General features: G+C 37.3%; 3 protein-coding genes across 5 annotated transcripts; 1 reads left to right on the forward strand and 2 right to left on the reverse strand.

Annotated features, from left to right (window-relative positions):
- Positions 1–3115: 3115 nt before the first annotated feature.
- Positions 3116–16290, reverse strand: LOC100913369 (acyl-coenzyme A thioesterase 1). Its single transcript, XM_003756262.4, has 3 exons — positions 15322–16290; positions 5539–5741; positions 3116–4171 (listed from the first exon to the last, which is right to left on the reverse strand). Exons 1-3 carry the CDS (start codon positions 15953–15955, stop codon positions 3566–3568), a joined length of 1443 nt encoding a protein of 480 aa, XP_003756310.3. The 5' UTR covers positions 15956–16290; the 3' UTR covers positions 3116–3565.
- An 8239-nt stretch (positions 16291–24529) lies between these two features.
- HEATR4 (HEAT repeat containing 4) lies at positions 24530–119966 on the forward strand. 3 transcript variants are annotated; one of them, XM_031952557.1, is made up of 17 exons: positions 24530–24609; positions 33076–34037; positions 42576–42766; positions 43564–43704; positions 54336–54536; positions 58049–58192; positions 58946–59125; positions 60194–60354; positions 65407–65514; positions 66727–66845; positions 78565–78745; positions 83092–83161; positions 99518–99707; positions 100802–100880; positions 107061–107220; positions 108149–108210; positions 119595–119966. In XM_031952557.1, the coding sequence occupies exons 2-17, from the start codon at positions 33157–33159 to the stop codon at positions 119757–119759; spliced, it is 3033 nt and encodes a 1010-aa protein (XP_031808417.1). In that variant the 5' UTR covers positions 24530–24609; positions 33076–33156; the 3' UTR covers positions 119760–119966. The 3 variants fall into 3 exon arrangements, with proteins under 3 accessions (XP_031808417.1, XP_031808416.1, XP_031808419.1); XM_031952556.1 differs by lacking the exon at positions 24530–24609 and adding an exon at positions 25031–25122; XM_031952559.1 differs by lacking the exons at positions 24530–24609; positions 58946–59125 and adding an exon at positions 25031–25122.
- RIOX1 (ribosomal oxygenase 1) lies at positions 108246–110826 on the reverse strand. The gene has a single exon (XM_031952560.1). The coding sequence runs from the start codon at positions 110773–110775 to the stop codon at positions 108301–108303; it is 2475 nt and encodes an 824-aa protein (XP_031808420.1). The 5' UTR covers positions 110776–110826; the 3' UTR covers positions 108246–108300.
- Positions 119967–144179: the final 24213 nt, after the last annotated feature.

Genomic DNA, 144179 nt, shown 5'->3' on the forward strand with positions numbered 1-144179 from the left:
GAAGCCAACCAGCAGTCTCTCTCTGCCTCTCTTCCTGCCCCTCTGCCTCCACCCACCAAAATCGTCATTTCCTATACAACACATCAGGACTTGCACAAAGAGTGGGCAGGGGCCATTCTTTCTCCAAGCATATATATTAATAGAGTATGGTTCAATTACTATTTAGCCTCATGTGCTTGGGACCTCAGTGCATCAACTTGAGCTTCAGCCCATTATACAAAATCATATTAATGATTAATTTTATCATTTGCTTAATGAATTATGAGAAACAGTCCTAGATATAGGTGATGAAGTTGATATAATAAGAACCAGATTGCAAATGAAATGTGATCATAGATTTACTTCTGTATGTGTAACACCAATCCTATATAATGACACAAAATATGATTGGAAATGAATTAGGAACCACCTGAATGGGGTATGGAAAAACAGTATTATAGCATTAGATATTGAAGATTTAGAAAAGATAGTTCAGGATATTGATCAATCTACTAAAAAAGATCTGCAGTCTAATAAGACTGCAGTTCAATTATGGGACTGATTTCATAAGAATCCATTTACTTCCTTACACACTCGATTATGTCCCTTGTTCCACTGGCATGTTAAATATATGTTATACTTTGCTTTGGCCCAATAGTGATCAAATATTTGATTAATAAAAGTAAGGAAATTAAAACTCAGATGCATTGGCTGCATTTACAACAAAAGAAAGGGGAAGGAGTAGAGGGTGGAGGCGGTGTGCGAACTCTAATCCTGAACTAGAACTTTGGAGTAACTCACTCATCATCTAAAAACGGGTCTCTATGAACCTAAGACTTTGGTGTATGTGCAGACCTCATGACTGAGAAAAACAAGAAATTGGCTAAAAGTAGTGTTCAGCCAGAAGGAACAAGAAGCATAACTTCCACAGTTCTTTATACACCATTGTGGATTTGCTTTGTAAAAATTTTGTCCCTCCAATGAATAAACAGATTGCTTACTTGCATCCCATCTAACCTGTACAACATTGAGCCAGGACTTGGATCTACTGGGTGGACCCGACATGTAATCATTAACTATGAAAAACTTGGTTCTTCTCAGTGATGCAAAGCAATCCCAATAGACTTTGACAGAAAATGCCATCTGTATCCAGAAAAAGAACTATGGAGCTTGAATATTAATCAATACATGCTATGTTCACTTCTTTTTTTGTTTGTTTGTTTTTTTCTTTCCCATGGGTTTTCCTCTTTTGCTCTGATTTTTCTCTCCCAACATGATTCATAAACCAATGTATATTAAAAACAAATACATTTTTAAATAATAATAATTAGAAGATGGCAGAGCAAAATCTCAAGCAACATAGATATTTCTTCTTCTAATTGGCTATTGATGACCTGATCAGAATTGTGACTATATCATTTGGACCTCCCCTTCTGAAACTCCTTCAACCATAGCCAAGACATGTCTCTGACTCACAAGACAAAAATTCTCAGGAAATGGGAGTTGCTATAGGCATGGTAGTTCAGGAAGATGTCTTCCTGAGTTCAAATCTGGCCTCAAGACACTTACTGGCTAGCTGACCTGGACGAGTCACTTAATGCTGTTGACCTCATTTAGTGGGGAAAGGAACAGAGAGATTTAAAGGCAGGGGACAGAGTGTGAACAAGTAGAGAAAGGAGATGATGAGGCATCCCTCTCCCACACTGAAATTCCATCTTTTTTGGCTCATAAGTACAGCAGGGCTGGGAAAAAATCCATTTTCCCACAGTCACATATATGTGAGTGCATGTAACAGATCAGGCTTGATCCAGGCTGTTGTACTTCAAGTTTGGGAATGAAACAAAAAGTAGGAAAAGAATATTTGGTGAAGATACATCCTTAATGCAGATAAGCACAGCTTCCCTGCCATTGGTGATACCCTTGTCCAGCCTAAGGGAGTGTCCAAACCTTCTCATGGTCATCTGGCACCAAATATACTTGGGTATCTTCGCTCCTGGAGTCAGATGCCACACGTGGACTACCTCATAAACAAGAGAAGACTTCTGCTTTGAGCAGTATACTGTTAAGGTATTAGGAGAAACTGTTCTAGAGCTAAGACCCAGCAAGCAAGCTGTGCCCTGAACAATCCTTTGCATTCATTCTCTGGACAATGATCTTGCCGTCTGGCAAAATCACCCAATTATTGTATTGCTTTGTTCTCTTGAACTTGGACAAGCTAGAAAAAGTACTCATTTTCTAGTGTGAAGCCCTGCTATGAAATGCCACTCATTTTCAAGGCTACAACTTACTGTATAGAGTGGTAAAAGTACTGAGATCTCCCCACACTGCCTCGGGTCTTCCCATTGTGGGTAGGGCTTGGAACATGTGTCTAATCTGCCTCCTTGCTTTCGAGTCGGTACCCCACTTTGAAATTAAACATTCATTTGATTCCTCACTCTCCTGTTTCTAGCCTGTTCTGTTTGGATCTGGTCATCCACAAGTCAGAGTCCTGTTCTGTTTAATTGATATCAATTTTGGGACTCCATCCTATATGTAGTATCTTGTTTATTTTTATAAGTTTATTTAATATTTTATTTTTCCCCAATTACATGTAAAAACCATTTTAGCATTCATTTTTAAAACTTTGAGTTCCAAATTCTATCCCTTTCTCCTTCCCTAACCCCCCTCTTTGAGAATGCAAGCAATTCAATATAAGTTATACATGTGTAGCCATATGAAACATTTCTGTATTAGTCATGTTTTATTTATTTTTAAACTCTGCCAACTTTATTTTTTAATTAAAGCTTTTTATTTTCAAAACATATGCATGGATAATTTTTCAACATTAACTCTTGTAAAACCTTGTGTTCCAATTCCCCTCTTTTCCCCCTTCCTCCCCTAAATGGTAAATAATACAATATATGTTAAATATGGTAGAAACATGTTAAATCCAATATATGCATACATATTTATACAATTATCTTGCTGCACAAGAAAAATCAAATCAACCAGGAAAAAATGAGAAAGAAAACAAAATGCGAGCAAACAACAGAAAGAGTGAAAATGCTATCTTGTGACCACACTCAGTTCCCACAGGCTTCTCTCTGGGTGTAGATGGCTCTCTTCATCACAAGATCATTGGAACTGGTTTGTATCATCTCATTGTTGAAGAGAGCCACGACCATCAGAACTGATCATCATATAGTCTTGTTGTTACCATGTACAATGATCCCCGATTCTGCTCATTTCATTTAGCCTCTGATAACTTTCTTATGGCACAGAGAGAATATTTCTAGGAAATGTATAAACTTGTATAGACCCTAGGAGGTACCTACCAATTCTATGGGTTTATAAAATTTATACCCTATATAAGTTAAGTATGCTGTCATCATTTTTATGTTTCAAAAAATGATACTCAATTCTTTTACTCAAAAAAAAGTCAATAAACCCAACCAAATCTGAGAAGTTTTAAAATTATGATTACTTTCAACTTTATCTTAATGGTGAGAAAAAAAATCCTATTCCAGTTATTCTAAAAACAATCCCTCTAGTTGGTATCATTTTAACATGCCTTTAGTCTACACCATTATAAATTTTAAATGGTAAGTTACAATCTGGGAGAGTTCGTTATCTGATCATTTTCTAAATGTTTGTGAAAGAAGGCTTGGATTTGTTTCCAAGCATCAACTTGGGCCATGGAGTGGGCCTTGACTTCTCCTCCCCAGACCACAAGTTTTCCTACCAAATTGTGAAAGGAAACCAGGCACACAGGGAAATAGGGGGGCTCAATATAGTGTCCTGTGGCAGGGTAACAGATAATCTTGGGCTTTTTCTTCCCATGGGCTTGTAACAATTTGGCAGCCTCGTTAGCAAAGAATTCACTTTTCCAGTTGTGGTCATCCAGACCAACTAGAAACAAGAAGCAGCTCTCGGCTCTCTCAACTGGAATTAAGCTTTTTCGGTTGGGCTCCTCCAAAGGGTTGTTGAGAACATCGATGATGTCTACAAACCCCTGGTCAGTCATCTTGATACGTTTCAGGTTACTCCCCAGCGGGGGCATGGTCATGCCCTTATAATGCAGCGCAGCCCCTACATTTGCCACAGAGCCATTGATGGTGGCAGTAGCTGTGATGTCCTTCAGGTGGGAGGCCATGGAGATGCACAGATCACCTCCTTTGGAAAATCCCAGCAGCCCAACTCCTGGACCCTTTACCTGAGAGTCAGAGAAAGATGAGAATAACGTTATGACTAACAAACAAAATAATAGCTTTACTTTTGCCCTAAAAGATATTTTTGAGCCTCACTGATTTTTGTACTAGCTCTTGCTCACGTAAACATGATATGTAAAGCTCGATGGATACAGCATTTTCATTATGACCTTACATTAGAAATATTATGAGATCCATTTTTCAGATAGGAAACTGAGGACCAAATACTTGCCCACGATCAGAGTCACTTGAAATTCAAGAAAGTTAGATAGTACAACAGGTAGAGCACTGCTCCTAGAGTCAGGAAGACCTGACCCTTCTGGGACTCTTAACACAACCAGTTTTCTCAGTTGTAAATGAGAGACAATAAAAGCATTTACTGCAGAGAGTTTTTGTGAGGATCAAGTCAGACAACATCATGAAACATTTAGCAGAGTACTCAAGATATAGTAGGTACTAATATTTCAGAGTCTGATTCTTTTTGTACAGCAAAATAACGGTTTGGACATGTATACTTATTTTGTGTTTAATTTATACTTGAACATATTTAATATGTAGGCAATTGTCAATGCTGTAAAATTACCCATGCATATAACTTGTAAATAAAAAGCTATTAAAAAAATTTTTAAAAAGATATAGTAGGTACTTAATAAATTTTTCCTTCACTCCTTCCTCCCTTCCTCCCTTCCTTCTGGTGAGGCAATTCACATATCTAAGGGAGAGATCATGCATTTTAATTAAGGCCTTTTGGAGAAAATGTCTCTTTTCCAACTTATTAATGATTCTACTGGTGAGACTAACATCTGATGAATGAAATAATTTGGAACAGGGAGACATTGTGCATACATCAAGTCAAGTCCTCATCAACATTCTTCCTTGGATCATGCTCTAACTCACTCATTTTATAACTGAGGAAACTATAGCCCAGAGAAATTAAAAATGTGTGACTTCCTGAGGTGACACAGATAATCATTATCAGAGGTGATTTACATTTATCTCAATTTTCTCTTTCCAAACAGGAGAGTTACTGGTCAGAATTAAAATACTCTTTGGAAATAAGGGAAATTTTCAAAGCCAAACAGGCATTTAAGTGTCAAAACTGATAAAGAGCTGGGCCTGGAATTGGCTGGTCTCAGACACTCACTAGATGTATGACCCTGAACAAGTCACTTAACCCTGTTTGTCTCAGTTTCCTCATCTGTAAAATGAGCTGGAGAAGGAAATGGCAAACCAGACCCCTTTCAGGTAAACATTTATAATAGGAGTTTTCATTTCTGGTATAATTTCTAAAAATGAAGGGGAATCAGGGAAAGCCATCAACCCCTAGAATCAAAGAAAATAAAAGAGAGAAATCATAAAATAAGAAGACAACCTGGGAGTGGTTTTTCAGGTACTGGACAGCCTCTTCAAAATATTCCAGATGAAATTCCTTCATGTTTTTGGGAAGGTCCTCAAAGCCATAGTATGCCAGGGCCATAACAGCAAAACCATGTCCAGCCAACAGGCTTGCTCTGTATTCAAACAGGCCTCCTCCTGTTCCAGAGATGTCGATGATCCCAGGGAAGGGCCCTGAGCCTATAGGAAAGTTAAAGTCATAAAGCATTCCCTTTGAAGTGCTCCCTCTGAATTCTAAGGATGGGCAGGCTATTTGCTCTTAGATGACATATTCTGAGACACCATAAGACTCCTTGTTGATGTGTAATACATCTGCACAATGGGATTAAAAAAAAACCTAAAATAACTGGAAAATAATAACTAATAATAATAACTAGCTAATGTTTATATAGCATTTATATGCTATAGTTTATACAGTATAGTATATATATTTATTTAGTATATATAATATACATATGGTAATATATAGTATAGTATATACATATATAGTATATATTTATATATAGTATAGTATCTAGTAATATATTACATAAAATATATATACTATATAGCATATAGGAAGCAGCAGGTGGCACAGTGGTTAGAGAACCAGCCCTGAGTTCAAATCTCAGACATTTAACCCTTCCTAGCTGTATGACCTTGGGCAAGTCACTTAACCCCAATTGCCTCAGCAAAAATAAGAAAAAAAGAAGAAGAAAATATGTAATATTATATAATATATAGTATTTATTATGGACCAGGCAATGTTCTAAGCACTTTACAATTATTCTTTCATTTGTGAGGTAGGTGCTATTATTATCATCCCCATTTTACAGTTGAGGAAACTGAGGCAACAGAGATTAAATAACTTGCCCAGGGTCATATAAATAGTAATTGTCTTGTCTCCACTGAAATTAAGCAAAGGAGTAAATTGAGGCATATCTCTGTGCAAGATAATATTTATTAACAGAGGTGTGCTACCTGTTCACAAATGGATTTGCTACCATTCATGCCAAAGACCCTGAGCAAAAGGACAATTCACCCTGTATAACCTTAGGGGAGTTATTTGTCCTTCTTTCTAAAAGACAACCAATGACATCAGTCAAAATGCTGATGCGAAGTGTGGATTTAAGCTGTGCAAAGTTATCAACCTCATCCTCTCCTCCAGAGTCATTGAAGTCCAATGACAAGACAAGAGTAAAGATGACTGGCAATGGCCTGGGATGAAGGGGCAGTGGCTAAGGTTGGAAGGACCTTTCCCCCATGGCAGCAGGCCCCGGCGGTCCAGCTCTACAGGAAAGAGGTTTAGGGGAGTATAGAACAAAGAACAGAACACAGTGGATGACATGGAATTAAGGGCATCATGACTGGTTAAAGAGCTGAGACATGGGGAACAACATGATTGGTTAAAAATTTGATAATGGGAACTAGCAATAACCCCCCCTTCTTCCCTCACGAGTCTAAGAAGTATTTTTTATTGGAGTCTAGGTGTGAGATAGTGAACCAGACTTTTGGACAATAAACCAGACATCCTTGAAGGATAATTTGGTGGAGTAACAATATCACACCCAAACTCCCTTATTTTCTCACATATTCCCCAAGGTTAGCAAAATTCCTCAATCAGGAAAGCTGCATTTTTTAAATGTAATCCATGATGGTCCAGTTTGTGAGAACTGGATAAACATTTTTTTTCACAGTTATGAAACCTAAGTCAGAGAAATAAAACTGAAATTTAAGAAATGAAATCTAAAGGCTACAAAATTTATAGAGGGAAGCCATAAATTAGAATAGGAAATACATCATGAGATGTAATCAGGTGTGGGGACTCACACAAAAATCCAGAATTAGGCATTCTGGATAGACTGTAACCTCTGTTGCCTCCAGTCAATGGGGAATCAAAGGAAGGACTTGCATTTTGGGGATAAGATATAAAAAGGCTTGTCTTATTGATTTTAAGTGTGCCTCTGAGCTTGGACACCTACTTTTACAAGAAGTTAAAATAAATTTTTTTCCTGCATTCATCAGCAAATAAAGTGGAGTTCTTGATAAAGCATTTTGTTTTTTACACAGCTGAACTCTGAACTAAGTTCAGAGACAAAGAACCATAATTTAATCAGAGGACAAAAGCAGTTAATGGGCAAAATCAATTTCTTATAAATAGAATCCAAAAGAAAATGCTCCAGGATCAATTCTTCTTCATTTGTTTTTCAAAAAGCTGGGCTAATTTACTTTTTTGTTCTGTATCGTTTTCATTTTTGATTATTAAAATATAACTCTAAAAAGATAGGTTTTTAAAAAGATCATTGTCTTTTAAATAGAACTACATGGCAATACCTTAAAAACCCAAATCACTCAGATTGGTAACGTGTATCAAGGTGGGGATATGATAGGTTCATCAAGATTTCTAATTCTTTTTAACTGTTTTCCCTCTTTCCCCAGTAACAAAAATGCTGTAATCCCTTCCTCTATATCTGTATATTCCTCAGGTTCCTCAATTGTAAGGAATAGCAAATTTTGCCACTTCTTATTCTTCCTAAACACACTAGTATATTCCTTTTATTCTCTTCTCTTTCTCCTTTTACAATCCTTAGAATGGAATCAATTCATCTCCAGGACCTGTTTTTCTAATGTAATTCCTTCAAAACACTTTGACTACATTAAAGTTTTGAAAAGAAACTTGTTTCTTCTCTCCCATAAGCATGTTAGCACTATATCATACTATAGCTCCTGCCAATTATTAAAATAAATTCCTTTCCAGATTTTCTATGAGTCTTCTTTTCTATTTCAAAGTTCTTACTCAGCTTTTGCCAGTTTCATCAGAAATGCCTGGAAATCCTTTATTCAATTAAAGTTCTACCCTTGTTGCATTATACTTTGTTTGGGAGAGTTACTTTTGGTTGTAAGTTTATATATTTTATCTTTTGTATTTCAAAGTCTTCTCGCATTGACAGTAGAAGCTTAAAAGTCTTGTGTGATACTCACTGTGATTCCTTGGGACTTGAATTGTTTCTGAATACTTGTAGTATTTTTCTTTCATGACAGACCTCTAAATCTGGGTTTTGATACTCTTAAGACTTCTCATTTTAAAGTTTCTTGTTCAAAATATGTATTTTTTTTTTGCTTTACTCCTTTTTTTCCATCTCAGCACTACATGGAACTTTTACAAAAATTATCTAGAGCACAGTTATTTAATAAACAATTTTTAGGGCATAATGCAATAAAAACTAATTATTTTAGGCATTCCTAACAAAAAATGCAGACCAAAATATTGGTAAAAAAATGAAATCCTAAATAATGAGTGGGTCAAAAAACAAGTCATAGAAACAATAACTACATTAAATAAAATGATAATAATGAACAACATACCAAAATTTCTGGGATGCAGCTAAAGTAATCTTTGGGGTAAAGGGAGAAATCATATCCATATATCAAAAATAGAAAAAAGGAGGATTTGTGAATATGCATTTTGAAAAATTAGAAATCCAACAAACAGATAAATGGAGAAAAAAGCATAAAAAAAAGAGGCACTAAAAATGAGAGGGAAAATAAAAAAGTTGGAAACAAACAAACAAAAGAAAACCCTCTCACAGAAATGATAAATAAAACTAAAAGCTGGTTCTTGAATCATTTTTCCAGCCTTATTTTCTGAATTAGAACTTAATGAAAAAGCCAGACTCTGCCCCTTCCCACACTCAAGTGGAGTAATCAGGCTGTTTTATTTCTGAATTCAATCTCAATTATTCCTTCTACTGGCTTTCCTTTGCTGAGTGTGTTTATGCTTCAGTCTCCCTGTTCAGAACTCTATGGTCAGCTGAGCACTGGGGACTTTCCTGTCCTCCTTGAGGATTCCTTGATTAGGTCTCTGGATGTGAGGGAAGTCCTCCCTGATTAAGATGACAGGTAATCTTTTGTCCCTGGAGTTCCATCATCAGGAGTCTTGTTGTCTCTATATTCCTTTGGGTTTCCTTGATCAGGGAGTTTGGTGGTCTTTCTCTCTATTGAAGTGTTCTCTATCCCAGAGTTGGATGTCTTTCCTTTGGGCTTCCATGACGGGGGCATCGAATGGTCTCCTCAATTCACGCCTGTTTGTTCTATGTGATTCCTGTCCATGGCTTTCCAAAAATTCAGCACGAGGGGTCTAACACCATGGAGACCTTCCTCTTTTCCTCCCAACATTCCACCACAGAAACAATTAGGTGGTACAGCATTGGGTGTGAAGTCAGGAAAACCTCAGTTCAAATCCTGTCTCAGATACTCCCGAGATACATCATTTTGGTAAGTTTCCTTTACTGTAGGATGGGAATAATAATAGTACCTACCTCAGAGAGTTATTGTGAGAATCAAATGAGATAACATTTGTAAAGCACTCAATATAGTATATATTTATGTACACTTAGTACATAGCATTTGCTACATATACTTTTTTATTTTTTTTTTTTGCTGAGGCAATTGGGGTTGACTTGCCCAGGGTCACACAGCTAGGAAATGTTAAGTGTCTGGGACCAGATTTGAACTCAGGTCCTCCTGACTTCAGGGCTGGTGCCCTATCCACTGTGCGACCTGGCTGCCCATGCTACATAAATTCTTGCTATTTCTTTTTATGGTAGCAAGAGTTGGAAAATGAGTCAATGTCCATCAATTGAGGAATAGTCCATCAATTGAGGAATGGCTGAACAAGTTGTAATATATGAAAATAAAGGAATATTATTGTTCTATAAGAAATGACAAGCTGATTTTAGGGAGGCCTGTAAAGATTTACATGAACTGATACTGAGCAAAACAAGAAGAACCAGAAATATATTGTACACAATAACAGCAAGAATGTGTGATGATCAAGTATTAGAGACTTGGTTCTTCTTGGTGGTTCAGTGATCCAAAGCAATCCCAATAATCTTTGGACAGAAAATGCTATCTGCCCCAGAAAAAGATCTAAGAAAACTGAATATAAATCAGCACATGCTATGTTCACTTTTTTTCTGTTTTTTTTTCTTCTCCCATAGTTTTTCCCTTTTGCTCCAATTTTCCTCTCCCAACATGATTCATAAACAATGTATATTAAAAATAAATAAATTTACTGAGAAAAAAAAAAGCAGAAAATGCCATCTGCATCCAGAAAAAGAACTAAGGAAACTAATGTAAATCAACACATGCTACATTCACTTCTTTTTTTCTCTTTTTTTTTTCCTCTCCCATAGTTTTTCCCTTTTGCTCCAATTTTCCTCTCCCAACATGATTCATAAACAATGTATATTAAAAATAAATAAATTTACTGAGAAAAAAAATAAAAACAGAAAATGCCATCTGCATCCAGAAAAAGAACTAAGGAAACTAATGTAAATCAACACATGCTACATTCACTTCTTTTTTTCTGGTTTTTTCCTCCTCTCCCATGGTTTTTCCCTTTTGCTCTGATTTTTCTCTCCCAATATGATTCATAAAGCAATATGTATTAAAAATAAATAAATTTACTGACAAAAAAAATTCTTGCTATTATTGAAAGTACTTCTGGAGCACTTGCCATCCATCTGTGATTCCTCAATCTTTCCTGTCTTCTCTTCCTATTATGCAACTCCTTAATGGCATCATTTACTCCTATGCTTCTTTAGAGTTCCTCACTGTTTGTATGTTGAGCCTCTCAATTGCCCCCCATGTGATACACATGTTTAAGTCTTCAAAGGTAGTGACATTTCATATCTCACTGTAATGTAGAAACTCTGGGGAAACATTACTATTGAAAAGATGGGCCTTTGCTTTTGTGGGAAGCTTTGGATCAGTAAAAGAACTCTGCAAATTCTTGGAAGAAAAATCATTCCACTCTTCTTCTCCTATTCAGTTCTGGGACCATTGCCCATCTGTATTATCTGTATAGTGGTTGGTTTCCTTCACTCTCAAAGACTAAAATAATACCTACTATGTTAAGATCAAAGTACAGTGTGTCTAGCTTGGCTGATCAGACCAACAGGAGCTTGAAACATTAATAGTCCACATAAACATTTGGAGTGGAGATGTCTCTATATTTGCACAAATATAAATATATATTATGACATATAATAATAAATCATACAATACATTAATACACAATATATACAAATGCACAAATACAAGCTCTATAGGATATCCATCCAAATGTATGTTGACATCTGACCAATTGTCATTCTTCATCCAATTTTATCTTTCCTGTATGGAAAGACAAGCAAACTCCTTTGAGTGTTTATAGATGTTTTCTAAGAGATTTTGTAATGTTCAGTGATTATTTATGTTAACCAAAAATGGAAGAAGCAAATTATGTCAGCTCAAAGGGATCTTCATCCTTGACTTATTCAGGGCCTCTTGCATATTCCAGGTCCAGTATGCCTGGAAAATAAGGCAACTCAAGAAGACAATATCTGCAATCCCTATAACATTGGTCATGATGAGGCAACATTATAGGACTCCGTAGAAGTATGTAGGCAGTAACCAAAAGAGTATAATGGTCATTTACTCACACGCCCTTTATGGTACCTCACTGTGTTCCTTTTAAGGAAGCACAAATTCGACCCAATATCCCAGACCTTCTCCAGTGATGGGACTATGCTAATAATTTGTGGTCATAACCAGCACTCCAAGGCACTGCAGTACTCTCAATAATCAAATAAAAAAATAAATGAGGTTATTATGCTCTTCTTAGGAAAGTGGTTGAATATATCACAATGCAAGGTCAACTAGGATAAAGCTCCAATTTATGAGAATACCTGGGTGCAAGTTTTGGATATACAACTCAATTCATCTCTGGATCTCAGTTCCTTCATCATAAAATAAGAGGACTGGATCCAAAGATAACCAGAGAATATCCTTCCTAGACACTAGAGGTTCTACAAGCAGAACTGCTGACTTCTTTGGCTTGAATCCTCCTGTACAGAAGAGAAGTCACTTCTAATCCCATATAATAAGCACTTATTAAAGCAATAAGTGTAAAGGAAGGGAAAGGGAAGATAATAATTATTTTTTATAGCACCTACTATATCCAGGCATTGTGCTAACTGCCTTAAAATTAGCACTTACAAACTTACTTTAACCTTACTTTACAACTATTTAATTTAATTCCTAATGATTTAAACTTCTTTATTATTTGGTCTTCAACAACTCCAAAGGGATAGATACTATTATCTTCCTTTTACAGATGAACAAATTGAGGCAAACAAAGGTAAAATGACTTGTGCAGAGTCATATAACTAGTAGCTTTCTGAGGCTGGATTTCAACTCTACTTGACTTTAGGACTAGCACTGTATTCTACTGCATCACCAGCTGCCTTTACTATATATGAAGCACTGTATTAGATTCTAGGATTAGAAATACAAGCCAAAAATAGTCCCTCTCTGTTATAGAACTTATATTCTATATATGATACATTTACTTAGATAAGTATTGCATATTACTTAGACTATTACAGTAGTTTTCCTGCCTCCAGAATCTCCCCTCACAGCTATCAGAAAGATATTCCTGAAACTCAAGTGTGACCATGGAATTCACTTCCCTTCCGAAGAAGTTCCAGTGACTCTTCATTTCTTCTAAGATCAATAACTCTTCACCACCTGGCCCCAGCCCACCTTCTTAGGCTTACTACACATGACTCAACGTTATGTACTCTCCCGTCCACTCAAGTTGGTCTACCTAAGATCCCTCAAGCAAGAGATCCACCTGTCATCTTTGCTGTTCCATCATGTCTGGAATGTATTCCCTCCTTTCCATTCACTAAGTATATAAATTTCTTCAAAGCTCACTCTAAATACCAACTTCTACATAAGGCCTTTTCCGATTCCCAGTAGCTACTGGTGTTTCCCTAATCTGTCCTGAAATTATATTTACCTTAGATTTGATTTTTATAGGCTGCTAGGTGGCAAGGTAAATAAGTGTTTGGCCTAGAGTTCGAATGTGACCTCACTTATTAACTCTGTGACTCTAGGCAAATCACTTAAACTTGTTTGCCTCATTTTCTTTATGTGTAAAATATATTGGAGAAGGAAAAGGCAAACTACTCTAGTATCTGTGCCAAGAAAACACTAAATGGGATCATGAAGAGCCAAAATAACAACAGTAATTTGTTTTTTATATATTTTCTAATTACCTCTATGTTTATGTGTTGTTTCCCTCTTGTGCAAGTTTCTTGAGAGCAGAGTATAGTTCACTTTTATCTTTTTATTTCCCTTATTCTAGCATTAATAACTCCTCTGAGTTTAAGGAAGAGTCTTCTTATCCACTTGCTATACTATAAATCTATATTTTATTTAGAAAGGATCCATACGGCTACTATATTATTATCTTGGCTTAGCCTCAATTATTTACTTCTTCCTTTGTTCTCACCAAGATAATTCCATAGCTCCAATTTTATAGTCTTATTTGTGTCAGTAACTTAAATGTCTATGTTTAGTCACCCCAACATTTTTACATCAGTTTTTCCACCTCTGAGTTAATGATATAAAAATTCCTTCAATTTGTCTCTTTTCTGCTAAAGTAATTTTTTACCTGAATTTCTTCTCCAGTTTCTTAGATTTTCAAAAAATATAATCATAACATCTACAGAGAGAGTTTAACTGTTTATTTGACTGTTTATTCCCCAATTCCTTTTCACCATTACTTTCTCCCCCTTTTTTTGGGCTAAACTTACTTTAATATTTCTTTCTTTTCTTTTGAACATATTTCCATACTTGTTATGTTATCATCTACAGAGAGAGTTTAACTGCTTATTTGCCTGTTTATTCCCCAATTCCTTTTCACCATTACTCTCCTCCCCTTTTTTTGGCTAAACTTTCTTTAATATTTCTTTCTTTTCTTTTGAACATATTTCCATACTTGTTATGTTATCATCTACAGAGAGAGTTTAATTGCTTATTTGCCTATTTATTCCCCAATTCCTTTTGACCATTACTCTCTCCCCCCCTTTTTTTGGCTAAACTTTCTTTAATATTTCTTTCTTTTCTTTTGAACATATTTCCATACTTATGTTATGTAAGAAAAATCAGACCAAAAAGAAAAAGCATAAGAAATAAAAAAAATAAACTAACAAAAAGGGAAAATACTATATTCAGTCTCCATAATTCTCTCTTGGTGCAGATGGCATTTCCCATCCCAAATCTTTTGGAATTGCCTTGAATCACTGCACTGTTGAAAAGAGCCAAGTCCAATACAGCTGATCATCACATAACCTTGCACCGTCTCACTTTAATATTTCAAGTCCCTACGGTCTTGTCTCTGGGGCAGAGAGGGGACTCCCTCCACTAACTCCAAGCACAATATCTGTGTAACTGATGGTCTTTGACAATTTCAGTGGCTCAGAAACTCCTCGCTGAAAGGGAAGCTTGGTCAGGAGCTTATTTAGTCTGGTATTCAGAGAAAAAATGGGCGTGTAGAATCGGCATCTGATGTTGTAGGGTGCAGCTTGATTAAATAAAGGTAACGGACAGTGTCAGATATTTGCTGAATCAAGGTCAGGAGAACTGGAACGGGAATAGGGAGGGGTGTAGCGGTGGAGTCCTGGGCTGGAGCCTTCGAGCTCCCGGTTATAGATCAGAAATTGGAAAGGACCTTACACTGATTTAGTCTAAGCCAACTTCCTAGTGTTTCCCCTCCCGCCAAAAAACTCAGGAAAAGTCCGCGCCTCCGACGTTGTCTTAGACCGCGGGACTTCAGGACGCTGGATAGAACATCCCGCTGGGGGAAGTGCAAAGAAAGAGGGATGGTCGGGATCAGACGAGGGTCAGAGGGAAAAAAGCACGGGAGCGGGGGAGTTAGAGGGTTACTGACCGGGCGGCAGGAAGAGGGTGGCCCGCACGCTGCCCTCTCGCACCGGGATCCTCCTCACCCCCGGCCCCAGGAAGCCCCGCTCGTGGACCGCCCGCGCCAGCAGCTTGGTGGGCTGGGGGTCGTGACCCTCGTACACCTCCAGGTCCACGCAGAAAGGGGTCTGCACGTCCCGCTTCACCAGGCGCCAGTAGGGCTTCTCGGGCTGCAGGCTCCAGAAGAGCCCCATGGGCTCGACGCCGCTGTAGCTGCCCCCCAGGGCGGGCGCCCGCGCCAGGTGCAGCTGCCCGCCGGCGTCCGCCCGGTAGCGCGCCGAGGCCTGGAAGAGCTCGCCCTTCTCATCGCGGAGGCCGGCGCGCAGGGTGACCGGCTGGGCCGGGCCCAGACCGTGCACCGCGATCTCCACCGGCTCGTCCCACAGGCAGCGGGGCCCCGGGCTCAGGGTCACCGTCACGGCCATGGAGGAGGCGGCCCGTAGGGAGGAGAGCAGGAAGCTGGCGGAGAAAGTTGGAGGCGCTTTGCGACTAAGTAAGCGCGGTCTATCTCGCGGGACTCGGTGGCAAGAAGTGGGCGTCCCGGGGAATTGTGCCAGCTCCGCCAGGCGTTTTCCAAGCCGTGGGCTTCTCAGGAAGGACATGACGCGATCAAAGAAAGTGCCGATCTGATTTAAATAAAGTTTTCTAGGTGTTAGCAGAACCACCGAATAAGCCCGAACCCCGGTCCCGGAACAAAACGAACTTCACTAACAGGCCAAGGAAATCACAAGCTGTAATGACAGCATGTCATGTCATGAGCCTCTAATAGCATCCAGGTCATCCAGACCCTGGCCCCGGGCGGGAGGTGGCGGGGAGTCCCACAAAGAGGCTGAGATTCTCAGGAACTGCCTCCGATATCGCAGAGGAGACAAGCTTCTTCTGAAATGCGAGGAAATGCTCCCTCCCTCTGCCCCCTCCTACGCCTGCCTCAGGTTTGTTCCAGAAAGTCGCATTTCTTAACCAATCCCGTGAGCGCTACACCAAAAAAACACAATCCAGTAGAAGGTAAAGGGCTTAAGGAAAGAACTCGCAGGGGTCCTAAACTTTTTAAATAGGGGGCCACTTCCCTGTCCCTCAGACTGTGGGAGGGCCGGACTGTAGTAAAAACAAAAACTTTGCTTTGTGGGACTTTAAATAAAGACACTTCATAGCCCTGGGTGAGGGGGATAATCGTCCTCAGCTGCTGCATCTGGCCCGCGGGCCGTAGTTTGAGGACCCCTGCTAGGGCATTATAGTAGATGTTAGGAGAAAAAGTTCTACACTTTGTAGTCTTTTTTTTTTTTTTTAATCATTTTTTTTTAGGCAATTGGGGTTAAGTGACTTGCCCAGGGTCACACAGCTAGGAAGTGTTACGTGTCTGAGGTCACATTTGAACTCAGGTCCTCTTAAGATACTAAGGGACATGTGAGCATTCTTTTGCTTGGGCCTAATGACATCAAGGAGACAGTATCAAAACTGTTAATATGACATCATCTTACAAGAACCTCCTTTAAATCAAGTCAGTGCTCTACATTTTCACCAAGAGAGTTTGGGTTATTTGGGGTGTTCATTAGAAAATAACTGAATAAGGGGATTGATTTGATGCTTCTGGCATATTATTTCCTATGTTTTAACAGCAATTACCCTTTTAAATTAGAGCTTTTGTGATTTTTTTTAATGGCCATAATTTTTTGCATCTAGAAGTCTCAGAAAGACTAGAGATAGGATGTGATAACCATTTTCGTTCCTCTGGATTTTGAGTTGAGCCTCTATCAGCATCTGGGCAATACAAAGGCATATGATCTCCAAAGACTTTATGGGGTAGCAGAGTCACACCTGCTAGATGGAATTTGTAGCACTTAAAGAAAAGGTAGCAGCATCCCATATTAGGGTATAAGTATTGAAGAGAGCCTCCCCACTTTTCCTCTTTTTACAGAGATGTCTGGGGACCTAAATTTAGCCACATAGCTATATATAAATATTTATGTGAATGAAGCAAAATCAATTCATTCCAAAGATAAGCATTTGCAATTTTAAAAGATCTAAATACAGATACAACCTTATAGATATCAATACGTTAGGTTCACTTTTTTTTTCCTTTTTCTTCTGTTTTTTCCTTTCATGGTTTTTCCTTTTTGTTCTGATTTTTCTCTCCCAACATGATTCATAAGGACATATGTAAAATAAAATGAATGTACCAAAAATGTTGTTTCTACATGTAACTGGAGAAAATAAAAATTAAAAATAAAAAGATTCTGTGATAATCAATTGTGATGGACTTGGCTCTTCTCAACAATGAGGTGATTCAAGCCAATTCCAATGGAATTGGGATGGAAAATGCCAATCACATCCGTAGAAAGAACTACAGAGATTGAATATAGATCAAAGCATACATTTTTCACTTTCTTTGATTCTTTCTTTCTTGTGGTTTTTCCCTTTTGTTCTGATTCTTTTTTTTTTCACAACATGATTAATATAGAAATATAGTTAATATGATTGTGCATGTGAAAGAAGGGAAAAAATTATGGAACTCAAAATCTTATAAAGTGAATGTTGAATGAGGTGATTTAAGCCAATTTCTTTAGATTTGTGATAGAGAGAGCCATCTGAATCCAGAGAGAAGACTGTGGGGACTGAATGTAAATCACGGCATAGTATTTTTCACATTTTGTTGTTTGCTTGCTTTTTTTATGCTGCACAATAAAAATCATAAAATAATAATAAAAACAATAAAAATTGAAAAATTGAAAATAAAAATAATAAAAGTGAATGTTGAAACTATCTTTACATGTAATTGGAAAAAATAAAACACTATTTTTTAAAATAAAACTAACACATTGATATACAGGAAGAAAAAAAGAAGTATGTATAGGTTCATGAAACTTGGGATCCCAGACATGCTGTCACCTTCATCAATAAGATGGCTGCTTTCCCTGCTCTCCCCACCTCTGGTCATTAACCTCTACTGATTTCTAACTTCACAGAGAATGTTGACTAGACTCAGCTGGCAGTTTTATCAAAAATTCTTACCTTCTGACATATTTAACATGTATAGGACTGCTTGCCATCTGGGGAAGGGGGTGAAGGAAGGGAGGGGAAAAGTCGGAACAGAAGTGAGTGCAAGTGATAATGTAAAAAATTTACCCAGGCATGGGTTCTGTCAATAAAAAGTTATAATAATAATAATAATAAAAATAGCAACAACAAAATTCTTACCTTCTCCCTATCTCTGCATCTCATCTCTCTAACTTACTGTCACTGACCCCTTCAGCCAAATTGCATATGCTCAGGTGGCCGGACAGGAAGGGACAGCTAGTAAAAGACCTGCTCCCACTAAAGTAGTGAATGTATGAATGGTGCAGTGGAAACAGAATGAAGGGAGCACCTGAAAACTGGACTTCAAACCGAGCATCCGGTGACCTTCTCTCAGTCTTCTCTATATCATCCGACATTTATTTATTACAAACTCTCAGGATTTTCCTGACATTGATTATTTGGATCTCCTACTTAGGAGGAAAACTATTAGCTCAGAGGATAGGATGACAGGTCACATTCAAATCTGGCCACAGACACAAGCTAATTGTATGACTCAGAACAAGTTAACCTTGTTTCCTTCCCTAGTAAAATGGGACTAATAGCACCTTCCTCTTAGGATTGTTGTGAGGATTAAATAAGATACAATTTTTTAAAATAAAAAGGCATTTTGTACAGTGTCTGGCACATGGTAGATGTTTAGTAAATGTATATTCCTTCCTTCCTTATTCCTCCATTTTTTCCTTTTTTCACTAGTCTACATCACACCCTTTAACTGTATATATATCCTAAGGCTCTCTTCATTTTGGGTAGAGACTTAATTCAAGACCCAGAGGGACCTCAGTGGTCAGATTCTTCTGAGACCTCTTCTGGATGTTTTTTAAAAAGAAAAATCTATTTATCGATTAGACTTGGGTTGAAAAATGCCAGTCAATCCAGAGAGGAACCATAGAGAGTGGATGTGAATTGAAGTAAGGTTATCTTCATCTTTTTGTTTGTTTATTTGTTTCTTTCTTTCTTCCTCATGATTTTTCCCTCTTTTGGTCTGATTTTTCTTATGCAAAGTGACAAATATGGAAATAAATTTGAAATGATTGCATAAATTTAACTCATATAAAATTGCTTACTCATTCTTCAGGATGGCACTAAAAAGCAAAGAGTTCAATCATTCTTGTGTATTTTCTTATATCTTTTCATCTAAATAACAAGATGTCTGCTTGAATGGATGAGTTTATTTACTATTTCCCAATCTTGATAGTCCTTTTGTGTAAATAGAATTTGATGATTGCAAAATGTAAAACATATTAGATTGCTTGCTGTCTTGGAGAGGAGGGAGGTAAGAGAAGGAGAGAGAAAAATTTTGGAACTCAAAATCTTGCAAAAATGAATGTTAAAAACTATCTTTTTGTCCATGTAAATGTACATCTCAATACTATTGAGAATAAATAAATAAATGAACAGCAATTGATGGTTAGACTTACTTTCATGAACATAGGAAGTCATTCCCTGTCTTTGGGACAGCTTCCTCATCAGCAAAATAAAAGATTTGAATTAGATGATTTCTAAGGTCCCTTCCAACACTAAATACAAGATATTAGGAGATACCCTGTTTTCCAGAGCTAAGACCCAGCAAACATGAGCTTGGCATAATAACAATCCTTTGTACTCACTCTCTGGATAATGATCTCACACACTGGCAAAATCCCACAGAAATATTGTATTGCTCTGACCAGCACAGGTGTTCTCTGAGCTTGGACAAGCTTGGACAAATACCTGTGTTCTGGTCATGAGCCCCTGCTATGAATCAAACTTGCTGCTGTTACCCCTCATTGTCCTGCTATAGATCACTGTGTATTGGTATAAGTATTGAGATCTCCCCACTTTGCCTCAGATCCCCCCACTGAGAGTGGAGTCCCACCACATACGTCTTATCTGCTTCCTTGCTTGCAAGCCAATATCTTCACTTTGAAATTAAACATCTATTGGATTCCTGGCTCTCCTTCTTTCCTCCCTCTCTCCTTCTCCCCCTCCCTTTTGTCTATCCTTCCTTCCTTCCTTTCTTCCTTCCTTCCTACAATACAATTACAATTAAAATAATTAGTGGCTGTTCATATTTGAAAATTTACATTATTATTTATTAGTTGTTTTAAAACACACATGTTGTTGACCAAATTGTGTGTTGATCACACAATTGAATCATACACATTGACAGAATTGAATCACACACACACAATCACACACATTGAAAAACAATCTATAGAAAAGCATTTCTAAGAACTAAACTACTTATACAAAACATCTTGGAAGTGCTCATAAAAAACAATAAAAGAAAAATAAGAGGGGTAGAAGAAAAAATGAGAAAGGAAATGAGATATATGCATGGGAGAATCAATAGCTTGGAAAAAGAAAGAAAAAATTTCTGAAGAAAACAATTCTTTAAAAAAGTAGAATTAACCAAATGGAAAAAGATATACAAAAGCAAACTGAAGAAAATCACACATTAAAAACTAGAACAGGGCAAATGGGAACTAATGAACTTTGTGAGACAGAAAGAATCAATCAAACTAAAAAGAATGAAAAAAAGGAAGAAAATGTGAAATACCTCATTGAAAAAACAGCCATCCTGGAAAATAGATCCAGAAGAGACAATTTAAAAATTATTGGCCTACCTGAAGACCAGGAACAAAAAAAAGATTCTGGATAGATCATTAAGGAAAATTGCCCCAATATTCTAGGGGGAATACTAATGGAAAGAATCCAGTGATCACCTTCAGAAAGAGATCCCACAGGGAAAAACCCAAATAACAATGTTGTGAAACTCAAAACTCAACCTCAAGGAAAAAGTAATGAAAGCTACTGAACAAAAACAATTCAAATATCGGAGCAACAATGAGGATTACACAGGATCTGAGAGTTTCTACAATAAAGGATCAGAAGACCTGGGGTACCATATTCCAGAAGGCAAAGGACCTGGGGTTACAACCAAAAATTAACTACCCAGGGAGATTCAGCATCATCTTTAAGTAATGTCTACAATGAAGTAAGACACTCAATCATTTCTATTGAAAAAAAAACAGAATTAAACAGAAAATTTATTCTGGACTCAATCACACGTCTCAAGACAAGCATAGAAAGGTAAACAGGGGGAAAAAAAAAAATATATATATATATATATATGAGTAAATTATTTTCATCCCTAGATGGGAAAATGATATCTGTAACTCTTGAGAACTGTATCTGTCACTAGGACATACAGAGTGGGGCATCACATGGACTGAGGGTGTGGTTGTGAATGGATTCTGGTGTGATGACATCAAGTAAAAAAACATAAAGTTTTTGTACTGGAAACTGGTACTGGAATGGCACTACTGGAAAAGGAAAAAGGAGGTAAAATGGGACAGTTAATTCACATGAAGAGGTGCAAAAGACCTATTATAATCGAGGGAAAGAAAGGAGGGGGGTGAACATTATCTGAAGCTTGAGCTCATTAGTTTGGGCTCTAAGAGGGAATAACTTAATCATTCAGTTGGATATAGAAATTTATCTAATCCGTAAAGAAGTAGGAGGAGAAAAAAAGAAAGAAAAGGGAGGGAAAGGATAGAAAAGAGGACAAAAACATTAGGAGAAAAGGTAAGAGAAGGGGGAAAAGGTGATAGAAGAGAAAGTAGTGCATGGAGGGGGTTAAAGAAACACTAGTAAGAGAAGGAGGGAGGTAAGGTAGTGAGTGGCGTGGGTAAAAAAAACACGACTGAAGACAGGGTGGAAAAAGAAAACAGAAGTATATATAGGGAAAAAAAACAGGATGGAGGGAAATACAGAGCTGGTCATCATAAGTGAATGTTAATGGGATGAACTCTCCCATAAAATGGAAGCAAATAGCAGAGTGGATTAAAAAACAGAATTCTACAATATGTTGTTTATAAGAAACACATTTGACACAGACACATACAGAGTAAAGGTAAAAGTCTGGAACAGAATTTATTATGTTTCAGCTAACATAAAGAAAGTAGGGGTAGCAATTCCAATCCCAGATAAAGCAAAAGAAATAGGAAAACCACTGAGAATAACCAGAAGACTTTCAACCGTGTTTTCCATCATAACAATCAACTCTTATGAGTTGTATTTCCAATGTGAGGTGTTTAAATAACATTCTTTAACTTTAACAAAGGGCAAGGATTCAGAGTAAGTCAAATCTAGTCCTGCAGTTTTAAAATTATCCTAGTTGAAGATCTTCAACTAGAGCATCTTTATCAACCAGTTGACCTCTGCCAACTCTGTTTATAAGAGTATCAGTGGGTTTCATTAGAACTAGTTTCCTTTTTCCAATCAATTTATGAATTTGGGGTATCAGAGAAAGGGCCACCATTACAAAGTCTGATCACTGCAGCAACTCATCCAACTTTCACTGTAATGGACCTCAATCAACTCTCATATTTCTGGTATGTTCTGTTTGGCTCCAGACACCCACAGGTTAAAGACTGGTTCAGTCCAGTTAACATCTGAACCTCATTCTTCCTGAATCCAAGTTTGGCATTTTATCCATCACTCCACACTGGAATTCTCCTGAGTTCTCCTTTTACAAACTCATTTTGGAGTATATAGGTGTGCTCACAAGTATTTTTTCTGATGATAAGTATCTCGATTTCAGAAAAGTCTGGAAAAACTTACATGAACTGATACAGAACCATGAGAACATTGTACGCAGTAATAAGAAGATTATGTGATGATCAACTGTGATGGACTTGGCTCTTCTCAACGATGAGATGATTCAAGGCATTTCCAAATAGGTGTGGAATAGAAAATGCCGTCTGCATCCAGAGAGAGATCTATGGAGATTGAAAGTGAATCAAAACATAGTATTTTCAACATTTTGTTTGTTTCCTTTCTTGTGTTTTTTTGCCCTTTTGATCTGCTTTTTCCTTGCACAATATGACCAATATGGAAATATTTAACCAATATCAGATTGCTTGCTTTCTTGGGGAGGGGAGAGGAAAGAGAGGGAAGGAGAAAAATTTGGAACACAGTCTTACAAAAATGAATGTTGAAAACTATATTTACATGTATTTAGAAAAATAAAATACCATTGGAAAAAAAAAGACAAGTCTTTTTTCTGGCCCAGTGCTTGTGGATTTGTTACCAATATATAATGGACTGAAAAATGAAAAATTACAGTCTGACTTTGCCTTAGCTTTAAGGAAAGATTTTCTCATCAGTTTTTTTATCTCCATGCTCATTTAATGCCTCTGACTCTTTGTAATCCCTAGGATAGATTCCCTTCCCTTTCTCCCTAAACTCTTTCCAATACCAGCTGTCCTTTTCCTACTCCTATTCTTTAAGGCCTGGCCCAAATGGCACATACTTTGTGAAATCCTTATCTATCATCTCCCTAGCTGCATGTGATCCCTTTTTATTCTTGCCAAGATTACTCAGCTCATCTGCATTCAGAACAGAGTAAACTACATACTTGTTAACTTCCTGGGTCTGCCAAACTCTAGAAATTTATTTCTGAGGCAAGTCTAAGGAAAGTGAGAAGTGCCAGAGGCTCTTCCCTTTATGTCCAATAGTAGATTTGATGCTCAACTCCTTCCTGGTCCTAAGGGCAAACGAACCTTGTTCATACATGAGACAAAAGTGGAATCTATTTTGTACAGAAAACCTGGAAATACAGCTATCCCTTGCACAACGCAGGGACTTAGGGGCACACCACCACTACCATCACATCACCATCCAAATCTAGAAAATATTTATAAAAATTTTTGACATTCCCTTTGTTCCAGAGAAGTCTGATATTTTGTTCATTTCTTTTATGGAGTATTAAGAGTACATTATTGTAAAATTTGGGTTAAGCATTAGGTCAGAGACTCTGTCATCTGCTACTCTTTCACAAAACTCCCCCCAAATTCCTATTTAATTTCTTATGCCAAGTTGTGACAAGTTTCCCCAAGAGGGGGAAAGTCATGATGTCAAAGTTATAACTGTAAATCAAACCATAGCAAATGAGACATAACTGCTTAGGAAAGGGTGTTGTTTCTTTGTTTCTAAAGGAAGATTTGCTATAAAACCAAATTTGTCCTCAGATTAGGTCCTTACATTCTTCTAAAGATGATAGAACACAAAAGAACTTGCTGGTTGCTTGGAAACAATTGTAAACAGCTTCAGAAACAGGGAAGCTATTGCAACCTTAAAATACTAATTCTGTTAGTATTGATTCTGCCAGGACATTGTGAAAGAAATCACTCAAAAGGTAAATCTGAAATACTATACTACTCTTCATTCCCGTAACATAAGGAGGTTTCTCTTTAAAAACATTTTTCACTTTCAGTGAATAAAAAAAAAAAACAAACCTTTTTCTCACCTAGAAGGAGATTTTTTTTTTAACATCAATCGATAGAAGTCAATATTTCCAGGATTTCTGGGTTGGAGACAAGAAGTACTCAAAGCAAGGAATGGAAATTAAATATTAAAAAACTGAAAGGCAAAACTTGGACTCAAGTAAATCAAACCACAGCAAATGAGACACAAATGCTTAGAAAAGGGTATTGTTTCTTTGTTTCTAAAGGGAGATTTGCTATAAAGCCAGATATGTCCTCAGATTAAGTCCTTAAATTCTGACAAAGATGATAGAACACAAAATAAGTTGCTGGTTGCTTTGGAAACAACTGTAAACAGCTTCAGAAACAGGAAAGCTAATGAAACCTTAAAATACTAATTGTTAGTACTGATTCTGCCAGGACGTTATGAAAAAGTCACTCAAAAGGTAAATATAAAATACTATACTACTCTTCATTCCCATAACATCAGAAGGTTTCTTTTTAAAAAACATTTTTCATTTTTAATGAAAAAGAAAAAAAAAACCTTTCTCACTTTTTAACATCAACTGATAGAAGTCAATATTTCCAGGATTTGACTTCTGGGTTGGAGACTAGAAATATTCAGAGCAAGGAATAAAAATTAGATAGCAAAAAATTAAAAGACAAAACTTGGACTCATACAGGTTCTTGGTCAGAGAAGGGAGAGCTGAGGGGAAGCTTGAGGCACCATCTCCTTCCCTCCTCTCCCCCCCCCCCATTCCAGGATTAGAGGTACTTTACACTACTAACCTCTTATTTTTAAAAAAAAACAGAACTTGGAAAGAAGAAAGAACCCCACTATTGAAACATATTATGGAAATAGGAAAGAACCAGGGTTCATCTTCAAAGGAGGATATGTTCATTTAAAAAATTAAGTTAAATTAAAAAAAAAAGGAAAGCTTCTACCCCAAAAAGTAACATGAAATGTCTCCCTTCTCAGAGAGAATTTATAGAAGAACTTAAAAAAGAATTTAAAAATCAAATGAGAGACTTTGGGGAAAAACAAAAAAATTAAAATAAGAACTATTCAAGAAAAACAAGATTATTTTAAAAAAAAAGTTAACCAACTGTTGTGTCCTGCTTTCTAGAGCCCCCATGCTGGGGTGATTAAAAATATACCATCTTAGTGGAGAAGTGATGAAGTGGGACTCCTGAGGACAGTGGAAATATGGAGTCCGTTTATTACAAGGTCTTTCCCCTTTGTATACCCTCATACCCTTATGTAACCAAAACAACACTGAGCATGTGGGACCACATAAACAACTTGCTATTGTATGTAGATTGCCCCCCCTGGTATCACTCTGCTTCAATCACAACACAGATTGTCACCACCTCCCCCCACCCCCCCCACCCCCGACTTCTCAGGAAGGCCGAGAGCCCTTAGGGGAGATGGGGAGCTGAACCAGACATTGATAGCAGGTTCCCTCTGGGCTGAAGGGTCTTATATCTTACCCAGAGTTTCCCTCTACAACCTACTGTGACCCTCTACAACCAACTAGAAAAGGAAGTACTGAATCTCAAAGAGGAAAATGATTCTTTGAAAATCAGGCAAGAGGAAGCCTGTGAAGCTAGAAGAGACCAAGAAATAACAAAACAGATTATAAAGAATGAGAAAATATAACAGAATGTGAAACATCTTAAAAGAAAAATGACAGATCTAGAAAACAGCTCAAGAAGAGAAAAATAAGAATAATTGTATTAACAGAAAGTTGTGACCAAAAAGAGAACCTTGACACAATAATGCAGGAAATAATTCTTGAAAATTGTCTTGGAGTGATAAAACATGAGGAGAAAGCAGAAGTAAAAAAAATTCACTAATTATCACCTCGCCAAGATCCTTTGGGGAAAACACACAAGAATATTATTGCCAAATTTTAAAACCCCCATATGAAGGAGAAAATTTTGCAAGAAACAAGAAAAAAAAACAATTCAAATGTGCTGGAGCTCCAATTGGAATTGTATAAGACTTATCAGCAGTTATAATAAAAGACCACAGGTCCTGGAATCATATCTGCCCAAAATCAAAAGAACTAGGCCTGTGGCCAAAAATATCATATCCAAAAAAATTATCTATAATTTTGAATAAGAAAAAATGGATCTTCAACAAACTTGCAGGTTTTCAGGACTTTATCAACCAAACCTGTACTTAACAGAAAATTTAACATATAAGAGCCAATATCAAAAATCAACATGGACAAACTGTTTAAACCTGAACAAATTGTTTGTTATTTTTACATGGGAAATGTATATTATAAGTTTAAAGTTCAAATCAACAATAGGATAACTAAAAAAAAAATAGGCAGAGTTAAGATAAAAATAGTAATCATGTTATACAAATGAGGTTCAGAGGCATTGAAGGCAGGGAGGAGGGCTCCTAGTTCTGAAAACCTACTCACATTGGAAATGTTGTTCAGTAGACAACACTGCATATATGTCATGAAGGGTATAACACACTTCAAAATCTATAAAGAAATAAGGGGGAGGGATAGGCAGAATTACAAGCTCTTCTCCCACTAATGCCTCTGTGTCTATTCTTCCCTTGCATCTCATTTGTATGGCATGATTAGTATTTTTACCTTAACTCTGCCTCAATCTATCTTTTTGAGCTATTGTATTGTTAATGTCAATCTTAAACATATGTTATGCCTTTCTCATGCAAAATAAAAAAAAAAAAATTGTCCCTTGTTGAGTTCTTTGTGTTTGGGTTTAGTTGGCAGAAAGTCCTGAAGATCTGCAAGTTCATTAAATGTTCATTTTTTTTCTCATTCATTATTATAGGTAATTTTTCTAGATATGATATTTTTGGCCACAGGCTTAGTTCTTTTGATTATTGGTAGATATGATTCCAAGATTTGTGATCTTTTATTGTGGCTGCTGATTAGTCCTGTACAATTTTAATTGTAGCTCCAGCATATTTGAATTTTTTTTTCTTCTTTCTTGCAAAACTTTCTCCTTCATATGGGGGTTTTAAAATTTGGCAATAATATTCCTATGTGTTTTTCACAAAGGATATCTTTGAGGTGGTGATTGGTGGATTTTTTCTATTTCTATTTTCTCCTATCATACCAAGACAATTTTCTTGGATTATTTCTTATATTATTTGTCATTTTTTTGTCTCTTTTTGGTCACAACTTTCTGTCAGTCCAATTCTTATATTTTCTCTTCTTGATCTGTTTTTCAGATCTGTCATTTTTCTTATAAGATGCTTCACATTTTGTTCTATTTTCTTATTCTTAATAATGTTTTGTTATTTCTTAGTCTCTCTCATAGCTTTACTGGCTTCCCCTTGCCCAATTCTAATTTTCAAAGAGTTATTTTCTTTGAGATTCTGTATCTTCTTTTCTAGTTGGCTAACTTTTTTTTATAATATTATTTTTCTTGAATTAAAAATTTTTTTTCTCTATTTCTCATTGGGTTTTTAAATTCTTTTTTGAGTTTTATAAGTTCTCTCTGGGAAGGGAGCCATTTTATGTTACTCTTTGAGGTAGAAGAAGCTCTTTTTACTCATAGTAAGTTTCTATGATGGAGTTCTTTTCATTTTTTTTTTTTTCTTTTTGCTGAGGCAATTGGGGTTAAGTGACTTGCCCAGGGTCACACAGCCAGGAAGTATTAAGTGTCTGAGGCCAGATTTGAACTCAGGTCCTCCTGACTTCAGGGCTGGAACTCTATCCATTGCACCATCTAGCTGCCCTTCATTATTTTCAGTAAGCAATATTATAATATGTAAGCACTCTAATCCTGGGATGGGGATGTGGTGCTTCTAACTTCACTTGAGCTCTGACCTGGAACCTCAAACCAAGAGTTCTACTCTCCAGCAAGTGCCTGCAGCCAGCTGCAATCCCTTCCCTCTGACCCGGCACTCAGGTGTGCTGGTTCCTTCTGGCCCAGGACGGAGTCTCTGCAGCACAGTTGGGCCCAGCATTCCTAATCAGCTGAGATTCACTCAGTCCTCCCAGATTCAGATCCCTAACTCAGCAAACAGTCCAGGAGGTGAAAGGTTTTGTGGTTCCTGCTGAGACTTCAGCCAAACCAACTAGCAGAGAGCTCCCCACTTAGTGTTTCTGTGGAGCTAGGTGGGAGGTTTTTGCACTTCACACAGGTTAATCCCCAGCTTGAGGTCTTTCTTTAGATCTCAGATTGTATCTGGAGGACACTGTTCTGCCCCAAGTTTTCTTGATCTTTCACCCGGCTATGTTTGCCCTGAGGCACAAATTTGTTCTATTTGTGGGGAACATCTAGAGAGCCTGAAATTTACCAATCTACTCCTTTATCTTCCCAGAATCCTCCCAAATCTGGAGTTTCTATCAAGCCACTGACCTAGTCCAATTCTTGCTTTTTACAGATAAGTTCCCTTTGTTTCAGAGAAGCAAAGTTCATGTAGCAAGTGAGAAAACTAAAACAATTCCATTTTATATCCTTGCTAACATTTTGTACAGCCACTGACATTGTCTTGTTTTCCTGAGTTACATTAGTTTTCTTGTAAGTTATCTAATTTTAAAGAAGTCACTTATTATTGTACCACTAACTGTACAATGCAAATGGACACAATCAATTAGAGTCCTCAAACTCTGGGGGAGGAAAGGAGAGGGGGATCCCTAAATTTAAAAAAATAATTGTTTTTTACTAACAAAAAAAAGAAAATTAAAAAAAAACAAAGCAAAACTTGGTAAATTTCTCTTCAGGATCCTTGTGCCTACTGAGGAAGTTTTGTTTTATACTGCAAGTCTTGCCAATAAATCACACTACTTGGACTTTATTTCCTTAGTTTGTCTCAATTTAATCTTGACAATTAATAACCATGAAGGGATAGAGAAGCAATCCTTATTCCCTGGATGCTAGTAGTAGTATATCATATGATTTCCCCCTGAAGAAATTTCTTATAATTTGAGTCCTGGTGGAATCTCTCCATGAATCTGAGAATGACTTAGAAAGTTAAGTTATATGAAATTTGGTCTAAGACTGTGAGAGATTCAACTGATAGTTTATTTTGGCCTTGAGGAAATTAATTTTTAATCCTGTATTTTATATTTGATTTTATACTATAACAATTCTGTCAAAGCTTAAGCATTTCCTCTGAGGTTTGGGCTAGAATCCAAAACTTCCTTTTTTGATGTTAGATACCATGAAAACAATTCTCTAGTTAAAGAAAAACTCTGTTCTCAATACTCTCATAAAATATTGTCTCAGCATCTCTTGCAATGTTTGGATGTAGAAGCTTTGACTTTGTTATCATCCTCTGAGTGTTTGTTTTGATCATCATAATAACTTTCAATGGTCAGAAACTTTTTCTGTTGTCTGCTCATTTTCCTAGCCTATTACTCAGCTTTTAGTTCTTAGTGAAAGTAGAGCTCTGTTTCCAGGGTGGAGGGTGTACTGTTCCAAGCTTCAAGTTCTGTGCAGCTGTTTTCAGAGATCCTTCTATGAACCAAACTACAAGCGACCTTTTCTGTCCTGGAATTGTAAGGAGTGTCCCCACCCCACTGAAGCTGTAAGTTCTAGTGTGCTAAAGCAACAGAATCCTGCTTTGTTGATGCTGGAGCCCTGGCGTTGGGGCTGGGGCTAAGTTGGCTCACCCTGTGGGTCAGACTCCTGCCTTGTTACCACAGACCCTCTCCACTAACCTTCAGACTCCTCCCTAGTGTCCCTAGGCAGAGAGGTCTAGAAGCCCCCAGGACTGCTGCTGATTCAGAGGTCTCACTGCCACTGAGGCCCACAGCTAGGACTAGGGCTAAGGCAGGGCCAGAGTTGTGCTGTCATGGCCTGGGCTGAGATTGCACGCTGGGCTCCTACCCTGGTTCCACAGCCCTCTTCTGCTGGCCTTCCAGGTGGTCCTTAGTGTCTGAGGGCTGAGAGCTCTGGAAGCCCTCAGGACTGCTGCTAACTCAGAGGTGGGGCTGGCCCAGGGCCAGAGCCCAGGCTCGGGCCAGGACTGGGTTGGTATAGCTGGGATTGCATGCTGGGCTCTTATCCTGGTTCCACGGCCCTCTTCTGCTGACCTTCCAGGTGGTCCTTAGTGTCTCTGGGCTGAAAGATCTGGAAGCCCCCAAAACTGCTGCTGACTCAGAGGTGGTGTAGCCCACATTGGGATTGCACGCTGGGCTCCTACTCTGGTTCCATAGCTCTCTTCTGCTGGCCATCCAGGGGATCTTTAGTGTCTGTAGGTTGAGAGGTCTGGAAGCCCCCAGGATTACCGCTGATTCAGAGGTGGGGCTGGCCCAGGGCCAGGGCCAGGGATTGCATTAGAATTGCATGCTGGGCTCCTACCCTGGTTCTATGGACTTTTGCTGCTGAGCTTCTAAATTACCTTCAGCTGGAAAATGTCCTGCTCCATCTTTTGGGTGTTCTGATGCTAAAATTTGTTTAGAATCATTATTTAAAGGAATTTGGAGCAATTTGGGGAAGAGGCTGGGTGAGTTCCTGCCTTTATTCTGCCATCTTGGCTCCACCACTTCTCCATCAAATTATTTAAATTACACATTTGTTGATAGATTTTATTGAGATCTTTTGTCTTTATATTGACTTTGTATGCCTTCCCTTTCCTGTTCCCAGAAAGCTATCCCTTAAAACAAATATTTCTTTTAAGAAGAGGAAGAAAAAATATTACTCAACAAAACAAAATGCCTCATCAAAATAATCTGATGTTATATGCAATATTCCACACCTGTGGATCCCCACTTCTATAAAGGAATTTATCAGTAATAAAAATATTAACAACTAGCCCTTAGCTATTATATAGCACCTAGTATGTGCCAGGCACTGTGTTAAGCATTTGTATAATATGTAATATAATACCTTCTATAATACAATAATTATAGTGTTATATTGTGACAATAAAATATCTTATATATTATGTTATCTTATATAATTATATATATTATATATCTTATATTATAATATCATATAATACATGACAGGATTGTCAGAATTAAGTGAACCATACTGACATATATATCTTGTGACTCAATTCTGAATCAAGCTCAGTCCCCTTTTTATTTATTTATGGATCTAGTACAACTTCTGTCTTGTGAGCAAATATACAGTTATGGGAATTGTGAGAAAACTTTATAGCATTATTTGAACTTAACCCTGAGTGGCTGGAAAACTGAACCAGCTCTACCTGTTGCTTAAAGATCCTTAATTAAGGACCTAGATTATGCCAAAGTGCAAGCTCAGATCCAAAGACTGATAACAATAATTTTCTCACAGTTATACATTTCAAGCAGCCCATATGTCTTATCTGAAAACTGACCCTGTACTGGTCATTCAGTTTCTGTTTCCTTCCATCTTTGATTTAATGAAGGCACTTCAGAGAATTAGGATAACTCTTTCTGATATCCAGAAACTGAACTTGTTTGCTCTCCTCTTCCCAACTTGAAAAGCCTCTAATCTTTCCTCCAATTAGAAATTGATTACCTAATGATACAACCTATTTTGTATTTTGTTTATTGTTTCCTTTTGATTTATAAAAATCTATTTCCTGCCACATTTACGGTCCAATGCCAAAGCTGAGACTTGGTCTAGAATTGTTAGGCAATTAACATGCATTGTTTAATAAATCAATAAGCCCTGAAGCTCAAACCTTTGTTTCCTCAGTCATTCAATCTTTTGCCTGACACATAATTTTATAATAACATAAAAATAGCTAACATATGTTAAAAGTTTACAAAACATTTCACAAATATTACCTAATTGGATTTTTAACAATAATCCTGAAAGAAAGGGACTATTATTCCCATTTTACAGTTGAGGAGATGGAGGCAAGCAGGATCACCTAGCTAGAAAGTATCCAACCATCCAGTCATCTTTGCCAAGAAAAACCCATGGACCGTGTGCTGTGGTCCCTGGAGTCACAAAGAGTCAGACACGACTAAATAACAATTAAAAAAAAAAAATCTACACATTGACCAAGTCCGACAGACGGTGCTGATTTCCAGAAACTGAACTTGTTTGCTCTCCTCTTCCCAACTTGAAAAGCCTCTAATCTTTCCTCCAATTAGAAATTGATCTGTAAAGTTACCCATGCATGTATCCTGTAAATAAAAGGCTATTAAATAAAAAAAAAAGAAATTGATTACCTAATGATACAACCTATTTTGTATTTTGTTTATTGTTCTCTTTTGATGTATAAAAATCTATTTCCCTCCACATTTACGGTCCAATGCCAAAGCTGAGAAGGCTTGGTCTAGAATTGTTAGTCACCCGCATCCCCCGCACTGTTCTGCTGAGAGGAGGGAAGGATGCTCACTGTTTGCTTCTATCACGAAGATGCAGGGCATGGCTCGGAGGTCTAGAGTGTTCCGTGCTGTTTTCGCAGCTGTCATGGGATAATTTATTCCAGCTGTGTGCTTTGTTCCTCGCAGGTTCCTTGGTGTCTCTGATCCAGCCCTGGCCCCCTAGACCTGACCCAGGGGTGCTTTTGGAAGTATTTGCTCCGCAACAGCATGCAGGTCCCTGATTCCGCTGCCTCCAATTCCCCGGACAAGCAAACCTTTAATCGACTAGGACAAAACCCGGCATTTTACCATTTGAAGTCGGGGAACAAGCATGACTCGTTCTCAGGGGTTCCGACTGTTTCCCCCAGCAACTCGCGGCACTGTGCTCGCACGAAGAAGCAGTACCTGAAGCAGGCGTCCGCAGACTTCTCGTTCTCCAAGGAAGTGCTGGAGCAGTGGGGACTGCCCAGCTTGCCCTACAGCCAGTATAACTTTGACCACATCTACAACACGGAAAACATCATCTCCAAGGGCACGGAGTTCCAAGCTCGGAAGGCTCCCAAATTCAGCCGGCAGTTTTCTCCATCTCTCATGGACCTGCCATCCTTACCGGCCCTCCAACCCATAACCAAAGGGATTCAGGGCCCAAAGAAGTACAAACTGAGGCAGTCTCAGAAAGAAAGCTCCCTGGGTGATGCTCTGGCTCGCTCTTTCTCCTGTCCCGCGTCGGAGATTATGGAGTCCCAGTCGCCAATTCTGCTACCCATCACCGACTGGAGAGCGGACCCAAGAGAGCCGTGGCTTAAATCAATCGAGAAAGAGACCAGAGGGTGGGAGAACATTGTGCTCAAAAAGTTGAGCAAGCGCACAGCTCGCTGGATCCAAAACAAGAAAACCCTGCGGGCCACGGGCCCCTCCAGCAAGTGGCAAAATTTCTTGAGACATCAGTATGACTGGAGCCACATCCGGGATGAGCTTTCTTCTCCCAGTGACCTGGAGCTGGTGACTCAGCTTGAGGCTGAAGAGGTAGCCGAGTTTGAGGGCGTGGATATGGGCACTTCAACCGAAGAAGGAAATAAACCAGAGTTACTGCTTCCCGAGTATTACAGGTATTCTGGCTCTAGGCTCAGAGGCTGTATTTGGTAGTTTTTACTCTCTCTTCTGTACGGGTGGGTTTGAAACCAAGCCACTTAGGTTCTGATAACTGTTGTTATTATTGGTTCTTTGTTCTTGAACAGGACCAAGACTTCAGGAAGATGATACTATGATTTGCAGGGAGGGCTGTGCAAAGGTCACCTGCCTCACTTTCCCCTCCAGAGCCATCTGGGCCCAGTGGCAAGATCTAGATCAAGATGACTGGACATGAAAAAAAAACTTATTTGTTGAGATTTGTGTTGGTAACCATCATTTAGCAGAATATTTTCATTGTTAGAAAGTAATTCCTAGAAATGGATATTATGCAATAAAACCTTGAATCACATCATAAATTTAAAAAAAAAAAAAAAAAGATGACTGGACATGGATCTGGATGTGGTGGGAAACCTTGGCTTTTTAAGCTAAAATCTTTAACAGGTTCAGTTTGACTAAGGTCCATTCAGTGACTAAGGCTAGATAAGAAATGAAGTAGAGAAAGCCATCTTTTACCTAGTCTGATAAAAAAAAAAATCAGAAGGGGAAGACTCTTAGGGTTTCTGATCAAAACAGAAACAATTGCTATTTTTATTTCCTTAACTAAGTAAAAAGTAGAGGTCCTGGAGGTAGAACATCAGGTTAGAGCAAAAGTTGCATTGTCAACATCTGAGTAAAGGGAAATAAGATGGAGAAGAAATAATGGAATCAAATTATGGAAGGCCCTAAATGACAGGTTTTGATTGAATCACACAACCAAAACTGAATACGAGTAAGGTCCATATAACTATTTGAATCAACTTCCTTTAATTTCTCAGAGAGAGGGATTTTTATTCCAAAACTTTATTTCTAAGGTTGATATGATACAATTATGATTTTCCAAGGTTCATCAATGGGTGTGTCATTTACTACTGAAAGAAACCAGCTTCCCTTGGGGATTACGCTCATTTGAATTCCAATATCAACAAGTCTTATTTACTAGCAGGAATCCCCAGAATTAGCAGTAGGCTACAGGATCATAAGTTTAGAGTTTAACAAATTCAATATCCTCATTTTACAGCTGAGGAAACTTAAGGACCAGAGAGATTAAATTTGTTGTTATTGCTGTTCAACTTTTATGCTGTGTCCAACTTTTATGACCCCTTTTTTCAGTTTTCTTGCCAGAAATACTGGGGTAGTTGTCATTTCCTTCTTCAGATGATTTCACAGTTGAAGAAACTGAGGTAAAAAGAATTAAGTGACTTGCCTAGGGTCACAGGGTATGTAAGAGGCCAGGTTTGAATTCAGGAAGATGAGTCTTCCTGACTCTATCCACTGAGCCACCTTTAACCTTGAGGTTAAAATATTATTTTTAATATTAAAAAGTTAATTATAGCTAGCATTTATCTATCTGGAACTTTTAAAATTTCAAAGACTTGCAAATATTTCATCTCTTCGCTAATTTGATAATTGCCAAGTGAATATATTCGGTAAGCTAATGAGGTGAGATTCAAACTCATTTAGTTTTACTGACTCTAAATTCAATGCTCTTTTCACCCTGCTAGACTGGTACTAATTTAGTCAACCAGATGGCTTTGTGATGTGATGCAGCCCAACATTTTTATAAGAGAAAATTTATAGCAGCTTATTTAATACAGTGCCTGCCACAGAATGGGCATTTAATATTTGTTAACTTGACTAGTGTTGTTAAACAGATATCCCCCTGGAAACTGATATCTACTGGTAAGAACCAATTTCCTATAAAATATCTCTTGTAGATGTCCAAAGGGTTATTAACACTCAGGCACGTTAATCAGAGCAGACTGTGATTAATAGATGAGACTTCCTAACCCAAAAAGAAGAGAATTCACAGCCCTGAAAGAATTAGTCCCTCCCTCTAGTTGGTTTCCATACTCTAAATAGGTAGGAACCATGCTTTCCCAATTCCAAACTGTATTCCTGATTCTCTTAATAATCACTAAGGCTCACTTCCACCTCTACTGAGAGGAAAGGTTTCCTTGAAGAAAAGCAGTGGAACAAAGGATGCTCCTTCAGAGGAGTTTGGGAGAAAAATGCCATATCCCTAACACTGTTGATTCTCTTGCTTTGCTTGGGTGGGGAATCTCTTCATGTTCATATGAAGACTACTCTTTCTGAGTTCAAATCTGACCTTAGACACTTACTATGTGTGAGGTAGTCACTTAACCCTATTTGCCTCAGTTTCCTCATTTGTAAGAAGAGCTGGAGAAGGAAATGGCAAACCACTGAAGTATCTTGGCCAAGAAAACCCCAATGTGATCACAGAGTTACACTTAACTGAAAAATGATTGAACAACAAATTCTTTTCCCTGCTTTTGAGGAGTTATAATAACTGTTTGAAATAAAATCTATTTGGTTTATTTCAAGCCTTCAGAGGATGAAAGATCCCTCCAATTATTTTTTTCTTTTTTCTTTTTTCTGTATAATCAATATAAGCTTCCTCTCAATTGTCTCCATTTCTCTGTGTGTATGCATGTGTATATATTTGTGTGTATACATATACAATAAATATATGCTTTGAAACACACATACTGTTACATCAGGGAGAGGAAAGAAAAGTTTCACAACTGGTGGTTTTGAGCAAATGATAGCCATAAGTTGTTCTGCAGTGATTCTGAGTGGTTCCTGCCCTCCTGTAATCTCTGAACAGCAGCAATAGCGGTGCTAGCCCAATATCTCTCTTGGGCTTCCTTGTAAAAGCTCTTCCTTGCATAATTTTATGTGAGAAAATTTTCCCTGTTCTACCTCTTCATTCCCCCTTCTTCCAGTACATCTCTCTTTCTTCCCTTCATTTTTCTGGAGATCATTTCAATCTAATGGACTCACAATCAAGACCTCTGTCTATGTCAACTCCTTTTAATTATTCTAATAATGATTCTTAGGAGTTACATGCATCATCTTACCATGTAGGAATGTACACTGTTTAATTTTTATTGATGATTATGATTACTCTTTTGTGTTCACTATTTTATGATTCTCTTTAGTTCTGGTGTTTGAATGTCAAATTTTCTATTCAGCTTGGGCCTTTTATCAGGAATGTTTGAAAGTCCTCAATTTGATTAAATGTTCATTTTTCTCCCTATAGGATTACACTCAGTTTTGCTGAGTCGATTATTTTTGGTTATAATCTTAGCTTTTTTGTCTTCTAGAATATCATGTTCCAAGCCCATCACTCCTTTTACATGGAAGCTGCTAACTTTTTTGTTATCTGAATTGTGGCTTCACAATATTTAAATTGTTTCTTTCATATAGTATTCCTGAGACTTTTCATTTGGAATATTTTCTAGGAAGTGAGTGATGGATTCTTTCAATTTCTATTTTACCTTCTTGATCTAAGAAATCTGAGGCAGTTTTCCTTGATAAATTCTTGAAACATTCTGTCTTTGCTCTTTCTTTGATTCTGTTTTTCATGTAGTCCAATAATTCTTAAATTATTTCTCTTGCATCTGTTTCCCAGGTAGGAAAAAAAAAACTGAAAAAAAAAAATTTTTTCCAGTGAGATAATTCACATTTTCTTTTTCCCCCATTCTTCTGACTTTGTTTTATTGTTTCTTTTAATTTTTTTTTCTTTTTCCCCACTTATAGATAAAACTAACATTTTTTTGGTTATACATGTATATTCATTTTTTACATTTTCCCATATGAATCATGTTGGGAGAGAAAAATAAGAACAAAAGGGAAAAATCATAACAGGAAAAAAAAAAAAAGTGAATATAACGTGTATTAATTTACATTCAGTCTCCACAGTTCTCTCTCTGGATGAAATGGCATTTTCCATCCAAAGTTTGTTGGGATTGCCTTGGATCAGTGGTTCACTGAGAAGAGGCAAGTCTATCATAGTTGATCATCATACAATCCTGCTGTTGCTGTGTACAATGCTTTCCTGCTTGTTTGTTTCACTCAGCAGCAGTTCATATAAACCTTTCCAGCTTGTTTATCATTTTTTATAAAATAATAAAATTCCATTATTTTAATATACCATAACTTATTCAGCCATTCCCCAATTGATGAGCATCCACTCAATTTCTAATTCTTTGCTACCACAAAAAGAGCTGCTACAAACATTTTTCCCCCTCTTCTATGATCTCTTTGAGAACCAGTAGAAACACTGTTAGATCAAAGAGTATGCACAGTTTGGATGAAAATTATATTGGGTTTAAAATTTTATTCTTTTTCTAGCTTTTCTAATTCCATGCCCAATTCATTGATCTATTCTTTTTCAGTTTTATTCATAGAACAATTTTGAGATATAAAATTTCTCCTAAAAACTGCTTTGGCTGCATCCCATAAATTTTGGTATTCTCTTGGATGAAATTATTGATTGTTTCTATAATTTGTTGTTTGACCCAGTCATTCTTTAGAATTAGATTATTTAATTTCCAATTGGTTTTTAGTCTATCTTTCCCTGGTCCTTTGTTGAATGTAATTTTTATTGCATCATGATCTTTTCAGGATGTATGTGCTATTTCTGCTTTTCTGTATTTTATTGTCAGGTTTTTATGCCCTAATATATGGTTAATTTTGCATAGGTGCCATGTACTTCTGAGAAAAGGGTATATTCCCTTTTACCCCTATTCAGTTTTCTCCAGAGGTCTATCATATCTTAAGTTTTTAAATATTCTCTTAAGCTTCTTAATTTCTTTCTTGTTTATTTTGTGATTAGATTTATATAATTCTGAGAGGGAGAGGTTAAGGTCCCCCACTAGTATAATTTTGCTGTCTATATCTTCTTGCCTTAAAATCTTCTCTAAGAATTTGAATGTTGTACTACTTGGTGCATATTTGTTTAGTATTGATACTATTTCATGGTCCATAGTATCCTTTAATAAGATGTAGTTTCCTTTCTTATCTCTTTTAATTAGATCTATTTTTGCTTTTGCTTTCTCTGAGGTCAGAACTGCTACCCCTGCTTTTTTGGTTTTAGCTGAAGCATAATAAATTCTGCTCCAATTTTCTACCCTTATTCTATACATATCTTTTTATTTCAAATGTGTTTCTCATAAATAACAAATTGCAGGATTCTGTTTTTTAATCTACTCTATCTTCCATTTTATAGGAGAATTCATCCCTTTCACATTCACAGTTTTGATTACCAGCTGTATATTCCCTCCATCCACATTTCCTTATGTCCTATTTTCTCTTTCCACCTCATTCCTCCTTAGTAGAGTTTTGTTTTTCACCAACTCCTCCCTCAATCTACCACCCCTCCTCTCTTCTCTTATCCCTTTCTTCTTGTGTTTTGCCTTCCTTTCCCCTCCCTTTTATTTCCCCTTTCTCCTTATACTTCCTTATAGAGTAAGATAAATTTCTATATCCAACTGAGTGAATGTTTTTCCCTCTTTGAGCCAGAACTAATGAAATTAAGTGACAATGCTTACGTCCTTCCTTCTTTCCCCCTACTGTAATAGGTCTTTTGTGCCTCATCATGTGATCTATTTTATCCCATTTTACCTCCTCTTTCTTTTTCTCCCTATCCTTTTTCTACTCCTTAATCTATTTTTGTTTTTGTTTTCGTTTTGCTGTGTTTGCTCACAGCAAAGGATAGCCTGACCCACCCACTGTTGTTGCCTTGGGCTGGCACTTTGCCTTCTATATTGGGACTAGAGGCTGCCCCCACTCATCTACTGACAGGACAAAAGGTCTTGGTTACTGATCTGCTGTGGCTAAGACTTTTCCCCTATACTATCTAAATACCCCTTTTACCCCAGTGCAACTGACCTTTTTTGAAGTTCAACCTTGAGTTGGAGGATAGTTTTATTCCATCCCTTTATAGATTCTGTCATTCCGGACTGTTCAGAAGCTTGGTTTCATGTGATTTTAGAGGGAAATTGAAAAAGCTCGAGTAGTTTCTTTGCTTCATTCTGCTATCTTGGCTCTGCTCCGCCCCCCCCAAAAAAAACCTGTTTTATTGTTTCTTTATGTCTTACGGAGTCATTAGCTTTCATTCCTAATCTAATTTTTAAGAAATTATTTTTCGTTAGTGAGATTTTACACTTCCCCACCACTACTATCAATTTAGCCAATTTTGCTTTTTAAGGAGTTCTTCTCTTTAGTGGATATTTGTGCCTTCTTTACCATTTGACCATTTGTGTTTCTTAAGGTGTTATTTTCTCAACACTTTTTCCTGCCTCTTTTAACCAATCTGTTCCTTCTCTTTTCATAATTTTCTTGCATAGTTTTCATTTCTTTTCACAATTTTTCCTCTACCACTCTTGCATCTTTACCTTTTACAGGAATTCTGGTTGGGTTTGAATCCAATTAGCATTTTTCTTTAAAGCTTTATTTATAGCTGTTTTCACATTATTGCCTTCTTCTGAGTTTGTGTTTTGATTTTTACTGCCATGAAACTATTTTTGTGGTTGTTATTTGCTCATTTTTCCAGCTTATTTCTTGCCTTTGAACTTTATTTTAAAGTTGAGCTCTGTTTGCTTGGAGTGGGGAGCCACTGTCCCAAGCCTTGTGATTTTTTGTATTGTTGTTTTAATGCTAACAAAGGGTAAGTGACTTAATTAGGATCACATAGCTAATGACCAATTCTGAGGCCAGAACTGAACTCACAAAATCTTCCTAACTCCAGGTCCTGTATTCTATCTACTGCACCATCTAGTTGCCCCCTACTGCCCCAGTACAGGCCTTTATTATCTCTCATCTATACTATTGGTACAATAATCTCTTCATTGGTTTCCCTCACTCACTTTCTCCCCTCTCCAACCTATCTTCTACCCAGCTGTCAAGGTTATTTTCTTAAGACAGTCTGAACATTTCTAAAAAGCTCCAGTGACTTCCCATTGGTCTTAGGAGCAAATACAAATTTCTGTATTTGACAAATAAAAGCCTTTACAAACTGGCTTTTAACTACCATTTCAGGCTTTATTTCACTCATTATTTTCATTCACTTTGTGTTTAATCACCGTAGTCTACTTATTCTTCCTCAAAGAAATCTTTCCTTATCCTATTTTCATACTTTGGGATTAACTGTCCCTATATATCCAGAACACTGCCCCTTCTCTTTTCCTTTTTAGAATTCCTACCTCAGTTCCACAAGAGGCCTTCCCTGATCCTTTTCCAGTAAACCCCAAAATAGATCAGGAAGAGTTGGACAAAACTAAAAATGACTAAACAACAACTGAGGTAGAGACCTGGGGAGTGGAATTGTATAGATGTCAAAATGATAAGAGTTGACAACTTCTTACTAACTGAGGTCAGGGATTCTGAGAAATTAAGGATGATTCTCAAATTGTGAAGCTGGGTGACTGAAAGAATGGTGGTACCTTCAACAGAAATAGGGAAGTTAGAGGGAGATAGGTTTAAGGAAGGGTGAAGAGATAATAAGTTTGGTTGATCCGATTCTTTTAGAACCTTAAGATCTAGTCTTCTTGGACAATCTTTGTTTTGCCTTTGTATTCTTGATGTATAGCACAGTTCTTGGTACATAGTAAATTCTCAATGAATAAACCCTTGTTGAATTGAATTGAATCAAGGGCACTAGGTGCACATTGTACTACGAAGGATATCTAAGTGGTACAATGGAAAGAGTGCTAGGCAACCCGAGTTTAAATTTGACCTCAGGCCCTAGTTGTAAACCCTGAACAAATCACTTCATCCTGTTTGCCTCAGTTTCCTCATCTTGTAAAAGGAGCTGGAGAAGGAAATGGAAACCACTCCAGGATCTTTGCCAAGAAAACCCCAACTATTGACCAGACACAACTGAAATGACTGAACAACAAATGTACTAGGGACTGTGCTAAGTGATGGAGATAATCATGCAGATTAAGCTTAAAAGTATTTCAGGCAAGCAATACTTAACAGAATGCCACTGCACTTGTCCTCTCTGACCTCAACTTCCTTAACTGTAAAATTGAGGATTTGGACATCTGATGTTCTCTCTAGCTTCAGGTCTATGACCTTATCATCCCAAATGATTCATGACAGAAATATTGGTACACCAACCCCTGGAACAAGTGGATCAACCTTACCATGGGTAAAAAGACTAAATGTTAATGATAAATAACATAGGATTCCCTTAATAGGGAAAATGAAATCACTGGAATAATATTGTTGGAATTTATTTAGTGCTTTAATGTTTACAAAGTACTTTACAAACATTATGTCATCTCATCTTTACACAAATTCTGAGAGGTAGGTGCTATTGTTATTCCCATTTTACAGATAAGATAACTGAGGTAGACAGAAATTAAGTGACTTGCCTAGGGTTTCAGTGGCTAGTAAATGTCTGAGGACACATTCGAATTAGGCTCCTATTCTACCACGCTGTCCACTAAGGAGACTAACAACCTGGGTGGGCATTTCCCCCTGAGTGTCCACAGCTCTCGCATCATGTTTGCAAGGGGAATGATCTATTGTCCTGGAAAGGTAAGAGTTACTGTTAGTGGTCAGTGGTAACCATCCCCTCCCTATCCACACAGATAGGAAGCTTCTTTCTCTGCCCATTCTCTCCCCACAAAATACTTATTCCTCTTCCATTCCTTCCCTCTGCCAAGAATTCCTGCTTACCTACCAATTAAGAAGAAATCTGAGATGACGGTGGGCACCAATAAGACCGTTGAGGATATAATCACTGAACGGAGCCTTTTCCGGGTCCCACCAGTACAAAAATTTCAGCAGATAAATCCCAGAGCTGGGAAGTATGCTTATTCCACGGACAATGTCTTTGAACAGGAGATTTACTTTGGTAAGAAGCCAGACCCTTGTTATTGGGGTGAAGCAGTCCATGAGCCAACTCAAGAGTTCCTAGTTTGTCTCCTCTGTGATCATGAGAATGATTCTACCTTTGGATAACTCCAATTTGGAGGATTCTATCCCATGTTGATGGAATCAGAAGCAATTGGATAGTGATTTCTTTTTGGTCATCCCACTTCCTCATATGAGGGCTAATCTTGTGTATAATATTTTGAATGATATTCCTCCTCTTCCCTTGTCAATGCCTTTCCATTATTTTCTGTTATTTCTGGCCCTTGCCTACCCAGACTCTTCATTCTGCTCCTTAACTGCCCTGGGGTCCCCCATGATTTCCTATTTAAGCCTGCTCTCTTTGGCCCTGCTATGTACTTCTCTCTCCCTCTTCTAACTCCCCCATCAAAATTGGCTCTCAAAGATGTTCTTGGAAAGGTATATTTTTAAACCATCTGGCAATTGTGAACCAGAAAGACTGTCTAAGGGCGTTTGGATATGAACACAGAACTAATCTCATAGATAAAACAGATCATATCCTTATATGCTGATTTCCACTGGGAGTGAGACCTGCACATCCTCATGATCTTTATTGCCATTTCCAATCCCAATTCTTCCTGTAGCTATATCATCCCTAATTATAGACACTTTTAAAGATTCTCCTGAAGTCTTTAGGGCAGCTAGAAACTAGACATGATCACTGAGCCAGGAAAATTGGAAGAGTGAAGGGAGGAGGGGATATGGGGGAGAAAGTGAAAACAGGTCCCACTATGACTGGCTATTTTAATTCTCACTCAGACTTAGTTCACATCATCCATCAGAGTGGAATAAAGGATGATGAGATCGTTTTGGAAAACCTCAACCACTACTGTAAACACTTGCCAAAGGCCTTCCCAAAAGGCCCAGAAGAATGGAATTATGAGCCACAACCTCAAAGAGGTAAGAAGGGAGCCATTTAAAGGTGGGCTGGTGATATTAGAAGCAATACTTCTAGTGATATGGGTGATTTAACTAAAGTCACTGGCCCTAGGCCAGGGCAGCCAAGGGTAGTTAACTTGATTTCTTCCCATCAATACTAAATCATCATCTTCATTAATATTCTATATGAAAGCTTAAAAAATTTTTCAAGTTAACAATGTACCTAATTGAGATAAAACTAACATAATATCTATAAACCAGATTGCTCAAAACCAATCATAAAAGAGGCAGGTCTCATATTAAGTAAAGCATTTATTGGGAAATTGCCATCTTAGTCCTGTATTCTGGTCTTCTCCTTTGGGGGAAAGGATCCCCCTTTCAGTCTTCTTACCTGGGCCACCCTAACCAAAAATACATCTAGGTAGACAAATCTATCTAGAGAGGAATGTGAGGTTGTGAAGAGATAAATCAGGGCAATAACAACTGCCATGATCAAAAAGAATTGCAATTAGTTTGATAAAATGAACTAACTCCCAAAACAACAATATCCCTGGTTTTTGATTTATTTTATAATCCAATTCTCTACTTTTGGGCTTACAGGGACTCAGGACAGTCTTAGGAATACCATCACCCCTTCTTTCCCAAATCATTGTCTTAGACCTATTTTGCCACTGTCCAGAGTTCTTTCAGAGACATCTCAGATTGTGGTAGTAATATAGTTTATATATAGATTTCCACAAGATGTCATAGGCCCAAGAGCAATAACATGAGATAAAATGAAGAAAGGAGAGAACCAAAACAATAATATACACATTCATCACAACTTTGAAGTTAAACAGCAACAATAACATCATATCCATACTATGTATAAAAAATCATAAAAATAAAGATAATGTGGGTATATTTATGTTGAAGACAATATGCATATCTTTTGGGATGGGGGTCAACACTTGGCAAATAATGGAAATTCATAAAGTTGTGTATTGTCTCCTGGGCTTATTTAATTTTGCTTATCTTTCCTATTTTTTTCTCATTTTTTTGTATATTTAATACATGTAATTGTCAAGAGAAGTTTAAATAACTATTTTTTTAAAGTGTTGCTTAATGAATATAAGATTCTCTTCTATATTGTCAGTAGTATTTTTTTGGTTCTCCACTCATGATGAGGTATTGGAGATAAGCCTGAACTCTTAACAGCGTATCAACACAACACAAGATCTGATTCTACCAATCTGCAAAGGCCTTTATAAGGAGCCCAAGGATTTCTGTTGTCTAAGGACCAACCTTAGTAGATTCACTTCTGAGTGGCTCATCCCCAAGTTGCTGACGAAGAGGTGATAAATGTTTTGATCACAGCAACTCTTGAAGACTACCAAGTAATGGAATGGTTGCAGTTGCATCCGGTGGAAGTCAAAAATTATAGAAATATTGGAGAAATATTCAAGTAAAATTATTACTCAGAAGACAGAACATAAAAGACAAGCATGATGCTGACTGATGCAAGTCAGACTCAACCTCCCTCAACTATAAAATGAGTAGATTACACTACTTAAATGTCCCTTCTCTAGGTCTATGATCATACCATGAGTCTATGACCAGGAGAGGAGGTGGACTAATCTTTATAACAAGATAACAGATGGAAAACTTCATATGGATATTTCAGGATATTTAAAAACCAATAATGGAAAATATAGAGGAAAACTTTCAGTGAATTGGATGGAAAGAAAATGAACAAGATTCCCACTAGTTAATGTATGAAGAACATACCTGTGGTAACGTTGTAACAAGCTCTCTGGACTTGCACATATACTTGCAGGTTGAGTTCTCATGGAACCTTGAATTCTAGGAGGTAACCTTATAGATCTGTACTCCTAACACAAGCTCTGGCAAGTCTGTTTTCCATTAATAACTAGGTAATAGCAAAGGCAGTGAGTACAAAAACATTGCCCCAGGACCCAAAAAAACACTACCACCACCAAAAACAACAAAAACATTAGTTAATGTTTATACAGTGGATCCTATGCCCTTGACACTGTAATGAGCACTTTTCAGATATTATATCATTTGATTCTCACAACAATCTTTTGGGGGCTAGGCAGGATAGCATAAGTGCTATTATGATCACCATTTTGTAGATGAAACTCAGACAAACAGAGGTTAAGTGACTTGCCAGGATTATACAACTAATAAATATTTAAGACCACATTTAAACTCAGATCTATCTGATTCCAGAATTAGGTCTCTACCAATGAGCCACCTAGCTGCCTCCTGCTATTTCTCTTTTTATTTATATATTTTTTCAATCTTTTTCCTTCAAAATTTATTTTATTTAAAGAAAAACAGAATAAGAAAAAAGTAAAACAGAAAAGGTATACAAAACAAAATAAAATACAAGAGAACATCTGCCCAGCAGAACATCAGAAAGGATTCAAAATATATAATAACAAATACTAGTTCAAGAAAGTGTGTGTGTGTGTGTGTGTATAAATGATATTCATGAGTGTCCATCTTTTCTTTACTTCCTTGTAAATTATTTTTTGATTCTCTGCTATGCATTTTTTTACCTTATTCTTTTTTTCTCCCTTTTATCCCCCTTAGTATTTCCAAGCAGGCTATAGTTAAGAAAGGATTTTATAAATATACATATGTAGATATATACATACACATACATACATACACATGCATACCTCCACACATAGACACACACTTATTTCCTATCCCTTCCTTACTCTTGGCTTTAATTCTGCTCCTAATTTGTCTTGCTATTACTTAATCTCCCCTCACCCATGGATCCCTCCCTTGTTGTCTTCCCTTACCCTTTGCTTCCCCATGTGCCCATCCCTCTTCCTTTATGTCTTTATAGATTTTGGAGGGTGCTATATCCTTCATGGTATAAATGTAGTGTTGTATATTTAACCAAATTCCTATGTGAGTAGGTTTTCAGAACTTTGAGCCCTCCTCTCTCCTCTAATGTTTCTGTGTCTATTCTTCCTCTATATCTCATATGTATGACATAATTATTATTTTTACCTAAACCCTGCCCCAATCTTTTTTTTGAGCTGTCATGTTGTTGATGTCACTCTTAGGCATATGGTATAAATTTCCCATGTTAAAAACAACCCATAATCTATCTATGTTGAGTTCCTTAAATTGATCTTTGTTATTGGCTGTTATATAATTTTCTACTAAGTTTGGGTTTGGTTGACAGAAAGTTCTGAAAATCTGCAAGTTTATTGAATGTCCATTTCTTCTTGTTTAATATAGAAAATTTTGCTGGATATACTATTTTTGGCTGCAGGCCTAATTCTTTTGATCATCAGTAGATAAGATTCTGCTATTTCTCTCTATGCAACTCTCACACACTTCCCCTTGGGTACATTGTCTCTGCTGATCAGGTTGCTCAGCTGAGCTCCCTGGGTGATGGTCTTTCTTCAGCTTGACTCAATTTCCAAAAGTTTCATTCTCTGAAATAAATTATTGCCTTCTTTAGATGGCTGTATCTTTTTGTGTCTCCCAGGTGTTTGTCTCTGTTCTTTGATAGATGCACTGTCTCCTAAATGTCAAGTAATTACCTTTCAAAGGTACATGACTGATGGGAAGAAGATTTTAGCAGTGATGATATCCATAGGCAGCTTCCAGCTTATGATTTTTTCTATTTTAGAACTCTAAAGAGACAGAAAAAGAGACAGAGACAGAGAGAGAGGAGAGCCAGAGAGACAAGGAGGGAGGGAGGGGAGAAAGAAGAGAGAGAGACAGAGAGACAGAGAGAGAGAAACAGAGAGACAGAGAGAGAGAGAAGAAGAAGAAGAAGAAGAAGAAGAAGAAGAAGAAGAAGAAGAAGAAGAAGAAGAAGAAGAAGAAGAAGAAGAAGAAGAAGAGAGAGAAAGAGAGAGAAAGAGAGGAGAGAGGCAGAGAGACAGAGAGGAGAGAGAGAGAGAGAGAGAGAGAGAGAGAGAGAGAGAGAGAGAGAGAGAGAGAAGAGAGAGGAGAGCCAGAGAGACAAGGAGGGAGGGAGGGGAGAAAGAAGAGAGAGAGACAGAGAGACAGAGAGAGAGAAACAGAGAGACAGAGAGAGAGAAGAGAGGGAGGAAGAGAGAGATACAAATACAGAGAGAGAAAGGAAGAAGGAGAGAGAGAGAGAGAGAGAAGGGAATCCCATGACCTTCTTCTCTCCAGTTTTATTCTACAATTGCTCTGAATACCCAGAAATGTTGCTACTTTGCTTTCCCAGCCAACTGAATTGTTCCCTTCTTGATTCAGAGAATCAAATGAAATTGGGGGAGGGGAGGGAGCTCTTAAAATGAGATGACAGTTACTTCTAAAGTAAGAAGAAATTATTCTGGAGAGCAATTTGGAACTATGCTCAAAGGACTATCAAAATGTACATACCCTTTGATCCAACAACCAAAGAGATCATAAAAAAGGGAAAAGGACCTACATGTGTAAAAATGTTTGTGGCAACTCTTTTTGTGGTGGTAAGAAAAAAAAATGAGTGGATGCCCATCAGCTGGAGAATGGTTGAATAAGTTATGGTATATGAATGTGATGGAATATTACTGTTCTATAAGAAATGATAATCAAGCCGTTTTCAGAAAAGCCTGGAAAGTCTTGAACTGATACTGAGGGAAGTGAAGTGAGCAGACCCAGGAGCACATTGTATACTCTTAACAGCAAGATTATGTTTTGATCAACTATGATCCTTAGCTCTTCTCAACAATACAGTGATCCAAGACAGTATCAGTAGACTTGGGATAGAAAATGCCATCTGCATACAAAAAGAGAACAAATGCTATTATTTTCAATTTTTTTATTTGTTTGCTTTTTTTCTCATAGTTTTTCCCTTTTGTTCTGACTTTTCTTTCACAACACAACTAATATGGAAATATGTTTAGAATGACTGAATATGTATAACCTATACCAGATTGCTTGCTTGTCTTCAGAAGAGGGGAAGGAGGGAGAAAAAAATTGGAACTCAAAATCTTAAAAAAAAAATGAATGTTTCATGTATAATCTATCTTGAATTATTTGCCTTCTCAATGTTGGGGAGTGGAAAGAAAGGAGGGAAGAGATTCTGGAATTCACAGGTTTTTTTAAAAATGAGTGTTTTTAAATGTTTTTGCTTGTAACTGGGGAAAATAAAATACTAAACAAAACCTTTAAAAAGAAAAAATGGATGTTTGATTCATAAAGAAATGTGTGTTAAAAATTAATGTACATCAAACAAAACTAATGCAGACAAGATTAGAAGGGAAGCAATAAACTGGGAAAATATTTTTATAGTCAAAGGTTCTGATAAAAGACTCATTTCCAAAATATTTAGAGAATTGACTTTAATTTATAAGAAATCAAGCCATTCTACAATTGATAAATGGTCAAAGGATATGAACAGACAATTCTCAGATGAAGAAACTGAAAGAAACTATTTCTAGCCATATGAAAAGATGCTCCAAGTCATTATTAATCAGAGAAATGCAAATTAAGACAACTCTGAGATACCACTACACACCTGTCAGACTGGCTAGAATGACAGGGAAAGATAATGCAGAATGTTGGAAGAGATGTGGGAAAACAGGGACACTTACACATTGTTGGTAGAATTGTGAATACATCCAGCCATTCTAGAGAGCAATTTGGAACTATGTTCAAAAAGTTATCAAACTGTGCATACCCTTTGATCCAGCAGTGTTACTACTGGGCTTATGTCCCAAAGAGATTTTAAAGAAGGGAAAGGGGACTGTGTATGTGCAAGAATGTTTGTGGCAGCCCTGTTTGTAGTGGCCAGAAACTGGAAACTGAATAGATGCCCATCAATTGGAGAATGGCTGAATAAATTGTGGTATATGAACATTATGAAATATTACTGTTCTGTAAGAAATGACCAACAGGATGATTTCAGAAAGGCCTGAAGAGACTTACACGAACTGATGCTGAGTAAAACGAGCAGGGCCAGGACATTCTTATATACTTCAACAACAATACTATATAATAATCAGTTCTGATGGACCTGGCCATCTTCAGCAATGAGATGAACCAAATCAGTTCCAATGGATCAGTAATGAACTGAATCAGCTACAACCAGCGAAAGAACTCTGGGAAATGACTATGAACCACTACGTTGAATTCCCAATATCTATATTTTTGCCTGCCTGCATTTTGGATTTTCTTCACAGGCTAATTGTACAATATTTCAGAGTCCGATTCTTTTTGTACAGCAAAATAATGGTTTGGTCATGTATACTTATTGTGTATCTAATTTATACTTTAATATATTTAACATCTACTGGTCATTCTGCCATCTAGGGGAGGGGGTGGGGAGGAGGGGAAAAATTGGAACAAAAGGTTTGGCAATTGTCAATGTTGTAAAATTATCCATACATATAACTTGTAAATAAAAAGCTATGAAATTAAAAAGAAAAGAAAAGAAAAAAATAAAGAAAAAAATTAATGTAAATGTATAATCAGGAAAAAAGGAAATTTAAAAATTAAAACAGCAACAACAATAACAACAAAATGAATGTTGAAAACTATCTTACATGTTATTGGAAAAATAAAATAGTGTTGAAAAAAGTTTTTAAAGTCTTTCAAAAAAAAAGTAAGAGGAAATTTTAAAGTTTCCTTCATCCTTCCTTCCTCGGTTTTTAACTTTTTTTCTTTCTTTTCTTTGTTCTTTTTACTCTGAAATAATATATGCATGTGTAAATATACACATACATATATACATATATATGTTGTGTCAGTGTGTGTATATAAAAAAATGTGTCCATATGTATTTTTTTCCTTTCAATTCAACCATGCATCAGAATCTGATCTTGCATCCTATGAGAAATGCAGAAGCTTTCCCAAGATTCCACAGGCCATTGCAGTTTTAGGACAGGGAAGGGAAGGAGTAGGGAAATCATTGAGAAAGGCCAAACAGTTTCAGGGAAATACAGAAAAGAAGAGATCAGGTCAAGAGGTCGGGTCTTGTTATCTTGCAAGGCCTGCAGAGTCAGAACACTTCTCAGCTCTTTAGAACTGAGTTTTATAACTGATATTCAGAGCTGCTGTGGTAGGCTTAAGATTAAGCAGGGACATGGCCACGCTGGCAGACTATAAATAACTGAGCCATGATTGGTGGACCCTTTTCCCTGTCCAGCTTCCAAGTTGAGAAGGATACAACTTGAATAACAGAATAACTCCTCTTATGCCCTTATTTTCTTCCCCACAAAGAAGGAAGGAAAGAGACTGAACTGGACAAAGCTCTCCAGTTTTTCTAGTCAGAACATAACACTAGCTGCTATTATTTCCAAAGAGCTGAACTGGTCAGTCCTTTATTCTCCCCTTCCTTCTGGTCTGTGTATTCTTCTTATTACTTATCCTAAAATTATACACAAAATATTTTAGTGGCTGATAATCCAACTTGGTGTTTTGAAGTTTATTTTTAGGCAATAAAGATCTGAATAATATAGTTGATTCACTCATTCCTTAGGTCAGAAGCATTTAATCTGGTGTTTGTGATTCCACGGGTCCAAGAACTCGGGTGGGAAAAATTATATCTTTATTTCAAAATACCAGGATTCCTTTATACTTTTATATATTTTATTATATTCATTTAAAATTATTATTCTCGAGAAGGGTATTCACCAGACTTCCAAAAAGTTCCACGATATAAAAAGATTAAAAAGCTCTGCCCTACATTTAGAAGGAGTTTACATGGACTGAGGGCATGAATGTGATTTGATTTGTTGGGATGATTTCCCCCAAAAAATGGGATGACAAAGAGGGATGCACTAGCAGACAATGCTTGACCCTTACTCTCATTTGAATTGGTTCAAAGAGGGAAGGATATATACATACATACAAGCATACGTGTTTGTATGTATGTATATACACATTGTACAAACACATATATACATGATACATATACACTCAATTATATATAGAAATATAACTTCCCCAATAGGGAAATAAGAGGGAAAGGAGATAAGAAAAAAGGAGAGGACAATTATAAAAGGAAGGACAGATTAAGGGAAGCAGTGATGAGAAGCAAAATAGGCATTTGAGGAGGGACAGGATAAAAAGAGAAAGAAGAAAAACAGAAGAATATAATATGGAGAGAAATACACAATAATCATAACTGTGAATGTGAATGGTGTGAGGGATGTAGAAGACCCTTACCCAAAATAGTCTACTCAGAGATCACGCAGTAGAAGGCAAAAAAGTTGTTTATTAAAAACCTCGGATGATGAGCCTTCCCATGACGAGATAAGAAAGAGAAAGCTCCTGGTAGGAGAGCTAAAGAAGTAGTAAAGATACATAAGTAAGAGAGCATTGAGAAGGGGAGGGGGAGGCATCTAATTGGTTGTTGCTATTTGGAGAGATTGGAATGGAAGGTTTCTGTTTCCCCCAAATCTCCTGATTTCTAGGAAACAGAAAATCAGGCCTTCAGCTTAATCAAGCAGATAGTGGTCAAGCTAATGGACTAAATATCAATAAATGTCAAATACTGATAAATGTCATCAACTCAGGTTAAGTACATATGTTTATAGCTGGCCAAGGCTCAAGTAAATATGAGCCTGCACATATTATACAGGTCATAGGGGAAACACAGAAATAATGAAAATAAAATACAGGAAAAGAATTCATACATTCCTATAAGTTCAACTTATCTCTCTATTCCACACAATTGGATAACCTCATCCCTAAAATGGAACTGAATTGTAGAATGGATTAGTTACCAAAATTCAACAATATATTGTTTACAAGAAACACATATGAAATAGAAAGACACACATAGAGTTAAAAGGCTGGAGAAGAATCTATTATGCTTCAGCTAAAGTATAAAAGGTAGGGGTAGCAATAATGAGCTCAGACAAAGCAAAAACAAGAACAGACCTAATTAAAACAGACTGTTAGGGAAACTGCATACATTGTGCTAAAAGGTGGTATAAAGAATGAAATAGTATCAAAAATTTTTACAGCAAGTTTCTTGATAATGGCCTCTTTTCTCTAAAATATAGGGAGCTATGTAAAATTTTTAAAAAATAATAATAGCCATTTCCCAATTGGTAAATGGTAAAAGAATATGAACAGGAAGTTTTCAGAAGAAATCAAAGCTGTCTATAGTTATGGAAAAATGCTCTAAAGTATCATTGATTGGAGAAATGCAAATTAAACAGCTCTGAGATACTCCCTTATAGTTATCCAAAAAATGATAAATGCTATAAGGAATGAGGAAAAATAGGGACACCAATAAATTGTTAGAATTGTGAACTGGTCCAATCATTCTGGAGAACAATTTGAAACCATGCCCAAAGGCATTTGTACATACCGTTTAATCCAGCAATCCCATTATCAGGTTTGCCTCCCAAAGAGATTAAAGAAGAAAGAAAAGTACCTATATGTATAAGAATATGGCAGCTCTTTTTATGATGGCAAAGAATTGGAAGTTGAAGGAATGCCTATAAAATGAGGAGTAGCTGAACAAGTTGTGGTATATTATTGCTATAAAAAATGACAAGGAGGGTGGTTTCAAAAAGAAAGAAAAAATATGGCAAGACCCATATGAACTAATGCAGAATAAAGTGAAAAGAATCAGGATTTCATAGTGCACAGTAACAGCATTTTGTAACGAACATCAACTGTAAAATACCTTTCCACTTTGATCAATATAATGATGCAAGACCATTCCAAAGGACTCATGATGAAAAAAGGCTATCCACCTCCAGAGAGATAACTGATAAACTATTAAGTGCAAATTGAAGTATAATTTTATTGCTTAATTTTTTTTTTTACTTTTTTGTCAATATAGCTAATATGGAGATGTGTTTTGCATGATTTCACTTGAATAATTGATATCATTTTGCTTCTCTTCTCACTTAATGGAAGGTGGGTAGGAGGGAAGAAGAGAATTTAGAACTCAAAATATGAAAAAAATGTTAAAAATAAATAATTGAAAGAAAAAGAAAAATACAACATCCATTCCTATTTAAAAAAACAAAACAAAACTAGAAAGGAGAGACAGACAAGAGAGAAGCCCTGCCTTTCGCCATGATTCTCCCCAAAAAATCACAAACCTGGTGATGCTACCTGTGATAGCTTCCTAAACCAGTTCAAAGTGAAATTGAATAAATAAATAACAAAATAAAGGGGATTTCAATTTGGAATCATCATTTATCTAGTGTATTTAGCAAGCCAGAAGCCCAGGACAAAGAGGAAGAGGAATTTTCTCTCTCTCTCCCTACTGATTGTCACACATGGGGTTATCCTATGATAGTACTCCTATTATAGGTGATATCGTAACTAGTACACATGGTCACTTGTAATACAAAAGATAAGTCTAGTTGCATAAAAAGAATAAAAAAACCTCTCCCTAGTTCTTATGCCCCACCAAGATTTCAAAATTCCTGTAAATTTTACATCCCTAATCAGGACTCTTGATTTCTCTCCTTATGATCTATCAATATACCATATGAGCCTATAGTTCCTTACTACTTAGGGCACTGTGTAATCAAAAGAATATAGTTTATCTTAAGGTTTTGCCAAGGAGAACTCTTGACTACCTTGAATCAGTGTTAGCGACTGCTAGATGCTATCACTTCATTTTAGGGGCAGAAGGAACAAAGATGAAGGGCTAGGCAAAAAAATAATCACATTCCATCTTATTGGGACAGTTTCTAGGCCCACAAGGGGAGCCTTCCGTTGGACAGCTTTGCCCACTCCAGCCAAGGACCTCCTACAATTGAGCCAAGAGACTATTGGCAAGACCAGAAGAGTAAAGAAGGATTTTTCCCAAAAAGTTGAGAAAAATGTGTCCTGGGAGATACAAGTCCTCCGGAAAATGCTGCAAGAATGGAAGAATGCCTGGTTTTTAAGTAAGAGCCTTTAAGAAGAGAATTCCATTTTGTATGCCATATCTCCATAAAGTTTCTGGGGCTGGAGAGATTCCCATGAGGCAAGGTCCCAGAAATATTATACTGCTTCTATTCTCCATCCATAAAAATGAACAAAATTCAGATTTTCTCTTAGGTTTCTAGGGCAGGAACTGTGTCCAGAATATCTCTATATTTCTCAGATTATAACATAGTAATTAACAATGATAACTAACTTTGAGGCTGAGTAAGTGGAGACTGGATAAGGGAGAGGCCCAACTTTTAATTTCTCCACTGTAATGAATTCTGGGTATAGAAACTCCTGTAAAAGCAGATTAGCAATTTATCTTTAGTAATAGGTTTAGAGAGTTGCCTAATATGTATTCAGGGTATTCCAAAAATCGTACAAGAGTTTAAATCTATTAAAACTTTAGACCATACTACCACTTTTGGATCACCCTTTTTAAAAAACCTTCAAGTTTGCAAAATCTTTGCATATATTACCTCATATGATCCCTTAACAACTCAGGTGAGACAGGGACTACAGGATTATGATTATCATTTTACAGATTAGGAAGATGAGGCTCAGATGAGGAAGCTAGGGCACCAAGAAGAGTTCCCTGTGGTCAGATGGCTAGCCACTGGCCTTTGAATTCAGGTCTTCCAGACTCTAAGCCTAGCTATCACTTTATCCAGTAAGCCACAAACTGCAAATAATAGATTCACAATAAATGATCACTAAATGAATAAGAGGAATAATCAACTGCTTTCTAGGGGAATGCCATTAGTGACTTATTTAATTAAAAACCATTCAGCTCCAGGGGTCTTCAAACGTTTTAAATAGGGGGCCAGTTCACTGTCCCTCAGACTGTTGGAAGGCCCGACTATAGTAAAAACAAAAACTTTGTTTTGTGGGCCTTTAAATAAAGAAACTTCATAGCCCTGAGTGAGGGGGAAAAACATCCTCAGCTGCCGCATCTGGCCAACAGGCCGTAGTTTGAGGACCCCTGGAGCCTTAGGCAAAAGAAATTATGGATTTAGAAGGTGGGATTGTAGAAGGCTAAGAGTCAGGAAGATTTAGCTTCCTGAGTTCAAATTTAGCTTCAGAAACTTAACTAGCTGTGTGACTCTGGACTAGGCACTTAACCTTGTTTGCCTCACTTTCCTCATCTGTAAAATAAGCTTAAAAAAAAAAAGTATCTGTTTCAAGGAAAGCCCATATGGTGTCTTGGAGAGTCAAACATAACTGAACAAAGGGTCTGAAATCAGAATGACTCATCTTCTTGAATTTAAATCTGGTCTCAGACACTTACTAGCTATATCACCGTGGGCAAATCATTTTTCCAGTTTTTCATCTGTAAAATGAACCAGAGTAGGAAATGAAAAAGCATTTTTGCCAAGAAAATCCCAAATATGATCACAAAGAATAAGATAGGATTTAAACTGCTCCATAACATGTGCCAATCATCATGCTAAGTACTGAGGATGCAAATAAAATTAAACAAAACAGTTCTTGACCCCAAGGAACTTATTATAATGAGAAGATAATCCATAAAGGGAAGCAGGAAAATAGAAGAGGATAGAAATGGTACACACACAGGAGCAATAGCTGCAGATGATAAGGCGGAAGAGTTCAGGAGAGAGGTGAAACCTGGTGAGGATTCTTCCTAAAATAATGGTCCTGGGAGGGAGTCACCAATCAGAAATGAAGGACCTAAAAAAAAGGGGGTGGGCTTCAGGACAACAATACTGCAAGTGAAGCAGAGTTCTTTCACTAAAAATAAATAAGCGAATTAAATTAATATAGGAGTTTGATATTATCAGTCTGACAGGCAAATACCTGGGATTTGAAGGCAAATCATTTAGTTTAAGTCGAAGTTCTACAAATTACTAACTGTAGGTAAATCATTTAATTTCCTTTTATATACAAAGCGTCCCAAAAGTCTTAGTGTAGTTTCAGGCTTTAATAATTTTCCTTGGATCTTGATCAAGTTTCATTACTTTAAAATGGTGTCACTATAGCTGTCCCTATACTAATGGTTTCTGAGAAAAAACACTGACCCTGAAGTACCAAGAGGACTGGAATAGACCTGCAAGAGGCTGAGAACATCGTTGATGTTCCCAGAGTGCAGTCAACTGAGGAGGCAGTAGGCTATAACAGAAAGCCCCATGAACTAGGGAGTCAGGAAATCTGGGTTCAGGCCCTGTCTCCATCAGAAGACATTTGGTTCACTTGGAACAAACCAATTAACCTTCATATCTCATGTTATTCATATGTACAATTGGTGAGAGAAGAAGCCAACTGGTTAATTTATAAGATTCCTTTGAGCTTAGATATTCTATGATTCTATTATAATGGGGAAGAGAGGAACCAAGAACCAAGGAAGGATTAAGACAGGGCTCAGAAAGGTCAGCATACGATGAATTGAGTCATTAGATTCAAAAAACCTAAAGAACAAAAACTTGTTTTAAAAAGTGTGTGGAGAGAAATTCAGAAAGTGGGTTAAGTAAGGGGCTCAGACAGTTGAAATTTCAGGTATAACCTGAAATTAAGAAATAAACAGAGGAGTCAAAGCAAAAAGAATTTATATTCTCAGAGTCAATGTGAATCCAAAGAGAAAGAGGACCTAGATTGAAATAGGATTAGGAATAAGGTTTTTTAAAAAAGTAAGAATAACTATTCAAAGTATCAGTTTGTAAGTGAAACCTATTTATCATGTTAATTATACTATATAACATAAAAGAATTATGCAATTAAAAGTGGCCAAGTATTATATTGCAATGGAAGCTGAGTGGAAGAGATCATAGGATTAAAATTTTAGAGTGGAAAGGGATTTTAGAAACTATTTGATCCAGTCCCCTTATTTTACAGATGAAAAAAATAAGACCTAGAAAAATAAAAGCACTTCCCCAAAGTCACGTAGTAAATGGCAAAGCCACGATTTAGGACCCAGGCCCCCAACTCTAAATTCAGAACCCTTTCCATTGGATCACTAAAACAAAAACAAAAAAGTCTTCATCACCTAATATTTCCAAGAAGTCTTCTGTCCAATTACTAACTAGGTCCAAATCTGTTTATTTTGTTGAGATCTGAGAAAATTTTCTATGGCCATAGACATACCATAGGAGAGGGGAGAGGAGAAAGACCATGAAGTCCAGGGAAATAATTTGGAAGAAAAACAACCCTTCCTACACATTTTCTAGGTGTTTAAGAATTCCCTATAAATGATGAAAGAAATTGGTCAGGGACATCACAAGGGAAATCACATTTCCCCAGATCACCATCCTTCCTATTCCATCTCCTTTCCTAGAAACTCTACCCCATAAAATGACTTCTCTATAGTGGAGAATTTGCCTCGTTTTAAATGGTTCTTCCTCATGAAAAAAAAAATGACTTTTTGGTAACCTGGGTGTGCGGTAGAACCCAATCTTAACTGAGTAACTTTCTTCTCATTTCCTCTACACCCTCCTCCCTCTACCCCTGTTCATTTTCCCACTTCTATCCCTGATTTCAGCTATCCGGTGGCAAGATGCTACAGTGGAGGGACTGCTACGAAGCTTGAAAAATGTGCAGGATGAGATAAAGATTGAAGCCATCATCACTTGTGCCTCAGCTGCTGTGGAACGACCTCGATTTGAAGTCGTTGTGGAAGATTCAGGTAGAAAGAATCAAAGATTTTGCCCCATGGGGCCTATGAGAAAAGTCTACATTTTTCTCAATGAGAAATAGGGTGGGAAGGAACAAAAACCCAACAGACAGACAAATGGTGACTAATGCATTACCTTTGACTTTAGACAATTTTCCTCTTAACTCTTAATTCTAATTCCATTATTGCTCTTCCCCTGTCTTCACTTTATTTGGATTTTAGTTTTCTCTTTAAAATGAATCACCTTCTAACTGTGAGGTGCCCCAGTCCGACAAATTGGGGAGTTCTCCTGATCACCCTTGTTATATAGATATGCAGACGAATAAAAAATTGAAACAAGTACAAGTATTTAAGGGAATTCTCTCCATCTCTAAATTTCTTGGCCATTTATTAGCTTATAACAGATTGTGTGGTAGAAAAAAGTACAAATGTGCCATCAATTGTCCATGGTTTGAATTTTTTTTTAAATTCAATTCTCTTGCGCCACTCTCCAAGGTCTATAGTATCTTATAGCCACAATAAATAGGATAATATTTACTTGAGGCTGCATTAGATCTAAACATAACTTCCTGACATTCACACAGAGTCATGTCACATTAATTCTGTTAGTTGTCTTCATGTCCATCTTTTCCACAATCAGATAGTCAAAAAGTTCCTTATTAATCCACATTGTTCTCTTTAGGTAGCCCACCCTCCCTTCCTTATAAGAGAATAACTAGCCCTTTGTTGCCAGAATCCTGGGGGAACTTCCCTCTCTTCCCTCAGACAGTGAAGAGATTGATAGTCTGCCTGTCGATGAGATACCAAAGGAACTACAGCCTCTGATCAAGGAAGCACTAACACATAAGAAAGCCAATGTGCGCATGGCAGCAGCTTTGTGTCAGTACGCCATCCGAGCCCATGACAGCCAAGCCCAAAACATCATGCAGGATGCCCTGGCAAAAGGTGAGGGGCTGACATACCATCACCTTTCCTCCAAATCAGCAATACTGAAGGCGGCCTTCGGTCATTCTTCACTTTCCACTCTGGAAAACTTGCTATTGTTTAGGGTTTGCCAGAATCATGCCAGAAGCGATTGTTTCTTCCAGTCTCCCCTGCCTACAGTTCTAATATGTTATTCTCAGATAGTCTCTGGGCTATTAGTCTCATGGTCCAAATAGACCTCTAATCAGAGTGATTATATAGGAGCTCCAATTAAACAGAGCATGACAAGGTTATTAAGCAGAGATATGACAATTTTTTCATATCCTCAAAAGTTAAGTCATGTTATCTGAAGAAAGAGAGAGCTCAGGTAAGGGTCATAGAGGTCAAATGACCCTCAGGGAATTGAGCTATTCTAGACCCTAGAATAGAGGGGGAAGCCTGAAAATCAGGCTTCTTCAAGGAACTTTGACAGAGCAATCATCATCAGGATGCTATTCCTCTCCATTCTCAAAGATCGTAATTCCCAAAAAAGGTGGTAGACAGTAATTGAAGAGGCAAGTGGACTTTGTCCAAAGAATGCAGTTTTTCTTTTTCTTTTTCTTTTTTTTTTTAACTGAGATCTGTCTTTATTATCACTGTTTCCAGTATATATTCCTTTCCTCAGTACCTTTTAAGAAAAATTCCTGTTGAATCAATCAATGAAGCATTTATTGAGTGTCTATTATATGAGAGACATTATGTACCATTTCAATGTTTATTGGATATTGCTCAAAGCATTTAAGATGGGGGAAGAGATGGAGAAGAAATAAGGGTGTGAATGCTCTTTGGAAATCCCTAATTATAGTTGTTTATTCAAGCTATGGGTATACTTTAAGGAGCACTTATTCCTTCTCATCCCTAGCTAAGTCACCTGGGTAGCCCATCTAAAGTGAGAACATGATTTAGGGTTTCAGGGAGTTATAGGGTAGACTTTAGGTGCAATCATCCCAGACAGACAGCCTTAGAATGGTCTCCTTAGAGGCAATCTGGAAATCAGTTCTAACTGCTCCATGGTTTTTCTTCTACCCTTCTTCCAATTCCATCTGACAGGCAACGATGCTGATAGCTGGGCAGCAGCCCAGTGCCTGGCTTTGGACGGGGTTGCTTCTTTTGCTGTGGTGAAGAGAATCCTCTTTCAACTGTTTTACAGAAAAGATAAGGAAACAGAGGAACAAAGTTGTGTCCTATTGAGTCATCTCAGCAATAAGACAGTAGGTGCCCATTCTGGAAGCATACACACAGAGAGAACCAAAACAAAAATAAGATCTTTTACTACTCATATAGCCAAATTATGGTGGGATTGTATATTTTTCTATTAAGCTCTCTTCACAGGAGTAGACTCCACAGTCTATACTAATATCTCATCACTGAAAGGAATCATTCAGAGTCTTCCAAAAACATAAGCATTTTTTACATGCCTGATTATTTATGGTGACTTTGTGAACTGGTATGTCTAGAGCCACAATGACACACACATCAAGGTTTGGACAGAGCCTGGGTTAGAATTTGGGAAAGTTGAGGGTAGTTAATTCTCAAGGCAGGGAAGCTGAGAATAATAGAGCCTTCAGTTTCCCTATGAGAAATCAAATAAAAGGTTCAAAGGTTTGTAGGAAACAGTAGTCGGGATTCTGGAATGTTCACATACTCAAAAAATTGGAAGTAAATTCAAAGTTTCATCTAATCCAGACCCATTTCTGAATGAGAATCCTGTCGACAACATGCCCAACAAGTAGTCATTCAATTTTTATTTGAAAATCTCCTGCAAAGACAACCCATTCATTTTATTTTTGTATAACTCTAATTGTTTGGAAGTTTTTCCTCACATTGACTTTAAACTTGGAAACAACTATCTGTTTCTCCTAGTTCTGTTTTCTGGGTACAAAAAGAATAAAAATAATCTCCTTTTCCACTGAAAGGTGCTTCCAAAACTTAGTCATCAGTCTAAGAGCCCCTGATTTTTTTCTTCTCAAAACTAAACACTCGCTGTTACTTCAATCAAATCTCATAAGACAGGAATTTGAGACTCTTACCCATGTTGGTTGCCATTCTTTGTATAATCTCAAATTTCTCAATGTTTTCTTAAAATATGCTGAACTTAACTGAACACAATGCTCAAAAGTAGAATGTAGCAAGATTGTCATTGCCTCATTCCTTAATATTATGCCTCTCTTAATGCTGCCTAATATTATGTTAGCTTTCTTGATTGCTATAACATACTACTGAGTTCATAGACTATTAAAATCCACTTTTATTTTTTTTTCATAAAAATTGGCATTTAGTTATGCTTCCTTTAGTGCACATGAATTTGATTTTTTTTGAATCTAAGTAAAAGGCTTGGTTTTTATATTTGTTATATTCTCTCCCATTAAGTGTCATCTTAAGTATATTTGGTCCATTTCCTGTCAAGATCTTAAGGTATCCTTCCCAATTTTGTGCCACCAGAAAGTTTGATAAACATGCCATCTATGCATTTATCCAAATATTGATTTTAAAAAACAAACATTAAATAGTTATAGCCAGGAAAAATTTATCTTACCTTCTGAATTATTGTTCTATCCTGAGCCCATAGAGTTGATTTATAGGGATAGAAAGAGACTGGTAGAGCAATGCCTGGTTAACTTATTATATGAGAGGGAGGTTGCCTCTCCCCTAAGTCTTTTTGGGGTTAAAAACCAGACATATTGGGGGTTTAGTTGAAATTTCATTTGCAATGGAGAAGTTACAAGTTAGGATAAAAGGATGCTAATTATATACCTTGTAACTTCTTTTCACTCCCTTTCTTCTTTGCTCTGACCTTGACAAGACAGGAAAACCAATTCCCCTTGCGGTCAAGTTTGAGATAAGTAGTACACATTCTTCCTACAATTGCTTTTCACAGTCTTCCTGTATATCTATTTGGGATTCTATCATTCTACACCAAAAGATCTGAGAAGCATCCAGGAAGAAAGCTAGGATATGGTTGGAGACAAATCTCTCCCTACAGGAATATTTGGTCTAATTGCCTTTTCACTTTTTTTCTATGTCCAAATAACTCTTTGCTTACAGAATACTGTCTCTAACTCTATTAATATAGTAAGAAGTGAATTGAATCCACAGATGGGATGAGGACTCTGAGCTAGATATGGATTGCAATTTTTATATTTTAATATTTTGAGCAATATTTGATTTCATTATCTTTATTAAATTCAGACCCAGTCATCAAGGGACTAATAAAAGCTGCTTCAGCCTACTGCCACTTCATAGGCTAGAAAATAGAAAAGCAATCTTACTGATAAGCTGAGCTTCCACTGTGTATCTATCAGCAGAGATAAGCAGACTCTCAGAAAAGAATTGGCTCATGCATGCATAGGAGATAGTAACTAACAAAGTCTGGACTTGAAGGAAGTTCAGGTATTGATTGCACCTATTTAATTAAATTTCTCCCTAAATAATGAACTCGGCAATAAGCCATGTTTTCATAGGTATAAAGAAGGCAGCATTAAAGCCATATAACCTGTGGGGCCCAAATGAGTATAAGTCTCACATAGCAAAAAAGACAATTACAGATCCCTAGTCCAATCAATTAGACAACTCAGAAGCCACATAAATAGGTTGTCAATTATTCTACTAATCTCTGGACGGTATAAAATAACTAAAAATCCACCAGCTAAAACAAACAAGAATTATATAAAGAAAATTATTTTTAAGAAAAAAAACTTTTTATACAAATCATATTTAAATAATTTTAGAAATATTAATTATTCATGGTTAGGCAGGACCTACCTAATAAAAATGAAACTTTACCTAAATTCAATGCCATCTTAATTAATGTCAAAAAATTACTTTATTGAACTAGAAAATAATATTTGGAAAAATAAAACATCAAGAATATCAAAGGAACTAATGAAAAAAATGTAAAGGAAGGAGGTTTAAACAGTAGCAGACTGTTTAAACAAAATCTTTTCCATCAAAATAGTTAGCCAGAGGTGATGTGTTGTGGTACAAAGAATACTGAACCAGGATCTAGAAAACCTTAGATCCAATCCTACTTTTTTCTACCCTTGGATTATGTGTTTGTGTTATTAACATTATCATTAAGTAGGTGTGGGACCAGGTGATTGACATCATATACAACTGTCCCCAACCTTCAGGTGGTACCCAGAGGCAACTTCTAAGTAGGATATTTAGGACAAAGCTTCTTAAACTGAAAATCTCAACCCCACATAGGATTGTATAACTGAATGTGGGAGTCATGAAATGATGATTTATTATCAGTAAATGTTTGATTTGTATGTCTATTTTATATGCCAAATACTCAGGATCACATAGGAGTTTCTCAGGCAAAAAGGGGTCACTAGTGGAAAAAGTTTAAAAAGTGTTGATTTAAGAAGGAAAGGATGGATTATTGTTCCAGGTACGTTTTAAAATTGGATCATATCTAGTATTTCTTACCAATCTGAGATGTTATAACTATTAAAGTGAAGAAGCAAACATCTCAGAAGCAAAGATTCTGAAATGCTCATGAATTAAGAATATTATTAAGCAAAGCATAAGAGTGAACCTGATCACGAGGGGAAAAAAATATTTTTAATGTCCTGCAAGACAGGAAGAGGATTCATAGTATGGATGAAGATTGCACATGTTTATAGAAAGAAATTGCTTCAGTTGATGGAAGTAAAAGGAAGCAGCTGAAGTGATCATGTGAATTTTTGTAAGCTGCATCAAGTCAGAGGAATTGTGGCAGCAAGGTGGATTCCAACACATGCACAGTCTCATCTGTAGGCATATCAGTATGGTGGGGAAAGAAAAGTATAAAGGAGCATATGGGTAAGAGATAACTCAAATGGGACAGGAACAGCCTCAAAGGACTTGCCTAAAAAGTTCCTACTGGGGCTTGGCTAATGATTGTATTCAGCAGAAGGCTGACTGGGTGTCTTGGTCTTTCTACCTAGGATTGCTCTAACTGGTAAAGTTAAAGGAAGTAGGACCAAAGTTGGCATTTCCTGAAGAACAGCCTTGATGTTCTGCGAGATGCAGAATTGTATGATGTTATGAGTTTGGCTACCTACCACACATAGAGCAAACAGGCCAACACTGTATATGTGTTCCCCTGATTGCTCTCTCACTAGGAATAGATTAAGCATTATTAGTATTACTAAAGTTCTGTCTATTCAGAGGTAAACATTTATACCTCAGAAAACGCAATCACTACAAATCAGGGTTTGATTTTTTGTTTTGTTGATGGTCTAGACTGAAGGAGTGTTAATAATGCATATTAATATAATTCTTGCCTTCTCAATAGTTGACAGGGAGACTATAAAGAAGGGAGAGAATCTGAAACTTAAGAATGCTAAAAATAAAAAAATAAAACTTATGATATAGAAATAAAATAATGCAGATGGATAAATATACTTATTAAAAGTTATTTTAAATTATTTAAGTTATTAAGTAAATTATTAACATATATGTATATATGCACATACATGAACTCCTGGGAAATCTGTTGTTAAATATATACTAGTATAACTTTGTGTTGCTTTATAAACATTGCTTGAGCTTCATAGGAGTACATTAGGAGGCTCAGGGAATGATACCATCATCATAATGGAAGTTTTGGTGACTAGGTGAATAATAATAATAACAATAATAATGATTGGCATATTTATGGCACTTTAAGATTTACAAACCTTAAGGGTGTATAAGTGCTTTAAAGTTTACAAACTTTACATTCACTATCTACAAGATACATTCCATGTATATGTGATCTGAACCCATGTCCCTTGTTGCTCTAAAGTTAATGTATCTGTGCCTAGAGAAAGAGACTGTGATGAACAGATCAGTAATTATTCAGTCCCTAAGAATTCTTCCTGTAAGTTACTCACCACTAACACATCACCTGAGATTCTGGTAGAGGTTATAGATAAGGTATTTACATAAACCATCACTGACTTAGACATTTAAGAAATGGTAACTTAGAACACTGGGGAAGTTATATGTTAATCAATATGAGGAGAAGAGAAGAAGAGAAAAGAAATACTGAATTAGGGTCAAAGAGAAGCCTAGGAGTTTTCTGTTAAAACTGGGTAAACTAGGCCCCTCTTTTGCCCTCTCCAGGCTGGCTGTAAATGGAGAAGCAGGCATTCCACTTTTCCTCTATTAAGAGATAGACATCTCATTTTTCTATGATCCTGATGCTGAATGCTATATTATGGTAGGTCTTTCAAGGTTCCATCATTACTGAAGGGCACAGAGAAACCATTAAACTATATTTTGCATCTCCTCAGAGCATGATACATACCCTCCTTGCTGTGGAACTGAACAGCTGCCAATGGGAAGACAGGATTGTGGCCTGCAGAGCTCTCTCCCGGATCAGTGGAAGGTCTGTCAACCAGGTAAATCCTTTTATTATCCTCGTAAATCCAAGTTTCAATATAAATAAGGTAAACCACACTTATAGCTATTTGCTTCTGTCAAATGCCCACTTTCATTCTACTATGCTTTCCAAAGAGATCATTCTAACTCATACCACTGCTTCCTACCTCTAAGGTTGCCAAAATCAAATTAAAAGAGAGTCATATCAAAATCAGTAAGAATCAGTTAGCTTCAATGACAAATCCCCTACAAAATTCTAAGATACCATCCAAATGTCATCCCTAAACTCCATCCCATAATTCAAAATACATTTATATCTAACCCCCAAATAAAAATCATTTCTGGCCTCGAACATTTGACTGTTCCTTCAGCCCCACTGTCTAAGAATTGTCATTTGAGCAAGTTATTTAATCCTGTCCGCCTCAGTTTCCTCATGTGCAAAATGAGCTAGAAAATATGGCAAACTACTCCAGAATCTTTGCCAAGAAAACCGTCAAAAAAGGTCACAAAGAGTAGGACATGACTGAAAATGAAAAATAATTGGAAAAGTAATTCATGTGTCTTTTCATTCGTAATTTCACCTCTTAGGTACTTCTTCCTACTTATAATTAAATAAATCTGAGTGACTTCCTATAAATATGGCACTACTTGAGTGGAAATTGAATGGAAACAGAGAAAGAACTCTGGGAGACTAAAAACCATTACATTGAATTCCCAATCCCTATATTTTTGCCCACTTGCATTTTTGATTTCCTTCACAAGCTAATTGTACAATACTTCAGAGTTTGATTCTTTTTGTACAGCAAAATAACAGTTTGGTCATGTATACTTATGGTGTATCTAATTTATATTTTAATATATTTAACATCTACTGGTCATCCTGCCATCTGGGGGAGGGGGTGGGGGGTAAGAAGTGAAAAATTGGAACAAGAGGTTTGGCAATTGTTAATGCTGTAAAGTTACCCATACATATAACCTGTAAATAAAAGGCTATTAAATAAAAAAAATAAAATTAAAAAAAAGAGAGAAAATAAATCCTATCAACAACCCCCCCCCCAAAAAAAAGAAATTGAATGGAAAAAAAGAGATGCTAAGAAGTTAAATACTTATTGTTTTGCCAGAATAATTTCCTTTCTTTCCTCTAGAATAAAATTTAATTACATGGTATACTCTATTAGCATTCTATCTCAGGTACAGAAGCATTGATCCTGGGGGATGTTTTGTCTTTGTAGGACCTGAAAAACAAGTTGGTCCAACTGATGTGGAATGATTGGAACTGGGGTGTACGCCAGGCAGCTGCCCAAACCCTTGGGCGGATGAAATTGGGAAAGGAGGTGCATGATAAAATCAGGTAGGTTATGTCTTTAGGATATTCCGAAAGAGGTTGTGGTGTAAACAGCGATAAACACTCACTGGCTGTAGATGGAGGATATGTATGGAACACTCTTTTTAATATATTTTCCCCACAATTACATATAAAATTTTTTTTTAAAGTTTTGAGTTTCAAATTCTAATTTCCTTTCCCTTCTCTGAGATGGTAAGCAGTCTGATATAGGTCATACATGTGCAATCATGTAAAACATATCTATATTAATCATATTTTACAAGAAGACTCAAATTTTTTTTAAAAAGGAAGGATAGAAAAAAAAGCGAAAAATACCATGCTTCAGTTTGTTTTCTGACAGTACCAGTTCTTTCTCTTGAGCTCGAGAGTATGCTTCATCACAAAACTTTTGGGATTGTCGTGGATCATTGTATTATTGAGAGTAGCTAAGTCATTCAAAATTCTTTATTGCTGTTAGTGTGTACAATGTTTTCCTGATTCCACTCACTCCATTTTGCATCAGTTTGTGTAAGTTATTCCAGGTTTTTCTGAAATCATCCTGCTTGTCATTTCTTATAATACAATTATATTCCATCACTCCCACATACTACGCTTGTAATGGGCATTCTCTTGATTTGCAATTTTTAGCCACCACAAAAAGAGCTGCTACAAATATTTTTGTATAACTATGTCCTTTTTTTTTTAATGTCTTTGAAATATAAACATAGCAATGAGTATTGTTGTATACAGTTCCAAACTGCTCTCCAAAATGGAGATCAGTTAACAAGTCCACTAAGAGGCAACAGACTATAAATTCATTTTGCCTTATTAAACCTTTCTCCTTTCTTAAGTCTAGACAATCATCAAAAGAATAAACCATTTTATAGCCTTTGCAAATTTTCAAGGTGTAAATGTTCACACTGAAAATGTAACACTCAGCTCTCCCAAGTACCCCTGAGAATAAACATTGTTCAATATTGACAGTATTTGGAGTCTGAGTAACTAATTCACTCATATATATTTACAGTATTCATAACATTGCAATAAGCCTTATGAAGAAGGGAAGATTAAGAACTTACTATATGCATGGTGGAGTGGTGATGGGGTGTTCAGGGAGGAGGAGCCCTTCTGGTGGGAGGGTTTGCTGAGCCCTTTTCAGAGCTGCTCATCCACCCCGTGGGGTCCATCTTCACCCAACTTTCACCTGTAGCTCCAGAAAGCTGTAACAAGCATAGAGGGCCTCCAGTAGAAGCACACCCCAATAAACCATTTCAGCAGATGGACTAAACCAGGTTGAGAGTAATTGACAGACCTTAAACCTATCAGTGACATACATAGGGGGAATATCTACTTTATATTTCTCCCAATAGAATGGGTAGATGAGAACAATTTGTTCCAATGGCCATGCAGGCAATTGATACAGATGCTGTGGAAAGCTTAGAGCTGGGTCAGACACCGAATAAGCAAAAGTCATCCACTGCATCCCAGGCCATTGCCCGCTGTCCTGGCTTTTGCCTTGCCACTGGGATTTGATGACTCTGGAAGAAAAGAGAGACTGATTATTGTGCAATTCTGCTTACTTAAATCCAGTTCACACATGAGTCAAGACAGCGCTTCATGGTATCATTGGTCCTTTTCAAAAATGAAAGATAAACAACAATGAATTTTACTTTCTTTCTCATTTTTCTTCCTTTTTGATAAAATTTTTCTTGTGCAGCAAGATAATTATATAAATATGAATGCCTAAAAAAAGCCAAACAAGCAAACTATGTGCTAAGCACTATGCTAAGCCCTGTATAAATATAATCTATTGGAAATTGAGTGAATGACCAACAATTGGGGAATGGCTGAATAAGTTAAGGTATGTAAATGTAATGAAATATTATTGTGGAAAGACTTACATGAACTGATGCTGAGTGAATTGAGAACATTGTACACAGTAACAAGAAGACTATGTGATCACCTGTGATGGATCCTTGGCTCTTTTCAACAATACAGTGATCTAATACAGATCATGAGACTTGGGATAAAAAATGTCATCCATATCCAGAGAGAACTATGAAGACTGAATACAGATACTATTTTCACCTTTTTTTGATGTTTGCTTTTTTTTACTTTCATGGTTTTCCCCTTTTGTTCTGATCTTTCTTTCGTATCATGACTAATATGAAAATGTGATTAAAGTGATGATATATATATAAAACTTATGCCACATTACTTGCTATCTTGGGGAGGAGGAAGGTAAGGAAGGGAGGGAAAAAATTATGTAACTCAAAATCTTACAAAAATGAATATTGATGTGATAGATTTGGCTCTTCTCAACAATGCAATGATTCAGGGCAATTCCAATAGACTTGGGATGGAAAATGCCATCCAAATCCAGAGAGAGAACTAAGGAGACTAAATGTGAATCAAAGCATAATGGTTTCACCTTTTTGTCTGTTTGTTTTCTTTCTTGAGGCTTTTTTTCCCCTTTTGGTCTGAATTTTCTTGCACAACTTGACAAAAATGGAAAAAATGTTTAAAAGTATTATACATTTTTAACTTATATGAAATTGCTTGCTGTCTTGAGGAGGAAGGAAAAAAGGGAAGGAGAAAGAAAAACCTGGAACACAAAGCCTTAGAAAGATGTGTTGAAAACTATTTTTACAAATAAAATACTATTAAAAAAATCTAAAAAGAAAAAGTAAGAAAAAATGAATGATGAAGACTTTCTTTACATGTAATTGGAAAAATAAAAAAATTGAAAAATTTCTAAAAAACACATACATCACCCTTTGATCTTTATAACAACCCTGGGAGGTAGATACTTTTATTATCTCAATTTTACAGATAAGGATATTGAGGCAGGCAGAGGTTAGGTGACAAACTGAGATCTTCCTAACTCCAAGCCTAGAGCTGTATCCACTAACTGTACCTAGCTGCATCTTATGGATGACATAGAAAAAAATACTCCAGTCCCAGATTTCAAAAAGTTTAAAATATAGTTGGGAGAAAAACATTTTATGAACATTTATATTTACTATGTATCCACTCTGCTAGTGATTTTGCTAGGCTCTGTGATAGACATTAAGGCAAAAGAAAAGTCCCAGCCTTAAAGAAGCTTACAATCTCACTGCAGCAAAGAAAAAAACTGAAGGATATATAAGCACCATGGATAATAAATTACTGTGACTATAAAAAAGAGGCCCATGTGGATAGGAATGACTGAAGAGGAAAGTTTTATGGGCACTTTCTTTGATTCTTTTCATCAAATTAAATTTTCCTTCCTGTAATCACCCAAAGCATGTTTATTCATCTCTTGGCCTTTATACTTTGCCTTACATTCTAGTCATTCAGTTTCAATGGGAAAAGGAATGAGGGAAAAGAACGCTAGGTCTGGAGTCAGGGAAATTCATCTCTGAGTTCAAATCTGGCCTCAGACACATATTAGCTGTGTGACCCTGGACAAGTTACTTCACCCTGTTTGCCTTAGTTTCCTCATTTATAAAAGGAGCTGAAGAAGGAAATGGCAAACCTCTCCAGTATCTTTGCCAAGAAAACCCCCAATGGAACCACGAAGAGTCAGACACAACTGAAATGACTGAACAGCATTATATAAATGCTGCATGCAATTGCTGTTCCTCACAATTCTCATCTCCATGCGATTGCACTGGCTGTGTCTCTATCAGAGGAATGTACTTCTTCCCCACCTCTATTTCTTGGAATTTCTGGTTTCTTTCAAGGCTCAATACAAGTGCAACCTTCTGCAGACTGCCCCTCTTGGTCTTTCTGGTAGCTCCTACAATAGTTCTTTAACTGGGGGTCTGTGACTTTTTTTTTTAATATTTTGACAAGCATTTCTTTTTTTTTAAATTAAAGCTTTTTATTTTCAAAACATATGCATACATAATTTTCAACCTTCATTCTTGCAAAATTTTGTGTCCAAATTTTTTCCCTCCCTTCTTCCCACCCTCTGCCCTAGACAGCAAGTAATCCAATAAATGTTAAAATTTGACAGATTTCATATGATTGCTCATCTTATTTTTTAAAAATATTATTCTGAAAGAGGACCATGGGTTCTTTTTTTTTGTTTTAATTTTTTTTATTTAATAGCCTTTTATTTACAGGATATATACATAGGTAACTTTACAGCATTAACAATTGCCAAACCTCTTGTTCCAATTTTTCACCTCTTACCCCCCACCCCCCTAAAATGTCAGGATGACCGAGATGTTAAAATATTTAAAATATAACTTAGATACACAATAAGATACAGCCAAAACATTATTTTGCTGTACAAAAGAATCCAGACTCTGAAGTTTGTACAATTGGCTTGTGAAGGAAATCAAAAATCGGGTGTGCATAACTTAGGGATTGGGAATTCAATGTAATTTTTTAAGTTCTCCCAGAGTTCTTTTTCTGGGTATAGCTGGTTCAGTTCATTAATGCTCCATTGAAATGATTTGGTTGATCTCGTTGGAGGATGGCCTGATTCCATCAGAACTGGTCATCATCTGGTTTTGGGGGATATAATGATCTCCTGGTCCTGCTCATTTCACTCCAGCATCAGTTCGAGTAAGTCTCTCCAGGCCTTTCTGAAATCCCATCCTGTTGGTCATTTCTTAAGCCATAAATTCCATAATTTTCATATACCACAATTTATTCAGCCTTCTCCAACCGATGGACATCCATTCAGTTTCCAGTTTCTAGCCACCAAAAGGGCTGCCACAAACATTCGTCCCAGGTCCCTTTCCCTTCTTTATAATCTCTTTGGGATAAATCCCGGTAGTTCACTGTTGGATCAAAGGGTATGCCGGTTTATTAACTTTTGAATAGATCCAAACTACTCCCAAAATGGTTGGATTCGGTTTCCAACCCATAACAATGAATCAATGTCCCCAGTTTTCCCACATCCCCTCCCAACAATCATCATTATTTTTCCCTCATCTTAGCCAATCGGCCAGGTGTTAGTGGATTCCTTAGAGTTGTCTTAATTTGCATTTCTCTGATTAATTGACTTGGACATCCTTTCATATGACTGAAATAGTTTCAATTTCTTCATCTGAAATTGTCTGTTCATAATCCTTGGACCATTTTTCCAATTGGAAATGAAGGATTTTTATAAATTAAGTTAATTTCATATATTTTTTGGAAATGGGCCTTTATCAGGTTGATTAAAAAATATTTTTCCCAGTTTTTGGCCCCTTCTAATCTTGTCCATTAGTTTTGTTTGTCAAAAAACTTTTCAATTTGGTATAATCAAAATTTTCTATTTGTGATCAGTAATGATCTCTGGTTTCTTTTTCATAAAGACCTTCCCCTTCCCCAACAGGTCTGAAGGTCCATCCTATGTTCCTCTAATTTATTAATAATTTTCACTTTTATGCCAGGGTCATAACCCATTTTGACCTTATCTTGGTGTTGCGGCTTAAGTATGGATCAATGCCCAGTTTCTGCCACATTAGTTTCCAATTTTCCCAAGCAATTTTATCAAAAGTGTTCTTATCCCAAAAGCTGGGATTTTGGGTTGTCAAAACTAGGTTGCTATATTTGTTGACTGTTTTTCCCTTTGAACCCAATCTATTCCACTGTCCAACTAATCTTTCTAGCCAATCCCAAAATAGTTTTGGTAATCTGTTTATAATATAAATTTTAGATCTGGTCCTTTCAAATTCATTTTGATTTTTTTCATTAATTCCCTTTGAAATTTTGACCTTTGTTTTTCCATATGAACTTTGTTGTTATTTTTTCAGGTCATTAAAATAGTTTTTGGGAGTCTGATTGGTATAAGCCAAATAAATGATTAATTTAAGGTAATATTGTCATCTTTATTATATTTTGTCGCCTATCCAAGAAAGATTTAATATTTTCCAATTGGTTAGATCAGACCTTAATTTGTGTGAAAAAGTGGTCTGTAATTTTGCTCATAAAGTTTCTAATTTCCCTTGGCAGATAGATTCCTAAATATTTTATATTATCAATGGTTCTTTTAAATGGAATTTCTTTTGTAAATTTGACTGTTGGATTTTGTTAGTGAATATAAGAAGTTGATGACTTATGGGGTTTTATTTTATAACCGCAACTTTGCTAAAGTTGGGATTATTTCTAATAACTTTTTAGGAATTTGGGGTTCTCTAATATCCATCATGTCATCGGCAAAGAAGGTCCTTTGGTTTCCTCATTGCCTATTCTTTTCCTTTAATCTCTTTTCTCAGCTCTTTTAAGGTACGTTTCTAATACAATATTAAATGGAACGGTGATGTGGGCAACCTTGTTTCCCGAATCTTATTAGAATGGTTTGGGTTTGTCTCCATTACATATGATGTTACTGGATGGTTTTAAATAGATGCTGCTGATTATTTTGGGAAAAGTCCATTTATTCCCATACTCTTCAAAGTGTTTTTAATAGGAATGGATGTTGGTTTTATCATCTTTTTTCGATCTATTGAGATGATCATATGGTTTTTGTTAATTTGGTTATTAACATGGCCAATTTAATTGATAAGTTTCAATATTGAACCAGCCCTGCATTCCTGGTATAAATCCCTTGGATCATAGTGTATTTCTTGGAGATGATTTTCAGTTTTTTTGGCAAATCTTATTTAAGATTTTAGCATCAATATTCATTAGGAGATTGTCTATAATTTTTCTTTCTCTGTTTTCAGCCTACCTGGTTTGGGTATCCGGCCCATGTTGTTCATAGAAGGAATTTGGTAGGACTCCTTCATTCCCTATTTTATCAAATAATTTATATAGCATTGGGGCCAATTGTTCTTTAAAATGTTTGGTAAAATTCACATGTAAATCCATCTGGTCCCTGGGGATTTTTCCTTAGGGAGTTGTTTAATTGCCGTTCTTTTCTTTTTTTTTCTGAAATTGGGACTATTCAAACAATTTACTTCTTCCTCCTGTTAGTTCGGGAAAGCCTGTATTTTTTGGAGGTAGTCAATTATTTCACTTAGGTTAATAAATTTATTGGCATAAAGTTGAGCAAAAAATTTTATTATTTCCCAACCTCCTTCATTGGGAAAGTTCTCCTTTTTTTTTTAAGAACCACTAATTTCATTTTCCTCCTCCTTTTTCTAATCAGGTTTACCAAAGGCTTATCTATTTTATTGGCTTTTTAGAACCAACTCTTAGTTTTATTAATTAGTTCAATATTTTATTTCAATATTTTAATTTCCCTTTTAATTTTAAATTTCCAATTTAAGATTTGATTGGGAATTTGGTCTTTTTTAGTTTTTTGTTGCAAGCCCAATTTTTTCATTAATCTTTTCTTTCTTGTTTTTATTCAAGTAAGCCCCAAGGAATAAAATTCCCTCTTATTAACCCATTTGGTGCATCCCACAAAATTTTGGTATGATGTCCTTATTGTCATTATCTTGAAGGGAAATTATTAATTGTATTATAATTTGCTCTTCACCCAATCATTTTTTAAGATGAATTGTTTAGTTTCCAATTACTTTTGGTCTATTTCCCCCTAACTTTTTGTTGAATGTAGTTTTATTGCATCATGATCTGAAAAAAGCATTTACTATTTCGCTTTCTTTTGCATTTAATTTTGAGGTCTTTATGTCCTAATATATGGTCAATTTTTAATAGGTTCCATGAACTGCTGAGAAGAAAGTAATTCCCTTCTTATTCCATTCAATTTTCCCAAAGGTCCAATAACCTAAATTTTCTAATATTCTATTTAATTCTTTTAATTTCTTTCTTATTTGTTTTCTGGGTTTTATTTGTCCAATTCTGAGGAATTGCAAGGTTGAGGTCTCCTCTATTACAGTTTTGGCTATTTCTTCTTGCAACTCTCTTAACTTCCCTTTAGGGAAGTTGATTGCCATACCACTTGGTGGATATATGTTTAATATTGATATTGCTTCGTTGTTTATTCCCTTTTTAGCAGGATGTAGTTACCCCTTATCTCTTTAATTAAGTCAATTTTACTTTTGCTTGATCTGAGAACCAAGGATGGCTACCCTCTTTTTGACTTCACCTGAAGCATAATAGATTTTCTTACCTTTTACTTTTACCTATATGCATCCCCTGCTTTAGATGTGTTTCTTGTAAACAAATATTTGGAAGGGTTCTTGACTTTTGATCCAGTTCTATCTGGCCTCCTCTTTATGGGGAGTTCATCCCATTTACATTTACGGTTAGAATTCTAAATCTGGTTCCTGCCATCCTAATAACCCAATTGTGCTTTTATTATTCTTCCCTCCCCAACCCTCTTTCCCCTTTTTAAACTTATGTAAATTTCTTGTTCACGAATTATCCTCTTTATAATCCCTCCTCCCCTTTGGGTCTTTTCCCCCTTCCTTCCCGTTATTACCTTTTCTTTTTCCTTTTCCCTCTCCCCGTTTTTAATGAGGCGGAGAGAATTTTTCTAAAACAAATGTCAATTATTTTTTCTTTGAGCCAACTCTGATGGAGTAAGATTCACTGTTTCCTCCTCTAAATTTCCCTCAGATATGATAAGTTTCCTTAGCCTCTTTGTGGGATGTGGCCCTCTTTTTCCCCTCCTTCCCACCTTTTCTGCCATCATCCCTTTTCCATATCTCTTCCCTTTTTTATTTTATATCAATTACAATCAAATTATACATGTATTCTTTTGTATATCCAAAAGAAATACAATTTCAAGAGTTATTTTTACCTTTTCTGCACTTTTGAGTTCTATTCTTTGGAGATCAAATTTTTTGTTTTTTATTTTTTTTCTTCAGAAACAAATGGAAATTCATTTGTTTTATTTAAATTTATTTCCCTGGGAAAGAAAATGCTCACAACTGGGTAGTTTATTCTTGCCGCATCTCAAGTTCTTGTGCCTTCGAAATATATTTCCAGGCCCTTCTTTCCTTTAATGTAGAGGCAGCCAGATCTTGGGTGATCCCATTGTTGGCCCTCGGTAAAAATGGTTTTTTTTGGCTGCTTGGTTTTTTCCTTAATCTTTATAGTTCTGAAATTTTGCCCAATATTCCTTGGGGTTTTTTTTAAGGGTTTCTTTCAGAAGGTGTTCGATGAATTTTTCTGCCCTTTACCTTCTGATTCTATTTAACATCTGGGCAGTTCTCTTTATTGATTTCGTAAAATAGTATTAGGCCTTTTTTTTCATCAATAGTTTTCAGAAAGTCCAATAATCCTCAGATTATCTCTCCTAATCTATTTTCCAAGTCTGTCGTTTTTGGTAAGATAATTCGTGGTTTTTTCCAGTTTGTCATTTTTTGTTTTTGTTGACTGATTCTTGCTTGTCTCAATGAATCATTAGTTTCAATTTGTTCAGTTCTAATTTTTAAAAAATTATTTTCTTCAATAGCTTTTTTATTTTTCTGTATATGTCCAATTGAGTTTTTTGAATGTATTGTTTTTGGTCTGTGGAATTTTTTTCCATTTCACTAATTTTTTTTTTTAGTGAATTATTTTCTTTTTCCAATTCACAGATCCTACTTTCTTGCGTGTTCTTTGTTTCTTTTCCACCAGGATCCCTACTTTCTTCGGAGTTTCTTTGTCTTTTCCAATTCACAAACCCTTTCAAAGGAATTCTTTATTTTTTCCAATTCACCAATTTGTTTCCTACTTCCTGAGATTTTTACTTTTTTCCAATTCGATTTCAGGAAGTTGTTGCTCTTTTAAGGTTTCTTCCTTTCCCCATTTATCTTCTAACTCTTTTTTGGAGACTTTTAATGGTCTCTTCTTGGAGCATTATGTAAAGGAAGGACAGTCTGATGCATGTTTGCAGTTTGAGGTCTCTTTCAGGTTTGGTTGACCGTTTTTTCTGCATAGGCTGTCGATTGTTCTTTTTCATATCTTTTTATTCATGTTTGAAAGCCTTTAGGGTAGGTCTCCTAGGCAAGGGTTCCAGCTTCCTCTGCAGAGCAGGGAAAGATGTAAACCGATTTCAAGGTCCGGGTTATGGAGTCCGGGGAAAGTTTTCCTTCCCCAACAGGAAGTGGATTCGCACTGGCCGAGCTATTAAACTGCTTAGTAGGGCTGAGTGGATTATCGATTGCCCTCGGCTAGAACTAAGTGGTGAAAGTGTCACTGCCCCGGCCGGGCCTCTTGTGGGACTGTGAGGTTTAGCCGGACTGCAAGACCACAGACCGCCACAAACCTGCCCGTGCCTGATGCAAACCGGCCCTGGAAAAGCCTCTATGGCCCCAAGCCGAGCTCCCCCACTTGTGCAGATTGGAGGCCAACCGGGCTCCCTCCTCCGGCCGTGGGACCAACCCCACAAGGAAAAGCCCGTACTGCGGGTTTGGGCTCCGCTTTGTGCTGAGATCTGGTGCCTTCATCCCGGTTTTGAGACCTCCTCAGAACCTAATTTCTCTCCCGCCTCGCCGATCTCCCCTGGCCCGAAAACCTTTTTGGTGGATTCGATTTTCTTGCCGTTGAGTTGTTTCTTCTTATCTTTGGAATTTGTGATCAAGACTATTTTTGAGGCTCGATATAATTGGATAAAGGGTGGAAGGGTTTTTAGAAAAGTCGCGGTGACTTTAGGCCATCTGGCTCCGGCCCCAATGGGTTCTGAATGTAAATCACAACACAGTATTTTAATTTTTTTGTTGTTGTTTGTTTGCTTGTTTTCTTTCTCATTTTTTTCCTTTTTGATCCAATGTTTCTTGTGCAGCATTATAAATGTAGAAACCTGTTTAGAAAAATTGCATGTTTAATCTATATTGGATTATTTGCTGTCTAGAGGAATGAGGGGAGGGGGAAAAAATTGGGACACAAGGTTTTGCAAGGGTGAATGTTGAAAATTATCTTTGCATGTATTTTGAAAATAAAAAGTTATTATAAAAATTTTTTAAATAAAATATTATTCTGAGAAAGGGATATTTGACTTTACCAAAATATTATTCTGAGAAGGGGATATTTGACTTTACCATACTGTCTAAGCAGTCCATGACAAAAAATCCTTTCAAATATATTTCCATAGTTGTCATGTTGTGCAAGAAAACTCAGACCAAAAAAAAAAAAAAAACCCACGAGAAAGAAAAAAACAAACAAATAAAAAAGTAAAAATACTATGCTTTTATCCACATCAGTCTCCATTAGTTCTCTCTCTGGATATGATTGGCATTTTCCATCCCAAATTTATTGGAATTGCCTTGAATCAACACTTGGTTGAAAAGAGTGATTGAATAATAATTAATGAGAAGAATTAATATTATAATGAGAAGTGGATCCATTTAAATGAAGGGTTGGGGGACCTGACTTTGATCACTTGCTCCCAGACCACCCCCACTGCAGGCATACTAGACAAAGGATCTATGCCCAACCCATACCTGAGTAGAACACCGTGGACTGCCTCATTTGGGTGGAGTCTGAACAAGAATGGGGCAAAAGTTAATCCAGTCTCATTAGCAATGACCTCCAGAAACTGAACAAACTACAGGTTTCTGAAAAAAATCCTGATCCTAATTCAATAATTGATTATTAATATAAGAAAGAAATAATAATTTCTCTCAGTGGGAAATAAGGTTGGCTAGGTGGGGTGAATGCCAAGTTGAATGTGATTTTGGGTTCCATTGAATACTTGCAGAACTTTTCAGTTTTATTTTCTTAATCATGTCTAATAACCCAGGTTCTGGGTCCTTTGAGGTTGACAAAACCCCTGACTACTTCCATTTAGCCTTCTATAACTGAGCTAAAAGGCACTTTGGGAAAGATAAATTGACTTATTGGCCACTAAAGAGTGAATGCTTTGCCAATAATACAAGAGACTTTGGAGGTTTTCCAGGCAGGGGATTGATGGAATGCTTATGTCACACAGAACAATGCTGGGTCAAGGAAACTCCCAGGACCGAGTCGATGCCCTCTCCCTGATTGGTTGGTTGAAGCTTATGACTGCCAAGTTGCTTCCTGATTTCCTTAACTGCTTCAATGATGACTTTGTGGCTGTCAGGAGGGAAGCCTGCCTAGCAGCTGGTGCACTCAGGATAAAAGATAAAATGGTAAGTTGGAGTTCAAGCAGTTTCTGGACAATTCACTGCACTGTTAAAAGTTTATTTGCCCCAGGATTTTCTTCTCACAATTTTTTTTTTTTTTTTTTTTTTAGTGGTGGTGGCAAGGAAATTGGACAGGGAACACTGGGTAAAAGTGCTATGGGGCCCAAGCATAAAAGTGTGCTAAACAAATGCCAGGTCTAGAAACTTAATACTAGTCCTAGATTATTTATTGATTTAAAAAACAAGAAAAAAAACCAAAATAGTAAATATATAAAAATAAATTATTATTTTAAAGACTCAGGGGAAAGAAATTTTAGCACAGTACAAAAATTTAAAGCATTCCTTTCTTTAATTTCGTATTTCTTTACTAGGAAAAGCTTAGAATATCATCACTGTTTTAGATCACAGAGCTAATAGCTGAGCAGGGAAACATAATTTAGATTATAAAATTCGTGTTTTAATAAAAGTTCCTTAACTGGGGGAGCTGAAAGTAGGAAAGGAAGGGGAAGAAGTGAGCAGGACACTGGGCTAGAAGACAGAATACCTGAGTTCCCCATTCTAGCTCTACAACTGATTTTCTACAGCACCTTAAGAAATCAAACTCTCTCTTTTCTCATATCTAAAAATAGGAATAGAACTATATTCCCTAACTTACTCAGCTGATATATTTCTTCAAAAGTTCCAAAGAAATAACAAGTATGAATGTGTATTATAAACTGTTATTTAAAAAAAAAAAATACTGAAACTCTTAACTGGAAAGCATGGAAGATAAAGGTGTATCTTCACAATAACCCTGGGAGATAGATGCTATTATTTATCTCCCCAGATGAGGAAACTGAGGCAGATAAAGTCAGATTCAGTCAGGTGTCTGGGATAATAAAGCCCTTAAAGTCTGAAATTGGATTTGAACAACTCTGGTCTTCTTAATCTGACATCCAGTACTCTTAATTCAATGGATAAAGGAGATAAAGGAGAAAAAGAATGCCCCAGATCACAGATACCCTAAATCACAGAGGAAGGCTCATTTGTTTCTTCCTGAAATAGAAACTAAGATCAGTTCCAATGATCTTGTGATGAAGAGAGCATCTGCACCCAGAGAGAGGACTGTGGATATTGAATGTGGAACATAACATAACATTTTCCACTCTCTTTGTTGTTGTTTGCTTGCATTTTATTTTCTTTCTCATTTTTTCCTTTTTCATCTGATTTTTCTTGTGCAGCACGATAATTGTGGAAATATGTATAGAAGAATTGCGCATGTTTAATATATATTGGATCACTTGCCAACTGGGGGAAAAGATGGGGGAAGGGAGGGGAAAAATTAAAACACAGGATTTTGTAAAAGTGAATGTTGAAAATTATCTTTGTATATATTTTGAAAACAAAAAGCTATTATAAAAAAAAAAAGGAAATAGAAGCTAAAGTGAAGTGAGTGAAACAGATCCCTCATCTTATAGACACACAAGCTATTAGACTTAAAAGGTTCCTTAAAATCCTTTTTACCCATCTCACCCAAGGAAGAGAGGCCCAGAGCTGGTGCCAGAGCAGGAATTAGAGACCTGGACCTCTGTTTCCCAGCTCATCCTTCTCACATCCAGATTGCTAAAATGTACCTTCCTTGCTGGGCAACAGCCTCTTGTTTCATGATCCAAAACAAGCAGATGGGCAAGAAGAAAGGAGAAACTTTTAAAGTCCTTTCAGTAATATCCTGGACCCAAGCTCACTTTGTCCCTCTCTCTGGGCATGCAAGATAATTTTAAAAGCCCAGGAGAGCCCCGGGAGAGGGGCAGCTGGGTGGTACAGTGAATAGAGTACTGGTCCTGGAGTCAGGAGGACCTGAGTTCAAATGTGACCTCAGACATTTACTAGCTATGTGACCCTGGACAAATCACTTAAATCTTTGCCTTAAAATTTTCCCTCAGAAAGAGACTCACATGTGCCAAAATGTTTGTGGCATTTTTTTTTGTAGTGGCTAGAAACTAGAAACTGAGTATCCACTCAGTTTGGAGAATGGCTGAATAAATTGTGGTATGGAATATTATTGTTCTGTAAGAAATGACCAGCAAGATGATTTCAGAAAGGCCTGGAGAGATTTACATGAACTGATGCTGAGTGAAATGAGCAGAACCAGGAGATCATTATGCACTGCAACAAGGCTATACAATGATCAATTCTGATGGACTTGGCTCTCTTCAACAATGAAATGATTTAGGCCAGTTCAATGATCTTGTGATGAAGAGAGCCAACTGCACCCAGAGAGAGGACTGTGGGGACTGAGTGTGGATCACAACAGAGCATTTTCACTCTTTCTATTGTTGTTTGCTTGCATTTTATTTTGCTTCTCTTTTTTTCTTGTGCGGCACGATAATTGTATGAATATGTATGCATATATTGGATTTAACATATATTTGTACTATGTTTAACATTTTTCCATGACTTTCTTTTTATCTTAATCTTCTAAGAGTATCTTATTTTTCAAAATAAATACAAAGATAGTTTTCAACATTCACCTTTGCAAAACTTTGTGTTCCAAAGTTTTCTTCCTTTCCCCTCTTCCTCCTCCCCAAGATAGCAAGCAATCCAATATAAGTTAAATATGTGTGGTTCTTCTAAACATATTTCCATATTCATCATGTTGTACAAGAGAAATCAGATCAAAAGGGGAGGAAAAATTGGAGAGAGAAAAAACAAACAAATAATAACAAAAAGGGTGAAAATACTTTGCTTTGATCCACATTGAGTCTCCATAGTTCTCTCTCTGTTTTCATATGGCACTTTCTATCCCAAGTCTATTGTAATTATATTGAATCACCTCATTGTTGAACAGAGCCAAGTTCGTTACAGTTAATCATCACATAATCTTGTTGTTTGTTACTCAGTTCATGTAAGTCTTCCAAGGCTCTTCTGAAATCAGCCTGCTCATAGTTTCTTATAAAATAATAATATTCTATTACATATATCACATATCATATGATTTTATCATATATCATATTTTATTCATCTGTCATAATTTATTCAGCCATTTCTCAACTGCTGGACATTCACTCAATTTTCAGTTCCTTGCCACTACAAAAAGGGCTGCTACAAACATTTTTCCCCTCTTCTATGATCTCTTTGGGAACCAGTAGAAATACTGTTAGATCAAAGAGTATGCACAGTTTGATAATCCTTTGGGCATAGTTCCATATTGCTCTCCAGAATGGTTGGATCATTTCACAACTCCACCAATATTTTTAGTTGGTGACAATTTTCCCACATGTCTTCCAATATTTATCACTATCTTTCCCTGTCATCTTAGCCAATCTGAAAGGCATAAAGTGGTACCTCAGAGTTACATTTCTCTAATCAATAGTGATTTAGAGCATTTTTCATATAACCAATTTCATAGAAAAGGTTTTAATTTCTTCATCTGAAAATTGCCTATTCGTGTTCTTTGACCATTTATTAGTTGGGGAATTCATCATTTTCTTAAGTCTAGTCAATCAACAAAAAAATAAACCAAGTACTCATTTGTAGTATTTGCCAATTTCCAAAATGTAAATAAATGCTCAAACTGAAAATTTAACAATCAGCTGATCGCATGGCTTGTGAGTTGAGCCCTTTGAATTTCTAACACATGGCTGATATCCTTCTTGTCATTCCTCCAGTCTCTCATAGACTCATTTTCCCTTAAAGGATGGTAGAGGGGAGGGAGAAAAGTTCCAGAAGTGGCCAACAGCTGTGCTGTTTCTATTCTTTGGCCAGGTTATGGTGACTCTCAAATTCTACTGCTGTTGACACTGAAGGATGGGTTCACTGGGCTAGGACCAAGTCCCCATCACCAGCCACAAGCCAGGACAGAATTTTCTTATGGACCGCACCTACTTGTAATCCCTCCTCCTACTGTCACCAGCAAGACCCTAGCATAGCTCTCCACCCTCACCAACAGACTTTCCCCTTTTCTTCCTAAGAGAACCATAAATTCTTGCAAGAGAACCTTGAAATTTCCCATCCTTTGACAAATCCTCATCCACCTTCTTCAGATAACAATCTGGTGCTGAAGAATGTAAAGGGAAAGATAAAGGAAAGAGGGATTTGATACATTTTCTAGTTCTTGTTGTGAGTTTTGGGGATAAAAAAAAAAAACAGTGGTAATTTTTTTAGGGGGAAGGGAAGCCTGAATCAGGTATGTGAAAAAATTCCATCCATGGTCAGGCTGAGCAAAACTGCTCTAGGATGAGAAGAATCAATCCACAGTGAGCAAAAAGAACCAAGTTTATTCTAGAAAGAGTACATGCTGTTCCTGTGGGCATTGACCTAGAGGGCACTGAAATCAAGTCTAACAGCATATTGTTTCTCTTTTTTTATTTCAGGTCTATGACAGCCTCATGAAGTTGGTACATAGTGATCCATACTGGAAAATCAAAGCTTTTGCCATCAGAGGTATTACTGAGTTAGTGCCCCTTATTCCTGTCTCTTGAATAATCTGTGGGATTGGGGAAACATGAAAGAAGCCTCAGAGAGGGCTCTTTGTTTCACCATGAAACATTACTACTAGTTACCAATCTGATTCTATTCCACAGAAGGTCACAGTCTAAGCCAGTCCCAAGCTCACTCCAGCAGTGAAGGCATTTCACCCTTCTGAAACGAATTTCAGGGAAGCATCTCATTCTTTTTTCTTTCTTTTTTTAATGATAGCTTTTAACTTTCAAAATATATACAAAGATAGTTTTCAACTTTCACCCTTGCAAAACTTTGTGTTCCAAAATTTTCTCTCCCCTTCCTTAGTCAGTAAGCAATCTAATATATGTTAAAAATGAAAGTACCTCATTCTTGAGGAGCCCCAGAATATGATTAGCTCCCATTGGTTAGGAGGGGAGGGTCCTGCAGAATATTTCTGAATCCCCTGGATTCAGTTGTTGGAAAGTGACTCCTTCAAATCCAGGGCTCATTATATTTCATTAAATCCTGCTCAGTTAATTTTGACATAAAAAGGAGTCAAATCCCCCCAGAAATGGACAGGAATGCTTAAATATTGTAAACAATGTTTTGTTCTTCACATAGATTCAATCAAAGCAATAAAATGAGACATAATAAGACACCTACCACATGGCTCCTCACCCTGAGATTATCTTAGATCCAAACCTAGGAGTTCAAGAAAAAAATACAGTATGTTTTGCATAGTGCCCTGTTTCCAATCCTCCTTCAAGGCAGTAAAGGAGTGTAGAAAATAAAGCCTTAACTACTGTGTAATTCATGCCATGAAGTCAGGCTAGTCATTAAATGAAGATTCAGGAACGCTGGACCTGGATTTTAGCATGGACTTAGGACCTATGGTTTCCCTACTCAGTTTTATCACAGCAGGCTCATCTTGATGGATGCTAAGTGGCCCAGTGGATAGAGCACTGGATCTGAAGTCAGAATACCTAAGCCCAAGCAAGTCACTTAATCCTATCAGTCTCAGTTCCTCATCTGTAAAATGGGACCACAATAGTACCTACTTCACAGGGTTGTTGTGAGGATCAAATGAGATAATATTCATAGGCACTAGAAAAATGCTTGTTCTCTTCTCCTCTCCATGGAAACAAGGAAGTGGACTCAGAAGGTGCTTTAGCAAAGAGACTCTTGCCCCTGTTCTAACCCAGTTCTGTCCCAGACCCCTTCAGTTCCAGTCTCCTGTAGCTGATGGGTACTTTATCTTCCCTGGGACCTTGAGCCAGTTCTCAGAAACTATCTCTTGCAAATAGGTCTCTTTACTCAGCACCTCGTTGTCTCTGTTGCCTACCTCTTATGTCCTGTAATTTCACTAAGTGGGTTTGGGGGAGAAGGTGAAGGAGGGCAGGAAATGGACTTGTTTTTGGAGTCCCAGCCTCAGTGCCAGGGAGCTAGTAACCATGGACCAAGGGCCAGCTTATGGCACTGTGTGGCCACCTGAGAGCTAAGGTAACTCTTGTGGGCTCATCTTCTGACACTGGGGACACTGTCAAGCTCAGGATGACTTGCCAGAATTTGTGCCCTCCCTCAAGAACCTGGGGATCCTTCCATTCTAAGATGCCTCTTCAGAGCAAGACTTTGGGTCTGCTTCCTCATCTCTGTATAGTCTTTATGAGATCAAGCTAGGCTATAATTACCATACCTTCTATCCTAGGGAGCAGGAACGGACTACCCCCTACCAAGTATAGAAATGCTGTGACTGCTAAATTCCCACTCCCTGACTTAAACAAACAGAAGCAATCTCTGCTCTCCCTCTTGTGCTAGTCATGTGTTCTTCATATTATTTTTAATCCACATTTCTTTATGAATCATATTGAGAGAGAAAAATCAGAGCAAAAGGGAAAAACCATAGGAAAGAAAAAAAAAGCAGAAAAAAAAGTGAATATAGCATGTGTTGATTTACATTCAGTCTCCATAGTTCTTTTTCTGGATGCACATGGCATTTTCTGTCCAAAGTCTATTGGAAGTGCTTTGGATCAATGAACCACTGAGAAAAAACAGTCTTCATAGTTGATCACAGCACATTCTTGCTGTTATTGTGTACAATGTATTTCTGGTTCTGTTTGTTTCACTCTGCATTAGTTCATATAAATCTTTCCAGGCCTTTCTAAAATCAGCTTGTTCATAATTTTTTGTAGAACAATAATATTTCATTATCTTCATATATTATAACTTGTTCATATACTGTATCTTCATATACTATAACATTATCTTTCCCTGTCACCTTAGCTGATCTGAGAGGTGTGAGCTTTTCCCACTCTTTACCCACTGAATTACTATCCATTCCTTAAAACCCAACTTAACTCTTTCTGGAAACCTAACTATTTCCTTGGCTGGTAATGAACTTTCCCCATTTATAACTCTCATATAATATTGTGATAGCTACCCCAATTCATGTCTTATAACCCACCTGCAATAGACTGTAAGTTTTTTGAGAACAGTGATAATACCTTATCTAATTTTCAGTTTCTCTAGCATAGTGCTTGGAATATAGTAAATACATAAGAAATGTTTGCATTATTATTATTGTTATTTTCGTGTTTTTCATGAACTGGAAATAAATGATCCTGGAACAAGGTATTTAACATTCTATGGGAGGAGTTCCTAATTTGGGGAACAAAGAGTCTTCCAAAGGGTCTATGAACTTGAACAGAGGAAAAATACATCTCTCTTTGTTTAAAAACTGAATTTTAATTGAAGTTTATAATTCCTTCAATTTTTTTTAAACATTATTCTGAGATGACATCTATAGATTCACCAGACTGCCAAAGGGCACCATGACACAAAGAAGGCTAAGAACCTCTATCCTATGGATTATTGCATAAATACATAAAATAGCTACTTTTTGTATTTAAATAAAATATTAGGATGTAAGCTCATGCTCTGCAAACTTATGGATTCCATTATTGATATAGCTCAATTAGCAAACATGACATCAGGAGAATGTCCATTTCACCCTGTTCCCACATAATCCTGGTCTATTCTATATTTTAAAAAGCTTCTGTAGAAAAAAAAAAGATAGAGAAAAAGAGAAAGGAAAAGAGGGAGAGAGAGAGAGAAAGAGAGAGAGAGAGAAAGAGAGAGAGAGAGAGAGAGAGAGAGAGAGAGAGAGAGAGAGAGAGAGGAGAAAGAATCTACATTGTAGGCAGAAGCCAGCCAAAAACAATTTTTTATTAACTTATTATTTTCTAAACCCATGTATTTTTCTGTTTAAAGGGAGAAATATCCCAACTGGCCAGTTGTTTGCAGAAAACCCTCCCCAGTACAAGATATTTTGAAATAATGTTTTTAAGATTCTCGAACAAGAAAAATTTTGCTAGACAATATCAAAAATTTACGTAAGTTAGGGTAAGACACAAGTTAATGGCTTCATCTTCCCAGAACAAGAGTCATTTAATATTGGAAAGTCAGTTTCCTGTTCGCCTTAAGAGCTCTTCTCTGACCACCCCCCAGCTATCAGAAAGATCTCTTCCTTCTCTTAAGTAAATTATTAGCTGAATCCCTGCAGGGAACCTGGGGAGGCAAAGATCATAACTAGATATACAAAATGTTCTAAGTTTGGTTTCTACCAATGATCTATTTTCAGGGCCCTTAGTTTTCAATCTTGATTTTTCTAGTGGAAAGTGGCTCTTGTTTTTATCACATAGATCAATTCCCTGTACATCTTGGACCTGAGAAACTTGCTGAAAAAATTTTCTCCCCAGCTAACATTCCCTTCTAAATGTATCTGCATTAATTTTTTGTGCAGAATATTTTTAATAATATAATCCTAGGGGCAGCTAGGTGGTGCAGGAGATAGAGCACCAACCCTGAAGTCAGGAGGACCTGAGTTCAGATCTCATCACTATCAATGAACTAACATTTGAGTATTGGTACTCTAAATGTGAGGCACTTGTCCAATGATTATTGAATGGACTATTGCTAGAGGAACCAAATCATATCAGTCTAAAGCAGAGTCTTTTACCTTTTTTTTTTTTTTTTTTATGACCTGACACCCATTGGAAATTTGGTTAAGCCTATGATTCCCTTCTCAAAATAAATGTTTTTTAAATAAAACACCTAGGATCACAGAGGAATCCAATTATATTGAAATAGTTATTGGTTTTGTTTTGTTTTTTTAATTAAGTTCGTGGATTCCAGATTAAGAATTCTATGCAGGGCATCTGATTGTAATTAAGATTGATATAATTTGGAACTGACCTTAGGAAAGGGAAGCTTAGTCTTTTTGTGGATCTCTTTGGTAGTTTGGTGATATCTCATCTCTAGCCAGAATAATGTCATTGTTGAAAATAATAAATGAAGGAAATGCTGAATTTTAGTTGTAGGTTAGTGAAAAAATAAATATACATATGTTTGTTTATAACTACATATATATGAGTATATATATATGTATATGTGTGTGTATACACACAGAGAATTATTAGCAAATGTGATTGCTGAGCCATGAACAACAATACCCAGAGAATGGGAAAAGAATGAATATTGTTCTAATTTTCAAAAAAGAAAGAATCTTTTTTTTTCTAAAAAGTTTCAAACAGTGAATTTGATCTCAATTCCTGGGACAGTTCTAGAACAGATTATTAACAATATGGTTAGTAAAGACCCTAAAAGGGAAATAGCAATTGCAAAGATCCAGCATTGGTTCCTCAAGAACATTATAATGATCAACTTTATTTCCTTTTCTATTTTTCTTGCCAGAGCTATTAAATTGGTAGATTACAAGAACTCTATAGATATAATTTACCTAGATTTTTTTAGCATATCATTTAATAAAATATCTCATTCTATTATTATAGAAAACATGGAGAGATGTGGATTAGCCAATAAATGTAGTGAGGGATTTGGAATGGGTTGAATACCTAGTCTCAAAGAGTAATGGTTAATAGTTCAAAATCAGATTGGCAAGATGTTTCCATTGGGGTGCACAAGTGATCTTTGTTTAACCTTATTTTTTAAAAATAATTATATCAATGACTTGGCAAAAGTCATAAGTGGTTTACTTATCAAATTTGTAAATAATATAAAGCTAGGAGAGAAAATCAAACATACCAGATGATACAGTCAGGATACATCAAGTCAACATACATGCATTTATTAGTGATCTACTATGTACCAAGCATTGTGCTAAGTGAAGAGTTTACAAAGAAAGACAAAGTTAGGCCCTTATCTGCAAGTTCTCACAGTTTAATGAGGGAAACACTACATAAACAGCTGTGTACAAACAAGATCTCAAGATAAATTGGAGATTAACTGAGAGGAAGGTATTAAGGTTAAAAAAAAATCAGAAAAACTTCTTGCAGAAGGTAGGACTTTAGCAGGGAATTAAAAACAGCAAGAAGGCAGAAATAAAGAAGTTACAGAAATGGAGGATTCAACCAGTGAAAATGCCAGGAATTGAAATATGTTTTGTGTAAGGAACAGCAAAAAAAAACTGCTAATATCACTGGATCACAGAGAACTTGGAGGGGTATGACTGAAAAGTAGAAAGGAACCAAGTTATGAAAGTATATTATTTGTTCTTGTAGGTAATAAGAAGCCAATAGAGTTATTAAATGGTTTATATGATTCTGCTAGGCTATTGGGATGAGTCTAAGAGTATAAAAGTGCAATAGTGCCAGACCTGGAGTCAGAACACCTAAGTTCAAATATGACCTCAGGCCTTGGGCAAGTCACTTCACCCAGTTTGCCTCAATTTCCTCCTCTGTAAAATGAAATGGAGAAGGAAATGGCAAATCACTCCAGCATCTTTGCCAAGAAAACCCCTAATTAGGGTCACAGAGAGTTAGACATGACTGAAACAATTGAACAATAAGCAGATGAAATCTAATGTGGAAAAAAGTCTAAAACCTTATATTTGGGTTAAAAAATTAATCTTCACAAATATAAAATGTATATATGTATGTGGGGGAGAAGGGGAATAAAAGAAAGACAGACAATTGTTTGATTAAAAAAGAAACATGGCATTTATGAACTTAGGGTTCAATGAGTCAGCAGTGAGATACAGCAGTCAAAAAACCCAAAAGCTAATGCAATATTATGGTTAACTGGGTGACATATCTCCTGGTGTCAGTCCTTCTTGGACTTTGCCTAATCAGGTCATATATGGAGAAATGTTCTGGGTAAAGTTTAAGAAGGACAGCAATAAACTGGACAAAATGCAGGGGAAAGCAACCAAGATTGTGAAGGGTTTGGAGTCAGTCACATCAAGATAAACTGAATTTAGGGGTTGGCAAACTACAGCCTAAAGACCAAATCTTGACCAATCTGTTTTTGTAAAGTTTTACTGGAATTACTCTTAGCTCAACAACCCTTGCTCAAAATAAGAAAAGACTCAAGAGAACGTGATTTCTGTGTTCAAATTTTTTAAAACAAAATTTTTTTTCTGTTTGATTTCAGAAGTGAGCAATAGTTGGAAGTTATTGAGGCAGATTTATTGTTCTTGAGTTATTTCAGTCACGACCCCATTTGGAGTTTTTCTTGGCAAAGATACTAGAGTTTGTCATTTGCTTCTCTAGCTCATTTTGCAAATGAGGAAACTGAGGCAAACATCATTGAGTGATTTGCCCAGGGTCACATAGTGTGAGGATAGATTTGAACTCATGAAAATGAGTCTTCCTATTTCAAGTCCAGTGTTCCATCCATTGCCATATTTAGCTGGCCCCCTAGGCATATTTAACCTTGATGTAAAGAAAAAGTTCCTAACAATTAGAAGTGTCCAAAAGTGTTTAAAGATAATTGCACATGTATAACATATATCAAATTGCTTGCCTTTTTAACAAAGGAAGAAAGGGAGGGAATAAAGAATAAAATTTGGAACTTAAAAAAATTTTTAAATGAATACTATTATGAACAAACATCGCTCATGTTGGGCATGAGAGTTAATTAGATTTATTCCTAAAATATCAATGTTATTTATGATATACCTTCATTCTTCTGATTTGTCAGATTAGTTTTCATCACTTACATATAACTTTGGGTTAAAAATGTTTTCAAAAAAAATGCTGCTTTTCTCAAAATGTCAATTGTAATTTTGCCTTTTTACTGGTGATAATTAGATTTGTTTAAAAAATAAGATAAGCATTGAAATCTAAAAACAAACAAAAAACAAAAATTAATGCTAAAATTGTTTTGACATTTACTTGGGTAAAAAATATTAAACAAAAATGGTATGATATATAACCTCTATCAAATATATATAACCTATATTAGATTGCTTTCTGTCTTGGGGAAGGAGGGAAGTAATTACGTAAGGTAAGAGGAAGGGAGAAAAAAAATTTGGAATTCAAAATCTTACAAAAATGATTGTTGAAAGTCATAAGAATAAGATACTTTTTTTTCTTTCTGAAAAAAAGTAGACTCCTTAATCAACAGCTAGATTCCTCCTCACTGGATATCTTGAAGCAGAGGCTAGGTGAGTACTTGTTAGGTATGTTATAATGAGATTTCTTTCCTTGTATGGGTTGCAGTGGTATAGACATTAAGGTCTCTTTCAACTTTGGAATTCTGTGATTTTGTATTTTTATGCCCAGCTGGGAGAGCCCAGTCCCTCTTGTCCCCATCTCTCTAAATTGACTACAAACAGATAATAGCACATGTTGCCATTACTTATGTTACTACCAGGGCAAAGGCTGTCTATAAATAATGGCAAGCAAAACTGCAATCTGCCCAGCTCCCTCGGAGCTGACACTAGCACGTGGAATCTGCCACTGGAAATAACTGCTAGCTAGCATGATGAATATGGAAATATTTTGCATCTTCTATTTCCATCTACTGGCTCCTTCCCTACAGATTACCAGTATGCCCAGATATGCTCCATCTTCCTCCTCCTTTCCCTCTTTGGAGGCAATCAGGGATTAAGTAATCTGCCCAGGATCTTGCAGCAAGTGAGTGAGGTCAGTTTTACTTCAGGTCTTCCTGACTCCAGGGTCAATACTCTATTCACTGAGCCAACTAACTACCCAGATATATTTTCAAAAAAAAAAAAAATCCAAACCCAGATTTTTCACTTGACTTACATAACCATTCTCACTTTCATCTATTTCACCTTTTTTCTTTGCTAAACTCTTTATAGAACCTTCTGCCTCATCACCCATTTATTTCTCAATCTCTTGCAAGCTAATTCTCTCTTTTTTTTTGGCTGAGGCAATTGGGATTAAATAACTTCCCCGGTGGCAACCTAATTTTCAAGTGTAATTGTTCTAAGATTATTTCTTTAGTGCTAAATGTGAATACCTTCCTCCGTTTCCAATCTCCTCATCTTCTTGGTTTTTGACAGTACTGACCAGCTCCTCTTCCTCTTGCCTTCTCTGATCCTTTCTCCTGATTTTCCTACAAGTCTTTAGTAGATCCTTCTTAACCTTTTTTTTTTTAATCATTTTTACATATGGTTCATCCACCTGGATCCTTTAAGTGTGCAGTGCCTCTTGGTACTCTGTCCTGGGACATTTTTTTTCTTTTACTCTTTCTCATGATGAATGCAACAGCTCTCATGAGTTTCATTATCACATCTATGAAAATGACTAGTAAATATATATATATATATATACACACACACACATATATATAATATATATAGTTTGCTCATCAGGGACTATGGTGGTCCATTGCCTTATCTTGTTCAATAAATTAAGCAATCAATAAGTATTTATGAAGTGCAGACTAGGTAGTGCCATGGTGCACAAGTACACAGTCAGGAAAACTCATCTTCCTGAGTTCAAATTCAGTCTCAGACAAGTATTGGTTGTGTGACCCTGGATAAATCACTTGATCCTGTATGTCTCAGTTTCCTCTTCTAAGCTGAAGAAAGAAATGGTAAACCACTGCAGAATCTTTACTAAAAAAAATCCCAAGTGGGGTCAAAGAAATTTAGATACAACTGAACAACAACGTGCCAGGCTCAGTGCTGAGCACTGTTTAACAATAATAGCCAGACCTTAGACAATTCTAAATTAATTCCACGGGCTATGCATTCTGCCCAACACCACTGGGCATTGTGAAGAAAGTCTAATCCCTCTAAGGACCCCAGTACTTGACACTTGGTACTTCTAGATGCTGTTACTCTTACAGGTAGAAAGGCTTGTCTCACTAAAGTAAGGGAATGGTCTGTGTAGAATTATTCAGTTAACCTCTTATGGCTGATGCTGGGAAAATACCGGGAAAAAGCTATCCTTGAACCCATATATCTTAATTCCTAACATTGCTCTTGAACCCTATTCTTTTTGTTTTTTTGAAGATAATGCAATTCTATGTGTAAATATCTGTTACAAATGATTAAGAGGTAAAGAAAGTCTCTTCAGAATGTGAAAAGAATTTTCAAACAAATTCCAACTAACCTCTCTTCTAAGAATTACAAGTACTGAACTCTGTTCTTGACAAGGATGTCCCATAGGTGTCTTAAACACAGCATGTCCAAAATGGAAGCCATTTCTCCTCCAAATTTCCCTTTTTCTTTTGTAGGCAACATCATCCTTTTTATTGATCAAGTTCACAATCTCAGAGCAATCTTTGATCCTTCCTAAGGGAGGCAGTCTTATAGGATGGCTCTAGAATTCAAGAACTTAGGATCAAATCTTATCTCTGATTCTTACTCTCTGAGCAAACTTGGGTCCTCATTTGTATAATGCCACAAGGAGATCAGATGATGTCTAAATTTATTATGGTCATATAAAAACTCTCCTTCATCCTTCATAGTTATTCATTTGCCAAGTCTTATCAATTGTACTTCCACATCTCTCACATCCATCTCCTTTGTTCCATTCACATTGCTACTAGTAAGGTTCTGGATTATTTTAACAGTCAATTCGTCAACAAGCTTTAAATGCTTATTATATGCCAGGCAAAGTGCAGAGTATACAAAGAAAGGCAAAAACATGGAACTTAGTTTCTAATGAGGGAGACAATATGAAAAAAAAAATCATATATATAAAATAGGATAATCCTTAAAGGAAGGCATTAATGGGGAGAGGAAGGGAGAGGAAGAGAGCCTGGGTTGTAGAAGTGAAGGTTTGAGCTAAGCCTCCTAACTGATCTCCCTGCTTCTTCCATCTGCCATCCATCTACTTCTTATATCTGTCAAGATAATTTCATACATTTAACCTATATTGGATTATTTGCTGGCTAAGGGAGAGAAGAGGGGAGGAGAGAGGGAGAACACAAGGTTTTGCAAGGATGAAGGATGAAAACTATCTTTGCATGTATTTTGAAAAATAAAAGGCTATAATAATAATAATCTTCATAAGGCACAAGTCTGACCTTGAGACACCCAGGTAATGCAAGGGATAGAGCACTATGCCTGAAGTCACAAAGATATAAATTCAAATTCATCCTCAGATACGAGCTAGGTGATCTTGGACAAGCCATTTAGCCTACTTTAGTTTCCCTACCTTCCAAAGTTGTTGCCAAGTCCAAATGTGATATTTGTAAAGCACCTGGCACAAAGTAGGCACTTAACAAATGTTTATTGTTGATTGATGATGATGGTGGTGGTGATGATGATGGCACTGCTTTGCAAAAACAAAAACAAAAAAAAACAACTCACTGTAGTTCTCAATTCTGTTCTGGATTAAAATGTAAACTTCTCAGCTTAGCATTTAACCAAAACCTGATTCTCATCTTTCTTTCTAGTTCTCTGTCACATTAGTGCCCTTCACACAATCTATATTCCAGGCAATAGACTTATAGCCTATTCTCTGAATTTGACCTCCCATTTCCTACTTGAGTATGTTGCAACAGGCTGCCTATAATGCACTCATCTTCTCATCCCTACCCCTCAAAACTCCTCCTGCAAGGCTCAGCTCAGGCTCCCAGTTTGCAAAGTCTTCAACTATCAAGATACCTGAAGTTTATGCATCCACATATGGATTAGGATAAGGAAATGCTATGAAGAACTCGCCAAGATTCCTCCTGCCCTCAAAACCAAGTTATCGTATATTTTGATAATCAGTGACTTTATGGTGAAGGTAAACACAAGCAATTGTGCAGAAAAATAGAGTTCAGATTTAAGAAACAAAAGGAGGAAACAAGCATGTGTTAAAGTCTACTTTGTGCGCTTGACAAATATCTCATTTCATCCTTACAATCACCCTGAGAAGCAGGTACTATTTATTGTTGTTTAGTGGTTTTTCATGGGTATCTGACTCTTTATGACGCCATTTGGGGTTTCCTTGGCATAGATATCGGAGTGATTTGCCATTTCCATCACCAGCTTATTTTACAGATGAGGGAACTCAGGTCTTCTTGACTTTAGGCCTGGTATTCTAACCACTGAACCATTTAGCTCCCCTACCTAGTTGCATAAAAGGGGCTAACTTGCTTTGATAGAGAAACTTTCCTTACCTGGGAGTTACCTATACTAGCAAAATAGTAAGTCTTATTCCTATTCCTACTTTTTCCAGAAGACAGTTGGAAAGTGATTGATATGATATTGTTCTGTTGATTAGTTGTATGATCCAGTGGAGATTAGATAAATATATATATACATATGTGTATATATACATGCATGTGTATTGCCTATATTGTGTGTATATGTATGTATTATGTGTGTGTGCATTGTGAGAGCAGTATATTTGTGTATATGTATGCCTATATGCATGTATGCGATGTATTGCATTATATAGATAAAAATGCATGTATATATATCTATATATGTATATCTTTGTAATGGATACAGTGAGCACCAAATAGAATCATTTTTGAAAATTAAATTGTATCTTAACAGACTGAAAATGAGAGGTTGCTGATAATAGCCTTTTTTTTATAATAGCTTTTTATTTTCAAAACATATGCTTGAATAATTTTCAACATTCACCTTTGCAAAACCTTGGGTTCCAAATTTTTCTCCCTTCCTTCTCCTTACTCCCTCCCCAGAGAGCAAGTAATCCAATATATGTTAAACATGTGCAGATGAATTGCCTTCTATGTGCAGTCAGATTGTCAACTAATTAAAACCAAGCCTCACATCAAAATCAATGTAAAAGAAAAGCTTAAAATAAGATGACACTGTGAACCTTTACAGTAATCTGACCTTTTCAGACAAGCCATCCACAATGAACACTGGAGAATGAAAAAAGGCAAAGAATATCTGGATTATTTTTACTATCAAAGTTTACTACCTCTACTACTGAAGTTTAACTAAAGCAAAAGTCACCCCATCACAAGACACTGGATAATGTGTTGGCCAACAACACGTGATCTCCTTGCCAAAGGGAAAGAGATGTCAGCCAAAAGATTTCACTTCAGTTGTTTGTCAGTCATGATTCTTTTGGTTCTCTTGGCAGAGATACTGGAAGGTTTTGCCACTTTCTTCTCTAGCTCATTTTACAGATTAGGAAACTGAAGCAAACAGGATTAAGTGTCTTGCCCAGGGTCACTTATTGAGGTCAGTTTTGAACTCAGGAAGATGAGTTTTCCCGATTCCAGGCCTGGCTCAGTAGCCCCTGTGCCACCTAGCTGCCCATAACAAAAGGATTAGACTACAAACTAATTTTTACTTTTTATTATTGTGATTAATTGTAATAATTATTATTACTGTAATGTGAACAATTCTAGAGGGCCCTTGCTTTTCTATAAACACTCCAGCAAAGTTGTAAGAAAGCCCTCTCTAAAGAAATAATAATAATAATAAAGAAAACTAAAGGCTGTTATAATAGCAATAGATTCTTCCATCCACTCCAGGACTGCACATGGAGACTCCCTCCAGGCATTCTGAGTGGAGATAAGGCAGTGGACCAGGAAGTCAACACAAAGACAAGGGGCCTAACGCCAGTAGGATCCTGGCTGGTCCAAGCGTTTCTGAGCATCAGGGGACCTAATCCCCATAGGTCAATGCACTAGGGAAAAGGACTTAGGGCTGAGGCCTGCAGGCAGGGCCTAGTGCAGGTCAGGGCCTAGTCTAGCCACAGAATTTCAGCATCCAGACTGCAGGCGGACAGGACACAGCAGCAATTCCCTTATTTGAATCAAGAGTGCAGGAGGAAGCAATGTCTCTCCTTCACACAGAACCCCAGTCCAAAAACTGAAGCTGGAAACATGAAGAAATAGAAGGAAATGCTGAGAACAGTGAAGAAATACTTGGAGTTGAGAAGCCCAAGAGATTAACCTCTTCCACCAAGAACAAATTTTAAAGGGGGAAAAAAAAATAACTTGGCCATGAGGACTATATCTAAAAGAAATGAAACAAGAGATTAAACAATAAATTAATTATATTATAAATTAAATACTTAGAAGAAAATTGGGAAAACAATAGACTACAGATTCATTTGTAATACATAATGGAAGAAAAAATGAAAGCTTGGTTGTGAAAATGAAAAAATAGCCCTCCTTTTCTTCTTTGGAGAAGTAGAAAACTAAGTTTATGGAACATAATTTAAATTGCCAGACTTGTTTGGGGTGTTCATTGGTTTTTTTAATAATATCTTCTTTTTCTTTCTTTTTTTTTATTTATTACTGGGTATGGCTTGCTTCACTATTTCAAGTGAAGGTGATATAAAAACGAACGTTATAAATGTATATTTTTAAATTGTTGGTTACCCACTTGGAAAGAAGGGAAGATAATTGGAAATGAAATGTAACAGTTCCAATAGAGGTATGTTTTGAGGTGTCTATACACCTCCACAGTTCAAGGGGAGCCAGAGATCTAGAGATTGGAGGCTGTCCATTGTAAGCAAAGGTCTGGTCACATAGATTGTAAATTAACAAAGAAGATACTACAATTAGTAGATTAGTGTATACACATACATACACACACACATATACTATGCTATAGTATGTATATTTTTATATAATGTTATATAATTATATATTATGTATAATTACATATTATGTTATATATTATACATATACAATATATTACATATTGTACATTATACATACATATATTTAAAATATAATATATATAATGTGTGTATGTATATTTATGATAGTAGATCAAATATGTTACATATTACACATGACATATATAAAATATAATGTATTGTAGATATATAGTGTGTGTATTTACAATAGTAGTTTAGTAGAACAATTATTTCTAGGAATACATCAGCCCATTCTAAGGATTCTTCAGCTATTTGCCCTGAAACATAAGCCACAACTTACTAGGCACAATAAAAAATGGACTTTTAAAGTGGGATTCTACAGCTCAAGAAGCTCTCCCTGCCTAAAACAATAAAATTTTGTTAGGCAGCTGAATATGAGCCCTAAATTGGTAGTTGTCCTTTGTTCTGGAAGATGACCAAAATGACATCACTATGTTAGAGCTGAATTACAGTGTGTCCCACTGTGGCTGATCAGACCTATACGAGCTCAGGATGCTCTGCCACAGGTAGGAGGACACAAGTAGTCCCTATGAACATTTGGGGTAGATTCTCTAATTTTATGCACCTCACATTTCCTTTGGGCTAATTTAATTCTTCTTTGCTCATAGAGCACAGCACTTTCTCAGATGAGAGCCCACCATGCTGGGTGGTCCTGTACCAGTGTCTCCCATGTCATACAATTGATTTTCTAAAATTCTTACATAAGACCTTGGGAGCATCCTTGTATCACTTTTTCTGACCACCTTGTGAGCGCTTGCCCTGTGTGAGTTCTCCCTAAATTTCTTTTTTTTTTTGGCTAGTAGACATTTGGCATTCCAACAATGTCACCAACTCAACAGAGCTTTTATTTATTCTGCAATATAGTTGGAATGCTTGGAAGTTGAGTGTGAGAAAGGACCTCAGTGTCTAATATCTTATCCTGCCAGGTGATCTTCAGAGTCTTCCTAAAACAATTCAAATGGAAGCCATTATGCAGGAATCCAAAAACATCAGCAGACTGTTTTGTCATTTCTGCCTATCTCAAAGCCCTGTGATGATAGGCCAGTGATGAATCAGCAGCAGGTGGGGATACACTGGGAGCTGTGGTCACAGCCCTGCACACAGGTGGCCCGGGCCACATGGCCTCACTTGAAGCCCCAGGAGGATTTAGCAGCCTCTGGGTAGCTGAGCAACCTTTTAAGGATCCCACGGCTCACCTCCATGTGTAGGAAGGGATTAGAAAAGGTGCCTTAAAAATTGTCTAATTACCCAACCCGGGTTTGATTACCACATCAGGTAGGGATCCCACTCTGAGAACAAGACTTAAAAAAGTACTAAAATTTCTGAAAATTTGATTCCTCTCACCACTGGTACATGGAATATACTTATAGACAACACAAAATCTAGTAGACCTGAAAGAACAAACAGGTTGTTGTGAGAGAATTCAGCAGGTACAACATTCAAATAGCAGCCCTGGCTGAAACAAGGCTGGCAAATGAAGGCCAGATTACTGAAGTGGGAGCTGGATACACAGTACACAAGAGGCAAAAGACAGTTCCATTTTCTGCCTTCAAAGAACTTATAGTCTAATGGGGGAGATAACATGCAAACAAATAAATAAAAAAAAATCCTGTATATAGCTTATACAGGATAAATAGGAGATAATTAAAAGAGAGTAAACCCTGGGATAAAGAGGATTTGAGGAAGACAGCTGTTTTCTTCTTTGACACATATTATTAGTAGATTTAATAGAGGCTCAGCTCAAAGCATATGAAATAAATATGTTCTCCATTCTCCTTCTAAGAACTCTCTGCTAGCATAATCCTGTACCAACAGTAAGAGTTGTTGGAAAGTATTTTTTTAATTTATTTAATAGTTTTTCCCCATTTATATTCAAAACAAAAAAAATTTATGTTTCTAAAATTTTTGAGTTCTCGATTCTCTCTTTTATCCACACCCACAATTAAGAAACCACTTGTGAAGTTATACAAAATGTTTTCATCAAAGTCAAGTTATGGGGTGGGGGGAACATAGACCTATGAAGTATATTTTAACTTGCTAGAAAGAAATGAGAAGAAATGATAGTAAATCTCTATCCCACTCCCCATTAAAACTAATTTGTATGTTTCTTATCTTCTTGAGGTTTAAGGTATCAAAACTAGAAAACCTAATAAACTATCCAAGCTCATTTGCTAATGTAACTGAAGAATTCCAGAAACAACGTTTGGGCCAGTTGGGTGGCATAGTGACTGACCCTAGAATCAGGAGGGTCACTTAAATCATATTGTCTCTACAAAAAAAAGGAAAGTAAACCACTGTTCACTCTCCCTTCCCTTTTTCCCATTCTAAAATGAAGAATACTAATAGTGATAAGGTTCACAAAGAAAGTTATTTTTGCTCTTCAAAATCACACCAAACCTACCTATTTCTATTATTCATGAAGCTCCCTAACTGGTTCTGAGAATGAATATATAGTCTTAAGTGACAAAGAATGATTGTTGTCTCTTCTTGGCAGCTTTAGGAATGATTGGGCAAGTAAGTCCCCAGCTAATAGATCTCTTGCTCTGGGCTATCCACTATGAGGATGAGCCAGGGGTGCGTTTGGAAGCCTGTAGAAGCATCCTTGCCCTTCAACTTCAGGGAGACCAAATCCGAGACATCTTCCTAGATGTACTCCTCCTGGAGAACCATGAAGCTGTTCTTCGGTAAGCCCTCTAGCACAAAGATATAAAACTGATGCGGCAGTCGGGGAAAGAATTTATAGAACGTTTATTATGCCAGTCACTGTGCTAAGTGCTTTACAAATATTATCTCTCTGACTCAAATCAGTTCCAATTGTTCAGTGGTGAAGAAAGCCATATACACCCAGAGAGAAGCCTGTGGGAACTGATTGTGGACCACAACATAGCATTTTCATACTTTCTGTTATTGTTTGCTTGCATTTTGTTTTCCTTCTCAGGTTTTTTTTTCTCTCTTTCTAATCTGATTTTTCTTGTGCAGCAAGATAACTGTATAAATATATTGGACTTAACATATATTTTTGTAAATAAAAAGCTTTCATAAAAATAAATAAATAAATAAAAATAACGGGGGGAGGGAATCCCAAATATTAGCTCTTTTGATACTCATAACAATCCTGGGAGGTAGGTGCTATTATTTTTCCCTGTTAATGAGGAAATTTAGGCAAAAATATCAAATAGGTTATTTGCCCAGGGTCATGGTTATTAAGTAAATGATTAAAGCTGGATTTGAATGTAGGCCCAGAATATTACCCACTATACCACCCAGCTGCTAAAAAAAAAAAAAAAAAAATCTAATCCAACTCCCTCATTTGTAAGCTGAAAAAACTGAGGCCCTAAAAAGAGTGAGAGGTGGGATCTGTATCCTGAGCATTTGACTACAGATTACTGCTCTTTCTATCACACTGTGCTGGCTCCTACAAATCTCAGAGCCTACTTAGCCTGTTCAAAGGACATCCAGAGCCTCACTCTGTAGCATGTTCCTTTTCCTCCCAGGCTGCTTAATTAAGAGTATAGACATAGGTCCACTCTTTGCCAGATCACGGGACCCCCTCCCCCCAAATACCAACACAGCTAGAAACTGTTCCCAAGATCACAGGTCACTGGGGAAACTTCATTGTTAAGCAGGTAGTCTCTTCCTCTGATCAGTGTTGCCTCTCTTATCTCATGAAATAAGAAGAGATATACTACCCAACATTTATTGTTGCACAATTGGGTTTTTTGCCCTAAAGATTCTCAAGTTTCTTTCCTGTAAGGTCTCCTATGTTTTTGTTTTTTAGGGAAATAAACACTGCAATGAAGATTCTTAACTTAAAAGATAGAGGAAACCAAGTGATGCTTCAAATGATCAAGAAAAAGGTAGACCCATGGAGGCTGTGTTCATGGTTGGAAATTGCGTCTCCAGAATCTTTGGTAGACGTGTACTCTCTTTGTCCCATTTGTATACAAACATATACTACATACATTACACACCTGTGCACCTCTCCCCCACTCTCTTAACTGTAGTGCCTTCTCCGAATGACATTCACTTTAATCCTGTATAGATGATCTGAACACAGCTCTTTGCATGTGGTCTCCCATGTTAGATTATTAGCTTCTTAAGGGAAAGGTATCTTTTGCCTTTCTTTATATCCCCAGCACTTAGCATGATACCTGGCAAATATTAGGCACTTAATAAATGTTTATTGACTGATTTACATAAGTAAATCTATATAACATATATGGATATTTATACATATGTGAATATAACATGTGTTATATAGATTTATATAAATCAGTCAATAAACATTTATTATATGTACATTTTATACATACTGTATGTATATATGTACATGAACACATACATGTGTTTATATAAAAATATATTATAGAAATATAGAACACATGACTTATGTGTCCATACTTCTCCCCATTTACACATAGATATTAACAAATATCTTGGGCTGCAAAAAATTCGTCCATAATTAGGTGAAATTTTATTCCTAGAAAGTAATCCTGCCATCTAGATTTTTAGTGGGTTGCTTTCCAATAGTAACATCCTTATTAATTTTTTTAAGGCAAATACAGTTAATTGACTTGTCCAGGGTTACATAGCTAGTAAGTACTTGAGGCTATATTTGAACTCAGGTCCTCCACTGGACCATCTAGTTGCCCCTCATTTTTTTTTAAGCTTTATTGCTAAATCAATAAAAAGGCAACTAGATGATAATGAATAAAATGCTGAGCCTTTGGAAGATCTGAGTTCAAATATAGCCTCCCTTAATAGCTATAAGATCCTTCTGGTGGCTATACGATCTTGCTGGTTTGTGGCTATATGAAGAGAGAAAATGGGACATATACTAGAGAACTCCAAAATTATCTTCTGTAAGAAAAATGTGTGTATATTTGTATGCATACATATTATGTATAATATGTTACACAAACTATATTATTTTTAACATAATTTATATATGCATGTGTATACATATACATATACATATATACCTAAAATTCTATATCATCTTTCTAATCAAAGTCAAAAGACTTAGACCTAGTCCCATTCTTTTCTTTTATAGATGACGAACCTGAAACCCTGATCAGTTGTGACATCTATAGTCACACAGCAGTTAAATAGCAGATCTGGAATTCATATCCAGCTCTCCATTTCCAAATCTAGAGTTTTTCCCACATGACTCCTATTAATACCTTTTCAGCACAATACCTTAAAGAACAGAATACAACCAACATTTGTGCAAATACCTACTGTGTGAGGAATATTGAACCAGGACTGGAGGAAGTTAGGTAGGACACCATATCCTATCCTTAATTAAACCCACAGTCTAATAAGACAGTAAGATTTTTAACGAAAATAGTTATAATAGACAATACTATATGATAAACCCATTACAGAGTTTAAAAGAAAAGTGCTAAATGAGAAGGCCATGATGAAGTAGGGGGACTGAGAAAGACTTCTCAGAGAACTAGGCATTTAATTGCACTTTAAGGATGGATAAGTATTCAAAAGGAAAAGAGAAAGGAGTGCATTTCATGCCTAGGATACAAACTGAGCATTGGCAGAGGGCTATGAGTCCAGGGGTTGGAGAGAGAGCTGACAGAGGAGGGAGAAAAGAGAAGGAAAGGGAGCATACAAATAAGCAAAGAATTATGCAATCTGGCCAGAGGGTCAAGCATATGAAGAAGTTGCTATAAGCATGAAAAAATAAAGTCATAAATATCTGACAGACAAGTTCACATTTTACCTTGTAGACAACAGAGAACCCCTGGATATTTCTGACTGATGACATCATCAAGTCTTTGCATAAGAAAAATTATTCCAACCATAATATAAAAGATGGATTAGAGAAGGGGGATGTGGAACCCTTTAGGGAGGTTATGGTAGTAGTCTAGACTAACAGTTCTCCAAGTATGGTCTAAGGATCCTCAGAAGTCTACAAGATCCTTTTCGAGGGTCTGTGAGGTCAATTCTATTTTCATAATGCTAGGATGTTTTCATTGCTAAAATGGTAAATAATCTACAGATATATCCCACATAAACAAAACTCTTTGGGAAGGGGAAAGGGATCCCTAGTAATTTTTAATATAAACAATTCCTGAAACAAAAGGTTGCCTTAGGCAGATGGTGGCAGTGGGAATAAAAGGAGAGGAGGAGGAGATGTAGAAAGAACAGAAGGGGGGAAAAAATCTTAAGATTATGGACAGGTGAGAGTATGTAATTAATGATACTGCCACAGAAATAAATGGTGACATCAAAAAGGTTTGGAAGGTCTGGTTTTTAATACTGTTTATTAAAATTCAGTGTGCAAAAGGCCCATAAAAACAAAGCTTCCCTTTAGATATGGGTCTGCAGACTCTTGATGAAAAATGCTATATATCTCAAGAAAGAACTGATGGGAGTTTGAATGAAGATCAAGGCATACTATTTTTCACTTTTTGGGGGGGTGTACTTTTTGCCACTTTGGGTCTATGTCTTCTTTTACAACATGACTGATATGGTATAACCTATATCAAATTGTTTACCATCTCAGAGAGGGAAGCAGTATAAGTTTAAAAAAAAAAAAAGGATATCAAATTGTCTTTACAAGTAATTGAGGGAAAATTGTATATATATATGGAAAATTTGTGTGTGTGTGTGTGAGTATATATATATATATATATACACATATTTAAAGATGGATATCTGGGAACAGTTAGATGGAACAATGGATAGAGCACTGGCCCTCAAGTCAGTGAAACCTGAGTTCAAATCTGGCCTCAGACACATAATACTTACTAGCTGTGTGAATCTGGGCAAGTCACTTAACTTCAATTGTCTCAAAAAAAAAAAAAAAAAGATAAGGGTCTGGCACTCTGGAAGAAATTCAGGATTGAATATAAAGTTATTGGAGCTATCTTTGTAGAGACAGTGGTTGAAATTATTGGAGGGAAAGAAATTGCTAAGAGAAGAGATGGAGGACAGAGACAAAGCAAATGAGGAGCGAGCCAGAGAAAGTAGAATGAGGATAATAACGTTAATGGTCAAAAGACAGAATGATATAGCAAATAGCTACAGATATTTGGCTAGCCTTGGGATCAGGGAGACCGAAGTTCAAAGCTCACCTTTTCAGATTGTAAAAAAATATATATATTTTTAAAAGGCCTGCCTCTGAAACAGACTAGCTGTATGGTTACATGCAAATTATTTAAATGCTCAATGCCCTCTGTCAGTTCTCTAAATTACAAAAGAACTCATCTTCATTGACAAGAGTTTCTACATTGGAAGTTGATGACATCAGTGAAATCACAGGTCCAGATCAAAACAAACAAAAACTCCTATTTTTTGTATGCTTGTAAAGTACCTTATATACTTTATCCCATTTAAGGCTCACTACAACTGTCAAATATCCCATTTTATAGATGAAAAAACAGGCACAAACAAAAATGACTTTATCCAAGATCATATAGTAAATGCAGTCAAAATTTGAACAGGAGTTGGCTTCCAACTCCAAGCCGGCTTTTTCCACTATGAAATTCTAATTCCTAACATGTACTCCATTCTCAAATCAAATCAATCTGGGATTAGAATTCACCTAAGGGGCCAACTTGTCTAATCTTCTCATTCTAAAATTGGGAAAGTGAGATTCTCAGAGAAATTAACTGAATGAACTTTTCCTACCTTTCCAATCTATTTGTACCCGAGTCTGCCCACTACATATTCTAGGGTTCAGTCACTGGCAATGTCAGTGTTTCTCCCACATGATGTCTCATCTGCTGAGAACATTTTCATCCCCTCCCCAGGTTATTCTCTGCCTATTAGTTTCCTTGGCTTTCTACAAGTCACAGCTAGTCTTTCCATCTGCAAGAAACTTTTCCCATTTTTCCTTAATTTTAGTACCTTCCCTCTGACTCAACCCTGGTTTGAGGGATTGGGAGAAAGGAATAAATTCATATACCTACTTTGTGCCAGACACTGTGCCAAGCATTTAATAGATGTGATTTACTGATATGATCCTCAAAACCCTTATAGCTTATAACCCTTTTTTCAGTTGAGGAAACTGAGGCAAACAGAGGTTAAGTGCTTGCCAAGGATTCCCCAGCTGCTAAGTGTCTTGAGGTTAAATTTGAACTCGGGTTTTCCTGACTTCTGAGGCCAGATTCTGTGTATTTTTGCTGTAAATAGCTTATTTGTAGATTTTTAAAATCTCCACCATTAGACTGTAATTGTTTTGAGGGTTGGACCTAGTTTGTTGTTTTTGTCTTTCTTCCTATCCCTAATACTTAGAACAAAGCCTGGTACACAGAAGGCATTTAATAAATGCTAACTGATTGCTTAACTTGCCCAAGGACACACTAGTAAGTTACTGAGCTCATCTTCAAACCCAAAGTCCTCTGACTTCAAAAGCTAAATTTTCCATGGTGCCTTTTTGGTCCTATTTCACAGGGTAGCATTTCTTAACTTTCAGAGTTGCTACTGAAATAAACCAAAACTGAAGATATAAAAGCAATTTGCAATGTTAAAATCATCTATCATAGTGTCTAGCAGAGAAAGCACTCGATTAATTTAGTGGATTTGAATTTTTAAAAGCTTTACAAGTGCAAAGTTTTTGTTATTTTGCACAATGCCCAGAAATTAGGAATATTCAAAAACCTAGCATATTTATTTCAAACATTTAGTCCTCACTTAGCCCCCTGGAATAAAATGTTTATAAAGCCAAAATAAAAATTTTCATTAGCAATTCTGAAAAATGTCCAACCAGCTTAAGAGTTCATTAAATTCTTCAGGCAGGCAAAATTTAGTAGTCATTCTCGCCCAATTTCCTTTAGAATCAACTACTATTTCAGGAACAAACTTGATTTCGTACCTGGAGACCTAGAAGTGATTATGTTCCAGAATAGATTACATTACAATTGCATTACATTCAGAACATTACAATAAGGCAACTAGATGATGTAACTGATAAGACCTCAGGATTTGAAATCAGTAAGACCCGAGTTCAAACTGGCATTCTATGATTCTGGACATGGCCTTTACTTTCTAGAGTTATTGTTAGGATCAAATAAGATAATATCTATAAAGCTCTTAGTACAGAACTTGGCACTTAATAGGTACTTAATATTTGTTCTCTTCCCCTTAATGCAGCAAGGCTTTCTTCCTTCCTCAGCACATCCTTCTCCCCAACTATATTTTAAATCTTTAATATGCTACCCAATCAAAGGTTGAAAATAATAGAACACTAAAGAGGGAACCCATCTTGCCCCTACCTATTTTTAATTGCAAAGAGGAAAGAAAAAACAAGGAGAAGGAATTGGTGGGGTGAGATGTGGAAGGGGGTTAAAAAAGTAAAAGGTTATTAAAAAGAAAATAGTGATTATTCAAGGGATCCTGCCATATGCCATTTTCACTGATTAAACAACTCATTTTACTACGATAAAGCATTAGAATGTCTAAATATTCGTTTTCTTTTGGTATATTTAAGACAACAGGATATTTTTTTTTCCCCTGAGGTTGGACCAAAGTTGTTTGCTCGCATAATTTCTCAAGCAATTTCCGGAATCGTCCAAGCTGCCAAATGCATGTAATTTATAAAGTAAAACAGAAACAATCCCATGCCCACGCCTACATATAAATTTCTGGGCTATTTTTCTACTCAGTAAATGATAATCTACCTCTTATTCTAGGATAACAGATGACCTGATTAATCAACAGTGCCACAAACACTCATGAATTTCTTTCCTAAAAGAGTAGGATCAAGAACTCCCAGCAAAATAAGAGTTTATTCTGAGGTAATAGGTACGAGTACTGATTGTACCTGAAAAATCTCTTTTGGCAAGAAGATGGCGCTTGGACTTAATGTACTGTTCGTTCTCTACATGGAACTCCCATACCTCCTATATCATCTTCCTCCCTGATCTTTTTCCAAAAATAGTTCCCATCTCTAACATTCACTTAAATATGTAACTTCACAGTCCAATCATGTACTGTATTTAGCTTTTATTAACAGCTATATAAATGTCTTTTATAATCTAGTACAGATGTTTTAGCTTTTGTTATTTTCTTCCTAGATTTCTGAACTAAATCAGAAAGAGTTGATCACCAATAAAATAATGAAGATTGAGGAAATTGCAGAAACTATTCGGCAGGAAACAAAATACATCTATCGTAGTCGTCCCCAAAAAGATATACCATCCCATATTGTAGACTTTTTCAAAGATGCTTTTCAAGGTAAATTTCCCAGTGTAAATCTTGTCTACTAGTGTCATCAATAAATATAAGTTCCTGAATAGGCTGGTACTTTTCTAGGTATCACCCTTATTCTGCAGATCATATCTCTGGATTCTCCAAAGGCCACCTTTTTGTTTTCTATTTCCAGAAACAGTTTCTTACTACTTAGTCCATAAGACTATAAAAGTAGAGCTCATGTAGCCTTCCATTTTAATTCTGAAAATGAAATTTTTTAAAAGGGGAAGGAGATTATTTACAACTGAAAATAAATTTTTTAAGTTAACAAAAATAGACTGATGAGCATATTACAAAGATAATAATGCTGCCTAAAGAGAAAAGTCCCTGTAAGTATGGAAAATTTGTTGTTAATGAATGGAAGTTCAGGTTACTAACTAGTTGTTATTAAAATAAAATAAAATAAAAAGGATAACTCCCCCCTCCCCAAAAAAAATACTCTTGTAGTTCGAATAACTGAAAGGCACCCAGTCGATTCTACTCCACAGATCCTTCCTTAGTTGCCACTTTAGACTTACCTTTTCTTAACTCCATCCAATGTAATCTAATTGAAAAGGTTTTTTGGCATTTTAGTGAATTTTGAATCTTTCATACATTACTAATCCTCTCCCACCAACAGAATATTACTCTTAATCTTCTGAAATAGAACTTAAATAAGCTCTAGGAAGGAGCCTACTTAGGAGCAGCCAGAAGGAGGGTCCAGGCTTACTCTTAATTTTGAACTTCCCCCAGCAAAGCACAGAGTTCTTTATAGGAATGTTTTAATGATTGAATAAAAATAGAGTTTATTCACACTCTAAGCCAGAAAGGCTGTGTTGGTCTTGCAAATGTGCATGAAATCTCAGGTGCACCAAATGCAGAGATGAGCAAGGCTGGCTACCGCAGATGGGATTTCTTTCCTTTACGTCCCTAGATTCTGACGTCCCTTTCACTCTGTCAGCTTCGGATACCTGTGACATGGAAAAAGCCCTAGCGGTAAGTAAGAACACAGCCAAAGAGGATGAACAAGGTAAGGGAGTAGAAACAAAAACACTTTTATTTTCCCTTCGACTCAACAAGAAATGCCTATGGGGTCAGAGGTTTCTTGGTGATGAGCAGCCCCTTTTCGAACAGCATGGTCACTAAGGCAAGCTGGTCCTTCCTGTTATCACAAGGCAGGTCTCCCACCTGCACAAAACCCGGGTAAGAGCTGAACAGGTACTCGATGGCATCCGTGTACTGGGAGTCGATCTCCAGGGACTTGGGCTCCCCCTGATGATAGACTCGAGAATTTTCCACCGTGTAGTACAACAGGACACTGTCGTCCTCGCTCACTAATCGGGTCAAACCATGGCGAAGGAGGCGGACCTGGGTCGCGAAGGTGATTTTTGCCCCCACGTCCCAAGCTTGCCCGGCCTCCCAGCGGGCCGGCAGCCCGTGCACGCTGAGGGCCCGTTCCTTCTCGGACAACACCGGAGGCAGGCAGTCGTGGAGGAAGCCCTTGGCCCTCTGGTCCGCCACGGCATCCACAGGCGCGTACTGCCCCAAGCGGGCGAGCAACCTCTGCACCTTTTCCAGGAAGGGCCCGCGACGAGGGTCCCCAGACTCCGAGTGCTGAACCCCCATGTAATCTAGGTAGTCCCTGGGCAGCCCCCTGCGGAACTCCACATCTTCCTCCACGGCGGCTTGCAAGGCCGCCGGCAGCAGGGGCTCGAGCAGGTCCCCCCAGGAATTGCGCTGGAAGGTGGACAGGGTGAGGTGCAAGGAATGCGCCCCGGGCTCGCACTCGGCCTGGTGAATGAAGCCCCGGGGGAAGTAGAGCAGATCCCCGGGCTCCAGCACCTCCTGCAGCACGGGTTTCCCCAAGCCCTGCGGCCCAAAGTTCGGGCTGGAGAACTGGGGGAGTTCTTCGGCCGGCTCCCGGGGCTTGTAGACGCGCCAGAGCTTCTTCCCCTCCAGCTGCAGGACGAAGGCCTCGATGTCATCGTAGTGGGGGGCGAAGCCCTGCGAGTCCGGCGGCGTGAGGTAGGCGTTGGCGCCCACCATGCTGCCGAAGTGCTCCTGGAGCACGGACAGCACCTGCCACACCACGGCGGAGAAGGCCTGCGGGCACAGCAGGCGCAGCGAGCAGCCGTCTCGGTACAGAGACCAGGCGGTGGCCGGGAGGGCCCGCCCGGGCGGGTTCAGGGTCTCGCGCCGGCCGTTCCGGTAGCGCGCGGCGTCCAGGTGCAGCCCGAACTGCACGTCCTCCCCGCGCAGCACCGCATCCAGCTCGGCGGTGGAGAACAGGCCCCGGTAGTAATCCGGGTTGCCCCGCCGCACCAGCACCGCGTCCTTCTCCCACATCCAGCTGAAAAAATGGTCCGCCGGCAGCGGCGAGATCAACCATTCGAAGAGGCGGGCGGCCCTCCGTTTGCTGTGCGGAATCTGTCCCAGCTCCCGGAGCACCTGCTGCAGGGAAGGGGCCCCGGAGCCCGCTCCGCAGCCGCCGTGCCCCTCCACCAGCTCTCCTTTGGCTCCCCCTTCCGCCTTCTCCTGTTCCCCCGCCGCCTGGTCTCTCTTGCCTTTCTTGCGCTTTTGGCCCCCGCTCAGCTTTTCTAGAGCAACAGTAGGAGCCGGGGCTGGGACCCCCACGGGGGGTTCCGCTATCTGTCTCTTAATTCTCTGCTTCTTTGCGGCCCCGAGAGGCGGTTCCACTTCCCTCTCCTCGTCTCTCCGCCCCGTCGGGGGTAGATCCCTTTCGGGCTCTGCTCCCTGCCTTTTGGCTTTATTCTTCCTCGGACCCTCGCTCAGTGTTTCCAGAGCCCCCGGAAGCTGTTGCACTTTCCTCCCTCCTCCTCTCCGCCCCGTCGGGGGTAGGACCCTTTCGCTCTCCGCCGTCTCTCTCTCGACCTGCCGCTTCCTTGGAGCCTCGCTCAGTCTTCGCACTGCCCCAGAGGTCTGTTCCGCTTTTCTCTCCTCTCCCCCCTGAGCCGTCTGAGACGAAGCACCCTTTTTCTTGATTTTCTGATTCTTTGAGACCCCGCTCTCTCTCTCCTCTTCCACCGCAGCCGTCTGAGTCCGAGGCTGGACCCTGTCGGGCTCCTCCGTCTGCCTTTTGGCGTTCTGGTCGCTAGAGGTCCCGCTCCGCTTCCCTGCTGCCGCAGGTGCGGGGAGCGACTCCTCCTCCCTCTCCTCTCCAGCCCGAGCCGTCGAGGGCAGCCCCCTGCCGGGCTCCGCGGTCTCAGTCTGGGCTTCCTGCCTCCTAAGGCTCCGCTTTTCTACTTCGGCTACCAGCGGACTAGCCTGCGGGGCTCCTGCCTCGGGCTCCCCTTCCACTCCAAAACCGTGGTCTATTTTTGGCAACGGACCGGGCACCTCTGCCCCTACCTGGGAGCATCCCTGATCCAGGCTCACCTTTTTCTTCCCCTTCTGTTTTTGCTTCTTTTTAATGCTTTTGGAACGAGACAGGAGATGCCCTTTTCTCGGCTTCTGCAGTCGTCTGGGTATCTCTTTCTGGACGATGCCGGCGTGCTCCTGCAAGCGGTAAATGGCTAAAGCGGACACACGTGTGCCGTCCATGTTGGAGACTTTAAAAAAAATAAATAAATAATTTGTAGCTGGCGGGGCTCCTCCCCTTCCGGCTGGGCTTCTAATCCAGGTCCCGGGAAAAGCAATTCCGGAAGTTCCGCAAGTGACGCAGTGCGTCGGGGATGAGGCGGGCCTTCCGCGGGGCTCGCCCCCGAGGCAGAGGGAGGCGGGTTATTCGCTTGCTAGGGCGGTCCGCCTCGAGTCCCCGACCTCGAGGGCTGAGGGGAAACTCGTCTAAACCAGAAGCTCTACTGGTGAAGTTCTAGTGTAACCTGAGGTCAGAACCGTCCTGTTAGAACATCATTGGCCTGTTAAAATACGCCTGCCCTTTTCAACTGTAAACCCCCGCGGGAGAGGCTGCATTTTCAAGTTACTTAGCGCGTTAGGCGGAGTGCAGAAGCATCGGTGAGAATCCGAGAAAGCAGAAAGTTAAATAAAAGTTCCTTGGGATCCTCCATGAAAGATTGTAAAGGGATGCTGACGCCAAAAAGTCTGAAAGCATCTCATGTTTCATAGTAACCAGAGTGCCCGCCTAAATCATCAGTATTTATTGCTCAGGTACCCGAACCCTAAAATTGCAAACGAATGCAATGTTAAAGTTTACTCATCCTGGACTATGACTTTCTCTTCTTTCTCTTCATCTCCTCTTCTCTCCTTTCGGCTTTCTTCTCCTTTCCCCCTTTTCTCTACTTTTCCTTTCTCTGTTCCCTCTCCTTTCTCCGTTTCCCTTTCTTCTTCCCTTCCCATCTTCCCTTCCTCCTCCTCTCTCTCCTTTCCCTTTCCTTCTCTTTCTTTTTTTCTCCTCCCTCTCATTCCTTTTCTCTTCCCTCTTTTCACTCTTTTCCGCTTCCTTCTTTTCCTTCTCTTTCTTTTTTCTCCTCCCTTTCATTCCTTTTCTCTTCCCCCTTTTCACTCTTTTCCGCTTCCTTCTTTTCCTTCTCTTTTTTTTCTCCTTTTCTTCCTTTCTTTTCCCTTTTTTCCCTTCTTTTTCCTTCTCTTTCTTTTTTCTCCTCCCTTTCATTCCTTTTCTCTTCCCTCTTTTCACTCTTTTCCGCTTCCTTCTTTTCCTTCTCTTTCTTTTTTCTCCTCCCTTTCTTTCCTTTCTCTTCCCTCTTTTCCTCTTTTTCCTTCCTTCTTTTCCCTCTTTCTTTTTTCTCCTCTTTCATTCCTTTTCTCTTCCCTCTTTTCACTCTTTTCCGCTTCCTTCTTTTCCTTCTCTTTCTTTTTTCTCCTCCCTTTCATTCCTTTTCTCTTCCCTCTTTTCACTCTTTTCCGCTTCCTTCTTTTCCTTCTCTTTCTTTTTTCTCCTCCCTTTCATTCCTTTTCTCTTCCCTCTTTTCACTCTTTTCCACTTCCTTCTTTTCCTTCTCTTTCTTTTTTCTCCTCCCTTTCATTCCTTTTCTCTTCCCTTTTCACTCTTTTCCGCTTCCTTCTTTTCCTTCTCTTTCTTTTTTCTCCTCCCTTTCATTCCTTTTCTCTTCCCCCTTTTCACTCTTTTCCGCTTCCTTCTTTTCCTTCTCTTTCTTTTTTCTCCTCCCTTTCATTCCTTTTCTCTTCCCTCTTTTCACTCTTTTCCGCTTCCTTCTTTTCCTTCTCTTTCTTTTTTCTCCTCCCTTTCATTCCTTTTCTCTTCCCCCTTTTCACTCTTTTCCGCTTCCTTCTTTTCCTTCTCTTTCTTTTTTCTCCTCCCTTTCATTCCTTTTCTCTTCCCTTTTCACTCTTTTCCGCTTCCTTCTTTTCCTTCCATTTCTTTTTTCTCCTCTTTCATTCCTTTTCTCTTCCCCCTTTTCACTCTTTTCCGCTTCCTTCTTTTCCTTCTCTTTCTTTTTTCTCCTCCCTCTCATTCCTTTTCTCTTCCCTCTTTTCACTCTTTTCCGCTTCCTTCTTTTCCTTCTCTTTCTTTTTTCTCCTCCCTTTCATTCCTTTTCTCTTCCCTCTTTTCACTCTTTTCCACTTCCTTCTTTTCCTTCTCTTTCTTTTTTCTCCTCCCTTTCATTCCTTTTCTCTTCCCTCTTTTCACTCTTTTCCGCTTCCTTCTTTTCCTTCTCTTTCTTTTTTCTCCTCCCTTTCATTCCTTTTCTCTTCCCCCTTTTCACTCTTTTCCGCTTCCTTCTTTTCCTTCTCTTTCTTTTTTCTCCTCCCTTTCATTCCTTTTCTCTTCCCTCTTTTCACTCTTTTCCGCTTCCTTCTTTTCCTTCTCTTTCTTTTTTCTCCTCCCTTTCATTCCTTTTCTCTTCCCTCTTTTCACTCTTTTCCACTTCCTTCTTTTCCTTCTCTTTCTTTTTTCTCCTCCCTCTCATTCCTTTTCTCTTCCCCCTTTTCATTCTTTTCCTCTTCCTTATTTCCCTTCTCTTTCCCTTCCTTTTCCTCTACACCCTTCTCTCCCTGTACCAAATCAGGAAAAACATTCCAGATCTCGATTCCCCAGCTTTCCTGTACTCTCTACTTGCCCATCAAGGTGAGAATGGGCAATGGGAGTATATACTTAAATGCCATGAAAGAAATGAAAAGAGATGGGGAGGAGGTGCAGCAAGGTTTTTGTGTGAGCTTTTCTCACCCCGAGTTGGATAGAATGAGAGAAAAGATGTTCCCCAATTTCACTACCAATCTCCATAGTAGTATTTATTAATGCCAGATATTGCTGCGTAGAAATATCACCCTCCTTAAAAGCACTACCCTCAAGAAGTTACCTTTTTAAAATTTTTATTCTATGAAAGGAGGGAAGGGAAGGAAGAAAATTTCTAACACAAGATTTTGCAAGAGTGAATGTTGAAAACTATCTTTGTATATATTTTGAATAATCGAAAGCTATTTGTTTTATTTTTTCAATTATCAGAATCTATTTTCTCTTCCCCTTCACCCTGTCCCTTCTTGGGGAAAAAAAATTTTTTTTGAAATGAATATTCAGCAAGGGATAATGTTATTAAAAAATTACCCTGGCATGGGTTCTGTCAATAAAAAGCTATTATAATAAATAAAAATTAAAATAAAAAAATAAAAGGAAAGAAAGAAATGAATATTCAGTCAGGCAAAAACAAATTCCTGCTTTGGCCATATCTAGAATCTGGTCTTTAAATTTAAATCCTGCTTCAGGCATTTATTATCTGAGTGATCCTAAGCAAGTCACTTAATCTCTCTCAGCCAGAATTTTCCCAGCTGTAAAATGGGGATAAGAATAGCTCACACCTTAAAATTACCTGTTCATATCCTTTGACCATTTATCAACTGGATAGTTGCTTGAACTATTATAAATTTGAGTCATTTCTCTGTATATTTTAGAAATGAGGCCTTTATCAGAATCTTTGAATGTAAAAATGTTTTCCTCCCTTCTAATCTTGTCTGCATTAGTTTTGCTTGTACAAAACCTTTTTAACTTAATATAATCAAAATGATCTATTTTGTGATCAATAATGATCTCTAGTTCTTCTTTGATCACAAATTCCTTCCTCCTCCACAGAGCTGAGAGGTAAACTATCCTATATTCTTCTAATTTGTTTATAATATTTTTTATGTCTAGATCAGGAACCCATTTCAACCTTATTTTGGTATAGAATGTTAGGTGTGAGTATTCAATGCCTAATTTCTGCCATACTAATTTCCAATTTTCCCAGCAGTTTTTATCAAATAGTGAATTCTTATCCCCAAAACTGGGGTCTTTGGGTTTGTTAAACACTAGATTGCTGTAGTCTTTGGCTATTTTGTTCTGTGAATCTAATCTATTCCACTATTTGTAGCCATATGAAAAGATGCTCCAAATCACTATTGATCAAAGAAATGAAAATTAAGACAACTGAGATACCACTACACACCTGTCAGGTTGGCTAAGATGACAGGAAAAGATAATGATGAATGTTGGAAGGGATGTGGGAAAACTGGGACACTGATGCATTGTTGGTGGAACTGTGAATGGATCCGACCATTCTGGAGAGCAATTTGGAACTATGATCAAAAAGTTATCAAATTGTGCATACCCATTGATCCAGCAGTGTTACTACTGGGCTTATATCCCAAAGAGATCTTAAAGGAGGGAAAGGAAACTGTATGTGCCAAAATGCTTGTGCCCTCTTTGTAGTGACAAGAAATTGAAAACTGAATGGATGCCCATCAATTGGAGAATGGCTGAATAAGTTATGGTTTATGAATGTAATGGAATATTACTGTTCTGCAAGAAATGATTAACAGGATGATTTCAGAGAGGCTTGGAGAGACCTACATCAACTGATGCTAAGTGAAGTCAGCAGAACCAGGAGATCATTACACACAACAAGAAGACTATACAATGATCAATTCTGATGGATAGAGCTCTCTTCAACAATGAGATGATTAAGACTAGTTCTAATTGTTCAGTGATGAAGAGAGTCATCTACACCCAGAGAGAGGACAGTAGGAACTAAGTATGGATCACATCATAGCATTCTCACTCCCACTTTGATTGCATTTTGTTTTCTTTCGCTTTTTCTTTTCTTTTTTCCCTTTTTGATATGATTTTTCTTGTGCAGCACAATAATTGTATAAATATGTATACATATATTGGATTTAACATACTTAATGTATTGGACTACCTGCCATCTCGGGGAGGAGGTGAGGAAAAGGAAGAGAAAATTTGGAACAGAAGATTTTGCAAGGGTTAATATGTTTTGTAAATAAAAAACTTAAAAAAAAAAATGAATAGCCCCTACTTCTCAGGGTTGTTGCTAGGATCAAATGAGATATTTATAAAATGCTTGGTACATGCTTATAAATACTCCTTTCCCAGCCTCTCAATATGGACAATAACAATGGAAATGAAAAGAACAGTAATAGCACACACACAAAAAAAGATAATTAAAATATGACCAATTCTTTCCTGAAGGAAGAGATAAATACATATGCTGCCCTCCTTTTTGGCAGAGGTAGGGGAATATGGGTGTGGAACACTTTATATACAATCAGATTTGGTTGATCGGTTTAATTTTGCTGGCCTAATTTGTTTTTCTTCTTTTTTTAATCCTTTGTTATAAAGAGTATCTCAGTAGGGAAATGGGGAGGAGTATTTTTGAAAATAAAAGCTGAGATTAAAACAAGAGTTTATGGGTTTTTTATTATTACTATTTAAGTAGTGAACAAGTCATCTATTCTCTCTGGGAGTTTTCAAAAAGAACTGTTTTCTATGTCCGTGTGCAAGTTTCACAGGGAATAGGACCTGAGATATATGCTTTTCTGGCTGGTGAATTTGAGAACACTCAGCTTGCCTGAAGACAGACTTTGTTCTTTTCACATCCTCTACAGACATCTCCTCCCAATCTTTCCTATGACCTCATCCTTTCCATGTATCTCTGTCTTAGAATTTCCCTTGGATTGGGGAGGGGCTTTTAGAAGCTTGGCAATCTTGAATTTCATCTCTTCCTGTCACAGCTCTTAATTTTTTTCCACAAAAGCAGAGCTTTCCATAACTACCCACTTCCCTTCATAGTCTGAACTTTTCATCAGAGTTTACCTTTTGGTTCCTGTAGAGATGACATCAAGCAAAGCCAAAAGAAGCTCAAATTAAAGATTGTTACAAATTAAAATCAAATGAGATGTATGCAAGCAAAGCACTATTTAAGTTGATTATAAGAAGTTTGAATTACTCTATGTAAAAGCTGCCTTTGAAGATATATTAAGCAGAACAGACATTAGCATGTGCTAATTTTGGCCTAACAATTAACATCAAGAGAATACAGATCCTCCATCAGCCAGCACTATACCATTCATACGTGGAACCATTAGAGCAAATAGAGAAGTTTTAAATGCTGTGGATAAGTTTGCTTACCTTGGGAGTATACTTTGCAAGGATGTTCATATTGATAATGAGATTGACACTCATTGCTACAGCTAGCTCAGTGTTTGGGAAGTTCAGAAGGACATCATGAGAGAGAAAGGTATTAGGACTGATTACCCAAATGAAGGTTTACGAAGTCATTTGTATATCTGTGAAGTCTGGATAATCTGCCCGCACCATGCCAGGAAACTGAATCGCTTCCATTTGAATTGTCTTAAAAAGACTCTGAAGATCACCTGGCAGGATGAGGTACTGGACACTGAGGTCCTTTCTTGAACTAAACTGCCAAGCATTCCAACTCTCTTTCAGAGATCACAATTCTATTGGGCTGGCCATATTGTTCCAATGCAAATGGACCCTCACCAAAAATTCTTTTTTAGAGAATTCACACAGGGCAAGCGTTTACAAGGTGATCAGCATGATGTACCCTCATCCAAGAAGGTTCTGTGCTCTCTGAGCAAAGCAGAATTGAATTAGTTCAGAAGAAATATGAGATGCTCCAAGTTCGAGGAGCCAGACCAAATGTTCACAGGGACTATTTGAGTTCCACTTGAGGTGGAGCATTCTGAGCTCTTACTGGTCTGATCAGCCACAGTCAGACACAGGGTAACTTGATTCTAACATAGTAAGGTCCTCTTAGAGAACAAAGGAGAAAAACAATGTAATGGTAGCAATTTAAGTTGGTTTTGAGAAGGTTGAATTATTCTATGTAAAAGCTGCATAGGAAGAGATGTTGAAGCAGACATCATGCATTGACCTACTTGACAGAATTTTACTAATGCCAGAAAAATGTCTTTCCTGTGGAGGGACTGGAGGAGGGTCAACGGTGCCCTGGCTATATTCTGCCTGACTTAAATCCAATTCATGTACAAGCTAAGATATCAACCCATGCTCTCATGAGTCTTCTTTGAAAATGAAGGGCCCTGCGTATTTTTGTTATTCAGTGGTGACTATGTTGGGTGCTTTTTTGACAAAGAGATTGCATTGATTTGCCATTTCCTTCTCCAGCTCATTTTATAGAAGGGGAAACTGAGGCAAATAGGACTAAGTGACTTACCCAAGGTCACTCAATAAGTGTCTGAGACTAGATTTGAATACACAAACATGAGTCTTTCTGACTCCAGATCCTAGATTCAAATCCTACTTCTACCACTTACCATAAATTATACTCTTGGTCAAATCAATGGATCTTTCTGAGTTTGTTTTCTCAAATGAGAATATCTCTAAACTCCCTTCCATCTCTAAATCTATAAATAGTTGGATGCTAAGGTGTTGGTGGTTTTTCTTGGGGGCCAGCCTTAGTCTTAGTTGAAATAATTACTTTGAAATCTCAGCCAGCTGGTAAAATGCAAACGTTTATTTCTCCTTACAAATCAGCCCGGTTAGTTGAGATCTATCTCTCTGCCTGGCTCCAAGAGATCTTGCAGCTTTGTCCTTGGCTCTTGCCTCTGCTTTCTTCAGTCTCCAGTCAGCTCCGACTCGTGGCTTCTCAATCTCCAGTCTGTGGCTAGTAGTCTTTTCTTCCAGAGTGTTCTTTCTCAGAGCCCTGTTGATATTCCGGAGAAATTCCTCCTAACTCCAAGAGCTTCCTTCATTTATGTGATCTCCCAAAGGTTAACTCCGCCTTCTGGAGGGAGAGGGATTCTGGGTTATCTCCCAGAGTGCTCTCTGGTCCTAAGGGAGGTGTGAATTCAGCTCTCATACTAGCCCTGAACTCTTGTGTGAACTCCATTGAGTACTTAGATACTTGAGCTCTCTAAAGGTGTGAACACAAGCATTGTTCAATCAGTTCCACCTAATACCTTGTTTCAAGTTCTGGCCCAAAATCAGATCAAATCAACTCCAATGTCTTCACATTTTGTAAAGAAATGTCTTAACACTTTGTAAAAGATTCCAACACTAAGGTGTCATTGACAACTCCCCAAATTTATGTGTGTATGTGTGTATGTGTGTATGTGTGTATGTATGTGTATATATATATATATATATTTTTTCCCCCCCCCCCCCCACAATTGGGGTTAAATGGCTTGCCCAGGTTCACATAGCCAGGAAGTATTAAGTATCTGAGGATGAATTTGGACTCAGGTTCTCCTGACTTCAGAGCTGGTGCTTTATCCATTGTGCCATCTAGCTGCCCCATTTATGTGTGTGTATGTATATATATATATATATATATATATATATATATATATATATATTTATTTATTTTCTTTGTCAGTATATATATATATATATATATATATATATATATATATATATATATACTGACAAAGAAAATAAATGTTCAGCTCAAAAGAATGAATCTCTAGTGGTGGAATTTCAGCAATGTTACATGGGTGGGGAGCTTTGTGGGGCACAGAGGGATCTTCTTGACTCCCCTCAAATCTTGATATGACAATTTATGTTGCACTTTACAAGTTAGGCCTGATCCTTCCCCAGGATACAAAATCTTTAGGCAAAATGCCCAACAACATCTTTCTCCTTATTGTTCCTTCTCTTCAATTCTAAAAATACGTAAAGTACAGTCTATCTAGCAATTAGGTGGTACAGAAGACAGAACACTAGATCTGGAGTCAGGAAAGCTTCCTGAGTTCAAATCTCTCCCAGACATTCATTAGCTATGTGATTCTGGGCAAATCACTTAACCTGCATACCTTAATTTCCTCATCTGTGAAATGAACTAGAAAAGGAAATGGCAAGTCACTCCAGTTTCTTTGCCAAGAAGACCTCAAATGGGGTCACAAAGAGTTAAATAATTTTTCCAAAAGGCCACTAGGCAAATGTTTAATTGTTTTGTAGGGTGGTCTAGTTTCCATATTCCAAAGTGTCTGTCCCTGGTAAAAGCAGAACATAGCTCCAGATGTTATCCTGATTTCCCCTTCCAGAAGAGTGTTTTCAGCCTCTCCAATTAGTAGGCATATAAGACTTTCTTTTAGACCTTTTCACATGGTCATCTTATTTTAAATTTTCTCAGTGTTTATATATTCATGTATTACTATTTCTATTGTAGCCTCTACCAGCGTCACCTATACCAAGTGCCTACAGTAAAAGTCCCATCTTTGAAAAGAAGATTCCTAAAAGATTAATACTCAATAAACGTCTAAAAACCATCAGGGAAAAAAGGATTGCTTTGGGACCATTTCATAAGACCAAATATTCATCTAAAATTGAATAAAAGCCAAGGAAGGAAAGAAAACTGACCTTTCTATCATCTCCTGGGTAGAGGAAAAAAAATCTTTCGTCCAGACAACTTCAACCCATCAAGAAGATATGTGACTATACATAGATACTGAGAGATAGCTTTGGCTTCAAAGGAATCTGTCTCATCATTCTGTATTATCTGTTTGGTCACTATGTTTATAAACTGGATGCTGAAGAGGAACTGGATTAATTTCTTAATTTAAGCCATTGAGCTGGAAGAAAAGTAGATAAAGTAATTTAGTTGATCCAATTCATTCTTTCCCCCACCCAGAACTCTCCAGTTCACTAGAACAAAAGAACTAGAACAAAAAAAGTAGAGCTTTGACATGTTTTGCACAATGCACAGATAGTCTTTTGATACATAACCTAGAGTTTCTTTCCCTTGCCCAGGAATTGGCTCTGCTAAGTTTTTATCGACAAATCTGGGACAGGGAAAATTTAGTAGCTTTTCCTCAGTAAGCAGAGCCAAGGGAGAGCCTGAAATCTATCACAAACCCTAAGCAGCTAAATCATGTCCTATCTTTGTGGGTGGGAGCGAGTAACCACTTTTAAATTCCTGGGATATACCTTAATATTCCACAAAACAGATTAGCAATTATTCTCTTGATATTGCAGTCATGAAATCCTTAATAATCTCAAAGATTTAGGCTTCTGACAGAACCAGGATTCTGTTATTCATTTAATAGAACAAGCTTGATAGTCATGTCAACTTGATGTGATGTTCAACATATTCAAATGTTCAACAAACATTTATTGAGCATCTACTGAATGTAAGGTGAGGGGAATATAAAGACAGAGATTAAACTGCTCTTGTCCTCAGGAACTCTTGGGGAAGTTCTTAAGAGTTTACAGGGTTGAGTGAGAACCCAGAGCAGTTGTTATAGAACTGAAGGAAGATATTCTGAAAATCCAATATCCTTCACTATTATTATTTATATGCATAATGCCTATGGACCTCCTCTCTTTAAAAAGCTGAGTTATTCAGTATTCACAACTCTGGTAGTTATAATTCTATTTCTTATCCTCCCTTCTGACTTTCCCAGCTTCTCATTCTCCTCCCCTTATATTATTGGTATCATAATTCCAAACAATGAGCATAAAAAAACAGAGTTCCTCTCTCCATCCCCACCTCCACACCCCAGGAAAAAAAAAATTTTTTTAAAGCCAATGGTTAGTATTTCTGAAATAGTCCCTGGAAACTCTGGAATACAATGGAATTGGGAAAAAGAGGAACTTTTTACACATGTTATCTGCATATTAGAAAAAAAAAGTTTCTAGCATAAACTTTCAGAGAAGATGCTAGGAAATATTCATGAATTCTTGGTTTTCATTGCAAGAGTCATTATAGATGATTATAGTTGAAGCCCGTTGCAAACAGCTAATTTGTGTATGCAGATGTTTTATGTAATAAAGCTGCTTCCATTGCTCAACATCTGGCTTGGGGGGGGCGGGCATTATCTAGCTACAAGGAATCCTATACAATGAACAATACTTGTAGGAGTGCTTTTCTTGATCCGTATGCCTGTAATAACCACTCTGCAATGAAAACCTATGATTTTGGATCATTTGTATCATAGCCAGAATAGTTGTGGCACTCTACAAAACCACTAGTTCAGATGGACTTCTTTAAGTTTCCTTCTACTCTAGACATTCATTCCCCCTCCTCCTTCCTGTCATTCTCACCTTACCCCTTTTCAATAGTGCCCTCTACTTGGAAATAGCTAGGTTGAGAAATCCTATTTCCATCTTGTATCTTTGGCTCTTAAAGATAGGAAACCTATCAGGTGCAACTGAGTAGACCTCAGCCCTTCTGACAACAGCAGCTTATATTTGTATAGGATTTGATGTTCACAAAGGGGAAAAGCAACACCCACCTGTTAAGCATTCACTATGTACTAATCCCTATGATAAGCTCTCTGCAGATATTTCACTTGAACCTCATTACAACCCTAGGAGATAGGTACTAAGAGTATCTTAAATTTGCAGTTGAAAAAACAGATAAAATGAGGTTAAATGGCTTGCCCAACTTCACAACAGCTGGTAAGTTGATGGCTAGATTTGAACTCTGGTTGTTCCTGACTGCAGGATAAGAATCATATTCAGGTACCACCTCACTGCTTCTCCATAGAGAATCTAAGACTTAAGCTTTACACTATTCCTCCAGGTATCATTTTATAAAGAAATTGAACATTAGAGATGTGACTAGCACATGATCACACAATAAATATCAGAGGCCAAATTTGAATCCAGGTTTTCTTTTCTGCAAATCTTGCACTCATCCATTAGACCATATGTCAAACCTGTTATCACTGAGGAGTCTTGCTATGGAAAATGGAAATTAGATATTATTCTGAACTAGTAGTAGTAAAAGGAGCGACTACGGCTTTGTGTATGTGTAACCTGTGTACATGTCCAGGGGCCAGGCTCTTAAAGGATCATTGACAATCTTCTTCCTCCAGGACCAGACAATGATTATACCCCAGATCCTAGCCATCCCCAGTGGAAAAACAAGATCCAAATGGATCTCTGTCACTGGGGTAATTCAGAGACTTTTCGCTGGTTTCCTCTGATCTGATAGTTAGGTCTAAGCCCTTCTTTGTATGGCTTAAACTATACCAATGAAAGTGTGTTGCTTTTTGCATAACTGCCTGCTTTATTTTGTGAATGCCTTAAATCCCAGATCTGGGGACAATAGAACTAGCCTAATCTCTCTATAATCAATAATTAGTGAATATGCAGGTATTTTGCATGTGCTCTGTGCTCTGAGAGGTCAGGGTGAGGGTGGGGATTAAAACTCTTAAGATATGATCTCTGTCTTCTCCTCCAGGAGCTTTAGAGTTGTCACTAAGTGGGGAATTGAGGTAGTCCAGAGTAGTTGGGGTAGGGAGGGGATAGAGAAGAATGAAATGAATGAAACTAAATAAGAATGGAAGTTTGTGATTGTTTAGTCAAACCTCATTTTGAGGCACATTATAAATGCTATAGGAGTCTGGAGAAGAGAGAAAGTGACCCTGATCCATTTTTTTCTAGCTCTTCCTTGGTTATCTCATCATCTAGTTTCATTATCCTTTATTCAAATGGATTCCAAATCTGTGGATTCTACGCTCAACTGTAGACATCTTTACTTGGATATCTCATAGGCATCTCAAACTCAACATATTCAAAATGGAACATATTAACTTTCTCCTAGGAAATTCAATTTAGGTTATCACTGTATATAATCCTATAGGGTAGAATTCCTTAGAAAAAAATGGAGTAGCTTCATAGTCAATAAAAAGGTGAGAAAAAGATGCCACTTTCATTATAGGTACTAAAGTAGGAATAAAGATAATTGGAATAATAGGCAAGTTATTGGAGTATAAAATAAAGTAAAGTAGAGACTAATATAGTTTTGTCAGGATAACTCGCTGGTCATAGCAAATACTTTTTCAACAGCCTAAAAGGAGACTCTACAGATGAACATCATCAGATAGATGGTCAATATAGAAATCAGATTGATAATAGACTTTCCATCAAAAGATGGAGAAACTCTGTACAATCAGTTAAAACAAGATATATAGCTGTGGCTCAGATAATGAACTGCTTATTGCAAAATTCCAACTTAAATTGAAGTAGGGAAAATCATTAGACCATGTAGGTTTGACCTAAATAAGATCTTTTATGAATATGAAGTGGAAATGATGAATAAATTTAAGGGATTAGATCTGGTAAAATCCCTGAGGAACTATGTGTAGAAATTCAAAATATTATACAGGAGGCAGCCACAAAAAAATTCCAAGAGAAAAGAGAACGTTGATAAAGCTTTTCAAATAGCTGAGGAAAGAAAGCCAAAGGGAAAGGAGAAAGGTAAGATATACCCAGCCGAAGGCAGAATTCCATAGAATAGCAAGGAGAGATAAAAAGGGTTGCTTAAATAAAAAGAATACAATAGAATGGAAAGAGATCTCTTCAAGAAAATTAGAAATGATAAAGTATTTCATGCAAAAATAGGCATGATAAAAGACAATAGTAGGGACTTAACAGAAGCAGAAATGGGAAGAATACACAAAAGAATTATACTAAATCTTAACATCACCAATAGACCAAAGCTCAGTTACTGAGCTAAAGCCAGACATCCTGGAGAACAAAGTTATGTAGGCTTCTAAGTATATAAGTAGGCTTATAAGAAGCATTGCCAGCAATAAAGCTCGTGGAGGTGATAGAATTCCAATTAAGCTACTTAAAATTCTTTTAAAATGATGCTATTAAAATAATGTACTCAAAATGCCAGCAAATTTGGAAAACTCAACAATGGCAACTGGACTGGAAAAAATCAGTTTATATAATCCAATCCTAAAATAGGGCAATGCCAAGGAATGTTCAGATTACTTAACAATTGCACTCATTTCACATACTGGCAAAATTGTACCTAAGATTCTGTAAGGTAGCAATGTATGAAACCAAAATTACCAGAAAAGCAGGCTGGTTTTCAAAGAGGTAGAAGCACAAGACGCCAAATTGTCAATATTCATTGGATTATGGAGAAAATAAGGGAGTTCCAGAAAAACATCTGTCTCTACTTCTTTGACTAAAGCCTTTGACTGTGTGGATTAAAACAAAATGTAGCAAGTCCTTAAAGAGATGTGAGTACCAGATCATTTTATTTGTTTTCTAAGGAATCTCTATTCAGGCCAAGAGGCTTCAGAATCAAATATGGAACAATTAATTGGTTTAAGATTGGAAAAGGAGTATGATAAGGTTATATATTGTCACCTTATTTAACTTAAATGCAGAGTACGTCAAGAGAAATGCCAGGCTGGATAAGTCAAAAGCCTACTGGCTTTTAAAGTTACCAGGAGAAATATCAAAATTTCAGATATGAAGATGATACAACTCTGATGGTAAATAGTGAAGAAATAGGAAGTCTTTTGATGAGGGTGAAAGAAGAGAGTGTAAAACCTGTCTTGAAACCTAACATTAAAAAAATGAAGACCTTGGCAACTGATCCCATCACTTCCTGGAAAATAGAGGGAGAAGAAATGGAAGAAATATCAGATTTTATATTCTTGGGCTCAAGGATCATTCCATATATTAACTGTAACCATGAAATGAAAAGATACTTGTACCTTGGAAGGAAAGCTGTGGCAAATCTGGAAAGTATACTAAAAAGCAGAGACATTTTCTTGTCACCAGAGGTCCACATAATCAAAATTATAGGTTTTCCAATAGTAATTACATAGCCATGAGAGCTAGACTAGAAGGAAAGCCAAGCACAAAAAAAAAAAAAAAAAAATCAATGCTTTCAAGTTGTGGTGTTTGGAAAAGACTTTTGAGAAGTCTCTTGGACAACAAGATCAACTCAGTCATTTAAAAAATTAATTCGGGCTATTTATTAGAAGGTCAAGTATTGAAGCTGAAACTTAAATAAAACTTTGCTCATAGGCAAGATAGGACTCAATGGAAAATGATGTTGGGAGAGAATGAAGATAAAATGAAAGGGAAACATCAGACGTTGAAATGGATAGATGGTATCATGGAAACAATGAAAATGAATTTAGACTTCAAGAGATAGTGGAGGAAAGAAGGGCCTGATGTGCTATGATTCCTGGAGTCATGAAGAGTCAGATATGACTGAATAACTGAACTACAACAAATCTTTCTCTTTAAACCCATTCCTCTTATCTAATTTCCCTATTTCAGTTGGAAGCACCACTCATTTTTAAGCACCCAGGTTCAAAGAGAATAATGTCATCCTCTCCAGTGCTCCCTATTAATACCATTGTGGTCCCCATCTTTCCAGACTATATTCTGGGCAAAGGGGCCTCCTTCTTGTTCCCCAAACACAATATTCTACCTCCTGCCTTCTCCTTCCGTAGGCTGTTCCCCATATCTAGATTACTTTCCTCTAGCTTCTTTAGGACTCGATTCAAACCCCTGATGATGGTTAGTGTTTCCCCCACTCTGCCACTAAATTGCATTATATTTACTTTGTATATTGGACAGGTGGTGTGGAATAGATATTTCATTGTGCTGCCGGAGTTATTAGCATCCACATCTGGTTCATTACTACTCCTCCCCTGTTTTACAACTTACAGAGAAGCAGTTGTCAAGTATTCTTAATTAACCAGCTTGTAAGACTAGCAGATGCATGTGGCCATTAGGTGGCACTGTCCTTATGCTACTAACCCAGGGCTATAGCAGATGGCATTTGCCAGAGGCCCCAGTAACCTTGCTCACCACTGAATTCTTTTGGACTTGAGTTTAAATCCAGCCTCAGACACTTACTGGCTGTGTGACTCTGGACTTAATTTTCAAATCTGTAAAATGGGGATAATAACACCACCTACTTCCCAGGGTTGTGAGGGTCAAAAAAGTGCTTAGAACAATGCCCGTGTTATTATTCCTCCCACTATTCTCAAGTTCTCTAGGGCTCATAGGACTGTGCTGCAGGCTTCTGGTTCTATGTAGTTGTAGGATTATGCACAGAAATATGGCACAAAATTAATAAAATAGGAAAATCTTTCATCTTTGCTTAGAGCCACTGCCGTGAATTTCTGGGAAACTCTTGGCTGAATAACCCCATTCACAAGGCTTTTTTTTACTTTTAATGGTCATAAGATATATCCAAAGGATTGACTTTTTAGTGGTCTTAAGTTATAATAAAAGGGTGCAACTATAAAAAAGGGTAGCATAATGAAAGTAGCTATAAGGAAGCTTTCAAAGAGTAAAACTATTTTTTAAAAAAACTTCTTGGCTGAATCAATCCCTCTCTTCACATCTCCTTCCAGCAAATAGACTAGAGAAAAGAATAAGGGAAAGAATTGTAGGTTTGGAATTCACTAAGATCAGTCCAACAAATATTCAGCGGAAAAAAAAGCAACAAACAGAAAAACAACCAAAACAAAACCGCAGAGGACATGTCAGACTTGGGAAATCCCAGCCAGTCTCACTGGGGCTGGAGTGTCAAGGCAGCTGCTGATCTGACCCAGGATCACTCCAGGCTGGTCTCCGCTGGAAGATCTGGTCTTGACCTGTTCCAGGCCCTCATGAAAGCTCCCTAGTGTTGGTCTTCTTCCATATGGACTCTGGCTGGAGTCAGTGCAGCACTAGCAGGAAAAAGGGTGGGGGTGGATTGGGGGAAATGGGTGGGGAAGAATGAAAGCAGGCTTTGGGCGGCCTTGGCCAGCAGAGAACTCCTAGTCTCTCAGAAGTCTCTGTGCTTCTGGTCCTGCAGAATGACTGGTCTGGAATCATGGATTGGACGTCTCTTCCAAGGAGAAGAAATTCAAGGACGTTGAGAAGTAAACAGATATCCATACACATTTCCAATCTTTTCTTATAGCTTCACCAATCTATTTCTCTCGGTCACTTCTGAAAGACATCTCATATATACTTTACATGTATACATGTTACATATATACTTTGCATTTTAATATAGTATATTTATTTCATTAAATGTTTCCCAATTTAAATTTTTACATTTTTTTTAAACTTCAAGTTACAAATTCTCTCCCTCCCAATATATGTGAAGTCATGCAAAACACATTTCCATACCAGCCGTGTTACAAAAGAAAACACACACACCAAGAAATACAAAGAAATCCTTTGTATTTTAAAAAATTGTTTTCTGTTTTACAAGATTGCCTATATATCAACTATATTAAATTGCTTACTGTTTTAAGCAAGAGGGAAAGAAGGGAGAAATTTTTAAAATTTTGTAAAAATGAATATTTTATTTTATAAATTTTTATTATTTTATTTAAAATGAATATTATAAACTGTCTACATATAACTAGAAAAAAATAAAATGTCATTTTAAATAAAAAAATACACATATCTCTCCTAGCAGAGTATGTGGAACTAATTTTTTTTTTTTATTCCTTACATTTCTAGCGCCTAGCACAGTGCCTTGAACATTAATAATTATTTGTTGAACAGAATGACAACACTCATTAAATGGAATATCCCATAAAATTTATTATAATAGAATTTCACATGCTAATTAAAGTCAGGTTCCTAATGGAGCAACTTAAGCCCCAAGGGCAATATTGGTAATCCCTTCTTCCCAGGGGCATCTTTTCTCCTCTCCTTTCTATTTTCTTCTCCTGTGCCTATATAAGACTATATATAGTATATACAGAGAGTATATAGCTGCAATAATTTAAAGCTACATTTGCATTTCTACAACACCTGTATCTCAGGGTGACTATGGTCATTCCATAGTTTTCCATGGAACAAAGTATCAAGATCCCTTTTAACTCTGCTCTATTTATTTAATTGTCTAAAGTCTAATTTTCTCCTATGTACCCAAGACTTAATAGTTCGCTGATCTTTGATCCCTGACCAGAAAGAGCTTTCCTATTGGCTCCATGCCAACCTGGTTACTTAACTCTGCAATGCCCTAGCTAGGCAATTTCTTTGTTTTTAAAAGGTGGCACCCAGAACTGGACATAACTCTCTAGGTGTTTTACAACGAGGGTAGTGTGTAGGTAGAATATCAGTTCTTCTGCTCTGAACACCATGCTTCTATTAATTAATACAAGCTAAAGAGAGATGGAGCAGGAGTTGAAATCATGTCTTGTCTCTGATGCATTTTAACCTCGATCTTAGGCAAGTCAGTAATTTTTCTAGTAACTCTCTAAGACACTATAATTACTTATCTGCATGGACGGAGGGAATTTCCACGCTGTGAATTCAATACACCGATGAAATTACAAGTACAGAGCAACTACAAAAAAGATTACATCAGCTGTTGTGGGCTGCCACATCACACTGCTGACTCATAATGAATTATCAGTCGGCTCAAGGTTCCCTAGTTCTTTTTCCACATGAATTGCTTTTTAACTGAGTATCACTAGAAGAGAATGCTAAGACATGGGGAAGGGTTGAGTAATTAGAGGTCATGATGAGGGTAGAAAACAAGTTCAGGAAATGTGCAGAGATGGGAGAGGAAAAGATAAGGAGGTTATAGTTTGAAATAGTAGAGGTGACACAGTTTTGAGCAATTATTGACATCCAAGGTATGACCATACAAGGAGAGGGATAAGAAGAAAGTATGAAGATGATTCAAGCTGGGAAAGTTGTAAAACTGTGAAGTGGAGATGAGACCTTTCTGATGATCCATTCAAGGGCAAAATTCACATTTATTATATTTAATACCCTGTATTGTCTGTTGTATCTGGTCCAGCTTCTGTCTGGTTCAACAGTCTGTGTTTTTCTTTTCAGGAATGAATAGCAATTAGCAGCCTCCCCAAAAATTGCCAGAGAAAAGATAGGGACTCTTCAGATGGTCAGTTTCTAGAACACTGCCCATTCAGGCCAACCATTATGCACCATTCGCCTGCTCCCCATATGCTTCACAGGGCTGACAAATAAAATGTTCCCCATAAAACTCAGCTAAATCACTCTAGCAAGTAATCAGGCCACACAATGACCTGGATCCCATCCATCATTTAAAGAACTATCACCTTTCTCCCTGCTCTGCAAAGAACATTTTCATTTTCTATGCCTGAACTGACTTGGCTCTTCCTATTGGATGTATTTAGAAAAAGCTTATACTTTTTCAAGCTTTCAGGACCATCCAATTCCTTGGGAAACTTTTGCAAAAGATCTCTCATAGGATTTACCCCCAAAACTTTTGGAATGTCATTTTAGGGGCTATAGAAATGCTTATCTCTTCTTTTCCGTCTCCCGTAAGCCTTCTAAGAGTAATAATATTTTTTGGTCAGTCAAAAAGACTGACATTAGTATGGACTGGTTAATAGGTTATTATTTTTAATTATTATTATTTTAAAATTTTAAAATAAAATTATTATTATTAATTGGTTAATAGCCAAAACCCTTGTGGGACATTCAAAAGATTAATCAAAGGCTCTTAAATGTTAGATCTTATAACATCAGATCTATGCCTTAAAAAAGTAAAAAAACGAAATAAAAAGCTTTATGATACAGACGTATATGGTACATCTTATTTGCCTGTCTGTCCATCCGTACTGTTCATATATATATAAATGTGCCTGAAGAGTAGGGCTGATGCTCAGACCGATTTGGGAAACATTCTCAATGGTCCCTTCTCTTCATGCACAATCATGTAAAACACACTTCTACATTAGTTATGTGAAAGAAGAAACAGAACAAAAGAAAAAAAAACACACAAAAGTAAAAATAGTAAACTTCAATCTGAATTCAGACGCCAATTCTTTCTCTGGATGTGGACAGCATCTCTCCTCACGAGTCTTTTGGAAGTGTCTTGGGTCTTTGTTTTGCTGGGAAGAGCTAAGTCAATCATGGCTGATCATCTCACAACGTTGCTGTTACTGTGTACATTGTTCTTCTGGTTCTGCTCACTTCACTCAGCATCAATTCCTCAAAGTCCTCAGGTTTTTCTGAAATCTTCCTGCTCACCATTTCTTATAGCACAACAGTATTTCATCAAATTATACACCACAACTTGTTTAGTCATTTCGCAACTTATGGGCATCCCTCCAATTTCCAATTCTTTGTCCCCGTTAAAAAAAGTTAACTACCTTTTTAACCTAATCCAAATCACAGAATATCATCTTTGTGAGTTTCTGACCCTCATCAGCATCTATTATGGGGAGAACGAAATGAGTCAAGAAGGCAGAGTAAGGAAGCTGAGGAAGATGCAAGGAAGATTAAAAGCCAGAGTTGATCTTCCTCCCATTAATGATTTAAACCTAATTTGTACTCCCAGAGTTGTCTCCAAAATGAATGACTTTGAATGAATCTTCCAAGATCTCACCACTAGATGTCAGATTGACCACAGGCTTAACTCCCAGATGAAGGCCCATTTTCAGAGCTGTTTAAGTAAATACAAACATAGAAAATATTTATTAAGGCCTGTTGGGCAGAATGCCGGGCTGAGGAGACACACAGATTAAATAAACTGTGGTTCCCTGGCTTCAAGATGCTTCTAAGCTAATAAACAAGTAAGACAATATCAGCGATAGCTAGAAAAAATCTAATCAATTAACATTTTTTATTAAACCCCTCACTCACTAGCAACCCTGGGCTAATTACTTAATTCTGTTTGCCTCAGTTTCCTCATTTATAAAATGAGTTGGAGAAGGAAATGGCAAAGCACTCCAGTATCTTTGCCAAGAAAACCCCAAATGATGACTAAAGCCCATGTGGCAGACATTATATTAAGCAAAAGAGTTCCTGAAGTCAAGGAGTCTCATGATCTAACGCAAGGAGATAAGAAGAAAACAATGTAAAAAATAAACTATGTGCAGGATAAATAGGAATTAGTCAACAAGGGAAGTCACTAGAATTAAGAGTCTTTAGGAAAGGCTTCCTGAAGAAGATGAATTTTAGGTGGGATTTGAAGGAAGCTAGGGAAGTCGGTAGGCAGAAACTCAGAGGAAGAGCATTCAAGACAGGAAGGACAGGAAAATGCCCAGAGCATAGAGAGGGCATCTTGCTTGTGGAACAGCCAGAAGCCCGGCATCACCCCATTGAAGAGCATGTGTAAGGTCTAAGAACACTGGAAAAAGCCTTGGGGCCAGTAGACCAAGCCACAGGCTATTGAAATATTCCAGGTATAAGGTGATATGCCCCTGTACCAGAGGAGTAGAGATATAAGGTTTAATCATTTAGATTAGATAGAGGGCAGAGATTCAATGGCCAAAGGGGGGAGGGAAGGCATTTTTAGAACAAGAGCAGAGATACAGAGATGTGAGAAAAGCATTTGCGTTTTGGAAGAAAGAATAATTCAATTTATAGACAATGGAGAGTGCGCAGAAGTATCTGTATCTGTTGAGTTTATATGTTTGTATATGGGAAAAATGATTAGCCCAGTAGATAGAATATTGACCTTACAGACAGGAAGGAAGTCTCAGGTTCAAATTCTGCCTCCTGCATACTGGTAATATGACTCTGGACAAATCCTTAAACCTTTTAGTGCCCTAGACAACTCTTTAGAAATCTTAAATTGCCCTGTTGACAATCTAACAGGATTTAAGAGGGTGATGCCATTATTTTTCTGTAAATTTTTAATCAAATATTATAAAATTATTTTTATCCAGAAAGCTATAAGCCTGCTAGATATTCGACTGAATGCATTTTAAAACATAATTACTTCCTTTAATACAGTCAGGTAAAAAAGTTCTGTGGCTCTCACTTGGCTATATAGGGGGATAACCACAGAAAGGTTTATTTGTTGAAGATTTAATTGTTATTAAGCATTGTTTATTGGGGGTGTCAGTTGGCACAGTGGATAAAAAACTGAGCCTGGGAAAATTGAGGTTCAAGTGTTACCATTACTGACTATAAATCAAGATTTGATTTGGTCAAAATCTGTGCTAAGAACTAAATTGTAATATAGTGTCACATTAGTTCACTTACTTGAATAATTTTTTGGAAGATATTCAACTTATTACTGTTCTGTAAGAAATGACCAACAGGATAATTTCAGAAAGACCTGGAGAGACTTACATGAACTGATGCTGAGTGAAATGAGCAGGACCAGGAGATCATTATATACTTCAACAACAATACTATATGATGACCAGTTCTGATGGACCTGGTCATCCTCAGCAACGAGATCAACCAAATCATTTCTAATGGAGCAGTAATGAACTGAACTAGCTATGCCCAGAAAAAGAACTCTGGGAGATGACTAAAAACCATTACATTGAATTCCCAATCCCTATATTTATGCACACCTGAATTTTTGATTTCCTTCACAAGCTAGTTGTACAATATTTCGGAGTCTGATTCTTTTTCTACAGCAAAATAACGTTTTGGTCATGTATACTTATTGTGTATCTAATTTATATTTTAATATATTTAACATCTACTGGTCATCCTGCCATCTGGGGGAGGGGGTAGGGGGGGGTAAGAGGTGAAAAGTTGTAACAAGAGGTTTGGCAATTGTTAATGCTGTAAAGTTACCCATGTATATATCCTGTAAATAAAAGGCTATTAAATTAAAAAAAAAAAAAGGAAGATATTCAACTAAATTGATGTTATCTGACTGATAACAAATTTGTTGATGTTTAAAAAAAAAAATCTAAATTGCAAAGAAGTGTGTGGCCTGCACTGGTATAGGGAATTCTCCCAGCTAGGAATTCCCTCTCCCAATGAAATCACAGGTCTAGTCTCTATCCCACATGAAAACAAGGTGAGTAAATTCCTTTTCAAATTGTTTTCTGACTCCAAATAATAATATATCTTTGGAAGTACCCAACTGTCATCATATGATGACTTCACATTTCTCTCCTTATCCATGGTATCTTTTGGCCAAACTGACCAAATGACTTATCATCCTCCCATGTGCCTGATCCCTATGCCTTTTTGGAATGCTCTCTCCTATCACTCCTGGAATCTCTAGCTCTTTTTAAGACGTCTTGTCTTAATTGTCATCTCCTGCTGGAGGCCTTAAGGGCAGTTAGGGAGTACAATGAAGAAAGGGTGAGTCAGAAAGACCTGAATTTAAATCTAACAAGTCATTTCATTCTATTTGCCTCAGTTTTCTCATCCGGAAAATAAACTGAAAAAGGAAATGGCAAACATTCTTGAATGAGAAAACTTGGATGACCCAACATGACCAATATGGAAATATATTTATATGATTGCATATACATATATATATAATCATTGATTACTGTTGTAGGGAGAGGGAAGAGGAAGGAGGGAGAGAGAAAATTTGGAACTCGCAATTTTAAAAAGTGAATATTAAGAATTGTCCTTACATATAATTGGGGAAAATAAAATATTATTTTAAAAAAGAAAAAATACCTAGTACTCTGAATCAGCAGATCTTAATCTTCAAATGGAAGGAAATAGTGAAGTATAAATAGGGCCGTCCAGAGATACTAAATAGTTTTAGTTGCAGTAAGCAGTTGGTTGTTTCAGGTCCTTAAGATAACTCCAATATTTTCATATACTATCTGATTGAGACAATAGCCAGGGGGCTAAGTACCAGTTGTGCAGAGTTGAATATATGTTAAATGGGTACAGCATCCCCATTTTATAACACAAAGATTTTAGTTTTGGTCAGCTCTGAATTATTGTTTACCAACTCTCTGGTTGGATAACTGGGTATATGGGCATCGTCATACTGGATTATTCCCATAGGTCTATCTAGTATTTTGTTGTTTGTTTGTTTGTTTTTTAAACTTTTTATTATTTTACATTTTTTCAATTAAAATTTTTAATTGTTAAAAATTCCCTTCACTTAATTGAAAAAAAGGAAAACTAAATCCTTAATAACAAATGTCCATATTGTTGTTGTTGGGTCATTTCATGCTGTGGGACATTGCATGCCCAACTCTGTGACCTCATTTGGGGTTTTCTTGGCAAAAATACTAGAGGGGTTTGCCATTTCCTTCTGCAGCTCATTTTAACAAATGAGGAAACTGGCATATAGGGTTAAAGGACACATGTAGGACTTGGCACAACTAGGAAGTATTTGAAGTCTAATTTGAACTCAGGTCCTCCTGACTCCAAGGCCAGTTCTTTCTCCACCTAGCTGTCCACAAATATCCATAGTCTTGCAAAACAAATTCCCACATTAGCCATGTCCAAAAAAAAGTAAATCTCATCTGAATCTTGGGTCTATTAGCAGATAGCATGTTGCATCATGGATTCTCTGGAAATATGTTGCAAATTGTCTTGGATTAAAATTCTTAAATATTTCTAAGTTTGTCTTAACAGTGTTGTGATTATGAAAATTATTCTTCTGCTCACTTTACTCCGCATCAGTTCATAGTAGTCATGCCAGGTTTCTCTGAAACCTTTTCCTCATTTCTTTCAGCACAATGGTATTCTGTCATATTCACATACCATAATTTGTCCAACCATTCCCCAGTTGATAGTTACCCTTCCCCGACTTTAGTTTACAGTTCTTTGCCACTGCAAGAACTGCAATGAATATTTGTGTACGTTCTTTTCTCCTTTCTTTGATTACTTTGAGAATACAAACCTATTTTGCTATCAACAAAAGCAAATGACTTGATAACAAGTATTTTGCTATCAACAAAACCTTAAAGGTCATGCAATGGCCCAAAAGGGCATAACATAATCCAATCTCTTTCAGGAATCTCTCATTCTTCTTTCTTCCATTTACATATTCACAACCTTTATAAATCAATTTTATATGTATTTGTATTGCCTCTTATAAACTAATCCCATAAGCTGGTTGCTGAGATGATTAAAAAGGTTGGAGAGACATAGTTTTTGGGCGATTTAATCATCGTATTAATAAGGCAGGCATATTATTAATAAAAGGATGGTCATTTTGGGGTTGTCTCTTAGACCAAAAACAATCATGGTGGCTTGGACTCAGGGCTTATATATTCTTTTGGAAGAGGTGTGACAATCAATTTTGATTGGTTAAGAAAGAATATTACAGTGAGGGTCTGAGAGTGACATGTCACCCTTGGTCAGAGAAACAATCTCTATATCCCCAGCTTTGGACTACCCATTCAAAAATTTTTTCTCCACCCAAGCCTGAGCAGAACACAAGAGCTACTGCATCAGGCTGGGGTCTTGAACAAGAAAGTCCAGTCTTATTATCATTATTATTATCTTTCCAGAAACTGAAGGAATCTGTTCTTTAGAAGAAGGGGAGAACTCTGGATCTCCCCAAATAATTGAATATTAAGAATAATTTCTCTCATTGCCTTCTGTTTGAAGAAATGCTTCTTTTTTACTTGTCCAAAATTTTTCTCAGCTAAGTTTCAAAGGGAAATTCTCATATTTCAAGATTTAGAGATTTGATTAACACATTTTTGTTTACTTATGGATGCATTAAAAAGGTTTCACAGATTTAAAAAATCATATTCTTATAGAATATACTAAGCTGAACATCTAAACAGAATGGTAACCAGGACAGGATGGCAGTCCTTTCTACAAAATGAACTCTTTACCTGCCTCATTCTGCTTCTCTGCCCCCATCCTCCATGTAATGGATTTTCCTGGGTTGCCAGAATTCTTCAGTCTAATTCTGCATCTCTAGGTCAATTCTGGAGTTGTTTAGATGCTTAGGAGTGATTGGGGGCTCACTGAGCAATTCATTTCATCAGCCATACAAAATTTGACATCTTGTGGATGAGAGGAAAGAGAATCTGCCATGAATTTGGGATTTGATTCCTGCCCTCAAGACAGCTTAGACTTACAGCTTAGACTAATAGGGGCATACAACCCCCCACATTAGAGTACTCCACTGATAGAATCAAGATTTCAAAGTTTTGTTTATTCTCTCTAATAGTCCAAATCACAACCTTCTCACTTCCTATCTCTCTCTCTCCAAATGTAACTATGCCTTTTCATAAATCTTCCAAGAAGATGACCAGGATAGAGAATATACCTTTCATTATGAAATTCAGTGGTTTACTACATCACCTCATCTCAAGCATTTGTTAATTGTCTACTATGTGCCATAAGTGATGAAGATTCAAAGAAAGAAAAACGGTTTCCATTTGTAAGAGACTCACTATTATGTGCCAGTAGAATGGAGATCTTAGTTGTTTTGAAGGTAGGAGGGAAGATGCTTTGATTACAAAATGCAATTATATGCTGTACAATATGCAGATGAAGGTAGGTGGTGTAATGGATAGAGTGCTTGTTGCTCTTGGAGTCAGGCAGACCAAGTTCAAATTTTGCCTCTTAATTTAATTTAAGATATTCAACCTCTTTTGATATCATTTTCCTCATTTGTCAAACAGGGATAATAATAGCACTTATTAATTTGTGGTAAAGATCAAGTGAAATAATAGATATAAAATGTTCTGCAAACCTTAAAGCATTATACAAATGCTAGCTATAATCAATAGTTAATATTATTAATTCATTAAATTATAAGCTCCTTGAGGACTATATTTTAACTCTTTATATACATTTTTTTTTTGGCTGAGGCAATTGGGGTTAAGTGACTTGCCCAGGGTCACACAGCCAGGAAATGTTAACCTTTATGTACTTTTTAATAAATATGCTTAGCACAGTATGTGACACATAGTAGTCACTTAATAAATCTTTATCGATTGATCGATTATACAAATATAAGTCAGCTTGAGGTAGATAATGACAGGACCCATTTTAAAAAGCGCCAAAGATAAAAGAGAGTTTGAATACAACTGTATCAAGGATTTATTTTAGAGGTTATTTGAGGAGGAGAAGTTTGGCAGTTAGGTGCTGCTTAATGAGTCACAAATTCAAAATAGCCTTCCAGATATGGGTAAATTAAAGAGAAAAGTTTTATCAGGTCCTATCTTGTACATTTCTTCAGGCAAACCAAAGGAGGCTAGGATTAGTTTCTATAAAGCACTTGTTAGAGCTTGGTGAAAAAGTTTCTGATATTTCCAAGGATGTGGTTTCTGCTTGAATCCCTTGGGAATATTGCCAATGACCTTGATTCCTTCTAAGTATATTAAAAAAAAAAAAAAAAAAAAACTGGAAAAGTTTCCCAGAACTAGCCTACCAAAAGATGGGAAAATGCTATCTTTGATTCTGATGTAGCAGCTCACAGAAAGTCCCCAGCACATGTGTAACCAGGATTCCTCCTATTAGCTTATTCTTTCTTTCATCTATATCCCACAGCACTTTACAAACAGCATCCTTCCACTCCTCTCCATGGCCTATTAACCTGACTCTCTCACATTTGCCTTTGGCTTTCCATGAGTTAGTAGCTGTCCCAAGAAGAAATCATGGAATTCCTAATTCAATTTTTATCCTTCTTCTCCCTTCCTTTGCAGTGCTACATCTGAGGTATCTCTATTAAGGGAGAGCCTGTCACCTCGGGCCTGTGTAGCAGATCTTGAAGCCATTTCTGTTGTCATCACCAGCACTGAGGCTGATGGTGATGGAGCCATTTCTGGCTCCTCCGTGTCTCCATAATTGAATTACTTTTTTTTGGCTATCCTTAACATGGGAAGTGATGAAAGGTCCCTGCAGGCCAGGCTTTCTTAATTTGAGGTCTGAGATTCTTTCTGTATCACAATCTTTTGTAATTCTATTATTTTTATTTTATGCATTCAAAAATGTTATTCTGAGAAGAAGTTCATTCGTTTTCCCAGACTTCTAAAGCCGAAAGCAAAGTTAAGAACCCCTGACATATGGCCTCATAGTGATCTCTTCATTATCCCCCCACCCCAGTTCTCTGGTAATTAGGGGGTCTAATGGATAGAAGACTAAACCTGGAGTCCGAAAGACCTGAATTCAAATCCAGTCTCAGATGCTTATTAACCAGGTGAGTTACTTTTGTCTGCCTCAGTTTCTTTAATTATAAAGTGAACATAAGGGGGCAGCTATATGGTGCAGTGGATAGAATACCAGCCCTGATTTCAGAAGGACCTGAGTTCAAATCTGACCTCAGATACTTAACACCTCCTAGCTGAGTGGCCCTGGGCAAGTCACTTAACCCTAATTGCCTCAGGGGAAAATTAGCCTTGGGGTCAGGGAGGTCTCAGTTCTCATCTAACCTCAGATATTTCCTAATTGTGTGACCCTGGAGAAAGTCATAATAGCCTGAGGATCAAATGAGATTTTAGATAGATAAATGTATATTTTCTCATATATATATATATATATATATATATATATATATATATAGAGAGAGAGAGAGAGACAGAGACAGAGAGAGAGGAGAGACACATACATACATAACATTAGAGTTTGCTGACTAGCTATTTTTATTTTTTTTTCTCATCTTTCCCTCCTCTCAGAAAAAGAAAGAAAAAAAAGCCCCACAAAATAGAATTTGAGAATTCGACAGGAATAAGGAGGGAAGGGTGATTTTCTGCAACTCAGAATATTATTTATGCTCTCAGGGAAGCAGGACAGTGAACCTCGGTCAGATGAGGGGAGGAAAAGGTAGCAGGGTGAGCCTCCACTTCCTGTCACTTTGTTTTCATAGGAGGAGGGTTGACTCAGAGGAGGACCCTTGGGATGGTGAAATCAAACCTAGTCTGAAAGGGAAGCGGCTAGTGCCAGACAATAGCTGTGGGGTGGGGGTAGGGAGGCAGTTAGGGTGGTGGAGGTACAGGGAGCTCCTTTCCATGCCCAGATGAGGACATATTTCAGGGCAGACTTTTCCTGAATAACCAGGCCCTGCTCCCAGGAACGGAACAACTACCTCTCAGCTTCTGGCTTCTAGCCGAAAGAAAAGAAGAGACATAAACATTTTTAAAGATTTTCTTTCTATTTCTCTCAAAACCTGTCTTCATGCTTGTTTGGAGCTTATTTGTAATGGGATTGGAAGAGGAAAAAATAATTCTCCAGGATTGTTTCTCTGGTGGAACAGCAGAAAAGCTGTTCTCTACTAGAACATAGAAGGCTTCCCCTCCCTCACATTACCTGGCCTTCCCAAAGGAAAAACACCAGGAGAAAGACCTCCATGGAGTTTCTTTGCTTATAATCTCTGCTCAGAAAGAATCTGGTTGTGGTGGTAAACTGGATTCATCTCACATTTTATGTGGGTCAGACTTCTGGGACCAGTTTCTTCTCTGAAATTCAATATCACTATTTATTAATAATAATTTAGATCTTGCATTTAGATAGCACTTTAAATTAGGTCAGAGTAGTGACATATAGTATGTCTTGTCTAGAAGCAGAGTTATTCTGTATGTATCACGAGCGTCATTGGTACTTATTTTAGAGAGGTAGTTTATATGTGGTTGCTGGAGGGAATGTAATAGATATTTTTTCCCCTTGAATCACAAATCCCGAATAAACATTTACTAAGCACCTACTGTGTGCCAAGCAATGAGTTACGGCCTATGATCTCATTAGTGTGGGGAACTTCTGGTATGGCGATTCCTTCCACTCATACAGCTCAGTAATTCTCATCAGGACGATGGAATCATAAATCTAGGGATGAAAGGGCTTTTAGAGGTCATCTAATTCAATACTTCATTGCACAGGAATTTGAAGTCCAAAGTGAATAATACAGCATTGGGGCCTGGAGTGTGCAAGACCAGCTCAAATTTAGCCTTAGATACTTACTAGTATCTAGGTGGCACAGTATCTAGGATTGAAGTCAGGAAGAGTTCTCTTCATGAGTTCAAATCTGGCCTCAGACACTATCTGGGCAAGTCACTCAACCCTGTTTGCCTCGGTTTCCTCATTTGTAAAAATGAGCTGGAGAAGGAAACGGCAAACCACTATGATATCTGCCAAGAAAGCCCCAGAGGAGACCACAAAGAGCCACATATAATTGAACAACAACTTACTAGTTGTGGAATGCTGGGTAAAGCACTTACCCTCTGTTAGCCCGAAATGGAGATTAAAAATAGCACTCTTTTCTCAGGTTTGTTGTGAGGATCAAATAAGATTATTTGTAAAGTGCTTAGCACAATGACTGGAATACAGTAGGAGCTATATAAATGCTTATTCCCTTTTCCTTTTCACTTTCCCTTCCCCACCTTCAAAAAGAAAGACAGTTTGAACTCAGGTTCTGTGACTACAAATTTATTATAGCATGATTTTAGAGAGTGACTCGGAATAGTCACAGAGCAACCAAGGGTCAGGGGTAAGGCTTGAACCCCCATATTCCAGACAGCAAAATTGGCCCACTATCCACTGATTTGTCAGAAGATAGAGAGGATTATAGATTTAGTGAATCAACAAGCATTTATTAAGTACTTGCTCTGTGCCAGGCACTATGCTAAGCATTAAGAACGCAAACACAAACAAAAGGAAAGATAGATTCTGCCCTTAAGGGGCTTACTTTCTAAAACAGGAAGATAACAATCTAAAAGGAAGCTGAAAAGGAAGTGTTGGGGGGAGGGGGAGAGGGAAGGAGAAACTAGGGGCTTGATGGAGAAATCTCAAGTGTAACCTAGTGAGAAATGACAACTTGGCTAACTTAGGAACTCTCCTTTAAAGAGCCCTTCTGGGAGGAGTAATCTAATTAGAGGTTTTAGCAGTTTAGAAAAATAAAACACTCCACCCACGGTAATAAGTATAGATTTGAACTTGGGACTTCTGACTTGGAACTTTCTGCTATACTATTTTGTCTCTCAATGGAGATCTTGAGTTTTGGTTCTGTTTGCTATTTTGTTCTTTGAAATCATTTAAGTAGGTCCTGCCACCCTTCAAAATAATTTATTTTAGGGTGGTGCTCAGATATGAAAATTGCACTGCTAATCACTTCATAATTATCACCAGAGGTTGAAATAATTGTTAGTCTAAAAACACATTGAAGAACTAAATAAGTATATCCATAAGTTATGAAGGATACCTCACCCATATATTGTATTGCCAAATTGATATTCCAAAAGTACAGGTCAGCCATGTCATACCTCTGCCCAAGAAAGCCCATTGTTTCCTTTTGCCCCAATAAATACGAACTGCTCTGTTTTGCTTTTTTACAAAGTGTGCTTTTGGCTTACCTTTCTAGGCTTATTGTCTATTACTTTACTTTTTCTCCTTTCTTTGTCATTGGGGTTGGCAATTGGGATTAAGTGACTTGTCCAGGGTCACTCAATAAGTATCAAGTATCTGAGGTCATATCTGAACGTGGGTACTCTATCCACGATGCCTCTTCGATATCCCCTATTCCTTATCTTGTTTCTATTCAAGTCAAACTATCCGGTTTGCTGTTCCCTGAATAGGACATTATCTCTCTCTTGCCTTTTCTTAGGTTGTTCCTCTTGCTTGGGATACAAGCCCCCACCCATCTATATTTCTTTTTAAATTTCTGAAAAAAATTTTAAAATTTATATTTCTTAAAAACTTTTAACTTCAAAGTTATCACTTCCAACTGGAGGCTTATTCTTATTTTCTCAGTTTCTTGGGCACTGCCCCCACTCTAGGCAAATTACTTTGTAGGGCACATGATTTGTGTTAAATTTTTGTGGCGCCTCTCTTCTTCATCCATCCAGGGGAGCTAGGTGGTGCAAGGGACAGAGGCCCTGGCTTGGAATCAGGATCAGCTTCTAGAGTTCAAATCTGGCCTCAAACACTTACTACCTGTGTGACCTGGGGCAGATCATTTAACACCATCTGCCTCAGTTTCCTCATCTGTAAGAAATGGCAAACCATTCCAGTATGTTTGCCAAGAAAACCCAAAATAGGGTCAAGAAGAGTTGCACGTGATTTAAAAAAATAAGTGAACAATAATTTTTTTTATAATAATAGCTTTTTAGTTTTCAAAATACAAAGATAATTTTTAGCATTCACACTTGGAAAACCTTGTGTTCCAAAATTTTCTCCTTCTTTCCCCACCTCTCCCCTAGACAGCAAGTAATCCAATACAAATTAAACATGTGCAATTCTTCTAACCATATTTCCACATTTATCATGCTGCACAAGAAAAATCCGATCAAAAAAAGAAAAAATAAGATAGAAACAAACAAAAACAACAATAGCAATAACAAAGGTGAAAATACTATGAACAATAACATTTTTAACAGCCAGGTGGTACAGTAAATAAAGTACTGGAATTAATTAAGAAGATGTAAGTTTGAATCTTGCCTTGGAGACTTTACTAGCTGTGTGACCCTGTGTCTGTCACTTAATCCTCTTTGTTTTCCCCAACACTTTTTATATAGGTGAAGTTATGTTAAAAGGAATATATAGCAACCCTCTGTAGAAAATGGCTACATGTGGGTTATGCATGCATGCACACAAGCATACACACACACAAAGGGCATGCAAACAAAAGGTTCTATGTACAAGGATGAAGAAAGATTTTTATTCTGTAACTAGTTTCAGTCCAGATTTAGGATTTAAGAGGCAGTAAACATTTACTGGTCATATGGATCTTTACCTCAGTGTGGATTTTCGGTGTGCTTCCTTGACCATCTGCTCAATAAAACTTTCTATCTTTCTGAGTTTTTTTCTGTATTTTTTTTCTCTGTATGTTTTTTTAAATTAAAGCTTTTTAATTTTCAAAAGATATGCGTGGATAATTTTTCACCATTGACTCTTGCAAAACCTTGTGTTCCAATTTCCCCCCTTCCCCTAGATAGCAAGTAATCCAATATATGTTAAACATGGTAAAAAATATGTTGAGTCCAATACATGCATACATATTTATACAATTGTCATGATGCACAAGAAAAATCCAATCAAGAAGGGAAAAAAAACGAGAAAGAAAACAAAATGCAAGCACACAAGAGAGAGAGTGAAAATGCTATGTTGCGATCCAGACTCAGTCCCCACAGTTCTCTCTCTGGGTGTAGGTGGCTCTCTCCATCACAAGATCATTGGATAAGTTAGTCATTTCAAACATTCACTGCTGATGGTATGATGAGCCTCTCAAATCACTTGGAGGCAGTTATCTTGATTTTCCTTATTCCAGGGATTGTGCTTGGTTTGGGGTCAGAAATAGCCTCATCTGTTTCCATTTCAATAATATCTCTCGTCATCTGCTGATGTGCTGGCCAAAGACAATGAGGTTCTTTTGCAGGAAATTAACAGGAAAGGAAATGAAGCCTAATTTTTCCTGAGGGCAAGGTGAAAAGCCCCCGAGCTCAGGACGCCTGAGCAGGAGACGGTTCAGTCAATAACAGAGGGAAGGCTCTCAGGGCTGTTTTGTTATCTTAAAGCAGGAGGGGACATTTAGTGCTTCCTTGAGCAGTCTGGGACAAGCATCCTCTGGGTCCTGGTAACCTCCCCTCCCCCCCCCCCCCCACCCCCCCCCACATACACGCCTGCTCCCATTCGGTCCCAGACGGTAAGGCAGAGAATACAGGGCAAGGTACTTCCCTTGACACATGAACTGCCTGGGCCACAGAGCAGCAATCTGGCTCTGAGCAATCAAAGAGCCCAGGAGGAAGAGACCAAGGGAAGGCCGAACCTCAGGAAGGGGAAATTGGTGTTGACATATAGGTCCCATTACTTCATCCGCATTTCCCATCAAGTTCTGTTTCAAGTTTTTCTGTTTATAAGTAGGGTGACATGCAGGAATTTACACTGGATGAAAAGAAGCTAAGAGATGACCGACTCTCAGATGGACAGGACCTCTTTTAAAATCATCCCACAGGGCCATTTGGTTTGAGAATCAGGATTCAGATATGTCTTTGTCACCAATGAATATTTATTGAACCATCAGAGGAGGAAAGAGAGTGTAGTAGATTTAGCCCCCACCCCAAAAGAACTTAAAATCTAAAGCACAGGCATATTTATCACGCCAGGAACTGTGCCTTGGGAAGTCAGAGTTTTCTGTATATCATTTAGAGAGATGGGATAAGAAAAAAAAATGGGCCTTATTGCCAAATTTTGCTTGCTACAGAATATAAAGGGACTTAATGAGCTTGAAAAACTAATATACAACTCTCCTACCCACACACACAATATCAAAAGAAAGTGTAATAAGATTGTAAAGATCAAATAGGATTAGAATGAAGAGATATCTTGGAGGTGGAAGGTCCACAGGGGTTACATATTGCACATGCTTTTAGACTTTTCAGTGGATCGGTCAATTTGTTTGTTTTCCTCTTTTTAAAAA

The sequence above is a fragment of the Sarcophilus harrisii genome, chromosome 2, assembly GCF_902635505.1.
Source record: "Sarcophilus harrisii chromosome 2, mSarHar1.11, whole genome shotgun sequence".
Taxonomy (NCBI): Eukaryota; Metazoa; Chordata; class Mammalia; order Dasyuromorphia; family Dasyuridae; genus Sarcophilus; species Sarcophilus harrisii.

Coding starts and splice junctions, on each gene's coding strand:
- LOC100913369 (XM_003756262.4), bottom strand. CDS start 15,955: ATGTCCTTCCTGAGAAGCCCACGGCTTGGAAAACGCCTGGCGGAGCTG. Junction 5,742..15,321: donor CACCCTCTTCCTGCCGCCCG/GTCAGTAACCCT, acceptor ACTTTCCTATAG/GCTCAGGGCCCTTCCCTGGG. Junction 4,172..5,538: donor ACCTGAAAAACCACTCCCAG/GTTGTCTTCTTA, acceptor TCTGACTCTCAG/GTAAAGGGTCCAGGAGTTGG.
- RIOX1 (XM_031952560.1), bottom strand. CDS start 110,775: ATGGACGGCACACGTGTGTCCGCTTTAGCCATTTACCGCTTGCAGGAG.
- HEATR4 (XM_031952557.1), top strand. CDS start 33,157: ATGCAGGTCCCTGATTCCGCTGCCTCCAATTCCCCGGACAAGCAAACC. Junction 66,846..78,564: donor GAGGTGCATGATAAAATCAG/GTAGGTTATGTC, acceptor TATGTCACACAG/AACAATGCTGGGTCAAGGAA. Junction 107,221..108,148: donor TTTCAAAGATGCTTTTCAAG/GTAAATTTCCCA, acceptor TTACGTCCCTAG/ATTCTGACGTCCCTTTCACT.